Source organism: Meriones unguiculatus, chromosome 10 (assembly GCF_030254825.1).
Source record: "Meriones unguiculatus strain TT.TT164.6M chromosome 10, Bangor_MerUng_6.1, whole genome shotgun sequence".
NCBI lineage: Eukaryota > Metazoa > Chordata > Mammalia > Rodentia > Muridae > Meriones > Meriones unguiculatus.
The window spans coordinates 41,893,029-42,033,882 of record NC_083358.1 but is presented as its reverse complement, the minus strand read 5'-3'; the positions used below and the strand labels follow the sequence as shown (position 1 = coordinate 42,033,882).

The window sequence follows — 140,854 nt, the reverse complement described above, 5'->3', positions numbered from 1 at the left end:
CAGGGAGGCTGGTGACTTTGTTAAGGTCACGCCGCTGGAGGAGGCAGATGGGCTCTGACTGCAGAGCCCAGGAGACCGCTTGTGGGAATACTGAGTGGATCCTCCATCTACCAGGCTGTCTGCACTGACTTGCTGTCTTTTCAGTCCTCATGCTGCAGATCTTTGTGTAGACAGAAGAGCTTGGGTGTGAAAGGGAGTTTCGTATATGTGAAACACAAATTCCACATTCATTTATGTCTCATTTATGTGTAAAAACAACTCTAAGATGACAACTAATTTTCAGTGCAACTCTGAGGGGAACTTCTGATTCAGGATAACATAAAAATCTATAGTCTTTGTCTGAACATCCTTGATATTTGGATTGATACAACCTTGGGATTGTAGTGGAAGCTTTGGTTTCTTTAAAAACTCATGTTATGTAAACAGGTTTTTGTGTTAGTCCCATGTGTGGGATGTGAGACTTCTTAGTCTGTCCAGAGCTGATAATTGCCTCTTGCAGCTTGGAGAGGGGCGTGGTCTTGGCTAGCTGCAGTTAGTCTAATTCTGAGGACTCTGAGAGGGTATAAATACTAGAGCCTGGAGAGAGAGCGGAGACATTCTGAGAGAGTAAAGTTTCTTCGAGAATGGTTCGAGGGACATTCCGAGAAGGAAGAAGGCTGCTGCTCCCCGCTGCTGCTCCTGGTTGCTGTTGATGCAGTTTGAAGTTGGAGATATCCTGAAACAAAGACTGGACTTTCCCAAGGAACCCAACGACCCTGATCAACCAGAGCTAGGTTAAAGAGGTCTATTTCTTAACCTGTCCTAACATTCATTTTCTCCTACCTAGTGTTGGGGGGGGTTGGAAGGTATTAAGAGGGCTAAGGTGTGGTGAAGAAAGGAAGAGATATAAGAAACCAATAAAGTGGAATTTTAAAAGTAGCACCTGCAGTGCACTGTTTATTATAGTGAGGATTATAAGTAACTGATGTCCCTAGCTAGTCCAGAGGTCCTTCTTGGTCCATCTGACCAGGATGCTCTCCCAGCTCAACTTTGGTGGAGGTGTTGAGGGTTCAAGCAAAATCTGAGGTGGGAACTGGTGTAGATGCCGGGCAGAGGGAGGTTGGCCACGGGATATGGCAGGCTTGTCTTGTCTGCTCTGCCCAGTGGGGTCTGGATCTCTGTGGGTGGATGGGAACCTATCTCCTCGTCCAGTTTCTACCTACTCCCTTCTAGAAGGAGCCTGCTCAGGGCTGGAGACAGCACAAGTGCTTCATGCCCAGCTCCCATCCTGAGGACTGGCACAGCTAAGCTTTCTCTTGGTTTTATCCCTACCTAGAACCCCTTGAAGGGAGTGGGCTAGGAAAGAAGACTCAAGTCAGTCCTCTGTCCGGGGTGATGAATGTTCTAGACAGCCTTGATTCTAGCTTCCTTCCTTGCCTGCCAGGGATGGCAGGCAAACTTGGTCTCTCCATAGCTCCCACCCGACCTTTTCTGGTGTCACTAGGACACATGAATGTTGTTTTGGGATCATATTGATGGCAAGTATGTTGACAGATGCAGATATACACAGAGAAAACTTGTGAGGGGTACTTGTCTAAAATGTTCATGGTGGTTATCTCCAAATAAGGAGATGTTGGCTGAGCTTTGACTTTGTATTAAATTTTTTTTTTTTAACAGCTTAGCCAGGTGGTGGTGGCAGCACAAATTTTTAGTCCAACACTCAGGAGGTGGAGGCAGGTAGATCTTTGTGAGTTCAAATGCCAGCCTGGCCTACAGAGCCAGTTCCAAGACAGTCAGGGCAACACAGAGAAACCGTCTCAAACAAAACAAAACAACTTCATACTCTTTAGTTCAGGCTAGCCTCAAACTCAGATCCTCTTGCCTTCACTATCTAAATACCTAAATACAAGGACTACAATTATGTACTGGTATCTTTTGCCTTAATTTGTTTTTTAAAGTTTGTCCATAGTCTCGTAGACAAAACCATTAAAAGAGGAAGAGAAGGGAGGAAAGGAAGGGAGAAGAATGAATAAAGAGAATAAAATAAAATGAGAAAGAAGGAGTGGGGAGGTAGAAAATGGGTGAACAGAGAGCAGGCAGAGATCCCCTCTCTGGTCTGTGAGTCCATCAACAGATCCTGGGGTATCACAAGGTCCCTGCGTTCAGGAGGCAAAGGCAAGCAGATCTCTGTGAGTTTGAGGCCACTCTGATCTATAGAATGAGTTCCAGGGCAGCCAGGGCCACACAGAAAAATCCTGTCTTGAGCCCCCCATCAAAAAAAAAAAAAAAAAAAAAAAAAAAAAAAAGCTGTGCATGGTGGCACATGTTTTTTATCCCAGCACTTGGGAGGCAGAGGCAGGTGGGCCACTGTACATTCAAGACCAGCCTGGTCTACAAAGTGAGTGCAGGATAGCCAAGGCTACACAGAAAAACCCTAAAGGAAAAGCAAGGAAGAAAGAAAGGAAGAAAGAAGAAAAAAGAAAGCGAACAGCAGGGGCTGTGGTGGCAAATACACCCTCACACCTCCACATCTCAGAAGTTCCCCCTCCATGGGAGCTCCCTCCCTTGGCCTGCTGTAGTAGGATATTTGATCACACTGTGGACCTCAAGAATGTGTTCTTTTCTGGAAAAACCTGTTTTTAGTTGCTGTGTGACTCAGCTCTAGCACACACCTTTAATTAACCAAGAGCCTTCTACTTGAATTAAGTAATATCAACCAAAGGTCAAGAGGTAGAGCAAGCAACTAGTTGGCAGGGAGTGGACATAGGCTAAGAGGAAGTAAGGAGGACAGATAGAGAGATGCGCAGGAAGTAAAACACGGACATTCAGTTTAAGTTTTTTTTTTTTTTTTTTTTTTTTTTTTAGATGGCATGAAGAAGGAGCTTTCCATTTTGGGGGGACATAAATTGAGAAGGAAGGTCAACTGGGTGCTTTCTCTGCCTCTCTGAGCTAGCAGGCTTTCACCCCAGCATCTGGCTCCTGAGTCTTTATTGGTAAAATCAAACGATTGGGATTTTGTTTAAAAATAAAACAAAACAAAAAAAAAACAACAGCCTGCTCCCTGGGAATCAGAGCTAGCCTAGCTCAGGCTCACATTGTGGAAACTTCTTTAAGACCTATGAGACCTATAAGAGCCTCCACTTTGCCTCAAAGCCTAAAACTATCCTCAGAGCCCTGACATGCCACTGTCTGATAAACTTACCCCAACGGGTAGTTACCTCAATGTCTCCCTTGAATGCCATGCCTGAGACCTTTTTTCCTTCCTTCCTTCCTTCCTTCCTTCCTTCCTTCCTTCTTTCCTTTCTTTCTTTCCTTCTTTCTTTCTTTCCTTTCTTTCTCTCTCTCTCTTTCTCTCTCTTTCTTTCTTTCTTTCTTTCTTTCTTTCTTTCTTTCTTTCTTTCTTTCTTTCTTTCTTTCTTTCTTTCTCATTATTCTGCCTGCAGAATGTGTATAAAAATCTGTGTGCCTGCATGACAGAAGAGGGCATGAGATCTTATTAGAGATGGTTATGAGCCACCATGCAGCTGCTGGAAATCGAACTCAGGACCTTTGGAAGAACAGCCAGTGTTCTTAATCTCTGAGCGATCTCTCCAGCTGACCTCTCACTTTTTAAAATTCATTTATTTTTATGTGCATTGGTGTTTTGCTTGCATGTGAGGGTGTTGGATCCTCTAGAACTGGAGTTACAGATAGTTATGAGCCACCATGTGGGTGCTGGGAATTGAGCCCAGGTTCTCCAGAAGAGCAGTCAGTACTCTTAACTGCTGAGCCAACTCTCCAGCCCAAGACCTTTCACTTTTGTAAGCGTAAAATGAACAAAACAAACACAGGCACAAAAAAAACCAAAAAAACCCTTTCCCTTTTAGTACACTGCTCAGCCTGGGGAAGTTTTCTTAGCAATACTCAGCGTGAGGGTGTCCAATCTTTTGACATTGCTGCGACACTATCATTTCCTGGGTTACATTCACAGCTATCTTGGGACACAGCCTGTGGGCTGCAGGTTCAACATGCCTGGGCACAATCCCGGCGAGTGTCCGGGATAGCAGGAGGCTCAAGCCCTTTGGAGAGAACACCGCCTGAGGCTGGAGTCATAACTAGGAGGTTCAGTTGAGTATAGGAAGGCACTCATCTAATGAGAAGGCCTCATGGAGGCCAGCACCACATGGGAAGAACTGTTAAAAAAAAACAAACAACAAACAAAAAACCAAAACAACAACGACAACAAAAAACAAAAAACGAGGAGCAGTGTGCAGGAGGCAGAGGCAGGGGGGTCTCTGAATTCCAGGCCAGCCAGGGCTACACAGTGAAACCCTGTCCCCACTCCCCACAAGAAAACCAGGAGAATGGAGAGTCAGCCTATCATTAAGAAGAGCAAAATGGGTGGTAGACAGTGACACTGATGGCCGGAAAGCTAAACCAGGCCAGGGAAGGGATGGAAGTGGCTGAGGTCATGAGGCCTTCCATACGAGCTTTCCACCTTTCTCCTCTTCTTGCCCTTTTCTTTGGACCAGGGCTGTTTGAGGCTCGTACATCTCTTGTTTCTCAGTTAGGAATACATGTGATAGCCCAGCCCTGTGAATAATCACCTGCCTCCTTACGCTCTGCGATGGGCTGGAGCGAGCATTTCTCTGGCAGCTCTAATGTGAAGTGTTGCTTTCTAGGAGTTTCTCTTGGTGAACAGGTGCTCCCCTCACCACCTTGGGACACTCTGGATGGCAAACCCGGTGTGTCTGCGTTGATCACAGTGAGGGTGGGATCTGTTAAGTCTGGGCTGGGGTTCCTGGTACTAGGTTGAGCCCAAGAGCAGAAGCCCATGCAAGCCAAAACCTAGGATAGCTACCTGGGAATGTCTATGCCCTGTGTGCCCCATGCATTCAACTTGGAACCAAATACAAGTCCTTGAAGCTCAAGGAGTTCCCTAGTATGACGGTGAGGGAAGGGTCTGAACACATGCCTCAGAGGTTCCAGCGACAAAACTCGTACTTCAGCAATTGTCATTTTTATGTGCATGATAACGTGAGGGTGCAGGCATGTGTGCTCCTGTGCATATGCAGGTGTCATTGGACAGCTGTGGCGATTTCCACTTGTTGACACTGGTTTCAAGATGACCTGGAACTTTGTCACACAAGTGAGGCTCACTGGCCAACAGACTCTCCTCTCAGGCAGTGCTGCTATAACAGCTATGTGTTTTTTATTGGGTTCTGGGCACCAGAACTCAGGCCCTCCTTGTTGCAAGGCGGGTGCTACACTGACGGAGCCATCTCCAGGTCTAGTCTGTCTTCTCTTCAACCTCCTTATGCAAGATCTAGGTATACAGCCCAGACTGGCCCTGTGACTCCCTTGCTTCCTCCTTCTGGATGTTAAACTGTAAGTGCACACTTATATGGCTTCATATTTATTTTATTACCATCATTTTTAAGACAAGGTCTTACTCTATTGTCCTGGCTAGGCTGGAACTGGCTTTGCAGACTGGAAGGGCCTTGGACTCACAGAAATCTCCTAATTGTTGGAATTAAAGGTGGTGCTACCATGTCTGGCTCTAATTGCTTAATTGCTGTGCGGTGTGCTTTTGGTCCCCTGAAGATTCCTGCTTGGGAGCCTGTTCCTCAGTGTGATGCTTGGAAGCAAGATCTTCACAAGGTAGGGTGCAGCAGGGTTGATTAAGTGGGAACTGGAATTATTGTTGTGAGCTGCCATGTGGGTGCTCAGAATTGAATTCAGCTCCTCTTTATTGCTGAGCCATCTCTCCAGCCCCAGGGAGTAACCTTCTGTTATCGTTGGCTTGTTTTTTGAGACACTGTATCACTATGTCACCTACACTGGCCTGGAACTCACAATGTTGGTGCCACTGCCTTGGAGTAGCTGCGATCACTAGTGTGCCTGCGATTACAAGTGTGTAGTCCCAGCATTCATCCACTCTCCCTGCATTTCATGTCTGGATAGCCCTTTCCCCCTCTGTTCAAGCAGGAGTTGAATGGACCTGGCAGCCATATTATCCAGTTACCTGACTTTGCCTCTCTTAAGCCACAGGGAGGCTCATACAGTATCTGTATCTGTTCAAGGTGAGGGAGAACGATGGTTACAGTAATTCATAGACACACAGATCCCAAATTATGGTTCCTTGAGGAATCCTCCTCTCATGTAATATTGTTTGGGACTCTGCTTACCTTATTGTCAGTCTGTTCTTAGAACATTTCTGGAAATCTTTCTTTCCTTCCTTCCTTCCTTCCTTCCTTCCTTCCTTCCTTCCTTCCCTCCTTCCTTCCCTTCCTCCCTCTGTCCCTCCCTTCTTCCTTCCTTCCTTCCTTCCTTTCTTTCTTTCTTTCTTTCTTTCTTTCTTTCTTTCTTTCTTTCTTTCTTTCTTTCTTTCTTTCCTTCTTTCTTTCTTGTGTCAGTCTCAGCCAGCTCACCATTCATTTCTTCCTTCATTTTTTTAATTTCAGAAGCAAGGTTTCACTTTGTGGCCCAGGCTATCCTAAAATTTCTGGCAATCTTCCTGCGTGGCTTTGTTCCATTTGTTTGTTTTTTAATTTTCAAAAATTTATTTATTTATTCAATTTACATGCCTATCGCACGTCTCCCTCTTCTCCTCCCAGTTTCACTCTCCCACCTTCCCCCTTCCCTCTTACCATTCTCCTCAGAAAAGGGAAGCCCTCTCCCCATCAACCTGCTCCAGCACATCAAGTCCCATCAGGACTAAGAGCATCCTCTCCCCCTGAGGCCGGACAAGGCAGCCCAATTATGGGAAAGTGATCAAAAAGCAGGCAACTGAGTGATGTCAGAGATAGGCCCTGCTCTAATTGCTAGGGGTCTCTCATGAAGGCTGAGCTGTGCATCAACTACATATGTGTAGGGGACCCTAGGTCCAGTCCATGCATGCTCTTTGGTTGGTGGTTCAGTCACTGTGAGCCTCCATGGTCCTCGGTTGGTTGACTCTGTTGGCCTTCTTGTGGAGTTCTCTTCCCCTCCAGGTCCCTCTATCCTTCCCCCAGCTCTTCCACAAGACTTCCCAAGTTCTGCCCAATGCTGTGAGTCTCTGCATCTGTTTCAATCTGCTGCTGGGTGGAGCCTCTCAGAGGACAGTTATGCTAGGCTCCTGTCTACAAGCATGGCAGAGCATCGTGTTAGATCTCTCTCATAGGGTGGAGTTCAAGTTGGGGCAGTCATTGTTAGGCTCTTCCCTCCATCTCTGCTCCATTTTTATCCCTGCACATCTTGTGGGGGAGGTCAAAGGTTTTGTAGGTGGTTTGTGTCTCCCTCCCTCCACTGGAGGCCCCGCCTGGCTGTGGAAGGTGGCTTGGCTATTTCCATCTCCGTGTCCTCTTCTGCTGGAAGTCTCAGCTGGAGACGCCCCATATTCTCGCGTGAGCCTGCCCCATTGTGGGTCTCCAGCTTGACCCAAAGATGCCTCCACTATTGGTTTCCTTTCTCTTCCAGCCTTCTCACCTCCCATCCCCACTCTCCCCCAACCTGATCCCCACCCTCATTCCCCTTCCCACACCATCTCCTACCCAGTTCTCTCTCTCCACCCTCTCCTGATGACTATTTTATTTCCACTTCTAAGTGAGATTCAAGCATCCTCTCTTAGGCCTTCCTTGTTACTTAGGTTTTTTGGGTCTGTGGATTGTAAAATGGTTACTCTGTACTTATAAGTGAGTACATACAATGTGTGTCTGGGTCTGGGTTACCTCACTCAGGATAATATTTTCTAGTTCCATCCATTTGCCTGCAAATTGCATGATTTCCTTGTATTTTATAGCTGAGTAGTATTCCATTGTAAATGTACCACATTTTTCTTTATCCATTCTTCCAGATGAGAGACATCTAGGTTGTTTCCAGTTTCTGGCTATTATGAATAAAGCTGCTATGAACATAGTTGAGCAAGTGTCCTTGTGATAAGGTAGTGTATCTTTTGGGGATATGCCCAGGAGTAGTATAGCTGAGTCTTGAAATAGATATATTCCCAAATTTCTGAGAAAGCTCCAGATTGATTTCCACAGTGGTTGTAGAAGTTTGCACGCCCATGAGCAATGGAGCAGTGTTCCCCTTGCTCCTCATCCTCACCAGCATGTGTTGCCACTTCAGTTTTTGATCTTAGCCATTCTGATGGGTGTAAGATGGAATTTCAGAGTCATGTTGATTTGCATTTTCCTGATGATTAAACACCTTGAACATTTCTTTTTTTTAATTTTTAATTTTTAATTTTTTATTTTTTTTGAACATTTCTTTAAGTGCTTCTCAGCCATTAGTGTTAGTATTTTGGAACACAAGCTGCTTCTGGGTTGCCCAGCAACCTATCATGTGTCCTCAGCCAGTCAGGTGACCACACCTGGAGGGCGTGGTTACCTTCCAACTTAAAGGGCCCACCCCAACACGTGGTCCCTCTCTTGTCCTCTAATAAACCTCCCACGTGGAACCAATCTCTGGTGTGATTTGTGAACCCTCATGTAACCTCCACAGGCGCACTTTTCCCAACATTCCTACATTTCCCAACATTGGTGTGCTGGTCTAACAATTAGAGATTCGTCTGTTGAGAATTCTTGGTTTAGCTTTGTACCCCATTTTTAAATTGGATTGTTTTGTTTGTTGGTATTTAATTTCTTGGATCCTTTATATATTTTGGATATTAGCCTCCTGTTGGATGTAGGGTTGGTGAAGATTTTTTCCTAAGCTGTAGGCTACCATTTTATTCTATTAACAGTGTCTGTTGCCTTACAGAAGCTTTTCAGTTTCATGAAGTCCCATTTATTGATTGTTGATCTTAGAGCCTATGCTGTTGGTGTTCTGTTCAGGAAGTTGTCTCCTGTGCCAATGAGTTCAAGGCTCTTTCCCACTTTTTCTTCCAATAGATTTAGTGTGTCTGGTTTTATGTTGAGGTGTTTGATCCACTTGGACTTTAATTTTGTGTGGGGTGATAAGTATGGATCTATTTGCATTTTTCTACATGTGGACATCCAGTTAGAACAGCACCATTTGTTGAAGATGCTATCTTTTTTCCATTGTGTGGTTTTGGCATCTTTGTCAAAAATTAGGTGTCTGTAGTTGTGTGGGGTCTTTGATTTGATTCCATTGATCCACCAGCCTGTTTCTATGCCAGTACCATGCAGTTTTTATTATTGTTGCTCTGTAGTACAGCTTAAGATCAGGGATAGAGATACCTCCAGAAGATCTTTTATTGTACAGGATCGTTTTAGCTATTCTGGGTTTTTTTGTTTCTCCATATGAAGTTGAGAATTGTTTTTTCAAGGTCTGTAAGAATTGTGTTGGTATTTTGGTGGGAATTGCATTGAATCTGTAGATTTCTTTTGGTAGGATGCCCATTTTTACTTTGTTAATCCTACCGATCCATGAGCATGGGACATCTTTCCACCTTCTGATATCTACTTTGATTTCTTTTTTCAGAGACTTGAAGTCTTTCACTTGTTTGGTTAGAGTTTCACCAAGATATTTTATATTGTTTTTGGCTATTGTGAAGGGTGTTGTTTTCTTACTTTTTTTTTTTTCATTTTTCAGTCAATTTATTGTTTGTATGAAAACGGGCTACTGATATTTTGGAGTTAATTTTGTATCCAGCCACTTTGTAGAAGGTGTTTATCAGCTGTAGGACTTCTCTGGTAGAGTTTTTGGGGTCACTTACATACATTATCATATCATCTGTGAATAGAGATACTTTGACTTCTTCCTTTCCAATTTGTATTTCCTTGATCTCCTTCAGTTGTCTTAATTGCTCTAGCTTGAACTTCAAGTATTATGTTGACTAGATATGGAGAGGGTGGACAGCCTTGTCTTGTCTCAGATTTTAAGTTTATCTTCACTTAATTTGCTATTGGCTCTTGGCTCACTGTATATTGCCTTTATTTTGTTTAGGTATAGGCCTTGTATCCATGATCTCTCCAAGACTTTTACCATGAAAGGGTGTTAGATTTTGTCAAAGGCTTTTTCAGTATCTAATGAAATGATTATGTGTTTTTTTTTCTTTCAGTTTGTTTATATGTTGGATTATATTGATGGATTTACTTATGTTGTACCATCCCTACATCCCAGAAATGAAGCCTATGTGGTCATAATGGATGACAATTTTGATGTGTTCTTGGTTTGCTTTATTGAGTATTTTTACATAAATGTTCATGAGGGATATTGGTCTGAAATTCTCTTTCTGGGTTGAATACTAGTGTTGTTTAGGTATCAGGGTGACTGTAGCTACATAAAATGGGTTTGGCAATGTTCCTTCTGTTTCTATTTTGTGGAATAGCTTCAGGAATATTGATTGGTATTAGCTCTTCTTTGAAAGTCTGGTAGAATTCTGCACTAAAACCATCTAGCCCTGGGCTTTATTTTTTTTGGGGGGTGGTGGAGAATTTTAATGACTTCTTCTATTTCTATAGGGGTTACAAGACTACTTAGATTGTTAACATGATCTTTATTTAACTTTGGTAAGTGGAATCCATGGAGAAAAATCTTCCATTTTGTTTAGATTTTTCCAGTTTTGTGGAATACAGGCTTTTGAAATAAGACCTAATGTTTCTTTGAATTTCCTCAGTGTCTGTTGTTATGTCTCCCTTTTCATTTCTTATTTTGTTAATTTGGATATTATCTTTCTGCCTTTTAGTTAGTTTGGCTAAGGGCTTATCTATCTTGCTGATTTTCTCAAAGAATTAACTTTTAGTTTCTTTGTATTGCTCTCTTTGTTTCTAAGTTTTGATTTCAGCCCCAAGTTTGATTACTTATTGCTTTCTACTCCTTTTAGGTGTGTTTGCTTCTTTTTGTTCTAGAGCTTTCAGATGGGCTGTTAAGTCGCTAGTATTAGACCTCACCAATTTATTGTAAATACAGCATCTTGTTATATAACCATGGCTTGCCTGCACTCACTACCAAAATCAGGCTGGGCCCACTTACAGAGAATTTACTGTCCTGTCTTACTGGAGTGGGGCTTACAGGTATGCACCATGATGTCTAGTTCATTATCCTCACATCATTTTATTTATTTGAACCACCAGGGTACCCTACAGTACAGGACGAGGTAACAGTGTAGCCCTAGGTTTTCTTTTTAAAGATCATAGAAGAAAAGGGGGAAAGAAAACTCAAGATGCTGGGACATGCCATCGAGTGAGGATGGAACTGGGCTTTGTGGTGTACACCTCCAGAGCAGCAAGACTTAGAGATTAGAGCAAGATCCAGATCCAGGCTAGAGAACTATAGAGCTAATTCTAGACCAGCCTTAGCTTCAAAATGAGACCCTTTATCAAACAAAAACAACAATAAAAAACCAAAACGAGCAAATGGAGAAAGAACCCCCCCCAAAAAAAACCCCTCCAAACAAATAAAAATAAAACCTGACAAAAGGAGAGAAGTAGGCAAGTAGATAAGTATAGTTTAAGGAACCAAACAGCTCGTAATACTGATTAAACTACAGTTGAGATCAGACGTGGGCTGAAGAGGTCCATGTGATCTGATGTTCTCATCAGGGTGGATCTTCTTGGCTTCTGTAACTAAAAGCTGAATTTATTAAAATCTTTTAAATTATGTGCATGTGTGAGCACAAGGTTCCCACAGGTCCACAAGGACATCAGATTGTCTGGAGCTGGAGTTTCAGGCAATGGTGAGCCACCTAATGTGGGTGCTGGGAGCCAAACTGGGGTCCTCTCTAATGAACCACTGAACCATCTCTTCAGTCCCTTAAATAGAAGTCCTAAAAATAAGCAATATAATCACTGAAATTACATAGTTGTACAGTTAAACACAAGCTTAGCTGTGGCTAAGAGAATGTGTATTTCAATGAAAATAAGAACATATGGGAATGTCGAAAGACTAAACAACAAAAATATTGGTACTGTATACACAGCCAAATTACTGACTTGCTTCTGGTTGGAATCTCTTGTAAGTTGAAGCCTCATTAAATCAGTGCTTTCAAATTTTAGTTTATGTAGACCTCCAATTAAAATACATGCCTAATTGATAAGTGAAAAGCAGCAAGTTATTTCTTTTCTAAGGATGGAAAGGTGAGGGTGGAGCTCAAAAGAGAAGCATCCTTTGGCACAATCCTTTAAGATATGGCTTCTGGTAAAACTACTTTCTCTATATGGCCTAAGCCTACTGGTGACCAGCCACCTCTCTTCCTTCCTTCTTCTTCACACAACAGTCTGTTTCTTCAGAGAACCTTGCTTGTGTGGTGTCTGAATAATGAGAGAAAAAGAAATCAAATCATATTTTCAATAGAGGAAGCACTAATAGCAGGCGAGGAAGGATTCAACAGTGAGGTATTCTTATTTAAAAGAAGGTTCTGAGTAGAAGGGCATTCTTCCAACTGTATAAAACAAACTGAGGTACATTAGGAATTCAGCCACTGCTGGGAGGCTCAGGTAGTATTGCTGGGAATTTGAAAAAATAACAAAGCCACAACAACAGCCATGGTCTGGTGGCTAGCTTTATGTCAACTTGACACAAGCTAGAGTCATCTGAAAACTTTTTTTTAATTTTTTATTTTTTATTTTTTTTATCAGTTACATTTTATTAACTCTGTATCCCAGCCGTGTCCCGATCCCTCATTCCCTCCCAGTCCCTCCCTCCCTCCCTCATCTCCACCGTGCCCCTTTCCAAGTCCACTGATAGGGGGGACCTCCTCCCCATTCATCTGATCCTGTTTTATCAGGTATCTTCAGGACTGGCTGCAAAGCCCTCCTCTGTGGCCTAACAGGACTGCTCCTCCCTTCTCCCTAATTGAGAAAATACCTCCATAATATCCAGCTGTAGGGCATTTTCTTAGTGATCAGCAGGGAAGGGCCCAGCCCATTGTGGGTGGAGCCATCCCTGGGCTGGTGGTCCTTTGTTCCATAAGAAAGTAGGCTGAGAGCTCCGTGAGGAGTAAGCCAGTAAGTGGCACTTCTCCAGGGCCTCCTGCCTCCAGGTTCCATTTAAACAGCAAACACCTTTGAATCAGCAACCTAAGTAAGGTTTAGTCTCTCACAAATCTGCAAGTAAGGTATTGGCTATAGCCACTCCATGGTTCCAGATTCAATTCAATCTCTCTTTCTTCTCTCTCTCTCTCTCTCTCTCTTTCTTCTTTCCTTCCTCCCTCCTTCCTTCTCTTTTTTTTCTTTTTAAATAAACAGATATATTTATTTAATGTATATGAGTACACCTGCATGCCAGAAGAGGGCACCAGAGCTCATTATAGATGGTTGTGAGCCAACATGAGGTTGCTGGGAATTGAACTCAGGACCTTGGCAAGAGCAGCCAGTTAAATGGAGAGAAACTTAAATCAATCCCACTGAAATCAGGGACAAGGCAAGGCTGCCCACTCTCTCAATATCTCTTCAACATAGTACTTGAAGTCTTAGCTAAGGCAATAAGACAACTAAAGGAGATCAAGGGGATTCAAATTGGAAAGGAAGAGGTCAAAGTATCACTATTCACAGATGGTATGATAGCATACATGAGCGACCCCAAAAACTCAACCAGAGAACTCCTTCAGCTGATAAACACCTTCAGCAAAGTGGCTGGATACAAAATTAACTAAAAAAAAAAAAAAAAAATCAGAAACCCTCCTATATACCAAAGACAAAAAGGCTGAGAAAAAAATCAGGGAAACAACCTTCGCAATAGCCATTAATAACATGAAGTACATTGGGGTGACTCTAACCAAGCAAGTGAAAGACCTGTTTGAAAAAAAACTTTAAGTCTCTGAAGAAAGAAACTGAAGAAGGTATCAGAAGATGGAAAGATCTCCTGTGCTCATGGATTGGTAGGATTAACATAGTGAAAATGGCCATTCTGCCAAAAGCAATCTACAGATTCAATGCAATCCCCACCAAAATACCAACACAATTCTTTACAGACCTCGAAAGAAAGATTTTCAGTTTCATATGGAGAAGCAAAAAACTCAGAATTTCCAAAACGATCCTGTACAACAACAGATCATCTGGAGGTATTTCTATCCCTGACCTCAAGCTGTACTACAGAGCAATTTTAATAAAAATCACATGGTATTGCATAGAAACAGAAAGGAGGATCAATGGAACCGAATAGAGGACCCAGAAATAAACCCACACACCTATGAATATTTGGTTTTTGACAAAGAAGCCAAAACCATTCAATGGAAAAAAGACAGCATCTTCAACAAATGGTGCTGGTCGAACTGGATGTCCACATGCAGAAAAATGAAAATAGATCCATATTTATCACCCTGCACAAAACTAAAGTCCACATGCATCAAAGACCTCAACATAAAACCAGATACTCTAAATCGGTTAGAAGAAAAAGTGCGGAAGAGCCTAGAACTCACTGGCACAGGAGACAACTTCCTGAACAGAACACCAACAGCACAGGCTCTAAGAGCAACAATCAATAAATGGGACCTCATGAAACTGAAAAGCTTCTGTAAAGCAAAAGACACTGTTGTCAGAACAAAACGACAGTCTACAGACTGGGAAAGGATTTTCACCAACCCTATATCTGATAGAGGGCTGATATCCATAATATATAAAGAACTAAAGAAGTTAAAAAAGCAATAAATCAAGCAATCCAATTAAAAAATGGGGTACGGAGCTAAACAGAGAATTCTCTGTAGAGGAATATAGTATGGCAGAGAAACACTTAAAGAGATGCTCAACGTCCTTAGCCATCAGAGAGATACAAATCAAAACACCCTGAGATTTCACCTTACACCCATCAAAATGGCTAAAATAAAAAACTCAAATGATAACACATGCTGGAGAGGTTGTGGAGAAAGAGGAATCCTCCTCCATTGCTGGTGGGAATGTAAACTGGTACAACCACTTTGGAAATCAATCTGGTGCTTTCTCAGACAAATTAGAAATAGTGCTTCCTCAAGGCCCAGCTATACCACTCCTAGGCATATATCTAAAAGTTGGTCAAGTACACAGCAAGGACATTTGCTGAACCATGTTTGTAGCAGCTTTATTTGTAATAGCCAGAACCTGGAAACAACCCAGATGTCCATCAATGGAGGAATGGATACAGAAATTGTGGTATTTTTACACAATGGAATATTACTCAGCAATTAAAAACGAGGAAATCTTGAAATTTGCGGGCAAATGGTGGGATCTAGAAAAAAAAATCATTCTGAGTGAGGTATCCTAGAAGGAGAAAGACACACATGGTATATACTCGCTTATTTAGACCTTTAAGATAGGATAAACATACTGAAATCTATACACCTAAAGAAGATAAACAAGAAAGAGGACCAATGATCTAAATGATCAATCCTCATTTAGAAAGACAAATAGGATGGACATTGGATGTAGGAGAAAATAAGTAACAGGACAGGAGCGTACCACAGAGGGCCTCTGAAAGACTCTACCTAGCAGTGTATCAAAGCAGATACTGAGACTCATAACCAAACCTTCAGCAGAGTGCAGGGAATCATATGAAAGAAGGGGGAGTTAATATGACCTAGAGAGGATAGGAACTCCAGAAGGACCAAATATATCTGGTCATATAAGGGGTCTTATATGAGACTGTTTCTCCAACCAAGGACCATGTATGGATAAACCTCAAACCACTGCTCGGATGTAGCCCATGGTAGCTCAGTATCCAAGTGTGTTACCTAGTAAGGGGAACAGGGACTATTTCTGATATGAACTCAATGGCAGGCTCTTTGACCTCCCCAACCCTCAAGGGAGGAGCAGCCCTGCTAGGCCACAGAGGAGGACTTTGTAGCCAGTCCTGAAGATACCTGATAAAACAGGGTCAGATGAAAGGGGAGGAGGTCCTCCCCTATCAGACTTGGAAAGGGGCAGGGAGGAGATGAGGGAGGGAGGGTGGGATTGGGAGGGTGCCAGGAGCCAAAGCCAATTAGTGGAGCCAAAGCCAATTAGTGGAAAGTTACCAACAGCTGCACTAGGACCCTAAGTCATCATGGGTGATAGACTTATGTGAGAACATCTGCTCGTTAGGCTTGGAGCATCCTTGAGATATCTTAAGGAAGCATTCTTACGGTACCTTGTAGGTGTAGTATTTCAAACCATAAAACACTTTTGCTATCTTCTGCAGCAATGAATTATCCTTCCCCCTTTCCTGCCTTCTCTCTATATAGTTGTGTAAAAGTTTCAAATAAACAAGATCAGATTATAGACTTGCTCTCATTCTTTGCGTCTCTTTCCCACCCTATTCTTTTCGCTCCTCCTTAGGAACCTGTTGAACTCCCACTGGATGGGGCAGGAGGGAATGAGGGAGCCGGATACAGCTGGGATACAAAGTTAATAAACTGTAACTAATAATAAAAATAAATAAATGGAAAAAAGAAGAGCAGCCAGTTCTCTTAAATGCTAAGCCATCTGTACAGCACCCCTCCTTTTTTTAAGATAGAGTCTCAATATACAACCTTGGCTAGCCTGGAACTCAATATACAGACCATACTGGCCTCATAAAACTCTTAGAGATCTGACTGCCTCCTCCTCCCTGAGTGCTAGGATTAAATGGTGTGCACATTACCATACAAGGACACAGTTTCCATTCTTTACAGTACTGCACTTTTGCTACTGGACAGAAATCTCCATTAATCATACAGGCCTCTCTCACAATTGGTTTCCCCAACAGGAAACCCAACAGGAAGACTGCTCAAGGCAGCTAGAGGTTGGTCTGTCACCTTATCTTTGAAAGGACACCTGTGGCCAGGTGATTCTCAAGGCCAGAAGACTACAGAAAAACTGATTACAAGATCATCTCATCTTAGAAGGTTCCAACTGTATGTGCTTTTGTATATTAAATGCCAACAACTAAGGAATTCCTTAACTGATTTTAAAAGGCTTTGGCTTTAGGAGCTGAGCTAGTTGACTATCTTGTGTATACAGCTAAATTATCTCATGAGTTGTGCACATAATAAAGTGACAACTCCAGGGGCCAGGAAGAACTCCCTTCACTTTCCTTTTTTTTTAGACAGGGGAGTATGTGCTTTCAAAATCTGATAATTCTCTGAAACACCACTAAACATAACACCACACACAATGTTTCTGATGAAGAATAAAAGATATGAAAAGCATATTTCAATACCTAACTTTCTGATAAAAATTCCTTCCAGCAGTCAGTATCTAGTCTTAAGACTGGGAAAAAAAATTATTTCAATGATATACTTGCTGGCTGATATAGCATTGAAGACAGAAGACAACAAAGACTGGAAGATGAGAGCACTTACAAATGACAGCTGTTTCTTGATTCCAAATAATGCAAGATGTACAATTGCCCTGTAATTACTAATAAAGAAGAACCAGCTTTAACTCCTATGTTCCTGGTGTGTCTGATGACTGTAACAGTTGGAGAAGGGTGTTGCTCTCCCCTCAGTGTGCATATTCTTCTAGAGATCTGTCCATGCACTCTGCATCTCAAGGACAGCTTGGGCTGGGATGTACCTCAGTGAATAGAGCACAATGCCCTGGATGCAAGACATAAACTGGATTTGGGTTCAAGGTATCCTTAGGAACACAGTGAGTTAGATGGTATCATGGGAAATATTAAACCCTGCTAGCAATTTACAACAGTATATAACTTAAAAAAATCTTGGCATTTAGAAGCACTAGCTACTCCTCCAAAGGACTCAGATTTGATTCTCAGCACCCACATGGAGGCTCATAATTGTCTGACTCTAGTCCTAGGGCAGTAGTTCTCAACCTGAGGGCAACCCACAGGGGTCACATTTTAGATATCCTGCGTATCAGATATTTACACTATAACCCATAACAGTAGCAACAGTACAGTCATTTAGTAGCAACGAAATAATTTTATGGTTGAGGTCTCCACAACATGAGGAACTGAAGCAAAAAGGGTTGCAGCATGAGGAAGGTTGAAAACCACTGCCCTAGGGGGTTCAATGTCCTCTTCTGGCCACCATAGGCACTGCATGCATGTGGTGTACTGACACACATGAAAACAGAACACCAGTACAAATAAATAAAGGTCAATATTTTTAAAAAGATTCATTTTTATTTTTGTGTCTATATGTGAAGTTATAGCACATATATGGGTGCCCTCAGAGGCCAGAAGGGGGCATCAGACCTCCTGGAGCTGGAGTTACAGGCAGCTGGGAACCTACCTTAAGGCCTTTGGAAGAGTAGCAAGAGCTCTTACCTGCACTGCTGAGTCATCTTTCCAGTCTATTAGTTTTCTGTTTAAAGATTCTCTGAATCTTTTCAATTTTTACTTTCTGTGATTTTAATTATATCATTCCTCCTTTCCTTTCCTTCCTCCAACCCCTCCCATGTACCCCATCTTGCTCTCACTCAAATTCATGGTCCCCTTTTCCTTGTGTCTGTGTGAGTGTATATTTTCTATCCATCTCCCAGAATTATTCTACCTATTGATCAACTGACCTACCTCCTTAAATATATAAATACAATCTGTTCAATCTGGATAATGTTACTTGTAGGTTTGCTTTCAGAACTGACCATGTAGTACTGGATAATCAACCAATTGCTGTGCTCTTCCCTGAAGACTACTGTAGCATTCCTTAATTGTATGTAGTTCTTTGTCTAGGGTTGAGGTCTCTTGAGTCTCCCCTTCCATGCTGGTATGTCTATTGATCTCATCCTTGTTAGGTCATGCTTGGGCAGGCATGTTAGTGAGACTTCATGGATATAACTTTTCTGGCAGTCTCACAGCAAACTCCCTGTTCAAGTTGCTCTTATAATCTTCCACACAGATCCTTAAGTGCAGGAGTTGTGTTGTAGATGAGCTGGGACTGGCCTCCACAACTCTGAAATGTTCTAAAATAATTTAATTTTATGATCATTAGTGTTAAGGTGTCAGGTCCCTTGGAGTTGGAGTAACAGACAGTTATGAGCTGTCATGTGGGTGCTGGGAATTGAACCCAGGTCCTTTAGAACAGTGATCTTAACCACTGAGCCATCTTGCCAGCCCCACAACTCTGTAATTTGAACACTTGTGGTTTTCTGTAATGGTCTTCTTCCACTACAAAGAGAAGTTTCCTTGGTGAGGGGTGAGGACTATGCTATGTGTGGGTATAAGGAAAAATGTTTAGAATGTAGTTAGGAGTTGTGCTGGTTTAATAAAGTGGCAGTTGTATAGTCTCCAAGGTCCACGACTTTACCAATTGGCTGTTTCCAGAACCAGGCATGGTCCCCTCTTGATGAGCGGGCCTTAAATCCAATTAAAGAGCTATGAGTTAGAAATTTTATTTTATGTGTGTTTTGTCTGCATGTCTGTCTGTGTATCACATGTATGCCTGGAATCTGCAAAGACCAGAAGAGGCAACTAGATCTCCTACAACTGGAGTTATAGATGGTTGTGAGCTACCATGTGGGTGCTGAGAACTGAACCCTGGTCTTCTGGATGAGCAGAAGTGCTCTTTACTCCTGAGCCATCTACTCAGCTTTTTAAAAAGCTCATCTTCTCTTAATTTGAAAGTAAAAAGGGGTTCTTAAATACAACAATCATCAAAAGTTGCATTATTTATTAACAAATAAATCTCAACTGTGACTATTTTATCTGGGAAGTAGCAAATAGGAAATACCTACTCTGTCCTAGAAAGGGTATGTAAATGGTGATGCCCAAAGTAGCCTGAATGTTCTTTTATATACTTCAGAAATTGAGGCAAGGAAAAAAATCAAAACAGGAGCTTTTATTTGCATTTCAAGGGTTAAATACTTTAAAGTGCCAAATATGGATTAAGCACATGAGAATTCTTACATGATCTGGAAATTCATCTCTAATAAAAATCTACTTCTTAAAAAAAAAACAAATTTAGGTAGTACTCACTATACGTGCACCCTCATCATTATCTTGGTGGCTTTATGAGCCAGTAAACCAATCACAGAAATATTATCAAAAGTATATTAAAAAGCTTACTAAAGAAGAGAATATTACTAAGGAGAGGTATATAACAGGTAACTGATGGTGCAGGAAGCTAAAATGATATCCCAGGTCAGCTTGTTTTCTTACAGTGGCTTAGACCCAAACCATTCTCAAAACTCAACATATAGTACCCAAATATTTAATTTCTATAATGTACATTGTTTCTTTTAACGTAAACAATATTCAAAAAAATGCAAGCACCCATACTTTCTTTCTGCCACCACTCCATGTGCTGCTAGCCCGCACTGTGTACTAAGAATTCATAATTACATATTTTGCAGGTGCCAAGGAAACCTGGTTACAAAAGGGTTAAGAGAGCAATGCTATATAAATTAAAAAGGGAGGCGTGAAACCCAAATGCACACAGAATTACAGTGTTATATTTTGGATGAGAATAACAAGCTGCGTGTGGAACATCGAGGCTGAGTGTGGAACTGCGTGACTTTTAAAGCTAAGCAGGGCGAGAACAAGAAGTCAAGGAAGAACGCTGGGCTAGAGTTTGGAGACGGGGGAACCACTTCACCTTCAGGGTTTAGTCTTCTCATTAACAAAACTAGACTCCATCATCTCTTTGTGTCTTTAAAAAGAGCAAAAACTAAAGTTCCCCTGTCTACAATCAATGTGATTCAGGCATACTTCTTTTATTATTTGCAATAAAAATACCGTGGACATACAGCAGGCTGGGAACATACACTGCGCAAGAAAGTGTAATCTCTGACTGCTAATTATTCCTGGAACCACAAGCAGGCTTTTCTTTCGTCCGCTCTCAGCAGCTGACATGCTCCTGAAACAGGCAGGTACCCTCATTAGGTAGTGTCAGAGCTCCAGAAACGATCAGCCCAGACTGAGGTTCCTAAATGTTTAGCAATTATACAAAGCACAACTAGGATAGTGACAAAGGCTCTCCAAAATCAAAGCTGAAGGGGCCTTTTAGATCTGTGATATGAAATGTGAATCTCCTTTTTTTTTGTTGAATATTTATGTTGAATATCCCTCTTCTGCAAAAGGAATTCCATAGTTTATTTCTATGTCTTTGAGACAGTGGGATGTGTAGGTTGTAGTCTGTGCAGTTACTAAGCTGTTGGAACACTGGGTGGCCCAAGTCCAATAAAATGCTTATTTAATGGTTTCTGAGAGAATCGTTCTCTAATATTTCTTGGATGGTTCAGGGACTACTATGTTTTGAAATTCTATTGGGAACTGACAGTTTGTATTAACCTTGGGAAAGAAGATAGAAGTGTTTGATATCATATAACTGGTACTTTCTTACACTGGAGATTTTTACCATTCTCCTGCTTTACATTTTTCTTCAGAAGGCATGTTTAACACTGAGGTACTCTGTGGGTTGTAATAACTCAACTAAGATGGCTACATTTCATGCCTGTCATTATTGAATTTATGGCTTTCATTTTAGCCTCCAAATGTAAGTGTTTTCAACTGTGAAAAGGAACAACTTTCCGATTTACTATTAGTGAATTTAGAACCAATTTAGAACCAAATGATCATCCAAGCTTCTCTTGCAGTCGCATGAAATCATGCAAATCTACACTTTCGTAATGTCCAGTGTCAAACACCTGTTTTGTAAGACTCTTCAAATCCCTAAAAATAGAGTATAGGGTTAAAAAGAAAAATACAGCCACAAGTGACAATGATGTAGGAAAGCATACTATAAGCTCTATAATCTAAAGATTAAGGCTGAGCACAACAGCTATTTTATAATAGATACAATTTATACAGGAAGTATGTTAATTTTTCTTTCACTATTATATCACAGCTATCAGTTTAAGTATTTACTATGCTGTTGGAATATTGCCTTGCCTAAGTCACCTAATAAAATGTTTACTTAATAGTTACTGAAAGAACATAGCTATCTAATCATTCTCTGAATAGTTCAGTAATTACTATGTTTTGGAATGCCTTTTACTTTTCCAATTTCTGTTTTATAAAGCAGGAATGTCTACTGACTTAAAAAAATTAAATAATGCTTGTACCAAGTACAGGCTTTCCCATATTCTGGATATAATTTCATTTTTAAAAATAAAAATGTTATACAAAGAACACACACTGGGGAGAAAGTACATTACACTAAAGATCAAAGTTTTAGCAATCTGAGATCAGATTTATGTAGTACTTAAAAGGAGTTAATGAAATCTATTGAAACCTGAACTTTTCATTTAATTGAAAATTTAGTTCAATATAGAAAATGTATTATCTATATTGGTTATCATTAAATACATGGATTCTTCCCCATCCACATCTTATTCAAAGCATTCCTGCTATAAATAATTAAAGGATCATGTAATAATGTATACTTTAATGTAAAATTTCTCTTGTGATTTAAAACAATAAATACCACACAGTGAAAAACTTACCACCAAACTAAACACAGCAGCAAAAGAAAGAAAAACTTATGTATACATCACGATGGCCAAGGTCTTTGTAATAAATTATAGTACAGTCCCATCACAGTATACTTCTACACAAAGTCACTACTGTGAACACTAAAAGAAATCTATCCTGTATGTCTTAAATCTTGATCTAATAGTTTATACAGTATCAAATAATATCAAAAGTCTAAAAAACCAATGAGTTTTGATATTGTGTTTATAAACTATTGTTTTATATAATTTATAAAACATAAGATCAAAAGTGCAGTTTAAAAAAAAACTTGAAGTTGCTATTCTAGATGATAGTGGCTAGAAAAATGCAATGTTCCAAGCAGAAGCTATGTAAAGGCTCACACAGTTCCTCAGAGTCTCTTTTCACTTCCACCAGCCATGGCTACCATGTGCCAAAGACAAACCAATAACAAGAGAACAAAGAATTTTTTTTAAAGATGATAAAGAACAAGATCTGATGAGAAGCTCTGCATGGAGCCATAATTAAAGGCTTGCTCTCAAGTGAGTTTGAGGACCCTGATTACTGGGGTGAATGTCTGTCACTGAGTAAGATCCAACCAGGAAAACTTCAGAGGTTGCTACAAGTTTTTAATCTCCCTCAAATTTCCACTCATATGTAACTGGTAATAATATACCCCAGGATTATTACTTTTCTAGTATAACTAAGATGAAACATGATTTAAAGGCGATAAATCATGTCATCTACCAATTCCCACAGAAAAACAGGACTAAGATGCAGTTATTAAAGACAACAGTACAGAAGCGAGTCAAGAAGGAATGAAATATGACTGTGTCTTAAACTGTTACTCATTACAGTACAGCCATATTTTACACATTTAAAAGCAAATACATGCTCATGCGGAATTAATGACACATTATCTCTGTATGCAGGAAACTGAAATGAACAAACTACAGACAAATAAAACATATCCGAAAAAGACAAAGGAATATAAAGAAAAATCTTGCTTTAAAATTTACTGATGGGGCTGTGTGAACAAAACAGTATCCTGATGTTATTACTACCAGGCTGCTGAGCCTGGCTCAACATGACCACTCACTCTTCAACTGCCATTGAATAGGTGGTGTTTAGTGGTAAGATACCAAGCAACAGATGATGACTTTTCCCCACTGATTACATTAAGTTCCTTGGTCGGTTTCACATATAAAGATTGCCTGAGATAATAAAATTGTCAGCATTATGATAAACTATGAAGAGCTTTCTAATTCTGAGAGAACAAGCGTGGTTGCTGAGACAGAATGAGTACTGATGTAGGCTGCTTGCACACTTAGTAATTAATATTTTTAGTTGACAATTAAAAGTCAATGGATATGGAAGCTTGTGCAGAATCATCTCGCCCTCTGACATAAATTTCACAGGGAATCTCCTCCATCACTCTGTCCTCTAGAGCCTGTTCAGGGCATTCATGCGCTTGTTTGAAAGTGTAGCTGCTTTTTTGGAAGGTGCTATTAAATGTTTTCATTGGCTGTGGTTGTGCAAAATCATTTCGGAAGGGAAGTTCCATGGAACTGAGGTTGGTCCTGCTTTGTTTGACACTGGAAGCTTGAGACCCACAGTGGTGGTCATGGATGCACCGGGAGGCTGTGGAGGAGCGCCGCATCTTCTGGTAGTTGTCAAGTTCTTCTGATAGATCTGCCAGGTCTGCAGAAATCTCTTTCTCTCTTAGTGAAAATAGTTCATAATGAGGAGGATCAAAGACTTCCTGGAACCCAGTTTTATTAAATGCAGTTTTGCAAGCCATAACCTTTTTCCGGGGCTGTTTCACTTGTACTAAAATAGAAATAATGAGAAGAACCAAGACAATTCCTGATGTAATGCCAATAATTGTTCCATGAGTTTTAGTGATTTGTTCAAATAGTCCAGCCTTTTTCTTTTCTGTAAGAAAGAAATGTTGAGGTTTTCACAATTCATTAATAGGAATTCCAGCACAGATTAACTAGGCACTTTTAGGTAAAACAGGAAATTTGTGTCAAATACATGAGACAATGCAACTGAAAAACTGTTCTTTAAACAAATAAAAAATACCTTCCCATGGTTTTCCAGTCAAGTAACAAATCACAAAGCTAGCTAGGGCACAGAAAAACTAAGGTCCTTGGTTCTTATTCAAAAGTTTCCCAAGTGCTTACAACTTGCAAAGTACATTAATATAGAAAATGTCAAAACCAAATACTTTTGCTCTATCAAATTTAGTTTTCTGCTACAGGGAAGACTCAACAAACTGCTGTGTTGTTTCATATCTGTGGGATCAGACTTATCAATCCAGGTATACCACTATGGTCTACTGTTTTGGAATAATAAATACTTGTATGTCAACTAGTTAATGTGGCCCTCAGATTATATCAGCTTCCCACAGTAAGGCATTTATTTATTCAACTCTTAGAAAGATGAAACACAGATAAATTTTATTTTTTCAAGTTATGTGACAAGTTATAGGTATCTAATGCCTAACATCATATACCTTTCAATGTATATGCTTGAAATAGAAGTAACTTGATGTATAGAGAAAGAAAAAGCATTTTTTTTTTTACATCATTGCAATAACCTATTTGCTGGTGTTATTAGATAGTGCTTCCATAATCACTGCAATAACCTATTAGCTGATCTTTGTTGGGGGTTGGTCTGGTACGGGTGTGTATTCAAATGCTAAATACTGATCCCCAACATCTGGTTGCAGCCCAGAGTACATCTCACATACTCCAAGCAATGCTGTGTAAACTTTGCTCCTCAATATTCTGATTGATTAAATAAAGTTGCTGACAGCCAATTAACTTGGCAGAATAGTAACAGATGGAGTTTCCTTGCTGCACTTGGGGTCTGAGGCAGGAACTACAAGGCAGAGAGGAGGAAGCAGGAGAAAAGAGAGAAAGGAGAAAAAGATGGAGAAAGAGAATGTGGCCTGATGGAACAGATTCAGCCAGGCAGGATGCCTTATTGGCAAGTAACTTGGGGAATGTAAGCTTGGAGACTAGCTTAGAAAATTAGTTTAAATTATCCTTGTCCAGTTATTATGCTTAAGGCTTGTTTAAATAAACCAGTAGGTTTATTTATTGGGGGTCTAGCCAGGTCATAGAATAGCCCTTTCAATTATTGGGGTTTAGCCAGGTCATAGAATAGCCCCTAGAGTATAAGAAATATTTTACAACAGGTCCTATTAGTCCTTCCATTCTCAAGGCTATCCTCTAAACTATTTGGTAACTACATAAAGTATATTTACAATACAAAGTTCAACAATAATGTAAAACAGGGCATAAAATAAAAAGACACATTTCTGAATAACTTGAAAATATACTCTACAAACAAATGCTTTTGTTGAATTTTTTTTTATAACATCCCAGAAGTCAATTATCCTTTAAGAATGTTATTATGTATCTAACTCTGCTAAAGCAACTATGCTAAGCGCACCTGTGCTTAGGGCATTTCTTATGAAAGTACCCCCTACTCCTCACAGAAAGGCTGGCTTTGCATTAGACTTACCTTTACAGTGATTCTCATCCCAAGGGTATGCACAGTTTTGAACACCATTACAGACTAAAGAATTGTTGATGCACATGTTGCTATGGCAAAAGAAAGTGCTGCTTGTACAGGGAGCTGTAGGAAAAAAGAAATCTAGTGTTGCTAAGAACAGTGTCATACAGACTACAAACCCTTCTTCATTTATTTCGTACTTAAGAATTTTATTTTAGGTGGGTATGGTGGTGCATGTCTTTAATCCTACTACTCAGGAGGCAGAAGCAGGCAGATCTCTGTGAATTTGAGGTCAGCTTGGTCTATAAAGTAAGTTCCAGAACCACCAGTGATATGCAGAGAAACCTTGTCTTGAGATGAACAATCTGACTTTGTAAGAGTAATTTCTTACTTTAGAAACCTTTCCGTGAATACACTGTCATAAATACCCAGTAAGACAAAGGTCAATATTCTATAATGCTGGATCTAAAAGTTTTGGATGCTAGGCACCAAAAAGTGATTTTCAAAGTAATGAAAACATGAGTACAGTATATGTTCCATATTCTTATGGAATGTCTACACAGGTGAGCCAAATTTTAAAACTTTAACAGACCATGTTAACATGGTTAATTACGAGTTGATGAGACTTAGCACTGCCTACCTCTGGGCAATAGGCAGAAGCAACCCGACATCCAAAAATGGCTGAAAGAAAATACTCCAGTGAAATATCAAGACAAGAAAAGAAGATGAGGCACACATGGCTGGGAACTGATGATACAAGCAAAACAAGGCGGTTATTTCAGTTCCTATAATTAGATAGTAATTACTGTATTACAGGTACATGTGATTTTATTTATATGAGGTACCTGAGCAAACATAGAACTGCACTTATCAGGTACTAGGGGAAGATAACAGGTATTTAATGGGAAGTTTCAGTTTGGGATGATAAAAATGCTTATGGAGGGGTGGGAGAGACGGGTTGGTAAGTAAAGGTGCTTGGCGCAAGCTTGAAGACTTGAAACTCACATAAGGAATGAAAGAAGACAATCAGTTACACAAAGGTATCCTCTACCCTTCAAACACATGGTGTGGTACACACGCTCATTCCCCTCACACACATTAATATATTAAAAGTTTCTTTTCAGCCACACTTTTATAGTGTATGTCTTTAATCCCAGTACTCAGGAGGAAGAGCAGATCTCTTGAGTTTGAGGCCAGTGTGATCTACAGAGGAAGTTCCAGGACAGCCAGGGTCACACAGAGACATTCTGTCTTAAAAAACCAAAACCAAACCAAAACCCAAAAAATTTCTTTCCAAGGTGAAAGATCTAAAAATGAATTGGAGGAAGTGGTCCCCCCCAACCAAGCTGAGGACTGAGCCCAGGGCCTTACCACTGAGCTAAATCCCCAACCCCTAAAACATTTTTTTTTAACTTGTTTAGTTTTATTTCATATGCAGCGGTGTTTTGTCTGCATATATGTCTGTGAGAGGTGTCAGAGCCCTAAAACTAGAGTTACCACAGCTGCACTTTGAGTGCTGGGAATTGAATATGGGTCCTCTGCAAGAGCAGCCAGTGCTAATCACCGAGCTATCATCAGAACAAAACGACAATCTACAGACTGGGAAAGGATCTTCACCAACCCTATATCTGACAGAGGGCTAATATCCAGAATATATAAAGAACTCAAAAAGTTAAAAAGCAACAAATCAAGTAATCCAATTAAAAAATGGGGTACAAAACTAAACAGAAAATTCTCAGTAGAGGAATATCGAATGGCAGAGAAACACTTAAAAGAAATGCTCTACGTCCTTAGCTATCAGGGAAATGCAAATCAAAATGACCCTGAGATTTCACCTTACACCCATCAGAATGGCTAAGATCAAAAACTCAAGTGACAATACATGCTGGAAAGGATGTGGAGAAAGAGGAACCCTCCTCATTGCTGGAAGGAATTGTAACCTTGTAGAACCACTTTGGAAATCAATCTGGCACTTTCTCAGACAATTAGAAATAGTGTTTCCTCAAGATCCAGTTATATTACTCCTAGGCATATATCCAAAATATGCTCTACTATACAAGGACATTTGCTCAAACATGTTCATGGCAGCTTTATTGGTAATAGCCAGAATCTGAAACAACCCAGATGTCCCTCAAATGAGGAATGGATACAGAAATTGTGGTACATTTACACAATGGAATACTACTCAGCAATTAAAAACAAGGAAATCATGAAATTTGCAGGCAAATGGTGGAAACTAGAGAAGATCATCCTGAGTGAGGTATCCCAGAAGGAGAAAGACACACAAGGCGTATACTCATTAGTGGATATTAGACATATAATATAGGATAAACATACTCAAATTTATACATGTAAAGAAGCTAAGCAAGAAGGAGGATTCTGGGTAAGAAGATCAATCCTCACTCAGAAAGGCAAACTGGATGGAATTGGAAGAGGGAGAAAACAGGGAACAGGACAGGAGCCAACCACAGAGGGACTGTGAAAGACTCTACCTAGCAGGATATCAAAGCACATGCTGAACTTTGGGCAGAGTGCAGGGAATCTTATGAAAGAAAGGGGAGATAGAAAGATCTGGAGGTGACAGGAGTGCCACAATGAGAGCAACAGAACCAAAATAACTAGGCCCAGGGGTCTTTTCTGAGACTGATACTCCAACTCAGGACCATGCATGGAGATAACCTAGAACCTCTACACAGAAGTAGCCCATGGCAGCTCAGTGTCCAAGTGGGTTCCCTAGTAATGGGAACAGGGACTGTCTCTGACATGAACTCAGTAGCTGGCTCTTTGATCACCTCCCCCTGAGTGGGCAGCAGCCTTACCAGGCCACAGAGGAAGACAATGCAGCCAGTCCTGATGAGACCTGATAGGTGAGGGTCAGATGGAAGGGGAGGAGGACCTCTCTTATCAGTGGACTTGGAGAGGGGCATGGGAGGAGATGAGAAAGGGAGGGTAGGATTGGGAGGGAATGAGGGACAGAACTATGGCTGGGATACAAAGTGAATAAACTAAAATTAATACAAAAAAATTAAATTGAAAAAAAATGCTTGATGGCTTTAAAGCCCATCACGAGACGAGAATCATTAGTTATATAATTAAGCCACTGGACTGAGGGCTTTTCAATGAGGAGGCACAATTCATTTCATTTACTTTCTAAAATTTTCTAAAGTATGTGTATGTATGTACACATACTTTCATTGTGTCATGGATATTATAAAACTATCAATGCAGATGAATACACTCTAAGTACAAAGAAATCCCTAAGGAAACAGTAATTTTCACAAACTGTATACACAATATAAATTATATTCTAATTCTACAGCCTATTTTATACAGTTTACAACTAGAGATCCAGAGGAGATATGTCACTTGTAAAAGACAAGTTGAATGAGGCTATAAACATCATTATGGCTCCTGGGTATTCTGATTTACTTCAGAATATCATGTGACCATGTTTGATGGCTCTCTCTAACATCAAAGGTATTGTAAAAGATAGGTTCTGCTCTATGTACCACATCTATTGAACAATTTTAGGGAAATGATTTTAGTTTTTATTGTATATTCTTTAGTTTTTAAATTACATTTTAATTTTCGTATGTAGGTGTTCATGTCATAGCACAGGATGACATCAGAGAGCAGCTTGCAGGAGGATCTGGTCCTCTACTTCTACTGTGTGGATCCTGGGGATCAGAGCAGGTCATCAGACTCAATAGCAGGCGCCTGATGAGCCATCTCGCCAGCCCATTACTACAGATGTTTTTTTTTTTTTGTTACAACTGTTCTCTATATTATTTAAAGTAACCAGACTGCTTTGTATAAAAATGTGGATTGCATGTTTTTAAATTAGAGTACATTAATTATATGAAACAATTTGTTTCATTGTGATACTTTCACATGTACATATACTTTGATCATATATATAACATACACACACATACATAATTTGTTTTAGAGAAACTGGCATCCTGGAACTTATTTTACAGACCAGGCTGGCTTTGAATTAGAGATAAGGAAATGATACCAAATATATATAATTCCTATAAGTTAGTAACAACCCAATTTAAAAATGAGTGAGAGGCCTGAGGAGACATCTCTTCTGAGAAAGCCTATAATAGTCCATGAAAAGATGTTCACCAATCAAACCTTCAATGAGATTTCATTTTAGAAGGGGAGGAGGACCTCCCCTATTAGTGGACTTAGGGGCAGGAAGGAGATGAGGGAGGGGGCTACAGCTGGGATACAAAGTACATAAAGTATAATTAATATAAAAATAAAAATTTAATTAAAAAAGAGATTCCATTTTATATATAGCGATGGGTTATTACATATATATCTGTCTATCTATCTATCTATCTATCTGGATGAACTACTCAAGTGTTGCAAGGCTGTGGAGACTGGAACTCACTGTTAGTGATGCAGAATGGTATAGCCACTGTGGAAAAGTGTGCTGGTAATGCAGAAATTTAAACACGTATTTACCATGTAAGCCAGCAAAAATTAAAAGCAGGAACTGTGGTTCTGGTATCTGCCACATATTAGTCATAAAATTTAATGACTATAAATAACAAAAGTCTCTGTCAATGAGTTTTAAGAACAACATGATGAATAGATACTGCTATGGTTTGAATATGAAATATGTTCCATGAGCTTATGTTTTAAACACTTTGTTCCCTGACAGTGATGCTATTTTGGGAGCTTGTGGATTAGGCAGGATACAGGACCTAGCTAAAAACATAAACAAACAAATAAAAAATACCAAGTCATGGGTGGTGGGTGGATATGTTATTCCTAGCTCTTTCCTGTAAAACTGCTGCTTCCTGGTTGTCTATGAAATGAATGGTTCTCCACTGCCAAATGCTGCCACCACCATGATGCTCTGTCTAAGTGAATGGAGAAAATGACCATAGATTGAATTCTCTCAAACCATGAGCCGATACAAATTGTTCTTTCTTAGGTTGTTTCTGGCTGGTACTGGTCATAGGGGTGCAACAAGGAACTAATACATATTATCATGGACTATTATTAACCTTTAAAAAGAGTAAAATTCTGATATATGGTAAAGCTTTAAAGTAGTAAACTAAGTGAAGTAAAGAAGTGTAAGACAAACATTGCACGATTACACGTATGTGAGTTATGACTATGATTAACAGAGCTTACCAGGATTAGGGAGAGCAAAAAAGGTATTTAATAGATGGAATTTCAGTTGGGGAGGACAAAAATGTCTCTAAAGATCAATAATGATATGGTAGTTTGAGTTAGAACAACCGCAGTAGGCTCATTTATTTCAGTGTTTAGTTATCAGGGAGTGGCACTATTTGAGAAGGATTAGGAGGTGTGTCCATGTTGGAGGAGGTGTGGCCTTGTTGAAGGATGTGTGTCTCTGGATTGGGCTTTGAGGTTTCCAAAGTCCATGCCAGGTCCAGGCTCTCTCTCTCTGCCTCTGGATCAGTGGGCAGCTCCCTCTCAGTTACTGCTCCAGCACCATGTGTGTAGTCATGTTCCCCATCATGATTATAGTGAACTAACCCTCTCAAACTGTAAGCAAGCCCTCTGCTAAATGCTTTCTTTTATAAGAGTTGCCTTGGTCATGTCTCTTTACAGGAATAAAACTGTGACTAAGACAATGGTAATAACTGTATAAGATGAATATACTTGAATGTTAAGCACCACTAATTTATACAACAATATAAAAATGGTTGATGATAAATTTGATGTATATTTTACTGAAATATATGAAAAAAGAACTATAGAACAAATGAAATACTCTGTTAGGACAAAAGAAATACTGTTAGGACATTGCTCCCACAGGTAATGGCTAGCAGTTTTGAAATTATATGTAGATTGGGGTTTAAGAAATCAATATATTTTGGAAAACTAGACAGGTTTCTCATAGTAAGGAAAAAAAAAACTGTATCCCTAGAAATACGTTAGTTCTAGGGCTGGGAAAATACAGTGGGCCTGATTCTCCAAGTAATGTCATCACATACAGTATTAACACTAATGACTGCACACTGAATGAGACAGGCAAACTCACTCAAGGTGTTAAACCTGAGACTTTATACAACAAAATTTTTAGGATTTTAGAATAATAACAGTAATATGTCACTATATAATAATAGAATAAACACTTATAAACTCACGGATACACATACAATTGCTGTATAACAATTTCTTTCTGGGATAAAAGCTCCATCCTGTAGGGAAGCTTAAAGCTCAGAGAGTAAAGAATGCAAAGACTTGAGGAAGTCCTTGAAACTGAACAGGAGCTCCAGGTCCTCCCTCCCCACAAGGTTACATAGCAGTAAGGACTCCTAAGAGACTCCCAGACCAGATGAGCTGCTTGAACTGTTTGCAGGTTGTGCAGTGCGCTCCACATTTCCAGCTTTGGTGAGCTGTCTCCCATGGGGTAGTGGGATTCGGAAATTTACTTCTGTTCTTGTAAGTAACCACAGTAAGACTCATCTGTTCACAAAGCTGGGCTTTGGCAGCATCTTGATTTTGGTCTATCATTGATTTTTCTATTTGGAGTGAATAGATATTTGTTCATATCTTCCTAGGAATAGTGTACACAATAACTGAATATGTGATTAAAGGAAAGACTAGACTAGTTTCTCCTCACAGCAAAATTCTAATTAGAATATGCAGAAGAAATGATAGAAATTAAAGTTATCATTAGGTAAACACTGAACAAATAACTACTGCAAGTTACAGACAGAAAGTTTCAATGGATGCTAAAATTAGTTGTGAAAACATATTTTTACAGTTTCTATAAGATCAGTAAAGAAAAAAAAGAGTAATTCTGTAATTGGGGAAAGCTGGGCTAACGGTCAGAAGATGGTGGGGTTAATATAGTAGCCAATCAGCATTAATAAGACAACCGGTATTCCATAGCCACACTTCACCGACACTGAGAAGGCACATTAGTATTGCACATGCAATGAATGCTCTCAGTGAATCATTTGGAAAACATCACATACATTCAAATTGATGGGCAGTTTACTAAAACACTAACAGTATGCTTCACGTGTCCAGATCATGATGTAAAAACTGAGTAGATGTCAGATGAAGAAGAGCAAGGCTATTTGGTAACTAAAGGCAATGTGGGAAACTAGATCATAAAAAAGACATTAAAGAAAAGGGAAAAAGCCATTAAGGGCAAAATTAGTGATATGTGAAGGTCTATAGACTAGCTAATAGTAGTATATCAATGTTAATTATCATCTTATTTTTTAAAGATGCTAACAATTAGAAAGTCTGAATAAAAAGTATACAATCTTGGTAAATCTCTGCAAAATTCAAAACTATTTAAGAATAAAAGTTAACAAAACCAAAATCTTCAACATGGTATGTAAACTTCTGGTGTCTATGGTTTGCTGGAGTCAATATTACCAACCTGAATTACTAATAATGATAACCACCCTCCTTCCTTCCTCTTTTCTTTCCCTCCATCTCTTTCTTTCTGGTCTTTTTGAGACAGCATCTCTCTATTATGCAGCTTGGGTTATCCTGAAACTCACTCTGTAGACCAGTCTAGCCTTGAACTCATAAGGCTCTGTCTCTGCCTCCCAAGTGTACCACCATTTCCTCCTGATAACAATTTTTTAAGCTAGAAAATCCCTAGAGAAGGCTTCTACTTCTGCAATCTCTTTACTGACTCAGTGCTGCTATTTACATGCCAATGCTTTTTTCGAGAGAGGGTTTCTTTATGTAGCCCTGACTGTCCTGGAACTCATTCTGTAAACCAGTCTGACCTCAAACTCACAGGGGCCTGTCTGCCTCTGCCTCCTAAGTGTTAGGATTAAAGGCCGCCATCACCCAGCTGTCAATGCTTTTTTTTTCTTGCCATAACAGTCAAATTCTAAGAATAGGAATCATAACTCACTCATTTCAACATGCTTTTGGACACATGGTTTTTGTTGAAATACATATTCATGCTGACAAATATTATTTTGGGGCTGGAGAGATGGCTCAGTGATTCAAATTCAATTCTCAGCATCTATGTGGCACCTTACAACTATCCATAACTCCAGTTTCAACACCCTCTTCTGACTTCTGCAGGCACCAGATGTACAGACACGTGCACACAAAATAAAAATATCTAAAAAAAATTAAAAACAATCTTCTGGATAATTTACTGGTTTGTAATAAAATGCTTATGCTTTTTATTTTTTTCACTTTTTTTCTCTAAATATGGTGTTTTTCTGTATAGTCTTGGCTGTCCTAGACTCATTTTGTAGACCAGGCTGCCCTTGAACTCCCAGAGATCTGCCTGCCTCTGCCTCCCCAAGTGCTGGGAGTACAGGTATGTGGCACTGTGCCTGGCTTGTCTATGATTTTTAAATAAACATGCTTCACTACATATTTAAAAGCATAAATTATTGTTTTATGGGAAGTAAATCTCTGTTACAGATCATTATTTGTCTTTGTATTAAGCACTATGATATGACTTCCAGATTCTGCCCTCATGATCTTCACTCTTGTATTAACTCACTGACTTGGCATAGGATTTGCTGTAAGTCAGTGGGAAAAAAATGTTCCTGTTAAATTAAAAAGTGCAGAATGACAGTTTACAAAAGGATGTTATAAAATAAAATTATTTTTTTGTCAAAAAGTAGGTATTCAGTAAGCATATTGTGAATGAATGAAAATTATATAATAGATTTGAATTATTTACTTACGTTCTACAAAGGAAGTGAAGAGCATCCTAAACCTGCTAAGCCGACTACCTTCATCTGCCCACATCCGTATCACTCCCACTCCTGTTTTCAGCATTACATCATTAGCCACAGTACTGCAAAACTTGGCCTTCAGATTTTCGATAGCACTGCTTCCATCATAGACAGCCACAAAATTTCTCTTGCATTCATTTGAGTGTTCCATTTGGTAATCTAAGAACCTCAAATAAATCTGTAATATCAAAATGTAAGATTTTAAAAAATGATACTTAAATTTTTTCTGTTTTAAGACTGCATTGTAACAGCTGACTGAAAAGCAGAATGATAGAAGAATGATGGTTCTGTAGTTAAAGATATAAGAATAACAGTCTCATTTTTGGTTGTCTTAATCGTGGAACCAAACATTAAAAAATTTAAAGTTTATATTTTATTTACAAAAAGGTGTTTATATTCTTATAGAATATAATCTCATTATAATAAGTCCATGATATTAACAGATGAAGGAAATAGAAAAACTGCTCACAATTTTATTATTCTAACAGTCAATGTTATTAACAGTCAATATTGGTGCTTTCAGTTTTCTGTATATTCTAAACTTATCTATTTTCCAGGCAGCATTTCATGTAGCCTAAGCTGACTCTTAAGTCACTATGTAGTCAAGCTGACCTTGGACTTTGGATCCTTTTCCTTTCATCACTCAGCTGCATGCATAAAAGTATCTTTATAGTTAAGCTGTATCCCATCTTTTTTGTTTTGTTTTGAACTCATCATAGACACATTTATTATAATTAAAGTACTGAAATATTAGGAAAATATAATAACTGGCAGAAGTGGAGGGAAAATAGATAATTCTATAGATAACTGTTAAATCTGGCTGGTTTGTCTTCTCTTTCTTTTTTCTTAATAATCTGGCTAGTTGCTCAATCCCTAGTTGCATTATAAAGTATGTAAGGCCCCAATTATTATTGTTAAAAATTGCCCAAAACATAAAAAATAGGCAAAGGATCTATATAGAAGATATAAACATGACTAAATCCATAACCCATTTATGTGCCTTTACTTTTCCAAAGTTTTAATTGCCTCAAATTCCTATAATCTTAAAATAATGAGTGAAAAAGAAATAAACAAATCATCAATTTTGAACTATACGCAATTCTGAGTAGTGTATGACTCTTCACAGTGGCCCACTATGTCAAACCCAGGAATGACCATCCCTCTCTCAAGTATGTATGTCAGCACTTTCTATATCAATCACTTGTTATTCACGGAGTTGTCTTCTCAGTTACCGACTGTCATTGTATCACAGCACTTGCTCAAGTTCTTTAGTATACAGAATAGTGCTTGCAAACTACGGGAGTAATGGTGCTGAACTTCAGATATGCAAGGGACAGCCACATGGTACTTCCTTCAAGCAAAAAGTAAAAGTACAATAAGAGCTTTTTAAAAATTCATACTCACTTCTCAGTCCTCCTAGGTACACCTCCCAACCCTTGTGACCTCCCTCCCCCCAAAGAAGGAGGAGAAGGAAAAAGGAGGGAAGGAAAGGAGGAGGAGGAGGAACAACTATAAGTATCTATTTGAACACTGATTATCTTCCTTTTGGCTGTGTCTGTGAACAGAGAAGTTAAATTAAATGGCAGTGCTTTTTCTAGTGTTTTGAGGAGGGTCTACACTGTTTACTATAGTGACTACAACTAACATCCATTTCCATAAACAAGGTATAGGAGTTCACCTTTCTTCAGCCTCCTCAGTATTTGCTACTGAATTTTAGGGAACAGCCATTCTTTTTTTTTTTCAGATGAGAAAAAAGTGGAATTATTTTAATTGTTCAGTTTTTAATATCAACTATAGCACAATGAATCATTGTTCATCTAATACTTCTTTGGAATGGTTATCACAACATGAATTTGACATGGTCCTAAGTGAAGAAGGTTACAATTTATACAATGCTGTGTATGTTGTGGCTCATACCTACCATAAAATTATTCTTCAACATAGAGAGTCTGAGCAGCTAGAGGATGAAATATTATTTGGCCATCAGGAGGTAAATGTTATTGCTTTACACAATGCTTAAGTTATGGTATTTTAAAATGGTACCACAAATGCTCATATAAATTTTTCAGACACTATTTCCTCAATACAGGAATTCTATAGCAAATATCTACTTAATACAAGAATTTTTTTTGTGGATAAATAGACTGCACAACAGTAAAATTTTAATGACTGATAATATTTTTGTATGAGTATCTGTTATTTTTATGAGACTGTGACTTTACATTTTACCAAATGAGTTCAATATTGGAAAGAATAACTAAAGATTTTATTATAAAATACTCATGTGACAACTAGAAGCAAATTTGTTTTTCAAGAAACAAATCATGTGTTGGTGAATGTAATGGATAATTATTTATAGGAAGTGTTAATTCATTATGTAGACAAATACTGAGGACTAAATAATCCTTTCATTAAATTCATTTTTATTTTTATATGTATTACGCATTTCTTGGTTTACCAGTCCCTCTCTTCTTTTCAACAACATGAAAAAAACCTTACTCAACGTCAATTTTATGACTTATCTTTTAAAAAATTATTTTTGGCACACATACACACTTCTGTAAAAATATCTAGCAGTTTTTATACAAGTAATGAGTATCCAGCTCTGCTGCACTGGGTTATTCAATATTTGGTAAATGTTCATTCAGACAATTTCCACTATAAAACACAGATGAAGTATAATTAAGTTTAATTAGCCACGAGATACCTTGTTTTTCACTAGATAGAATACCTTCAATGTAGTTTCCTTTTCTAGAAAATATTGAAAAATATAGAATATTCACAATGTCTGTTGACCTTATTGGTGGGCATGTGTAATTATCTAATGATGTATCTCACTTAGGTGGCTTCTTTGCTGAAGAATGTTGTATTTACTAACCCTGTTGGAGAAGTGGTGACCATGGATCTGAGAAAAAAAGCAGTGTGCAGAGTATGACATTTTCAACATTTGGAATTTTCCACAAGGCTTTGGATTAAAGGTGAAAATAGGAGGCTATTCCCCTTATTTGTCACAGAGCCAACAACTACACATACCTGAAGACTTAGATTTGGCTATGGGATCAACACCGGTGTGTACACATAACTTTCATATTTCAGTATGTTTATATTATTAAAAATTGTGATATTAGAGCTTTGGCTTCTTGGGAAAGAAAAATTGCTGCTCTTACAAAGGATCCAGGATCAGTTCAGGCATCCATGTTTGATGGCTCACAGTTTTCTTTAATGTAGGTCATGAGAATATTTGCCGCTGGCTTTCATGGACACCTAAAATCACATTACAATTCACCCCACACCAGAGAAACATATATACAGAATTAAAAATATCAAAAGCATTAAAAAATTGTAACTAGGTATAAAACATGAAATGTTGTGATTCTGTGTGTACATCTTCACAGCATAATAAAGATTATGGTGCAACTGTGTTCACAAACATTTCTCTGTATACTAAACTTTGTAAGTTTAAATTATTTTTAAGTTTGAGAGTTTCACACATAATTTGTTCATTTTTATCTGCTAACCCTTCATGGGAACAGCCATTCTAATTGGTAAAGTTTTGATTTGTGTGTGTGTGTGCTTTTTAAAAATTAATAGTGATGCTTAGCTGTTTTTCAAATCTATTGGTCATTTGCATACTTCCTTTTTATTAAAAGCCTCAATGTATGTTATTCATCAATAGTGACACATTTAAAATTAAAACATAGTGAAAACAAAAAATACCTGGCATGTTACTCTGTGAGAGTTAGAAACAACACATTAGTATTCCCAGGTATTTTCAGTGCTTTCAAAATTATTATTAAACAAATGCCTAACAACTTTTGTACTTTAATTTGAATAGCTAAAATTATTGTTTAAAGAATAAAGCACACAACTAAACAAAGTGCTTACAAAGAATTACATTTTACAGGAATATTCAAAGAAACATAATTTAAATTTTAGGTCTCTGAGTAATAATAGCCCCTTATGTACTCACACATAGGCACTGCCTATTTAAGGACTTATTTTGCACTGTAATTGTGTTATACCTTGGGATAGTGTTAAAGGGACTTATACAAAGTATACTATATAAACACATCAGTAAGTATTTTCTTTTTTATAACAAGTAATTTGTTTACTTATATAAATGTGTACATTATAGGCTAGGATCTGCAAATGAGAGAGGTCATGAGATTAGGTGATAATGATTAAGACTATGTTCTAAGTCTATCCATTTTTCCTTCAAATCTTGTGATTTTATTTTTTTAGGCTAAATACTCTATTTTATATATGTACTATATTTTCATTATATCCTTAATTTGTTTCTGGGCAATTAGGTTAGTTCTATTCCTTGCTATAGTGAAGAGAGCAGCAGTTAACAAGGGGATGCAAATATCTCTACAGTAGGTATGGAGTTATTTGGGTATAAGTCCAGGAGTAAAACAGCTGGTAGTCCTATTTTTAGTCCCCCCCCACCCTCGCTGGAATCTCCAAATTGGCTTTCATAACGGTGGTATTAATTTGCACTCTTATGAGCCATGTAGGGTTCCTCTTCCTCCACATCCTCCCCAACAATTGTCAAATTTATTGATGGTAACTATTCTAGCTGGGGAGAAGTGGCATGTTAAAAGCAGTTTTAAATTGCATTTACCTGATGACTAGGGAAGCTGAACATTTAAAAAAATAGTTATCAGCCATTTGTATTTCTTTGAAAACTATTCTGTTCATTAGTCTATTTGCTCACTGAGTTTTATTTAGTTTGTATTTAATTTCAGCAATTCTTTTTTCATATTAGCTATCTGAGGTAAAAATTCTCTCCCATTCTGTAGGTCATCTGCTCTACTAATAGTTTCTTTTGCTGTGCAGAAACCTTTTTCATGTAGACCCACCTGTTGACAATGGGGGCTACTTCCTGTACTCTTGAAGTTCTTTTTGTGAGGTTCCTGCATCTAATGAAGGGTCTTAAAGATTCCCTATGGTTTCTTCTAAAAATTTCAGTGTTTCAGATTTTAAATTAATGTTTTTGATCCATTTAAATTTTTTTTACATGGGTAATATATATTTAATTTCATTCTTCAGCAGGTAGAAGTCTAGTTTTGCCAGAAGAGTTTCTTAAATAGACTATTTTTTAAGTGTATGTTTCTGCTTTCTTTGTCAAGAATTAGGTGGGCATAGCTTTGTTAGTTTAGTCCCTGGTCCTCTATTCTGCTCCACTGACTGATCTGTACTAGTACAAGGCTGTCTTTATCATTATAGCTCTACAGTATAATTTGAGGCTGGGTATTGTAATACCTCCAGCTGTATTTACTTGAGGACTTCTGTGGTCCCATATGGATTACTGGATTATTTTTTCTAGATCTGTGGAATATGACATTGGAATTATGGTAGGTATTGCACTAACTCTGTCAACTTAATGACTACTTTTGCTAGTGTAGCCATTTTACAATATTAATTCTGCCAACTCAGGAGCATAGAAAGGCTTTCCATTGTCTCATCTTTTTTAAAATATCCTTTTTCAATATCTTAGAAGTTTTCATTGTAGAGGTTTTGCTCTTCTTTAGTCAGTTGTATTCCTGAGTACTAATTTTTTTTAAACTATTTTGAATTGTATATTTTCCTAAGTTCTCTGCTGGTATATATGAAAGCTATTGTATAAAAATACTTATTTTGTATGTTCCACCTTTACTTATTAAATCTAGTTTTTTTTTTAGTAGATTCTGTAAGATATTTTAAGCATTGAATCATTTTATCTACAAATGGGGATCATTTGGCTTTATTTCCTATTTTCATCCCCCTTATACCTTTCTCTTGGTATAGCACTATTATCAAATAAGAGAGAGTAAATTAGGCATTGTCTCATTCTTGACTTTAGAGGAAATGCTCCTAGTCTGTTTCTATTTAATATAAGATTGACTACATGTTTATTGTATATAGCCTTTATTATTTTGAGGTATATTCAACCTATTCTAATATCTCCATGATTTTTATCATAAAGGTATGTTGAACTTTGTTGAACACTTCTATGGGATCAATCAAGATAATTATTTAGTTTTTGCCCTTAAGTCTGTTTATATGGCACATTACATTTATTGATTTCCATATACTGAACAAATTTTGCCTTTTAAGGATGAAACTCACTTACTTGGTCAAAATATCATGTTCCTGAATTCGGTTTCCAAGTATTTTGTTGAGAAGCTCTGAATCTATATTTATCAAAGAAATTTATTTATAGTTTTGTCTTTACCTGATTTTTGTATCAAAATAATACTGGCTTCATAGAATGAATATGGTAGTGTTCCTTCACTTTGTATTCTGTGGAACAAGTTAAGAAGAACTGGTATGAGATTTTTCTTTGAAAGTTTGATAGAATTCAGTGGTGAATCTGTCTAGTCCTGGGCTCTTGAGGGGAAGTTTTGATTATAGCTTCCAATTTCACTGCTTATAATGAGTCTGTATCTTCTGGCTGTTTTTTGGTTGATATGCATTTATATGCTTTCTTTTTGGAAATCTCCATTAAGGCCAGTAGCCTATAATATATACATGTATATAAGTAAACAAATATGTGTTTGTGTATAGTGTGACATTTAGAAAGCACAATAAGAGAAGGTAATTAAAAAAAAAAAAGAGGAACATATGCATGTCCTTGCCAGAAGTCAGCAAAGGATGTCTTCCTAATCACTCTCCACATTGTTTTTGAGACAGTGTTAGCCATCGAATCTTGCCAATTTAGTTAGGTCAGCAAGCTCCAGAAATCTTCCTGTCTCTGCCTCTTCAGTGCTGGGACCACTGGAGTGTACTGCTGCACTTAGCTTCTGTGGGTGGCAATTACACCCAGGTTCTCATCCTTGGATAGCAAGCACTTCAGTGACTGAACCATCTCCCCAGACACGCCCTCCATGGTGGAGCAGTCAGCATGGATACACAGGGCAACCTGCCTTGGTTTTTGAGATGGTATTTTTCAGTGGGATCTGAGTAGGTTAGGCCGGCGGCCTGGCAAGCCCCAAGGATATGTTTTTGTTTCCCCAGTTTTGAGATTCCAAGTTTACAATACGATGTAATCTTTTCATGAGGGTTCTAGGGCATTGCACCTAGGTCTTACAACCTTGTGGGAATGTACTTTACAAGACTGAACTATCTCCCCACATCTCTGCCCACCTTTTAACAGATAATTGTGTTTACTTTTATTAGTTTAGTTCTTTCTTTGTTTCAAAATTTTTCCGTTCTTGACTTACAACATTTTCTATGTCTGATTTCCCCCATGTCAATCTAGGTAGAGCTTTTTCTATTAACAAGTCAGTTTGGGGTGTTTTGTTTGTTTGTTTTTTCTTTCGAGACATCCGAAGCCGGCCTTAAACTCAAGCTTACCCGGCTTCAGGTTCTTGAGTAGGCTGGGATTACAGGGCTTGCCACCCATGGCTGTCCCTAGGCTGTCCTTTTAGTCTGTTGTTCTAATACAATACTGACCAAAATCAACTTGGGAAGCAAATGGCTTACATATCTTTTTACGTTACAGTTCAAATCCATTGTTGAGAGAAATCAAGGCAGGAACTTAAGCAGGAACTGAAAATAGAACCCATGGAGAAACACTGCTTATAGGCTCATTCTCTGGCTAGCTTGCATTGCTCATGCTGAGCTACTTTATTATTTTTAAATAATTTAATAAAATAAAAACAAAGGTTTATTAGCTTTTACTTTCTGTATATGAGCATTGCTGGTATAATATTCTTGTGGAATGTAGCCTTGTTCATTCAAATGCTGATTTCTCTACCCCACTATTTGGTTTCAATCCAGACATTGTGTAAACATGCCACCATTTATTCTCTGTATTGTCAATAAAACCACTAGCCAGTGCAATGGGGAGAATAGGGTGGGACATCCTGGTCTGGAGCACAGGAGAAGGAAGTGAGGAGAGGGGAGACAGTTCGGCAGGAAAGGACTTGGAACCATGAGGAGAGATGAACTAGACCTAAGATATGACTAAAATCAAGTATGAAGTGGGAAATCTGAATGGTAGGAAACCATGTGGTCTTGGAGTTTATGATGGAGTAATGATTGCCCAGCATTGTGCTCCAGGTTAACTAAATAAATCCTAGTTTCTATGTGGTGATTTGGGTATACAGGTGGTTTAGGAATAACTGCTGCTTAACTAAAAGGTAAATCTATAATAAATATTAATATTCAACAACAAAGCATTCTACCTGAATATATATGTATGCACCACATGTGTGCCTGGTGCTCAGGAAGGCCAGAGGCCCTGGAATTGAAGTAACAGATGCTGTTGAGCCCCAAGCAAGTGCTAGGAATTGGAGTTGGTTCTATGAAAGAGCAGTAAGTAGTGTTAACCTGTGAGCCATCTCTCTTGGCTATCTTTTTATTTTTTTCCTTTTTAAAATATAGTCCAGTATCACCTCCCTAGGGAATACTGTCATACACAGTGAGCTCGGCCCCCTACATCAATTAAAACCCAAGACATTCCTTTACACACATGCCAATAGACCAGCCTGATGCAGACAATTTCTAGAAGCTTCTCCTCTCAGATCACTCTAGGCTGTGTCAAGTTGACAATTATGGCTAACCAGGATGTAAGATTTTAATTTATTTCTTCTTTTAAAATAATCCTTAACTTTATTTAAATTTGTCATTTTTCTTGTCAAGATGAATATTAGCTCATTAAATTCAAATATTTTTTAAAGGAAATATGTATGTAATAAATACTCTCAAGTTATTGTTTTAAATATATCAGTTTTTTGATATGAGTATTTTACTTATTGAGGTTTATATGTATTCAGACTTTCATCCTGATTTCTTATATGCTATATGAATTACTAACTAGCATAGTGTTCCATTTCTAAACATCTGACCTTGTATGTCTGTTAGTCTAATACAGTGGTTGTCAACCTTCCTAAAGATGAGACTCTTTAATACAGTTCATGTTGTGGTGACTCCCAACCACAAAATTATTTTTGTTGATACTTCATTACTGTAACTTTAGTACTGTTATGAATTGTAATCTGTGTTTTCTGATGGTCTTATGTGACTCCTGTGAAAGGGTCATTCAACCTCCAAAGGGGTCATGACCCACAGGTTGAGAAATACTGGTCTAATACATGCATCAATTTTGATAAGTCTACCTAATGAAAAATAGTTACTCTCTAGATGTTGTGATCAAGATACCACATGTTTAAATCTTAACAGCCTTAATAATTTTTTAGACCTTTGGTCTCTTAATTATTGAGGTAAAAATTATTATAAATGGAATTTTTGATTTTTTGGTTAAGCTTTGTGTACTTCAAGGCCATAATCTGTAAGATTTTAAATTATGTTTCTCTTGTGAATTAGTGATTGTGGATTCCTATTTTAATAAATAATATCTATTTTCTTTCGGTATTTGCTGGCATTTCTTTATTTTTATTTATCTCTGTGTGTGTGTGATGCATACATTCATATGTGTATAGGTAAGCTTGCCTGTGTGTTGATATTTAGAGGCCAGAAGTTGATGCTGGGTGTCTTTCTCTCACGCTCTTGTTTTTTGATATAGAGTCTCTCATTAAATCTGGGGCTCACCATTTCAGCTAGAGTGACTGGCTACTTGGATCTGCCTGTTGCTACCTTCACCCTTTCCCGCTTTCCCAGTGCTTGTGTTATAGAAATGCCTAGTCCTGACCAGCTGCCCAATATGGGTGCAGGGAATCCAAACTCAGGTTCTTACTGCTTATACAGAAAACACTTTACCCTGAGCCAACCCCCTAGCCACCTTTCTTCCCTTCCTCCTTCCTCCCTTCCTTGCTTCCCTCCCTCTGTCCCCCCCTTTTCCCCAAGACAGGGTTTCTCTGTGTAGCCTTGCCTATCCTAGTCTCACTTTGTAGACCAGGCTGGCCTTGAACTCAGAGATCCACTTGCCTCTGCCACCCTGAGTACTGGAATTACAGGTGTGTACCACTGTGCCTGGCACCAGCCACATTTCTTACTTTCCTTTCTTCAAATATTTATATATAGTTATCCTATAAACAGGACTTATTTGGAATTTTAAATGTAGCACATAGTTCATTTATATTTTTAGGCAGAAATCCCTTAGCTTTGCTTTCATTCTTAAATCAGTTCAGATATAGAAATATAGGTTAGCAGCTATTATTTTTCTTACTTTCAAGACACTTATGTCTTTGAGCTTCTATTTTACTGTGGAAGGTCTCCAGGGTCAATCTAAATAGAATCAGGCTAGCAAGATGGTTCAGTGGGTAATGGCACCTACTGTGAAGTCTGTTAACCTGAGTTTGATTTCTGAGTCCTAAGAGAAAAAATGAGAGAGCTGACAATAGAATATTGTCTTCTGACCTCCACATGTAGGCCAAGGCATACATATATAAAATATATTATGTATGCACCCTCACACACATAATAATATATGTAATCAATAAATGAATAAATATCCCTTTGAAGGCAATCTTCCTATTCACAGGTTGTTGAAAATTTTTTTTCCCTATCTGTGGGCTCAAGCTACACATCATTTAAACAGTTTTTTTTTTTTGGTAGGGCACTGTGTTATATATTCTATTTTTTTTTGACAAATTTCTTAAAATACTGCTCCACACACCTATTAACAAATTTCCTCAGCTCTTTCATTACTGATGTTCTATACGTATAGTCCTGGACATTTTTTCTCTCTCATCTTTTTGTTCTTTCTTGAAGTATATGTTTCTTGGAAATCTAAAATCTAAGAGATTAAACTTCTTCCTTTTTGTTTTATGTGTTCTTAGCTCAAGATGGACTGTGAGCAGAGGGTTACTTAATGTAGGGTTGGGAGGTGACCTTCAGTGGGGCTTTCTGGATGCAAGTTCTGTAGTATGCTCAACTATTTTGGATTAATGTTTGACAAATGCCTTCAAGTTGTGTGAATTTAGGACTAGATTCTTGTTAATTTTTGGGATTGTTGCTTTTTGGATTGACCAGGGAATAAACACAAAGGTAATTTTCTAGACATAAAACCGCAGGAGAGATCCTCACCTCATCCCACCAGAGAACAAGCCCTTATAGCATATTTCTTTGTTTACCTTTCATGTCAGTTATCCCCCTCTAAAGGCTCTGTCTGTGTCAGGGGCCTCGTAATAGTCAAACATGTCCTAGGCTTTTTTATTTTATTTTTCAGAGTTGGTGTTAAAATAGACTCCTGGTATGTCCACCCCTGAGTAGTAATAAGTAACTGAAATCTCCAGAGGCTTTTATAAAATCAATTTCATTTTACTGTACTATAGTTTGTCTGTCTTCATAAGAATTTCTGGATTTGGCCCAGAGGAGTTTCCTGAGATTGAAACATCAACCAAGGACCATGAATAAACTGGACCTGGGCCCCCTACAAAGATGTAGCTGATGGACAGCTTAGGTTTCAAGTAGGTACTCTAGTAAGGGATGTGGGGACTGCATCCAACACAGACTCACTCACTAGCTCTTTGATTACTTCCCCTGGTGGGTCTGCCTTGACAAGCCACAGGGAAAGAGGGCAGTTTGGTCCTGATGCAACTTGATGAGCTCACCTTTTTTGAGGAAAAGGGGAGGAAGCAGGGGTAAGAGAGGGTGGGTCTTGGAGGGAGGAGAGAAGGAGCTAAGGGTTGTTAAGTGAATAAAATAAATGAAAAAAGAAGAATTATTTGATTTATTTTGAACTTATATGTTTTTTTTGATGAATACCTGATAAGTTTTGTCCAACATTTACAAATGTTTTTGACCTGTATGAAAGTGTTTTTGGGTTATCTACCATCTTACACAAATACAAATCTCATGTTCATCTTTTTTTTTTTTTTTTTTTTTTGTGGAAAGGTCTGTTATATAGCTCAAGTTTTCCCTCAAATCACAATATATTCTTCCAGCTCCTCTTTCATTCTTTCCCTTTTTCTACATACACATTAACTAAGTCTGATTTTTCATTTGCCAATAATCCTAGGATTACAAATTAAAAATAAAAATAAAAAGCAAAAGTAGTCTACAATCAACCTCAGAATTATTTAAAAGCATCCTTTTTAGCAGCACTGTCTGTAACAGTGTCACATGATCAGCAGAGGGCAGCACAGTGAGGACATAGACCTGAGATTCAATGTTTATATTTCACACTGATATGACTGACTCTTTAAGACATATTAACTTCTTGCAGTTTAATGTTCCTCATGAAGGGGGGGGTGTCTTCTAAAGACATTTGTATGTGTGTGTGATGTGTGTCAATGTGGGGGCTAGAGTATCTTCCTATCTTGTTATCTACTAAATTAGTTTTGGCAACAGGGTTTCCCAGGGAACCTTGAACTTGCCATGTCGGCTGGACTGGCTGAACAGCAAGCCTCTGGGACTCGCCTGCTCTCCTTCCTCCTTGTGTTGGTGTTACAGAGTGCTCCACCACAAAGGTGTGCTGAGAATCTGGACTCAGATCCTCATGCTTGCACAGCAAGCGCTTTACTCACCAAGCCATCTTCCCAGGCTCCTAAAGCACTTAAACAAACAAAAAAGCAAGCAAAAAAACAACAAAACAAAACAACAGAAAAAGACCAAAAAACAAACCCAACAAGTGTTTGATCAATACTTGTACTTACCACTTAGGACTCCACAGATTTTTAAAAACCATAGTCTTTCAATGTTAATAATCTTAATATGGGGTTGATGAGATGGCTCAGCAAGTAAACCTGCTGTGCAATCCCAATGATCTGCATTTAACCTCCAGGACCCATATAAGGGTAAATGGAGAAAACCAACTCCATCAAGTTGTCCTCTGACTTACACACGTGTGCAATGTGCCTTTGTGTGTGCACCCATTTAAAAATTAAAAAAGAGAACTTTAATGTATGTATAATATATTAAATTATTTATATCTTAATTTATTTAGCTACAAAAACATTATGGTCTAATGGACCTAATAGAGTAAATGAAAGAAAAACGTAAAGTTACAAATATTTACATGAATCAAAGAATACATTATAGAAATCATGTCTTCTTATGTCCTTCTCTGAACTAAGTCAATATATAATAAACAATACCTTAGCTTTTGGGGTAGCTTTAATTGTCCATATGCAATCAACTGCTTGGCCAGGCTTTGTTTTTTCTTCTTGTTCTACCTGGCTAGAACGTATTATTCCATCAGCTCCTGAGAGCTCAAACTGGCAATCTAGGGGGGAAAAAAAGATATTCAAAGAAAAATAAAACTAATAAAAAATGTCACAGGAAGAAAAAGGTAATATACTAAACCTGGAATGGGATTTAAAATACCTCCAAGATAAGTAAAGTCTGGATCTGTAACAGAAAAGAGAAGAACGTCATTGATACCGAGCTTTTCAGACCTAACAAGGTTATGTTTAAAGCCTCATTACATAGCAGCATAAGAGACATTTTCTTGATAGATATTGCATATCAGTAGTCATTTAAGAGAATGCTTATAAGATTAACATTTAAATGAAAATCTGTGTTTTTTTTATTTCAACATGAATGCTTTATGCAATTGAAAACATTATCTGTCAAATGTAGTGGATAGATAAATGGTATATTTAATACACTGGAATACTACTCAGCCTTAAAAGGAATATATTTCCTTTGTGCTGAGCTGTATTAAATGTTTTCTAAAATAACTGCTTCAAGCTGAGTGTGGTTGCACACGCCTGCAATCTCCACACTTGGGGAGTTAGAAGCAGGCAGATCTCTGTGAGTTTGAGGTTGGCCTGGTCTACAAAGTGAGTTCAAGACAGCCAAGGGTACACTGAGAAACCCTGTCTTGAAAAAAACCACAAATAGATAGATAGATAGATAATAGATAGATAGACAGATAGGTAGATAGACAGATAGATGAATAAAATGCTTCAATGGTGGAATGGTGATATTTACAAAATAATATAAACATATCCAATGCTACTGACTTAAAAATAGTTCAAATTTAATCATAGTCAAATGTTTTTTAAAAAGTATTACACAAATACTTCAACAATTATTTCTCAGTTAAAATAGGAACCACAAATATCAGACTGTATATGTACTCTGGCACACCAATTTTACATACATGGTTAATTCCAAGTAAGAGGACACTCAGTTCTTATTAATACTGTCTCTAATTGACGATACTTTAGAACATTATCAAATTATAGATTGGAAAGTAGAAAAGTAAACCATTAGTTTAATTTCAAATACACTTCAGTGATTGTTCTTTTTATACTAAAACTAAGCTCATCTTTGTTTAAAGAGTCAACTAGAGGACACCAGCTCTTACACACACACACACACACACACACACACACACTCAGAATCAAAGTAGAATTAAAATATTAAACTGTACTGGGGAAAAGCTATAGGAGCTTTTTGGAGTATTAATCAAATTTAATTTTTTCTTTCTTTAAAAAAATTTCTTCTTCTTCTTTTAGATAGAGTCTTTATTCATAGCTGTCTGTCCTCGAACTCACTATGTAGACCAGATTGGCCTTGAACTTACAAGAGATCCACTTTGCTATTTCAGTGCATATATGCTGGCCTTAAACTCATTATGTAGTGTGGAGCTGGAAAACTGCTTTTAAATAGAGAAACTTGTCTTTTAGCTCATTATGTATCACATATTTATTGACATGAGTTGGTTTTCTTAGTTTAGAGATAAAACTGAGGAATTTCTGTCTGACTGTAAAAAAGAAGTATGACACCACAGAAAAGTAACCTAGGAAACTCATTAACATCCTGAATTTCCTATCACCTCCTCTTGGCAAGCTGGCCTTAGTAGGCCACAGAGAAAGATGATCCAGACAGTCCTGATGAGACCTGATAGGCTTGGGCCATAGAGTGGGGGTCGGAGGGAGGACCTCCCCTTATCAGTGGACTAGGGGAGGGACATGGGGAAAGTGGGGGAGAGGGTAGGACCAGGAGGAAATGAGGGAGGGCGCTACAGCTGGGATACAAAGTGAATACATTGTAATTAATAATAATAATGAAAAGTACTTAATTACTAAGCTTCCTCATCTATAAAAAATACAAAACTACTTACACATAAAGCTGACTGATTTTAAATTAGCTAATTAATTGTGTGTGTGGAGGTCAGAGGACAACTTGCACAAGTCAGTTCTCTCCTGCCACCTTGTGGGAATTTTGAGATTAAATTTGGGTTGCCTGGATTATATGCAATGTTTTTTTTTACCTGCTGTGCCAACTTTCCGGTCCTAAATTTGGTTGGTTATTTAAAAGATATTTTAAAAATATTTAAAAATGGGTATATGTATGTAGAGCTCAGAGATCTACTTGGGTATCTCCCTCTCCCATGATATTTTTTTTTTTAAATAAAAAAAAAAACAGGATCTCTCATTGTACTTAAAGAGTTTTTCACTGAACCTTGGGTCTATAAAATTTTTGGCTAGACCAGTGGGTCAGAGCCTTTAGGATGGACTTGGTCTCTGCCTTCCACAGCTGCGGGTGACAGGTGTGTGCCACTATAGACAGTTTTTCCATTTTACATGGTTTCTTCTGCATGGGGGTGTAGGCCTTCATGTGTACAGCAAGCAGTTCAACCACTAGACCATTTCCCAGACCCCGAAAAACATGTTCTTATTGTCTATTTTTTTTTTTTGTTTCAAGAACTCTAAATTTGTAAAGATGTGACTCAGATATAAAAATTTTGTAATAGCATTTTATGACACTAATCAATTACCTCAGTTAATACAGGCAGTAAACATTAAATACCTGACCAATTAAACAGATCACTTATTTTGTTACAAATGACTGGTTCTTAAACTGTGAACTGGTTCAGAGAGCAGGATATCTTGTGTTATCACCCAATCGAGGCCAACTTTCTTACCTTCACCATTTTGAGAAAAACAAGTTCCTACATTTTACTTGTAATAAATTCCAATAAAACATAGCATATTAACTGTTTTCTGAGACAAAGTCTTGCATATAGGCCAGGCTGTCCTCAAATGAGCTTTCTTTGTATCTCAACCTCCTGAGTATCTGGTCTCATAAGCAGGTAGCACCATTCCTAGATAGGCTAATCAATTTTTTTTTTTTTTTTTTGGTGTACAGGTGAGTGGTTTTAGTACATTGACACAGTTTTCATCATTAAAAAGGAAAGTCTGTACACATTAAAGTACTAACTTTCTACTTTCTTGTTTTTCAAGATTTTTCTGTGTAGTTCTGGCTGCCCTGGAACTTGCTCTGCAGACCAGGCTGGCCTTGAACTCATAGAGATCTACCCACCTCTGCCTTCCAAGTGCTGGCAATACATGTGTGTCCACCACTGCCTGACAACTTTCTACTTCCATAAATTTCCTTATCTTAATGTTGGAACACAGTCCTAGAATAGAGTCCTGTGAGAATTCTGAGCGCTTGTAAGGAAACTCAAAAAAAAAACAAGACTGAATCTTATGACCTCAGTTTCTTCAAAACACAAAATTGTTCTTGGAATGTGTTTTTGTGCTCCTCCCAGATATAAGTAATAGGAGTGAGTTTACTCCAGCTGTTGTTATTCATATGCCTCTATGAAAAAACATGTTTTTGCCATGTGTGGCTTGTCCTTGTAACTGAACACCTTGCTTATGTGATTTTTCTTAGCACTCAGTATAAACTGCCTGATGCTTTGAATAAAGTTGGCTATTGCATGAGACTTTAATTCACCTCACTTTTAGGGTCTGCTCTCCCAGGTTCCTGCTGCCAAGCAGAGCGGTAAACAATTTTAGTTAACTTATATATTGGATGGACACAGCATTTGCCTTTTGTTTCTAAGTAATTTTCTTTAGTACATAACTCAATTCATCTTGGAGCACACAAAATAGAATTGATTGCTACAAGTTGTCAATCAACCTCTACACACACACCCTCTATCACCTATCAAATCATGGAAAACCATATTTTCATATAATTAAGAGAAAGAAGAAACCTGAAGAGTCAACATACTGCATGATCACAACTGTAAATGACACATATATGGGAAAATGATAAAGAACCTGGTGGTTGCCAGCAGTTTGCAGGGAGGATGGGATGTACAGTGGAACATAGGAAATTTTTAGGCAGTGAAACGGCTCTGTATAAGAACAGTGGATACATGCTACTTATCAAACTCATCAGACATGTAGTACCAAGAGTGAACTACGTAAGCTAAAGACTTTGGGTAATTATGATGTGCTTGTGTTGGTGTACTGACAGCAATATACCACTCTTGGCAAGATGTGGGCATGGGGGTAGAGGGAAGTGTCTGCTAACTACTTCCTGTTCAGTTTTGCTGCTAACTACTTCCTGTTCAGTTTTGCTGTGATCCTAAGTTGTTATTAAAGTCCTTTAGGCATGTTTTGCTATTTGAAAAATATTGGCTTTTCAGTATTAGATATATGATGGTAATGCAAATAACTTCCATAATGCTTACTGATTCAGATACAAAGCAGTTTTAGTTTTAAGGAAAAAAAGCTGGTAATAGAGCATAACCAGTTTTGTAAAATCAAATTGAAGAAATTCATCTTAAGAGGTAACTACCAAATTGTTAGCAATGATTTTAAGCATGAAGTGACAAGATTATAATTAGTTTCATTTGTGTATTTTTCAATTAGCAAATCTCTTCCCAGAAAAAACAAAAACAAAAACAAAAACAAAAAACCAAAAAAGATACATTGGCTGCACTAGGTTGTTCTTTCATTCTGTTAAGTTTCTAAGCTCCAGGGACACAATAGCATACTGATTTCTCAGTTTCCACATCAAAGTAAGTGTAAGTGTACTTTTTACTGGACGCGGCTTTAGAATTCTCATAGCATTTGGTCAGCGTGCTTAGCTACCAGGTGTAGGTAAGATCTGCATGCATGGGTAGCAGTGCCCAAATATATCCACATCCAAATCCCTGTGAATAAGTATACTTATATGGTTACAAAAAAAAAAGTGAATATTTTATTACAACACAAATTACATCAATAAGAATTTTAATAAGATTGGGTCTGAAGAGATAAACCAGCAATTAAGAGCACCTGCTACTCTTTGCAGGGAGAATTGGAGTTCTGTTCCCTGCACCCATAGGACAGCTAACAACCACATATAACTAGCTTCAGGGATATGATGCCCTCTTCTGGCTTCTGTGAGCACCCTGTGCATACGTACAAGCAGACGCAGACACATACACAGGCGCGCACGCGCGCACAGACACACACACACAATAAATAAATAAATAGAAAAGAACTTTAAGAAAAGATTTGAAGTCAGAAGTTAGAACAACATAGTCACAAACACAGAAATGCTGGGCTAGTCTTCAGACAATGGAAGAGATGAAAGAACAGATTTCAGCTGGGCATGAAAGCAAATGCCTTGAATTCAGTAGAGGCAGGCAGTGTTCATGGTTAGCACATCCTATATAGAGTGTTCCTGGAGAGCTTAGGGCCACAGAGAGAGGTTCTGTCTCAACCCTGCTCCCTCCCAACAAAATAAAACAGATTTAATTCCTATAGGGAGTGAGTATTTATTGGATTTTGGAATTTTGTTCTCCAGAACTACAACAAATTGTATTTCTCTTTCCTTAAGTGACCATATTTGTATTAATTAGTTATGTCAGCCCCAGGAAATGAACACAGAAGGTATTACTACTTACTACTGACAAGTTTCAAGCACAACTTTGTGCTTAAATGTTTCGCTATTGGGTGTGAGAGAAAAGACTCAAACCCAGATCTAGCCCTCTAACTGCAGGTGCAGTAGTAATCCTACGGTTAAATAGTTTCTAGAGTATTTATGAGTGGTATTTACTACAACTAAAAGAGTTTGCAAAATAAGCTGTAGAAATTGTGAAAAGACAATGGATTTCAAAAATTTTATTTATTTTGACGTGTTGGCCTTAAGTGTGTGCCCAAAAGGATATTTAAGAAGAAAATGCAACTTTATCTGATAAACCACAAAATGAGAATGGCATGTGGTCTATTGTTCCCTATTTTGAAGAAGTTTTTATTTGTTCCTTGACTGATTTTTTTTTAGTATGACAATTTCTTTATTCTTATTCTAATTACCTTGATCAAATTATCCTTTTTTTTAATATTTAGTACCTATTTGTTTTTACTATATGATGAAATTTATATCTTTTTAAAAAAAATCTTTATTAACTACACTTTATTCACTTTGTATCCCCTGTGTGGTTCCCTTCCTCCTCCCATCCCAATTCCTCCCTTCCTCCCCCCTCTGCACGCATGCCCCTCCCCAAGTCCACTGATGGGGAGGTCTTCTTTTCCTTCCTTCTGATCCTAGTCTATTAGGTCTCATCAGGAGTGGCTGCATTGTCTTCTTCTGTGGCCTGGTAAGGCTGTTCCCCTCTCAGGGGGAGGTGATTAAAGAGCAGGCCAATCAGTCCATGTCAGAGACAGTCCCTGTTCCTCTTACTATGGAACCGACTTGGACACTGAACTGCCATGGGCTACGGTCCTAGGTTATCTCCATGCATGATCCTTGGTTGGAGTGTGAGTCTCAGTAAAGACCCCTTTGCTCAGATTTGCAGGTAAATGGTGGGATCTAGAAAAGATCATCCTGAGTGAGCTATCCCAGAAGCAGAAAGACACACACGGTATACACTCACTCATATAGACATATAAAATAGGATAAACCTACTAAAATCTGTACACCTAAAGAAACTAATCAAGAGGGAGGACTCTTGCTAAAATTCTCAATCCCTATCCAGAAAGGCAAAGAGGATGGACATCAGAAGAAGGAGAAAAGAGGGAATAAGTCAGGAGCCTGCCACAGAGGACCTCTGAAAGGCTTTGCCCTGTAGACTGTCAAAGCAGATCCTGAAACTTATGGCCAACTTTTGGGCAGAGTGCAGGGAATCTTTTGAAAGAAGTGAGAAACAGTAAGATCTGGAGGACAGGAGCTCCACAAGGAGAGCAACAGAACCAAATTATCCTTTTTGAAAGATTTATTTACTTATGTATGTGAGTGCTCTGTTTGCATTATAGATGGGTGTGAGCCACGATGTGGTTGTTGGGAATTGAACCTGGGGTCCTCTGGAAGAGCACCCAGTGCTTTTAATTGCTGAGCCATCTCTCCAGTCCAAATCATCCTTTTCTAACCTTAAGATTCTAAAATCAATGATATACTCAAGTACTGAAAGGTAACTTATTTTTTAAGGTTGCTTAATTTGTTACCTGGGATGAATGAGTATTTTGCTCGAAATCCTAGTCCTTCAAGTTCTTCATCAGAACTAAATTTAATCCACATGAATCTTCCTGTTGACCTAATTAATGCAGGGCTTTTCATGCCACAGTAACGATCTATAAGAGGAGAGAAACCAAATGGCCCATCTCGAACTTCCAAGTGATCAAACCGACATTCAAATGATGGCTCTATATAATAGCGTTCATCAAAGGTCAGTTCTATTCGTTGACGCGGAGCAGCTATAAAGAGTAAACAAATAGGGAAGCATGAATAAGACATACATGCATGAATACAAATAAGCAAATCAATCACTTTAGTGTTTCACATCTGAGAATTATGATGGGAACTATGCATGTAAAAGACATAATAAAAATTCTCTTTCATAGGAATAATCATGCTGTGTTGTAGAATTACAGTAACATTTCCCTGTGGTATATATAATTTATTAAATAGTTACATATACTTGGTTGACTAAAATTAGAAGTGGTGAAAAGCAAATGCTTGCTTACATCTTAAAAAACAATGAGAAAACAAGAATTTATAACATGAAGAAAAGGCCCAGGAAAGTACACAAATGAATTTATACGAGAAGTTTCTCATATACAGTGACACACTTAGTTGAACTATATTTTAAACAATTACAAATTCCCATTAAAATTTAGCTATCATTTTGTTAATGCAGTCAATATTTACAAATATTTCTCTTTAATTTAATTCAAACACAACCAAATTTTGTTTCAATTGGTTTAAACAGGACATTTAGCAAATGCCCTCAATTTTATAGAGAGCTAAAAGTTCATTCAACAATAGACAAAGATTTGTGAAATACCTTCCAAAATATAGATACACTCCTTGTTTGGTGGATACAAATCAGGATAATTTGGTGAAGCAAAATGACCTCCATTGCTGGTTCGAACCCAAATGCCACACTGGGTTGCAGGAATGTGCTTGATTCCAATGTTTTGTCCATCTTGAACAGAATTTTAAATATCATTACAGCAAAACATAGTAAGCAGCATGCTTTTCTTCCACCCCAACACTTTAAACAATTGCCTACTCTGTTGGATATATAACTTCCTATGAACCACTGCCAAATTTAGTATAACCAGCTGAGTACAGCAGAGGTGAGTCCAGGACAGCCAAGTCTGCACAGAAACCCTGACTTGAAAAACAAAAACAAACAAAAAAGAAAATAGGTTGGAATACATGGAATAAAGCAACATTAAGTAAAAAAGAAATCTAAGTTCTCAACCAACCAGCCAACCAACCAACCAACCAACCAACCAACCAACCAACCAACCAACCAGTAACAAGTTTCATGAAATTTCCCCAGACACAGAAGAGCAAATATAGTCATAAAAAAAAAAGCACATTCTTTTGTTTGTTTTTTGAGACAAGGTTTCTTTGTATAGCTTTGACGGTCCTGGAACTCCTTCTGTAGACCAGGCTAACCTCCAACTCACAGAGTTCTGCCTGCCTTTACCTCCTGAGTGCTGGGATTAAAGGCGTGCACCACCACTGCCTGGCTAAGAAGTACATTTTTTTTTTTTTCTCTCTGAGACAGTGTTTCTCCGTGTAACACAGTCCTGGCTGTCTTAGACTCACTTTGTAGACCAGGTTGGCCTTGAACTCACAGAGATCTACTTGCCTTTGCCTCCCAGGTCCTGGGATTAAAGGCATGCACTTCCATGCCGGCTAAGAGGCACATTCTTAAAAAAAAAGAAGAGGAAGAAGAAGAAGGAGGAGAAGGAAGAGTAGGAGGAGGAGGAGGAGAGGGAAGAGAAGGAGAAGGAAGAGTAGGAGGAGGAGGAGGAGAGGGAAGAGAAGGAGAAGGAAGAGGAGGAGGAGGAGGAGGAAGAGAAGGACAAGGAAGAGGAGGAGGAGGAGGAGGAGGAAGAGAAGGAGGAGGAGGAGGAGGAAGAGAAGGAGAAGGAAGAGGAGGAGGAGGAGGAGGAGAAGGAAGAGGAAGAAGAGGAAGAAGAAGAAGAAGAAGAAGAAGAAGAAGAAGAAGAAGAAGAAGAAGAAGAAGAAGAAAGCTTCACCAAACAGAGAAAATGGAAAAAAAATTAGAAAGTTTAGGGCAGAGATTGGATGCCTTTAGGTGTGTTAAAATTTACAGCAATGTATTAGTGTTCTTCAATGCTCTTTGGTCATTTTCACACAACAAAAAAGCTGGGTTAGAGCTTCAGAGACAAGCTCATAGAGACTTAAATATTTACTGGCTCTTTTCATAAAAAGTTTTTCAATTCTTATTTTATGGATAAAAACTGAGGTGGTCTCTCCAGATTGGAACAAAAATGTTTGAAAATATATAGAAATTATACTTATATTTAATTCATTAGATTAAATTTCATAATAAGCCCACCATTTTGTTAACTTAAAAACAACAACAATAATGAAAACTCAAGAAGGTTGTAAGTAAATAATAGAGATTCCTGAAAATATAAAACAGAAAAAATGAAAAAGAAAATTTAAAAAATTGAGCCAAACCAAAATATTCCTAGACCCAAAGCCAAAATTTATATTGAAAAACTTTGATGAGCAGCTTAAATCCCGAGTATTGATTTTTACATATATACATTCCATTCCATTTATTTGGTGAGATAGGTCTTGAAAAGTTGCCCAGGCCAGATCAGACCAGCTTTGAATTTGTGATCCTCTTGCCTCAATCTCACAAGTGGCATGCTCCGCAAGGTCTGGTTCTGAATGCTGGTTTAACCACTCAAAATAAAAACAAAGTTTAAAATTAGTTATTTTCATAAAGTGGAAAATAGGAATATAATGAAAAATTGATTTTTTTCTAATTGTTTGGTATAGTTTGATGAAAATAAAGTTGTATAGAAAATGCACTAAACTCTAACATGAAAATTAGCTTAAAAAATTACACTAGTGCAGGGAATCTTATGAAAGAAGTGGGAAACAGTAAGATCTGGAGAGGACAGGAACTCCACAAGGAGAGCAACAGAACCAAAAAATCAGCACAGGGGTCTTTCCTGAGATTGATACTCCAACCAAGGACCATGCATGGAGATAACCTAAGACCCCTCCACAGATGTAGCCCATGGCAGTGCAGTATCCAAGTGGGTTCCATTGTAATAGGAACAGAGACTGTCTCTGACATGGACTGATTGGCCTGCTCTTTAATTACCTCCCCCTGAGGGGGAAGCAGCCTTACCAGGCCACAGAAGAAGACAATGCAGCCACTCCTTATGAGATCTAATTGACTAGGATCAGAAGGAAGGAAAAGAAGTTCTCCCCTATCAGTGGACTTGGGGAGGGGCATGCATGCAGAGGGTGGAGGATTGGGATGGGAGGAGGGAGGGAACCACAGGGGGGATACGAAGTGAATAAAATGTAATTAATAAAGAATTAAAAAAAGAAAATAAATAAAATAAAAAAATAAAAAAAATTACACTAACTAATCTTCTTTGAAGTTGGACAATTACAATAGGACCAAAAGGGCTTTGAAGACTGTACTGAAAGACTGTACTTGTTCACACTAAAAAAGACACCTTTTATTTTTCTTAGTGGTAAAACTGAATTTCATTTAATTTTTGGATATAAGCAGCTAGTGATGGTGGTTTTAAAAAAGTTTACAGGGCAAGCTTTGTGTAGGCAATTAAGTTAGCTGTAGCTGATTGTGGTTAAACTGAGGTCCATAGGTTGCAAGAAAGCTTTAGGTCATTGCAATACTCAAGAGCAATGTGTTGGTTAATTTTTTTTTGTCAATTAAGCTAGGGTCATCTAAGAGGGCATATCAATTGAAAATAATGCCTCTAGAAGATTAGCCTGTAGGTTAAGTCTGTGGGGGCATTTTCTTGACTCATGATTGATGTGGGATGGCCCAGCCTATTCTGGATAGGGCCACCCTGGGCATTTGGTCCTGGTTGCTGTAAGAGATAGACTGAGCAAGCCAAAGGGGCCAAGCCAGGAAACAGCATTCCTCAACAGCCTCTGTTTCAGTTCTTGCCTCCAGATTCCTATCTGGGTTCCTGCTCTGACTTCCCTTGATTATGCACTGTGATGTGGGACTATAGGCCAAATAAATCCTTTCCTCTCCTAAGCTGCTTTTGGTCATGGTATTTTATGACAGTAATAGAGAGCAAACTAAGACAAAGGATTACGAAATAGCAGTCAAAAGTTGTAATTCTTTCAAACTGCCCTGAACATGCCATGTCCATACTTTACCTTGGGTCTTTTGGGCCACAGCAATCCCTTCCACTACAAGTACTGTTATTAGCAACACTAGAGAAAGAAAAGAATAGTTAAAAAGTTGAATTTATATTACATTTTACTAAGTCTACAAGAAAATTCTGATGACAATAAAATTAATTAAAAATAATTAAATTATTTTTTTATTAATTAAAAATAATTAAGATAAATTTTTAGAAGAAAATTCTGATGACAATAAAATTAATTAAAAATTAAATTATTTTTTTATTAATTAAAAATAATTAAGATAAATTTTTAGACTGGTAGTATTATAGAGGCCAAGCTGGCTTTGAACTCAAATCTACTTTCCTTTATCTCCCAATTGCCCAATTATAAACACGTGTCACCACACTGGGCTTAAAGTCACCACTTCTTTCCAACATTCACTACTGAGTCTTTAAAATATTAAATGTTATGTCCTTGGGCTGGTGAGATAGTTCATGGGGTAAAGGTACTTGCCACGGAGCCTGACAACCAGAGTTTGATCTCTGCAATCCATATGGTGGAGGGACTCCTGAAAGCTGTCCTCCTACCATGGTGGGAGTGAGTAAAAGCTTGAACATGTAAACACATGTGCCCACATACATATTCACAATGTAAATAAATAAATGCTATATTCCAGTTTGACCCTTGATTCTGTACTTGTTTATATAAGCACTAATAACTACTATGTGGCATTTAAAACATTTTTCAATATGAAAGCAAGTTCACATACGTTACACAGAATTTTGCTGAGCCTAACTACTCCATTTACTCTATCTGAAAAGTATGATGCATTTGGCTAGTTGAACAATGTGTTACACCAAAGCTCAACTGGATCACCTGACTTCTAAAAGTCAACTGAAGCTGCTATTGTGTATGACTGTGCTGTGGTTTGTGTTGTTATCAAGAAGTTAGACACTAAAGCTATTTCACTCCCCATTCCCAAATATATGACTAACTAACAATAGATTTGTTTTGGTTCGTGTTTTAGAGATTTTAAAAACATTTTTTATGAATGGTACCTTCTTCCATTGAGTGGAAAACATATTACCAGCCTGTCCCAAACTACTGTGCAACCTGAAGTAGCTATTCATTTAGTCAATAACACTTATCTCCCGAAGGGCAAGTTCTGTGAAGGCAAAGATATGGCTAGAGAAATCAGCAAAATATCTAACAGCATATGCTTCAGGAAACAGGTGAATAAAGGAGTTTAAGCTTTGTTTATCTACTGTACTAGCTGTGAAGCCTTTTTAGCTTATTTTACTTATTTGCAAAATTAGAAAGATGTACTAACATATGGGACAGTCTCACTGGTGTGCTTATCGTTTCCTAAATAACAAGCTCTGAGAAGACCATTAATTTAGCGAAATGCTTGTTATATAGGATATGATAAGCACACCAGTGAGACTATCCCGTATGTTAGTACATCTTTCTACCTGTATAATGGAAACACAGAGAGGGGAGCTGATATTCATTTAAAAGAACAAAGTGAGGAAAACATTTGCCAGACCTTATGGACTTGAACTTATGAGAAAAGAAACACCGTGGTATAGTGGGTTAGAAAAAGAAAGAGTAAGACTGGAGAGTTAGAAAACAAAAACAAAAAAACCAATACCATGTTGATGGATTTGGACTTTCAATTACAATGACAAAAACAACAAAACCACTGTAGGTTTTGTTTATTTATTTATTGTGGTGCTAGGGAATGAACCCATAGCCTTGCACATGCTAGCCAAGTGCAGTACCATTTAGCTGAATTTCTAGCTCTTCACTATAGTTTTTAGTTTTTTATTTACTTTTTTCCTGTTTGTTTTGTAGACAGGATTTTATTTTATGTAGCCTTGGTTGTCTCGGAGCTGCTAGGTAGACCAGGCTGGCCTAGAATTCAGAGATCTGCTGGGATTAAAAGGATGCACCACCACACCCAGTCACTCACTATTATTTTTTAAACCAAGAGAATGTATAACTGCATCTAAATTTCAGGCCAATACTCCTAATAGTTGTGTGGAGGCTAAACTTGATTTACTGAAGCAGAGAAGTGATTGTAGAATTGGAAAGGAGAGAGACTAATGACATAATTAAAACACAGGGTGAACTGCAATTTATAACTTACACAATGTTAAGGGAGAGGGAAATAGAGTGGTTGAAGACTTTGTCAAACGACTGAGTTAGCAGAACACAGGTTTATTTAATAGTATGCCTTCAATATCTATTAACAAGTCCCTCAGTGTATACTTGTCACTTAGTTTACATCTTAAATAGAAATAGTTGACCTCAATCTGTAGGCAGTCGTTTTGTTTTGATGACGGTATCCTTTCCTTTACAGAAACTTTTCTAACCCTTTATCTGACAGAGGACTAATATCCAGTATATACAAAGAACTAAAGAAGCTGAAAAGCAGCAATCCAAGTAATCCAATTAAAAAATGGGGAACAGAGCTAAACAGAGAATTCTCGACAGAGGAATATCAAATGGCAGAAAAACACTTAAAGAAATGCTCATCCTCATTAGCCATCAGGGAAATGCAAATCAAAACGACCCTGAGATATCACCTTACACCCATCAGAATGGCCAAGATGAAAAACTCAAGCGATAACACATGCTGGAGAGGTTGTGGAGAAAGGGGAACCCTCCTCCACTGCTGGTGGGAATGTAAACTGGTACAACCACTCTGGAAAGCTATCTGGCGCTTTCTAAGACAAATAGGAATAGTGCTTCCTCCAGACCCAGCTATACCACTGCTAGGTATATACCCAAAGTTTGTTCAAGTACACAAAAAGGACACTTGCTCAACCATGTTTATAGCAGCTCTATTTGTAATAGCCAGAACCTGGAAACAACCTAGATGTCCATCAACGGTGGAATGGGTACAGAAATTGTGGTATTTTTATACAATGGAATACTACTCAGCAATCAAAAAGGAGGAAATCATGAAATTTGCAGGCAAATGGTGGGATCTAGAAAAGATCATTCTGAGTGAAATATCCCAGAAGGAGAAAGACAAACATGGGATATACTCACTTATATAGACCTATAAGATATGATAAACATAATGAAATCTATACACCTAAAAAAGATAATCAATTGAGCGGACATGGGGTAAGATGATCAATCCTCATTTAGAAAGACAGATGGGATGTGCATTGAACGTATGACAGGAGTCTACTGAGCGCATCTGAAAGACTCTAACTAGCAGTGTTTTCAAAGCAAAGACTCATGACCAAACCTTTGGCAGAGTACAGGGAATCATAAGAAAGAAGGGGAGTTAGTCTGATGGGGAAAGGATAGGAGCTCCACAAGGACCAAATATATCTGGGCACAGGGTCTTTTCTGAGACTGACATTCAACCAAGGACCATGTATGGATATAACCTAGAACCTCCACTCAGATGTAGCCTGTGGTAGCTCAGTAACCAATTGGTTTCCCAAAGTGAGGGGAACAGGGACTATTTCTAACAGGAACTCAATGACTGGCTCTTTGGTCTCCCCACCCCCGAAGGGAGGAGCAGTCCTGTTAGGCCACAGAGGAGGGCTTTGCAGCCAGTCCTGAAGATACCTGATAAAACAGGATCAGATGAATGGGGAGGAGGTCCCCCCATCAGTGGACTTGGAAAGGGGCACGGTGGAGATGAGGGAGGGAGGGAGGGACTGGGAGGGAATGAGGGATCGGGACACGGCTGGGATACAGAGTTAATAAAATGTAACTGATAAAAAAAATAAAAATAAAAAAAGAAAAAAAAAAGAAAAAAAAAAGAAATAGTGACCTCTTCATCTTTGGTTTTTTGAATCCTTAGTAACCTTTGTCTTCTCTCAACTATATCAGTTGCCTTTTCCTTTTGTTGCTTACAGACAGTATTAAAGATCTTATGTAGGAATAAACAATCCTTTTTTTCCTTTTCTTTCTCTCTTTCTTTTAAATTCCCATTTTAGGTGTGATGGTGCATGTCTTTAATCCCAGAATTCAAGAGGCAGAGGCAGAGGCAGAGGCAGAGGCAGAGGCAGAGGCAGAGGCAGAGGCAGAGGCAGAGGGTCTCAGTGAGTTCTAGGACAGCCAGAGTTACATGATGATATCCTTTCTCAAAACAAAACAAAACAAAGCAAAGCAAAGCAAAAAACAAAACAAAACAAAACAAAACATGTCCCATCTTTATATTGGAACTAAATTAGAGGGACAGAGCCTGGAACTTAAAAACAACTACTACAACAAAATAAGATTTATGATTATAAAACAAAACAAACTCCAAACCTAAGACATCAGGAAGTTGAAATTCAACAAATACAACACCTATTTATGTTAATTATCCTGTCATAGGAAGCTATGTCCTATGGTTTATCATTCAGATGACACACAACTGGTCAAAAAAAATTTGTTCGTATTCTTTCCTTCCAGAATCACAGATGTAACTGTTTATCAATTGTCAAATTTATAATTGATAGCTTTAAAGCTAGTGCCACAACGCCAGTAGACATAGTAAGAAATCAACAAACGGGCTGACAGTGGCTTAGGGGCTAACAGCACGCAATGCTCTTGTAAAGGACTTGGTTTTAGTTCCTAGCATCCGCATGGTGGCTCAAAACCATCTGGAGCCCCAGTTCCAGGGGATCCAGTGCCCTCTTCTGGCCTCCAAGGAGAACAGGCACACATGTGGTGCATATACATACATGAAGGTAAAACATTCATATACATGAAACAAAAGTAAATAATCTTTAGTAACAGAATCCAGAAAACCAACAGGACAATTTATGGTAAAAAAGTATCAGAAAACAAAAAAACATAATAAGCAAGAAACACTTATATACATAAAATACATTTAAAAACAAATGGTTCTGGAATAGTATATCAATCATGGAAATAAGTCCCAGATTTGTTTATGTGTATAAATTATTTCAAGAGAGACAAAAACAAATGCTTTTATTTTACACATTTTATTAAAATCTATAATATACATATTTACTTTATATACAAATGGGAAAAGTGATTATATTATTATCAATATGTAGCAAAAAGAATTCAGCTTAGTAATATTAAAATGATGTAGATTTGGGGCTACAGTGAATGCCAAAAGCAGTTGCTGTTCTGAGGATCAGAGTTTGCAGTACTCAAAGTTAGTGACTCAAAACTGCCTGTAACTACAGGAGATCTCATACCTTCTTATTGCTTCCTAGGACATTCTCTCTCTTGCACACACACATACTAATAAATATTTAAATAAAATACAGATTTTAATGAAAATAAAAAATATCATTAGGAAAAAATTTTTTTAATGGTTCATTTATTTCTTCCTTTTCTTTCTTTTTTCTTTTTCTTTTTTTTTCATTATTAATTACACTTTATTCACTTTGTATCCCCCCTGTGGTTCCCTCCCTCCTCCCATCCCAATCCCTCCCTTCCTCCACCCTCTGCATGCATGCCCCTCCCCAAGTCCACTGATGGGGAGGTCTTCTTTTCCTTCCTTCTGATCCTAGTCAATTAGGTCTCATCAGGAGTGGCTGCATTGTCTTCTTCTGTGGCCTGGTAATGCTGCTTCCCCCTCATGGGGAGGTAATTAAAGAGCAGGCCAATCAGTCCATGTCAGAGACAGTCTCTGTTCCTATTACAATGGAACCTACTTGGACACTGCACTGCCATGGGCTACATCTGTGCAGGGGTCTTAGGTTATCTCCATGCACAGTCCTTGGTTGGAATATCTCATTAGGAAAAATTTTAAGGCAAAAAGAAAGACTTCAGGGGATGGAGAGATGGGCTCAGAGGTTAAAAACACTGGCTCCTCTTTCAAAGGTCCTGAGTTCAATTCCCAACAACCACACAGTGGCTCACAACCATGTCCTCTTCTTGTGTGCAGGCGTACATGCAAGCAGAATACTGTATAAATAATAAATAAATACATCTTAAAAAAAAAAAGAAAGACTTCTGTCAAGTAGTATGCAAACTGGGGAGACAGAGCCATTGGAATAAATTGTTAATATGATCCAAAGGAATGAAGACGTCTTGCCTTATAGAAAGTTCCTGCTCAGGTACTTAAGCTGGCTCAAGTGTTCAGTACTGACTGGTTGATATGTACAGTTTAAGGCTGGGCATGGTAGAGACAGGTTGGTCTCTGTGAGTTCCACGCCAGCCTGTCTACACAGTGAATTCCAGGCCATCTGTGACTATATAGTGAGACCCTGTCTCAAAAATCAAACCAAACCACCAAACGAACAAAACAAAACATAGTTTACTGTAGGTCAAATAGGTCATTGGTTAATTTCATCTTGGTAGCTGAAATAGGAATATGAATAGTAGAGGACCGCAAATGATCACCTTGCAGTTTCTCCATGAAAAAAGTACATATGTGATACCAATTCACCCTTCTGTCAGGAAATTGTTACCAGAATTCATTAAAAAAATTACATATGTAACATATATACAAGAGCTCTATCTACACGTACACCTGCACACCAGAAGAGGGCATCATATCCCAGGATAGATGGTTAGGAGCCACCAAGTGGTTGTTGGGAATAGAACTCAGGACCTCTGGAAGAGCAGACAGTATTCTTTACCATTGAGCCATCTCTCCTGCCCCCAGACTTCATTTTTAATGTAGCCAGTCACCTGGTAGTGTTCTTGGAGCCAGCTGCTAGTTAGAGCATCTAGATATCTATTAGACCTCTAAAATCTCTTGTGTTAAGTGGGTTCTGGTTTCTTGTTGGAATGAATAGAGTCTTAAAGATTTTAACACTACCCTGAGTCCAGTGAAATAGTCTCTTTTATGTAATATCTGTTAAAACAGGTTATGGTGCTCTTAAAGAGAAGTGAAATGTTATCCCTAGTACAAAGAGAATCACTGAAAGTGGTAAGGCAAAAGGCAAGAGGGAACTGGTGGCAGATAAGGCACTTGTAGAGATTTAGTCAACTTTTAAGAGTCTGAAAGTTTCCAATTCAGTCTGGCTCAAAGTCTCCAGGTACAATTTAAGGAACTTACAACAGCACAAACACCACGCTCTGCAACAAGGACTATTATTTAGGAGTATATAGGTGGAGCTTAATGGTCTTGAACTGGTGACTGTGTTAACAGCACAGGAAGGGCCAGTGTGGTAGCTTTGGGTAAAAGCACTTTCTGAATAAGGCAAAGTCCAACCCCAGAACAGATTCATTAGAGTTGTTCTCTCGTCTTCATGCCCTCACCCACACAACAATAAGAAGAAAAATTAAACCCAGGAAAGGTTCAGGTTTTAATTATGTATTCATTCTAGGTGGCACCAATTCCTAGCAATCCTAGTATTTTTCCATTATCTAACTCAATCACCAGGATAGTTCCTCTTGGTAAATCATACCCTTTGGAGTGCCCACAGGTATATAAGAATATTATTCTTACAATGAGGGATTGGCATCAGGGTATGTACTCTAAAATAATTTTAAAAAGCCTCTCTCTCTCCACTGTGTTATCTGGGCTGGGAATAGTAGTCTATTTGCAAGATGGACTTACATGGCTAGATACCCAAGAGGTAGGTGCCTCCAATCTCTAACTGCCAACCCATATTCTAGCACAAATGAAAATAATCCCAAGAGGGCACAAACGAGCCCTGACATGTTTTTTTTTTTTTTTGGTTAAGATGACTTCCAGTAGAGAGGGAGGTGAGAAGAAAAGAACACCAAGTCAGCAAGGAAGAAACCCAGACAGGAATTCATTTGGCTGTGATGGGTAGGTGTAGACTGGTAGAAGTAAGAAGGTTCATGTTGGTAACAACGCAGTTCAGCTTTGTAAGTAGGTTTATTTATTTATTTTTAAATCTGCTCAAGATACAAAGTTAAATCTAGAAGCAGGAAAAATAGCACAGAAATCCTACTAAGCGGATTTTTTACTGAAAGGCTTCAGGACAGGACACTGTAGAACAGGCCTTGGTAAAGTTGTAGACATCAGAGAATTATTAGGCTACTCATACCAAAAACTTCAGTAGGAGTGTGATGGCATATCCAATATTCCATTAAGTTTCTGTTCATGGCCAAGAGCTGAGAGTCAGATGACAGTGATCTGTTCAGGACAGTAGAAATGGCTAGCATAGGCAAAATAATAATGAAACTCACTATTAGATTTCAATGGCAGAGAAGCTGTGTGGGGAAGACAAAAGGATCAAGTGATGCTGGCTACAGGTTGTTTATAATTTCCTCTCATGATAGGTCATAGTAGTCCAGGTAGTGAAGACCTTTAGAGAAATGTGTTAGCAAGAGGATTAAAGAACTGGTATGCATGTCAGTCAGTGTGATATACAAAGAGACACTGGTGTTACAGGACTATGAAGAAAGAAAATAATTTATCATGGGGAAGTAGCATAAAGAAAATTCAAGTTTCCAACTAGAGTACTACTCTTGTTCTGGTTCTTGGAAGAAGCTGTTTTCTCAGATGTCATCTTATTTCTTGTGGAATGTAGGCTTTCTTTTCTTTTCTTTTTTAAATTTAATTTAATTTTTTGTTTATTGTAGATTTTTTATTTTAATTTTTATTAATTACCTTTTATTCACTTTGTATTTTTATTTTATTTTTATTAATTACACTTTATTCACTTTGTTTCCCAGCTGTAGCCCCTTCCCCTTCCCCTCCCCATCCCACCCTTCCTCCCTCTTTTCCTATGCCCCTCCCCCAGTCCAATGAAAGGGGAGGTCCTCCTCCCCTTCCATCTCACCCTAGTCTATCAGGTCTCATCAGGACTGGCTTCACTGTCTTCCTCTATGGACTGATAAGGCGGGTTCCCCCTCAGGTGGAGGTGAGCAGGCCACTGAGTTCATGTCAGAGACAGTCCCTGTTCCTATTATTGGGGAACCCTACTGGACACTGAGCTGCCATGAGCTACTTCTGTGCAGGGGTTCTAGGTTCTAGGTTATCTCCATGCATGGTCCTTGTTTGGAGTATCAGTCTTTGAAAAGACCCCTGTGCCCAGATTTTTTGGTTCTGTTGCTCTCCTTGTGGAGCTCCTGTTCAAGGAAATCATGAAATTTGCAGGCAAATGGTGGGATCCAGAAAAGATCATCCTGAGTGAAGTATCCCAGAAGCAGAAAGACACACATGGTATACACTCACTTATAAGTAGATATTAGACATATAATAAAGGATAATCATACTAAAATCTTATACCTAAGGAAGCTAATCAAGGAGGATCCTGGGTAAGAGACTCAATCTTCATTCACAAAGGCAAACTAGACGTAGGCTTTCTTTTTAACTTGATTTTTGTACTAGTGTTTTGTACTAGAGTTGAGGTCTGTTAGCAGAGAATGAGAGCGTCAGGCGACTGTTATAAATGGTACAGCCTAAATAATGAGCCCCTGTGCCTATACTCTTTAGATTAGCTGTCCACAGGTTAAAAAAAGCTTCCATAGAAGGAAAGACATAAGTTAGTTAACAGCACTTGCTGGAGTCCTTTCATTTGGGACTAGAGGAAACTTAAGCTAATAATATCTTTTCTAATATACTCTCTAAGCTTCAGGATGCAAGAGTGAGCTTGGTATCCCAGGTGCATGCAGTTGAAGTAATATTTAACAAAGGTTGCAGTACACTGTAGGATGTTAAGTGACCCTCTGCAGTAATGCACATATCCTTTAATGAGCACAGGCTGCTGAAATACTTTGCCTAACACATGCACATTGAACAGCCAGTAACGATCTCAAAAGGAGATAAAAATGTTTCCCTGTAAGTGTGAAGGGTTGAGGGGAACTAAGGGAAGGATCTTGGGCAATGGCAGACCAAATATCTCACCAATTCTTACCAAGTGTGTCCTTATACTGTCTTGTGCAACTTACCTACTGGGGATGTTAAGAAATACTGATAGGCTGATATTTTTTACAGTTTGAATAATTTGTCTAGTATAATAAATTCTTTCATTACTACAAAGTTCCTAAGGTATCTTTCTGTTGAATAATGTTTTTCCATGGCTCTAGACTAGTGCTAAGGGGCAGCTTCAACTCAATCTGAAAACATGCCAGCTATAACCAACACATATTAGCACCCTGTGAGGTATTAAGGTGAATAAACTTTGTCAGGCTTCAAATGGACCATTAGACAGTAGGAGATTACTCTAGAAGCATGATTTGGCTTTCTAGGATTGTACACAGAGATACACTTACAAAGTCGATATATCCCATGAGCAGAGTGAGGGCTTTTTGACCACTTTGTCAATATTCTAGGAAGACACAAAGGATAATTGTTCAGGGTGGGATGTCAATTTAGATCCACCCAAAGATGTCTCATTTAAATAAAATGATGCTCCTGTCCGTCCTCTCACAACCCACATTTCCCACTCCTGGTCATGTATGCAAAGAATACAAAGCTTGATCTTTTATTAATTGGTGGCACAAACCTAAAGTTGAGGACACAAGGTACCTTTCAGCATGACACTGATATACTTGCTTCTTGAAAGACTGCCATCTAAAGTTCATACACTTTTGTTTGAACTCTTGGAGCATTAATGACATCTGATGGGGCAAGGATACTGTCATTGGTTGTCCTAAGGAAGTGAAAACCCTCTGTGCTTACAAAGCACACCCAGGTTACATGTGACCCTTAAAATATAGCTATTATCTGTATAACCTTTCTAAAGTCAGTGACTGGAGCTCTAGCCTTAGAAAAGGGGTTGGATTCTATAATCTTGTCAAGGGAAACTATAGCAAATTTGATTTGAAAGTGACTAGCAGATCATTTGAGATAAAATCTTTTGCAAACTAAGTGTTGTAATATGTATTCCACAGAGGAGTTTCTTGTGCATCTAGTAGGGAGAAGCAGGTCAGTTAAGGGAAAAAAGTTAGGAGGGATACCACAACCTGGGAAAGAAAGCAGAACAGCAGAACACACTGTAACAAGTGATAGTGAGGTAAGGAGGAAGAGACTTTGATAGGTGTACTGTTAGCAGAGGTATTGGGTATAGTGACAACTGAAAGTAGCTTCAAAGCCGAGATGTGGTGCAGGCCTGTAATCCCAGCACTCACGGAGGCAGAGGCAGTTGGATCTCTGTGAGTTGCAGGCCAACCTGGTCTATAAAGTGAGTCCAGGCCAGCGAAGTCTACACAGAGAAAACCTATCTTGAAACATATACACACGAAAGAAAGAAAGGAAGAAAGAAAGAAGGAAGGAAGGAAGGAAGGAAGGAAGGAAGGAAGGAAAGAAAGAAAGAAAGAAAGAAAGAAAAAAGAAAATACCTTCAATAGATGACACAGATGAAAGAGGATCCCAGGATAACTGTTCAGTGAGGCAGTAACCTCATATACAGACAGAACAGTCTTTGGGCAGTAAGTCTACCTGCTGTCTGTACTGTTTTACCTTCTTAGAACTGAGGCAGGATTCTTTTGCTGTTTGTTTCTTTTGTTTTTTAAAAAACCAACAACACTGTATCTTTTTAAAGATAAGATCTTATTTATTTATTTTAGGTATATGGGTGCTCTACCTGCATGTGCTCCTGCATGCCAGAAGGGGGAAGTAGAGGGCAAAGATGTTTAGATTTGGAAGAATCTCATCTGAAGAAGCTTGGAACTGTAGGGAAGAGACATGAAATTGTCAAGGTTAATAAGGAGAATATCCCATGTGTTGTGGTTTGAATAAGAATGGATCCCATAGGCTCATATACTTGAATGTTTGTTTTCCAGTCAGTGGTCTTTTTAGGAAGGATTAGGATGTGTGACCTTGTTGGAAGAGTTATGTCACAAGAGGTGGGCTGTGAGGTTTCAAAACCCACACCCAGGCTCAGTCTTGCTCTCTCTCTTGCCTGGAGTTTTTGGGTCAGAATTAAGGCCTTAACTACCACTCTACCATCATGCATTGCTGTGTGGACACCACAATGATCACAGGCGAACCTTCTGACACTGTTAAGGAGGTCCCCAATTAAATGCTTCCTTTTATAAGTTGTCTTGGTCATGCTGTCTCTTCAAAGAAATAGAACAGTAATTAAGACACTATGTCAAACAACAATCTCATTAGCTTCACTAATCAGTTTTTTGTTACCATAACAAATCTCTGAGAAAAGAGAAAGATTTATTCTGGCTCATGGTTTCAATGATTTTAGTACATGGGTAGATTGCTCCATTGCTTTTGGACTGAGGGTAGAGAGGGTGTGGTAGTAGCCTCTCATAGCAGCCAGAGAGCAGACAACAAACAAACAAACAAACGAACAAATAAACAGAGGTAGGGGCTAAGACAAGATAAATTCCTCAAAGGCAAACCTCAGTGGCCTCTTTCCTCCACCAGGCACTATTGAGGCACTCTTTTCTCAATAGCTTGTTCAGAATAAGCCTAGTAAACAATTCATTGGTAAAGTAGTGCCTTTATGTGGTGGTTTGAATAGGAATGGGCCCCACAGATTCATCTGTTTGAAAGCTTGGCCATATGGAGTGGCACTATTAATAAGTGTGGTCTTGTTGGATGAAGTGTGTCACCGTGGGCTTTGAGGTCTTCTATGCTCAAGATATACCCATTGTAGTATACAGTCTCTCAAGATGTAGAGCTCTCAGCTTCTTCTCCAGCACCTTGTCTGCTTGCATGCCACCATGTTTCCCACCATAGTGATAATAAAATAAACTAAACCTCTTAACTGTAAGCCAGCCTCAGTTAAATATTAGGATCCTTATAAAGGAAAACATTTCCTTGTTGTGGTCATGGTGTACTTTTACAGCAGTAAAACCCTAGCTAAGATACTTTATTATTCAATTACCTCCCAGGAGTGCCATAATATAATTTTTTTTTTGTGTAGTACAGTTTAATTTCATGAAAATGTATGTGTAAGATAGAGGTTGATATCAGGTATCTTCCTCAATGTATATATGTATGTATAATTCTTTGACAACTTCAAATACATATAAACTGAGTTTTGGGTCAAATTTTCATACCCCAATTACTCTCACACACTTATACATCCCACCTTGCTGAAACCCTGGCTCTCCTAATAAGCCTCCTCCTACTTTGATGTCTTCTATTTTTTTTTTTTTTTTACCCAATGAGGTTAATTATCTTTGTAAAAGCATGAGTAGGGGGTTATTGTGTTAAACGTTCTAACTAGTTACATTTACAACCATAGCTTAGTACTGCTCTCAGCCTTTACTAGAGAAGCTTCATTTTGAAGTGGGTGGTCATGAATGCAGCAACTCATTAATGCAGTGACTCACAACTGGTTAAACTGTGGAAACTAAGCAACCATGAAATGTTTGTGTCTAAACAGGACATCTATATCAACCCCTCTAAGGCTTAGAGAACATCATGGAAAAGAAGGTACAAGGGATAGAAGTCCAGTGTGCCTGGTCCAGCCAAGGAGACAACTGAACTTATGGGCCTTTTGTTGATGTGTATGTGTTTGTCCAGAATACGGTATAAAAACAAGACCCCTTTGGACCTCAATTTGGATACCATTGAATGTCAATATAAATTTGCTAAGAAAGATTTTAAACGTATATATGGGGGGGTTGTATTTCAATATTTTGCAAACTGAGGAAATAATAGCTTTTGGTACAAAATCCAAATATGATTTAAAATCACAAAAAGAGAGCTGGCTGTTAGATAAACAGCTTTGGCTCCAGTCCTATATAGGTGATGAATAGCAGCTTGAAGAAAGTGCTGGGCTTACTGGCTGATATTTAAAGTTATTTTCAGTCACAGTTAATTGGTTACTCTTGGTAAGCAAAAACAAGACTTCTTTTAAGGGTTATTTATCTTTTTTAAAAAGTTATTTTACATGTGTTTTGCCTTCATGCACATATGTGCACCATGTGCATGCTTGGTGTCCTCATCAGATCCCCTGGATATGCAGACGTTTGTGAGCCACCATATGGGTGGTAGAAACTGAACCCAAGTCTCTGAAAGAACAAGTGCTCTTGACAGTTGAAATAGGAACGAACATACTCAGGCAAGGACCAAAACATTCAGTTCTTCTTCTTTATTAGAAGATGAATAAAGATGAGCACCCTATACTTGCAAGCAAATGGTCGCCAGATCCACTTTGAATCTAAGTTCAGTTAGCCTACTGGGATCCTTCTATAATAATTAACTTTTTAGTAAGTTCACCCAAGTGTTGCTATGGCTATTAAAAAGGATATATTATATCCTGCCATTGGATTGTAGAGTGGCACAACTTTTTGGATGTTACAGCTCGTAATAGGTTATGGTTTTAAAAACATACAGGCCCCACCTTGCCATTTTATTTCAAGTTTGAGAAAGGAATTAGAGAGATAGTGTTTCTCAAAGTTTAATGTGCACCAGTCACCTCCAAGGTTATCAGATCAGATAGTGGTGGGTGAATGGGCTTTACTTTTAGCTATCTCGATGCCTAAAGCAGCACTCAGGAATCTGTATCTGAAGGAACTACTGATGCTGGACCTGGGGCCATACTGCGAGGGCCACTGCAATAGGATGATTACAGTTTCCTGAAAGAAACAGATAGGCCACTTTTTTTCTTCTTTGATACTAACAGACAAGTCGGGACCAATAACAGATGAGGCAGCAGATGGGCTGAACTATTTCTTGTAATGTTGATCAGGTGAATTGCTTTACTGTTTTCTTAAGCCCCTACAAATATTTATTTTTTTCTGATTATCTACACTTGCTATGAATCTTTCTGCATCAAGAAAAATCACATCTACAATTTCCAAAACCTCCTTCTTTTAAGAACCTCTTTCAAATTAAGGTTATTTGACAGAACCCTCATTTTAACTGCTGTGACTATTTACTAGCTCTCTAGCAATCGGAGTTTCTTACTTTCACTGATTTTGTACATTCCTATATTAGCATTAAGACTGGAATATGTAGCAGGAATACCAAAATGAACAGTTTAAACAAACTACTATCATATTTCTGACATGTAAACAAATAAACTAGAGATAAAAAAAGCAAAGTGAAGGCTATTATCAGAGACCCAAGACCATGCTATCTTACTTAGTTATGCTTTTTATTTCCAAGGCCATTCATGACTCAATGTAAATATTAGGTTGCCAGCCATTACAACTTCCATATTTACCATGCCTGTATCATACTCAGCATGGAGGAAAACACGGTATAGAACATCTTTTTTTCTTAAAAACAAAACAAAACAAAAAAAACAAACAAAAAAACTTGCCCAGAATCTAAATTATCTTAAAACAAAAAGTTTATTATAAACAAAAAGTAGCAGTTTCCTTAAGATGTACACATCATTCTATATTTATATCTCCCAGCTAGACAGAATCACATGACCATACCTAACTCTAAGAGAGTCTGAGAACAATTTTTACTGTAACTGTGTTTTTAACTAAAACTCAGTGAATTACTGAAGAAGAGTAAAATGGCTATTTGGTGACACTCTAAAGTTTATGCTATAGTCTTCTGTGGACTACTGTGCATAAAGTAGCCAGTTATCTTTTCAAAGTGTAATTCAGATCACACTATAGCTTTTCATAGAATCTTCCAAAAGACTTCCATTTTATGTAAATTAAATCTGCCAGCCACACTCTTTTGTGGTCCAGTGCAATCTGGCACCTGATTACTTCTCTCATCTTCTGATTGCCACAGGTCTTCAGTTCCAAGTAATTCTGGTCTTAGGTACTAGCTGACGTTATATATCTAGAATTAGTCTCTGCATGGCTGGTTCCGTCATGTTTTCTGAGGCTTCTCCAATTTCTAAATAAGCTCTCTGTTTTATCATCTTACTCAGTTGTTACTATTTATTTATAGTATCTGATTTTTTTTTCATGTGTGTACGTGTGCTTATTTAGTTTCTTCTTATTGAAGAGAGAGACCATGTTTGTCTGGTTCACTGACATCTCTTCACTGCCTAGAAGATTGGACTGGCCCATAATAGCACTCCATACAAATTAGATGAATACACGAAGTGACTAAGCAGGAATCTGATTGCCCACAGCACTGAAAGAGCTGTACTCATCGACAAATTCACACTTCACTTAAAAAGTAGCATGTGCACAGCTCAGCTTTTTATTTGAGCATAAATCTGGGGATACAAAATGAACAGTTTTTTTTTCCCCTTCATTTTATTCAGATACCAGATACTACTCTTGGTTTATCAACCTGATTCAACTTATCTTTGCTAGCAATTAAACATGCCTCTTTTTAGGTATTCCTGTTCTAAGCATCGAGGCAGTAAATGTTAGGTGTTAAATTTAACACAACATGACAGAATGATGGCTTTTTTTTTAAACCAACTATATTCCAAAGTACACACACACACACACACACACACACTCCAAACCTAAATCTCATATATTCTTAGTGGAGAATTAAGATGGTTGGTAGCCATTAGATCACTGCAGCCTACAGATGTTGATCATCCTGCCAGACACATTGGTAATAAAGTGACTGCAGCAGAAGTGCTTTCTCCTTCATGAACAACGGACACAGTGTGTTAGTGAGCGCTCTGAGGGCAGTTTTGTATGTATCTTGATTAAAGGAGTCAACTTTCCACATCTATAGAAACAGTCTTCAAATTTTCATGTGATCAAGCCACATCTGAAAAAATAACTACTATCATCTAGGTAATTTCTAATATATTACTCAGTGCATAGCTGATCTAACCTATTTTAACCAGAACAAAATTAAACTTCAGATAAGTATATGGTACTCTTGTCATTTTGTAAGAAATAGGCTGAAAAAAAAAAAAAAAAGAAATAGGCTGAACATGCTGAAAAGTGGGTGGCCTCCTACCACAATTGCAGCAACCCTCCTCATTAATTGTTCTGGATTTTGTTGTTACTTCAGAAGCGCTTCTGCTATTAAGGAAACTTTAGGATTCCCTGGTTAAATAACCCCTTAAGAGCCTCCTTTCTAACTCAACCTTCAGTATTCCAGAAACACATTTAAAACATCAATAATTATTTTGAAGGAGAATAAATAGAAAGGTGATAGATTATGCTGAACAGGTGATGCCTCTAAAATTTGAAATACTGTTTGAAAAACAGGTATGAAATTTACAGCCTATTATTTTCCTATCTTATTCCCAAAGGTCTGGAAATGATTTTGATTTAAACTGGTTTTGTTATGCACACATACTTCCCCCTTAAGGAACACTGTGGTTTGAAATGTAAATTGGTTTTTAGTTCAAGATTTATTATAATAAAACCATTGTTTGATATACAATTTCAATTGATAATTAAACATTTTTTTCTAAACTAACCCTCCCTCTTGGTCAAGTTTTCAGAAAGCTGTATTACAAAGAAGCTTTACTGTTAAAGGGCTAGTTACCACCGTCCGTATCTTTACTGGATGAAGTTTAAGACTAGAGAACAGTTCAGATAAGACTTTTAAATATATAAAGCATAGTTGAGCTCCATATGTCATAAGCTTAACATCAGATTACATAGCTTTGTATATAAATGGGTCTAACAGGATTTTACCGATGCAAACGTGCAGTATTTGAGAAGAAACAATTGCTTCACAGTTTCAGCATCCGATTCTCACAGGATCGTAATGCCTAGCTGCCACAGACAGAAGGCTGGCTCAGATTCTACCTAGAGTGGTAATGACAGGGTGAAGCATTCACTTTCACTAATATTAGAAAGGCTTAAATCACCTAACAGAACTACTCTTTTGTCCTAACTGTTTCAAAATAGAAAAAGAATAGTGGCATCTTTAAAAATTACATTTGGGGCTGTCAAGATATCTTAGTTGGTAAAAGCACTTGCTGCCAAACCTGACAACCTGAGTTCAATCCCCAAGACCAACTTCCCACAGGTTCTGACCTCCGTATGCATGCTGCTGCATGAGCACTCCCCACATGATTTAAAAAAATATTTTCCACTCAACACCTCACAGTCATTTCTGGTATTTAACTGGAAAATGACCACTGTATTCCAAAAAAAGGATTTGAGTAAGTAGCGGCTATAATTATACAAGTGTTAAATGGACATTTAAGAGAAGAACCTCTTGCTGTGGAAAATTTCACTTATCAGACACTTACAGGATACTTTTTCATTCCTTGGAATACAGACGAATAGTAGCACTGGAAAACAGTAGTTGTCTTAAAGTACATTTTAAATAACATTACTTTAGATAGGAAATATATGCATTTGATTTAAAAAGCAAATGATTTAATATGTGCAGTAAAACCCAAGCCCTCTCTTTTTCTTTCAGCCTCCAGATTGCCTTCTCAGGTTCAAATTCTGTTAATATTTTAAAAAATTCTTTCTAAACCAAATTCTAATGCTTACAAAGCATAGTATAGATGAATTAAAAATAGACTGTTCTTTTCCTAGTAAGCCCACAACAGCACAATTTACCTCGAGCTGTAAAAATGCTTCAGCATTTAAAAATAGTTCAGGTTGAATAATACTTGAAAAATGTAATAAAAGCCAGATACTACTGTTTTTACTGGAGCTCAGCCATCAACACAGAATTTTTTCCGGATAGGTGCAATCATTCGCGTTGGCCAGAGGGGGCAGTGTGTACCCATTGAAAAGGCACAGGCAGCAGCGCTGCAATTCCTTGAGTACCTAGGGAGCTTGCCCTGTCCTATCCGGTTCAGTTTCGTCCAGTTCTGCAGGTAAACCTAAAGCTGTGTAACAGATCCAAGCGGTTTCTTGCCGGGGGCTACTCTCAGATGGATTTGTCATTATGAATCTGGTGGGTTCACAAGCAGAATGAAGAAAATTCCCCTAAACAGCAGAAATCCAGTTGTGCATGTGGTTCATTTATTATGAAAGAATGAAACGAAATGTTAATTTCCAAGGAAATAGCTACATAAATCAGGAATTATAAGTAGCTACAGAATTAAAAAATTTTATAATAAAGGAATTACTAAGCATTTATGGATTAACTGAAATATTCACTGGCCAGAAGTTATTGGTTATTTTGGCACAATCTGCACATACAAGTATTAATACATTCAGTTGGGTAGGTAAATGTTTAAATTAAGTGACTGTAACGTCAATTAAGAATTTATGAACAGTTGTCCAATTATGAAGTTTGTCTAAAACGTCATTAGTTCAAGAACAATTAAAAGTAAAGTTGTATCTTAACTTTCTAATAAAACAAAATTTGAAAATAAGGTGTTAACACGGAACAGGAAAACACCAAAATCTGCAACGGTGCAAATATTAAGATTCAGTGCTAAAACTATACGTGCCAGTATTAACGCCGTCTTAACGACTTTTTGAATCTAAGAGGGTTTTTTTTAAAAAGGCATTAGGATATTCCATTTGCAATTAAATCACTAGGTGAAAAGGAAGTCGTCTACTGAATGGCGGTGCCTTTTCCTTGAGATTCAGAAAAGGATCCAGGACGAGTTCTGGAATAAACTTTGCCTCTCAGTGGAAATCTTCAGGGAACATTCATCTGAAATAACGTCTCCGCCGAGAGGCTCTGCGAGCCCCGCGCTGTCGGCCCGCCGGCCGCAGAAGAGCGGTGTCGTCCTCCGCCCGGGACTCGGAGGCGGCAGGACTCCGCGATCCGGGGGAGGCGGCGCGGGGCCGCGGGCGGCCCGGGGGCCGCAGTGGTGCCGCAGCCTCGCGGCCGCAGCAGGTGGGACGGCCGGGGGCGCGGGCGGCGCGGGCTCCTCGGCAGTCGCGGCCCCGCGCGGAGTTGGTGCTTGGGCGTGGTGTGTGGCATCACTTTCCGCGGCGGCCGCCGGGGCCACCGTGCTTCGCGCCGCGCTCCGCCAGGTGCTCGGCGCGAGCGCACGGCCGCAGCGCCCGGCCCGGGCGCCCCTTAGAGTAAGCCGGCGGCGGCGGGCGGCCTGGGCCAGACAAAGGGCGCGAAGGCGGCGGCGCGGAGCGCGGCCGGGCCCGCCAGGGGGCGCCGTCCGCGCCGGCTCCCGCGCTTACCTTTGAGGACCGCGCAGAGCTGCTCCAGGGCCATGTTCCTCAGCGTCGGCGCTCCGAGAGCGCCCGGGGCGGCGGCGCGGCGGTCACGGCCCGGCGCGGTGGCTCCGCTCGGTGCCCATCGCCGGACGCCGCCGCCTCCGTGCAGCGGGCGCAGCGCCCCGGGCCGCCGTGCCGGGCCCCCGACGGCCGCCGCCTCCCGGCGCGCAGAGGGAAGCCGGCGCTGGCCGCTCCCGTGGCGGGCTCCCTTGAAGTGGCGCGCGCCGGCAGCCCCGGCTCATTTAAGCAGGGAGCGCAGCCCCGCGTGCCGGCCGCGCGGCCACTGCGCACGCGCGGCCCCGCCCGCCCGCGTGCCCCGCCCGCCATTCGCCTCCGGGGCCTCGCGCGCGGCCCACCCCGCCCTGCCGGTGGCTCCTCGAGGCCTCCGGCCCTCGTCCCTAGGACCTCAAGCCCCGGTGCTTGAAAACGGTCTGCCCAGCCTCGCCGATCTCGGTGGAGGGCACACCCCCTCGGGGACCCCCGGACGTGCCCGGGTGAGTTCGCTGGACCCGCGGTAACGGTGGTTGCACTTAGGGCCCCTTCCTCAACAGTTGCCAGGCACAGCGCCGCTGGAGGAAGCTTCACTTCCAGTCCTCCCCACACTGGGCTGGAAGCCAGTCAGAGAAGCGAAACTTTCTGTGGTAGCTGCAGTGAGGACGGGAGACTGAGACTGAGTCCACAGGGTGGGTCTCCCCAACGCCGCCCCTTCCCAACGCCGTACAGATGGACTTGTGAGCACCACTGGAAAAGAAAAAGAATTCTACTCTCCTAACAACTGTGTAGCTCGTGCTTTATCCCGTTTCCCTCCCGGCACTTGTGCTTTGAAATTGCCTTGCTGGCAGAGCTCCCTAAGCTCCAGCCTATTGAAATAGAAACTATCTGAATGCAGGCGGACTACAGTCAGTATTTCACCCTTCGCATCGGTGTGAGATATGTGTGTATAACAAGCCTGGTGTTGGGGAAGCAACCAGTACTAAGACCCTGCTGTAAGCGACCTGATACATAAATGTTTATCTAGCAAATTATAGCTAAGTTAGAATGTCCAGCAACTGAACAAAATATTCCAAGGATGTCAAGTTCGTTCTTTTCTTGGATCTCCTCAAGAGAAGCACAAAAGTATCAGTATTTCACAAGTTTATAAATAAAGAGAATTAGCACTAATTAGCATAAAGTTGTTTAGGCCTTTGCTGTGTGCCTCAGTAGTTATGAGAGATGTGTGATTTGGGGTTTCTAAGGTGATCACCTGCAGTTAAATAAAAATTGCACCCAAGAACCAACGACTAAGGCATTTCGGAACCTTTTCCACAAATAGAATAACAGTAAATGGAGACAGTAAGTAATAATTCAGTCTAAGTTCTGGGCAACAGTGGGCAAAGAAATTGGGAAGTCCTTTGAGTTTCAGGGTCCTTTGGGTAGTTGACTGAAGAAAAGATATCAGCCTGTGTGATGTCATCAGAGAATCCTCCATGAAAGAGGGAAAAAAAAAAGAATGGAAAGCTTTGGATGGCAAGTGAACAGGAGAGATTGTCAAGTGCCAGGTAAGGAGCAGTGTGAGCATTGAATTTGGGACAAGTGTTACTTTCTGGAACTAAAGATGAATGTGGAATTTGAAATGGAGTCATAACTCCATTGGTTTTAGGACACCTGTCTCTTATCCCCCACCAGCACATGTCAAGTCCTTCATAGGATGTTATGAGCATGTAAACTACACATATCCTCCTGTAGGCTTTCGGTTGTCTCTAGATTAATTATAATACCTAGCACAATGTAAATGATATGTAAATAGTAATTACTGTATTGGCTAGGGAATAATGATAGGGAGGAAATCTGCACATATTCAACATAGACACAGAAGGCTGTTCTATTGGTTGAACCCTGAATCCTCAGGATTGGAAGGGTTGGTAGGAGTTGCTTGAATGTTTTTTAAAAACTTACTTTATGTATACGAGTTCTCTGTTTTCATGCACACCAGAAGAGGAAGTCAGATTCCATTACAGATAGTTGTGAGCCACCATGTGGTTGCTGGGAATTGAACTCAGGACTAGTGGAAGAGTAGCAAGTGCTCTTAAACACTGAGCCATCTCTCCAGCCTCCAACTTGCTTGAATGCTAAGTGTTAGGAGTTTGTACTTGGATTCCTAGGCCAGGGGAATCATTTTTATTAGTGGAGTCATGGAGTTCTGTGAAGATTAATCTGGTGGCCGAGTTGAGGGGGTGAAAAGGGATAGAGAACTCATAGCACTTCAAAAAGTAGATGCCTAGTACTTACTTAGCTTTGTAGGTTTTACTGATAGTAACATGTTGATAGACTCCCGTGCGATGGCTTGGGAGTAGACTTCCATTGAGAATGTTAATTTGATGTGTGTTCCCCTCCCTTAAGACACTTGTATGTAGTAAGGCATAGATCATAGTTGAGACTACCTTACAGCCATACATAAGCTAAATCCACAGGAAAGCAGTTTGTCTTCTCTGTACCTGAATTATTATTTTCTGGGAATGCCACCTATTAGCACCCATTCTGTTTCCACATTCCCTGCCAGTTTTGGTGGGGTGTGTGTGTGGCTGAGAACTCTGTTTTTGTAGTTTCATGGCCAGTCATTAAGGAATAAACACACTCTTTGCAGATTTTCACAGGATCATTCCTCTAGCTCAGATTTGGTTTTTTCTCACTTAGTCAGATATAACATTTTAATAGTGCTGTCTGTACTGGGCTTGGTGGCACACACCTTTAATTCCAGCTGAAACAGGTTGATTTCTGTGAGTTCAAGTCAGCCTGGTCTGCTTAGTGAGCTTCAGGCGAGCCCTGTTTGGGGGGGGGGGGGAAGCCATATGTCATTGACTTATTAATGAAATTAATCATTTAAAAATTAATAGGCATGATGGAACATGCCTGTAATACCTGCACTTGGGAGGCTGAGGCAGGAGGATTGAGATGGAAGCAGCAGTATTATATCTGAATGTTTGTATACTTAATGGATTTTGTTGTTTCTTTGTGTGCAATTTGGGAGGTCTAACAGTTTATTAAAGGATAGTCTATAAAGGCAGGTTTGCTACGGTTAGACACTGTTAGCGAACAAATGCTTTGTTCCCTAAAGCCTGTGAGTGAAAACCCTAGTTTGAAGTGTGGATGCATCTTGATGGGGGCCGGATAAACACTGGTTGATTGAGGTTGTAAAGGCGAGACTCTGAAGCCATGAAACTAGTGTTCCCATAGGAGCAAAGAAAGGTTGTTCTCATCACACTGTCACCAAGGAAAGGCCATGTGAGGACAAGATAGTCATTTGCAAGCCAGAAAGAGAATCCTCCTAAGAAGCTGAATTGGCCGGTGCCTTGATCTGGGACTCCTGCCTCCAGCTCTGTTGGAAAATACAGGCCACTATTTAAGCCACTTATTCTACAATATTTTGTGGCAGTCCAAGCTGACTAATACAGAAACACAACTAAGGAAGACAACGGGATTTGTAACTTACCAAACTCTGATATTTAGAAAATTTATTTGTATTAATAATATGCGTATCTCAAGCTGCCCCGCAGTAGAGTGCAAGTATGGCTATGGTAATGATGAAATTTAGAGAAAAACCAAAATTACATAGGATCTCAGTGAGAGAAGATTTAACTGTTTTACAGCTGTGATAGGAACAGGTTTGGGGAAGAAAAGGGGAAATTACAAATGCTTTAAAATGTTTTGAGTATGTTAGGATCCCATGCTGTGGGTGTCCGGGAGGCTGGAAGACTGAGAGAAAGGTGCTAACAGCCTTGACTTTTGTTGTGGGCTCTTTCCTGCCTCAGAGACTCTGCAAGTGATTTTATTCCATGCTCCTCCCGTCGCTTCTGCTTGTTATAAAGACACTAATCAATTAGCTAAGGGACCAACCGTATGACCTTATTTAATAATAATTATCTCTTTAGAGACCCTGTCTTCAAATACAGCCACACCTGATGTTAGGGCTTCAGCATACTAATTTGCAGGTTGGTGGCATACAATCCATAAGAAACAGGATTCCAAACTGGTCTTCTATTAATGACACCAAAGAACAGCTAGGGAATCAAAAGTAGCTCTGATAAAACTGTCAGTGAAACTTGTTTTAAACTTTTTCTTCACAAATTAAGAAAGCTTTTAAGAAATATTTTCTCCTGTGATAGTAATTTATTTTTTTATCAGGAAAAATTTAAATTATCAGGAAGATTTCTGGTCATCAGTTACTTTCACTTCAGACTCAAGTTATATTCATTAGAATAAAATTGCTAACATAAATGGTATTTTTCTCTTCAAAGCTAAAAGTCTCATTTTTAAATGTCTGTTTACTTCCTATTTAAATCGGTTGTTAGCTGACATAAATGCTCATTATATGCTCATACATATTCATATAATTTGAAACTATGTTCTTTTTTCGTGCCCTTCCTTTTCTTCCCCACTTTCTTCTGTGGTTCTGGGAATTGAATCCAGGGCCCTGAGCATGCCAGGCAAGAGTTCTATCTACCAGTGAGCCATGCTCTGTTTTATAACTGTAAGATTAAAATAAGAAAAAAAAATTTTGAGACTTAGTCTTATGTTGCCTTGGATGGTAGCTGGAACTTAATGTGTAGCCCAGGCTACCTTAAACTTGGAGCATTCCTTCTGGCTCATCTTCCTACCTGAGTGCTGGGTTTGTGGGCATACACCACTATATCTGAATTTAAGCATTTTTTTTTCTCTCTTCTCTCTTCTTCTTTGGCTCTGCCAATGTTTGTTGTGAGGATCTAACCCAGGGGCACATGCATGACAGGGAAGCACTGTATCACGGCATTATATGCTAGCCTTAAAGCATAACTTAAAAAGAAGACACATTTATTTTCATGGATAATAGTGTTTTGTGTGCATGTAAGTTCATGTGCTGCATGTGTGCCTGGTAGCCTTGGGCACCAGAAAAGGGCACTGGATCCTCTGGAATTGGAGTAATGGACAGTTGTGAGCCACCATGAAGGTGTTTGGAAACAAACCTGGGCACTTTGAGAGAACAGGAAGTACTCTTCACTGCTGAGCTGTCTCTCCAGCCATTTATTTGTTAGGCAACAGTCATTTGTTGGAAATTCACTTTAAGGACTTGATGAACTGTGAATAAATATCTGTACTAGTGGAAATTTATATTTTATTTAATAATAATATGACTATGTACTAGGATTTCCACAACTCATAAGTATATGGAAGGTATATAAAGTTATTAACCCAAATTTCTGAAATTACTTTGTGATGTACAATATCACAACGTAACTTAGGATTTGTAATGAATCACTTTAGATATATTTATCTAAAGAGAGAAAATTTTATGATATATTTAGGGATGCGACTGCAGCTCAGTTGGTAGAGAAGTATTTGCCTGGAATAACTGGGTTCAACAACCCAAAGTGCAGGGGTCAAGGGAATGAAGCATGTGGTGTGTGCCCTAGAGTTCATCTCTGTAGTGGAGGATAGAGATGTGAATTTACAGAAAACATTTAACAAAGGTAAAAGCAGCCATTGTTGACAAAGTGGTTATCTGACTGGCAAAGCCCTCATAGAGTTTAAGACTCCTTGCTCCATATCCACATCAGCATTTGCCTGTTGTCAACCCTGAGACTGTCAGTCATTTTGCTCATTTTTTTTTTTATTGTTATATACTTTTCTTTAAAAACCATTCTAGTTTAATATCTATATTTTGGGTCCTAGCCAGTTGTATGTATTGAAAATATTTTTCTTCATTTTGTGTCTTGATCCTTTTCATAAAGTGCTGGTGATGAACAGAGGTTATTAACATTAGTGCATCCATTAAACATGCTTTACTCATCAGTCCTCTTCTTGTTTTGGTTGCTGCTGATTTGAGACATCGGCTTTACTGTATAGCTCAGACAGGCCTTGAGCTTTGGCTCCTCCTGCCACAGCCTCCCACTGTACCTGGCTAATTATTGCCTGTTTTTGACTTGGAACTCAGATTCTCCAGGATCATTAAGTTACTTATATTAAGCAGTAAATGCTTAGCTGAGTATGGTATTACTAACAAGAAGATCAAGAGTTCAAAGCCAGCCAGGCCACTGTTTAAAAAAAAGTAAGCCATGGGCTAAAGGGATGCTCAGTGGCTCTGGTTGCTCTTCCTAAGGACCTAGGTTTAATTCTCAGCACCCACATGGCAGCTCACAACAGCCCATAATGCCAGTTCCAGGGGATCTGATTCCTTCCTCTGGCCTCTGCAGGCACTACATGCATATAGTGTACAGACTTTTGTACAAGCAAAAATCCATACACATAAAATAAAAATAATAAAAAAACAACTGAGCCAATTCAAAACAAACATAAAACACAACTCGAGCCACCCAAAATCTAAAAGCCTATACATTTACACATCATACTTTTAGTATTCTTGATATTTCTGAGAGTTAGGGGTACTTTTATTATTATTTTTAATTCTTATTAACAGCAACCTTTATTTATTTTTATAATTTTAATTTTTTATAATTTATTCATTTTATATCCAGATTGTAGCCCCCTCCATCATCTCCTTCCAGTTCCAGCCTCCTTCCTTCCCCCAATCCCTTCCTTTAGTCCACTGAAAGGGGGAGTCCCTCCCCCCCCACCATCTGATCCTAGCTTATCAAGTCTTATCAGGACTGCCTGAATCCTCTTCCTCTGTGGCCTGGGAAGGCCGAATCGCCAGGGGCAAGTGATCAAAGAGAAGGCAACCAAGTTCCTGTCAGAGACAGCTCCTGCTTCACTTCCTTGGGAACCAACATGGAGACTGAACTGCCTATGGCTACATCTGAACAGGGGGTCTAGGTTCTCTCCATGTATGGTCCTTGGTTGGTGCATCAGTCTCTGCAGGACCCCCTAGGCCCAGATTTTTTAGCTTTCCTTGTGGAGCTTCTGTCCCCTCCGGGTTCTTCTATCCATAAGACTCCCTGTACTCTGCCCAAAGTTTGGCTGTGAGTTTCAGCATCTACTTTGATCCTCTGTTGGGTGGAGCCTTTCAGAGGACCCTCTATAGTAGACTCCCATCCTGTTTACTCTCTTCTACTGCTTCTGGGGTTTATCCTGTTTGCCATTCTGAATGAGATTTAAGCACCCTCCCTAGGGTCCTCCTTGTTGTTTAGCTTTTATAGGTCTGTATATTTTAGTATGGTTATACTATATTATATGGCTAATATATGCTTATAAGTGAGTATATACCATATGGGTCTTTCTGCTTCTGGGTTACCTCACTCAGGATGATCTTTTTTAGTTCCTACCATCTGCCTGCAAATTTAATGATTTCCTTGTTTTTTTTTTATTTTTTTTAATTACAGTTTATTCACTTTGTATCCCCCCTGTAGCTCCCTCCCACCTCCCCTTCCAATCCTTCCCTTCCTCCTCCTCCTTCACCCATATTCCTTCCAAAGTCCATTGATGTGGAAGGTTCTCCTCCCCTTCCTTCTGATCCTAGTCTGTCAGGTCTCATCAGGAGTGGCTGCATTGTCTTCCTCTGTGGCCTGGTAAGGCTGTTCCCCCCTCAGGGGGAGGTGATCAAAGAGCAGATAATCCTGAGTGAGATACCCCAGAATCAGAAAGACACACAGGTTATATACTCACTCATAAGTGGATATTAGATATATAATATAGGATAAACACACTAAAATCTGTGCACCTAAAGAAACTAATCAAGAAAGAGGACTCTGGCTAAGATGCTCAATCCTCACTCAGAAAGGCAAAGAGATGGACATCAGAAAAGGGAGAAAACAGGGAACAAGACAGGAGCCTACCACAAAGGGCCCCTGAAAGGCTCTACCCTGCAGGGTATCAGAACAGATGCTGAGACTTATAGCCAAACTTTGGGCAGAGTTCAGGGAATCTTATTAAAGAAGGGGGAGATAGTAAGGGAGAGGACAGGAGCTCCACAAGGAAAGCAACAGAACCAAAAAATATGGGCACAGGAGTCTTTTTCTGAGACTGATACTCCAACCAAGGACCATTCATGGAGATAACCTTAAGACCCCTGCACAGATGTAGCCATGGCAGCTCAGTGTCCAAGTGGGTTTCCTAGTAATGGGAGGGACTGTCTCTGACATGATTTCCTTGTTTTTAATTGTTGAGTAGTATTCCATTGTGTAAATATGCCACACTTTCTGTATCCATTCCTCTGTTGAGGGACATCTAGGTTGTTTTCTGATTCTGGCTGTCGTTTTGTTCTGTTGACAGTATCCTTTACAGAAGCTTTCCAGTTTCATGGAGTCCTATTAATATATTAATTGTTGATCTTAAGAGTTTGAACTGTTGGTGTTGTGTTCAGGAAGTTGTTTCCTGTGCCAATGAGTTCAAGGTTTTTTCCCAATTTTCTTCCAATGGATTTAGTGTGTCTGGTTTAATGTTGAGGTCTTTGATCAGCTAGGACTTCAATTTTGTGCAGGGATGTAGACATGGGTCTACATATCTACATCCCTGCACAAATAAATATAAATAATAAAATAATATAAATAAATAAATAAATCAAAATAATAAAAAACAACTGAGCCAATTCAAAACAAACATAAAACACAACTCGAGCCACCCAAAATCTAAAAGCCTATACATTTACACATCATACTTTTAGTATTCTTGATATTTCTGAGAGTTATGTTTATTATTCTACGTGTGGACATCCAGTTAGACCAGCACCATTTGTTGAAGATGTTGTCTTTTTTCCATTGTATAGTTTTGGCATCTTTACCAAAACTTAGGTGTCCATAGGTGTATGGGGTCTTCGATTCTATTCTATTGATCCACCAGTCTGTTTCTATGCCAGGACCATGCAGTTTTTATTGCTGTTGCTTTATAATATAGCTTGAGATCAAGGATGGAGATACTTCCAGAAGATCTTTTATTGTACAGGATTGTTTTAGTTATCCCGGGTGTTTCTTTTTCCATATGAAGTTGAGAATTTTTCTTTCAAGGTCTGTAAAGAATTGCGTTGGAGAGTCAAAAAATCTGAGCCCAGGGGTCCTTGCAGAGACTAATACCAACCAAGGACCATGGATAGAGAAGACCTAAAACCCCTGCTCAGAAGTAACCCATAGACTCAGTCTCCAAGTGGGTTTCCTAGTAAGGGGAGCAGGGGCTGTCTCTGGCATGAACTCAGTGTCAGGCTCTTTGATCACCTCCCCCATGGAGGGTGCAGCCTTGCCAGGCCACAGAGGAAGACAATACAGTCAGTCCTGATGAGCCTGGTAAGCTAGGGTCAGATGGAAGGGAAGGAGGACCTCTCCTATCAGAGGACTTGGAGGGGGGGCATAGTGAAGAAGAGGGAGGGAGGATGGGACTGGGAGGAGATGAGGAAGGGGCTACAGCTGGGGTACAAAGTGGATAAATTGTAATAATAAGTAAGTAAGTAAATAAATAATGAATGAATGAATAAAAAAAAAGAATTGTTTTGATATTTTGATGGGAATTGGATTGAATCTGTAGCTTGCTTTTGGCAGGATGGCCATTTTCACCATGTTAATCCTATCAATCCATGAGCATGGGACATCTTTCTATCTTCTGATATTTTCTTCAGTTTCTTTCTTCAGAGACTTGAGTTTTTTTTTTTTTTTTCCCATACAAGTCTTTCACTTGCTTGGTTAGAGTTACACCAAGATACTTTAGTTTTTTTTTTGATGGGAGACTTTTGATGACAGCCTCTATTTCCTTAGGGGATATAGGACTATTTATTTCCCTTATCTTGATTCAGCTTTGGTAAGTGGAATCTATCAAGAAATTGTCCATTTTATTTAGACTTTCAGATTTTGTGGTGTATAGGCTTTTGAAGCAACACCTAATGATTGTTTGGATTTTCTCAGTGTCTGCTGTTATGTACCCCTTTTCGTTTCTGATTTTGTTGATTTGGATAGTGTTGCTCTGCCTTTTTGTTAGTTTGGCTAAGGGTTTGTTTATCTTGTTGATTTTCTCAAAGAACCAACTCTTGGTTTCATTGATTCTAGAATTGTTTTCTTTTGTTTCTTATTTATTGACTTCAGCCAGGAGTTTGATTATTTCCAGTTGTCTACTTCTCTTGGGTGTGCCTGCTTTTTTTTTTTTCCTAAGGCTTTCAGGTGAGCCATTAAGTTGCTTGTATGAGATGTTTCAAATTTCTTTATATGAAGGCACTGAGTTCTATGAACTTTCCTTTTAGCACTTTTTTAATTGTGTCCCATAAGTTTGGGTAAGTTGTGCCTTCATTTTCATTGAATTCTAGGAAGTCTTTTATTTATTTCTTTCCTGACCCAGCTGTTGTTGAGTAGAGAGTTGTTCCATTTCCATGTATGTGTAGGCTTTTTGCTATTTCAGTTGTTATTGAGGTCAGCTTTAGTACACGGTGGTCTGATAGGATACAATTACTTCAATCTTCTTGTATCTGTTGAGGCTTTCTTTGTGACCGACTATATGGTCACTATTGGAGAAGGTTTCATGAGGTGCTAGAAGAAGGTAAATTCTTTTGTGTTTGGGTGAAAACTTCTGTAGATGTCTGCTAGGTCCATTTCTTTATGACATCTGTTAGTGTCATTGTTTTTTCCATTTAGTTTCGGTTTTCTTGACCTGTCCTTTAGTGAGAGTGGGGTGTTGAAGTCTCCCACTATTAATGTGTGGGGATCTAAGTGTGGTTTAAGTTTTATTAACGTTTCCCTTACAAATGTGGGTGTCTTTGTATTTGGGGCATAGATGTTCAGAACTGAAATGTCTTGATGGAATTTAATGACTATGAAGTGACCTTCCTCATCTCTTTTGATTAATTTTGGTGGAAAGTCTATTTTATTAGATATTAGAATGGCTACTCCTGCTTGTTTCTTGGGTCCGTTTGCTTGGAAAATCATCTTCCAACCCTTTAATCTCGGTAATATCTATCTTTGTGACTGAGGTGTTTTTCTTGTATGCAGCACAATGTTGGGTCCTTTGTATGCATCCATGCTATTAGTCTGTGTCTTTTTATTGGAGAGTTGAGTCTATTGATGTTAAGGGAGATTAATGACCAGTGACTATTAGTTCCTTTTATTATGATGTTGGTTGAGGTAGTGTGTTTGTGTGCTTGTCTACTTTTAGTTTTGTTGTCGTGACATTATTTATTTCCTGTGTTTTCCTAGGTGTAGTTAGCCTTCTTTAGTTATATTTTTCCTTCTAGTATCTTCTATAGGGCTGGGTTTTTGGGTAGGTAATGTTTAAATTTATTTTTGTTGTAGAATATCTTGTTTTCTCCATTTGTGATGATTGAGAGTCTTGCTGGGTATAGTAGTCTAGGCTGACGTCTGTGTTCTCTTAGGGTCTGCACGATATCCATCCAGACCCTTCTGGCTTTCATTGTCTCTGTTGAGAAGTCAGGTGTGATTCAGATAGGTTTGCCATTATTTTTTACTTGACTTTTCTCTCTTGCAGCTTTTAGTATTTTTTTCTTTGTTGTGTATATTTAGTGTTTTGATTATTTTGTGGTGGGAGGAGTTTCTTTTCTGATCTAAGGTGTTCTGTAGGCCTTTTGTATGCTTATAGGCATCTCTTTCTTTAAAGTGGGAAATTTTTCTTCTATGATTTTGTTGAAAATATTTTCTGGGCCTTGGAGATGGGAATCTTCTTTTTCCTTTATTCCTATTACTCTTAGGTTTCATCTTTTCATGTTGTCCTTGATTTCTTGGATGGTTTGTGTCAGGAATTTTTTGATTTAACATTTCGACAGATGCAGTGATTTCTTCTACTGAATCTTCTACACCTGAGATTCTTTGTTCCATCTCTTGTATTCTGTTGGAGATGACTACCTCTGTAGTTCCTGTTTTCTTCCCTAAGTTCTCCCTCTCCAGGATTTCTTCAGTTTGTCTTTTCAAGATCCATCTTCAGATCTTGAACTGTTGGGTTGATTTCCTTCACCTGTTTATATTTTCCTGCCTTTCATTTAATTCCTTCACCTGTTTGTTTGAATTTTCCTCTAGTTCTTTCATTTCTTTCAGTGATTTATTTCCCCTCTAAAGGCCACAATCTGTTTGCCTGTATTTTCCTGTAATTGTTTACTGATATTATTCATTTCTTTTGTTACCGTCTTCATGAGCATAGATTTAAGGTCATGTTTTTTGAGTTTTATCTGTGTTAGGTTATTCAGGGCTGCTTGCCCTTGTATACCTGGGTTCTGGAGATGCCATATTGCTTTGGCTTTTGTTGATTGTGTTTTTACATTGGCCTTTACTCATCTGGCTGTCTCAGGCATTGGCTGGTTGTTTCTGGTGCCTGCTGGAGTCCTGGGAGGCAGGGGTGTTTCAGGAAATCCCCTGTGCAGGAAGCTGGTTGTTTCTGTAGGAGCCCTCCCCACATTGTTGGGTATGGTCTCCGAATGGCCGGTGGTTCTCAGGGAATTACTGCACCTCTCCTCAGTTAAATGATCCTGTGGGCTAACTTGGGAGCCCAGGGCCTCTCCTCTCACCAGAAGTCCTGGAGACAGCTGCCCTGCCACTAGCTTTCTTGCTTTGAAATTAATGAGCTGCAGCTGCTCAGACACTGTGTGTGCTGGGTGAAGCCCTCTTGAAGAATCAGGGAGCCCAGAGGTTTGATTGGTCTTCCTAGGGAGACAGGTTGATCTTTGGAGCATGTCCTGAGGGTGATCCTGTGGCTCCCAGGCATCCGTAGGTCTGAGGTTGGAGTTCTGTGCCCCAGTACTCAGGAGGTAATCAGTGACTGGTGAACATAGCTCACAGGCATGAGGCTAGAGACCCTGAGACTGTGAGAACCTAGAAACTTTTCTGGGGATTAGCTGGGTGCTCTGAGGTTGGACCTGATTGAGCACAGTGTGCAGGCATGTGGCTGTGTGCTGGGGACCCAGCACCTGCAGGAACCTGGGAATTTTTCTGGGGGTTAGCTGGGTGAACTGAGGTCGAACCTGATTGTTTTCCTCACTGTGGTGTTTCCTCTTGACTGAGAGACCCAGTCTGTAGTGTTTTGGGGCCCAAAGTTCAGTCTGTTGTTTGCTGTGCAGGCATTGATGCCTGCTGACCAGACAAAGTGTGGCATTGGCCCCACCATCTTGGATCTCAGTATTATTAATTTTTAGTCTTCATGTAACTTAACATCATTTACTGTTAAGACTTTCTCCTTATCCTGTTTATCAGAGTGATGGTTAACATTACATTTGAAGTTTAGACTTACTATTCATGAGGGATGAAAATGCAAAAAAAAAAAATCTCTAATGTGCATACCTCTAACTTACCTGTTATAGGCTATGCCTTAGCAGCCTACATTTTTTTTTATATATTGAAGACTATTCTTAAATTGATTAATCTTGTAAAATTTGTTTTTTAGCAAAATAGTAGATATTAAGACTGTTATTTTGCTTTTGCAATAATACTTTTTTGCTCTGTTTAAAAGCTGACTAGAACGACTATAAAACATATCTGTTAAAATTAGACCGTCTACACATAGACAACATGTATGTAATACTGTGGGTTTTGCTTTTATAAGTCTTGGGATGACGCGGCTAGGACTGCATCTTGGAGTGCTCTTAGGTATAGTTCTGGCCCCACCAACACCTAAATAAAAACTTTTTTTTTTTTTAATAAAAATTTGTGGGCATGGTGACCTATAACACCAGATTCCCACTTTATCACTATAATTTGATATATGGTAGGACAAGTTTTTGCTCTTTTTCAGACTTATCTTGGTTATATTTTGCCCCTTTGTATTTCCGAATACATTTTAGAAATAGCAGGTCCCGCATGATGGCACACACCCTCAATCCTAGCACTTGGAAGGCAGAGTTAGGTGGTGAATCTTGGGGTTCGGGGCGAGCCTGGTCGACATAGAGAGTCCCTGTCTCAAAAACAAAACAAAACAAAACAAAAAACAGTTTCAGGAGTTACAACAATGGCAGTGGATACAATTCCCACTTGGCGTTCCGAGATAGTTGGGAAGGATTTGGTAACTGTAATTTTGATTCTTATAACTAGGATGTGTATTTGTTTAAGATTTTATTAGTATCTATCCATTGTTTTAGAAATTATTCCTCAGAGATACGGTGCATATTGTGTTATATTTATTCATAGATCCTTTATTGTTATTTTTGTGTGTGCCTGATTTTTTTCTTCTTTTTTTTTACATGCCTATAGTCTTAGCATTTGGGAGCCCTAGGTAATAGGACTGAAAAGGTAAAGGCTGGGGCTGGTGGGCTACTCTCTTAGGATTTCTATTGCTGTGATAAACACCAATGACCAAAAGCAAAAAAGGGGCAGGACTGACACAGGGGCCTTGCAGGGGTGCTGCTTACTGGATTGCTCAGCCTGCTTTCTCACAGAACCCAGGACTACTACCCAGGGATGGCACCACCCATCATGGGTTATCTTACAGCTGAATGTCATGAAGGCATTTCCTTGAGTGAGGCTCTTTTCCCTTTGATGGCTCTAGCTTGTGTCAAGCTAACACACAAAACCAGCCAGTATAATTTCTAAGAATGCTTCCTCCCTCCCTCCTTTCATGTATATATGATATGTGTATGTGTATGTATCTGAGATTAAACTGAAGACCTCACACATGCTAGGCAAATACCCTAGCACTGCACTGCATATCAAACAAGACATTTTTACTTCTTCCATTACAATGGAATGTAATTACATCACAATTTGTGTGGGTTTTCCCCCCCTTTTAGCTTATTAACACTGCTCAAGACTTGCAGTGTTATTTTGAAGACAACCTTACTTTGTTCCTAATTTTAGTGGGAGACCATCATTTTTTTACATTGTTTTAGCTGGAGATTTTTAAATGCAGGGCTTTATTAAAAGGAAGTTCTTTAGATATTATAAAAATTAGGAATGACTTTATTCATTGAAAGATTTTAAAAACATTTTGTTAATGTGATGAATCGACTGCTTTTGTTTTCCAAATAGTGAATCAGTCTTTCATTTCTAGGATGAGAACCTGGCTATGCCCTATCGATCTATTTCTGGATACTGTTTTCTATTGTTTATTGAAGTGTGTGTGTGTGTGATGAGGGATAACAACCTGAAGTTTTATTTTCTCATAATACCTGTATTAGTTTCCATATTGAGAATTATGACCTATTAAGAAGTTTTCAAGTTCCTTTCTTTCCTATTTCTCCCAAAGGAATGTCTAAATCCTACTTTCTTCTTAAATGTTTACCAGAAAGATAATTTTCCCCTTAGTTTCTTTTGTAAAGTTTTCTTTGTTTTAAACCTAAAACCACAATTAGAAAGCATTGATTTCTTTTTTTTCCTTTTTTAAAAAATTATTTATTTTTTATATGAATCACAGGTTATTTACTTTGTATCCCAGCCGTAGCCCCCTCCCAAGCATTTTTCTTTTGGACAACTTAGTAACTTGTTATCTTTCAAAACCAAATCAGCTAAATTAAGTTACTGATGGATGGGCATACAGTTGTTCCTAGGGCTCCCTTGTTTCTCCTTTACAGTCAGCAGGACTAGCAGTGTTTTCTTTTTCTTTTCTTTTTTTTTTTTTAATGGTAACTCACCTCCATTGTCTCTTTTTCCTGCCAGCCTGACCCAAATATTTTCAGTTTATTGACTTTTAAAGAATGATTCACCTATGTATTTCATTGATTTATGCTCCAATCACATTTTCTATTTTTGCATAGAATATTATGTTAATATCTATTAGTTTAGATTGATTTTTAAAGTCAGCTATTATTGTGTGCATGTGCCATGGTACGCATGTGGAGACAGAGGATAGCTGTGTGGAGCTAGTTCTCTCCATCCACCTTTATGTGGGCTCCTGGGTTGAACTATAGTTTCCAGGATTGTGTGGGAAGCACCTTTGCAGCCGTGCCTACACCCAGCTTTCACATTTTTTAAATTCTGTTGTTTATCAGTAACTACAGACAAATGTTGATGCCGTGGATTTAAAATGGTACATTCATCTGTGTTTTCCCTTCTCGGTCTGTCAGTTTTTACTTTATATGCTTAGTTTATGCACATTTAGGATGTTGACAGTTCCATATATGAACATAATGTATCTGATCATATTCACCCCTATAACTCTCATGCCCCTCCCATTTCCACTGATCTCTCTCCTCTTCACATTAGTGCCCCTTCCATTTCATGTCTTTTCCTTTCTCAGTAACACATGTTTGGTTATAGGGTTGTGTATTTCAGCATGATGAAGATTTTTTATTTATTTTTTTTATTTTTTACAGCATGTGAGTAGTGGCTAAACTCTGAGGAAAATGTCATCCTTCAACAAGCAACCATCTACTGCCAAAAACCCTTTAGGGAGGGACTGAGCCTCCTGAGCTCTACCCCCCACTCACCCCCCGCCCCCCCCCCCCCCGTAAACAACCAGGAAGTGACCAGTAATCTGGGATGAGTGTGAGCTCTTTAGATGAGGCCAAGAGCAGAATGCTGTTGTCACTTTCAGACATCAAAATAGTAAGTCCCCTGTTTTTAAAATTTTATTTTGAAGGAAACAAGTATGAGTTTCATTATGGCATCTTCATGTACGTATGCATCTTCATGTATGTATGTTCTTATTCAGTACCGCCCCATCCCAGCTGGCCCCTCCCTCAATCCACTTGCCCGTTTTTTAAAAATTTAATTGATATATTTATTACTATTTATTCACTTCGTATCCCCACTACAGCCCTCTCCCTCGTCTCCTCCCAGTCCCACACACCCTCCCTCTTCTCTTATTCCCTTTCCCTAGTCCCCTGATAGGGGAGGACCTCCTCCCCTTCTATCTGACACTAGCTTATCAGGTCTCATCAAGGCTGGCTGCATCATCTTCCTCTGTAGCCTGGCAAGGCTGCACCCCCCAGGGGGAGTTGATCAAAGAGCCAGCCACTGAATTCATGTCAGAGATAGCCCCTGTACCCCGTACTAGGGCACCCACTTGGAAACTGAGCAGCCAATGGGCTTCATTTGAACAGGGGGTTTAGGTTCTCTCCACGCAGAGTCCTTAGTTGGAGTATCAGTCTTTGCAGGGCCCCTGGGCCCAGGTACTTTGGCTCTGTTGTTCTCCTTGTGGAGTTCCTGTCCCCTCCAGGTCTTTCTATTTCCCTCTTCTTCCATAAGGATTCCAGCACTCTGCCCAAAGTTTGGCTCTGAGTCTCATTATCTGCTTCAATACCCTAGTGGGTAGAGTCTTTCAGAGGTCCTCTGTGGAAGGCTCTTGTCCTGTTCCTTGTTTTCTCCTACTTACTATGTCTATCCTGTTTGCCCTTCTGAATGAGGATTAAGCGCCTTCCCTAGGGTCCTCCTTATTGTTTAGCTTCTTTAGGGCTATAGATTTTATCCTATATTAAATGGCTAATATCCACTTATAAGTGAGTATATATCATATATGTCTGCTTCTGAGTTACCTCACTCAGGATGATCTTTTTTAGTTCCTACCATTTGCCTGCAAATTTTATGATTTCCTTGTTTTTAATTGCCGAGTAGTATTCCATTGTGTAAATGTACCACACTTTCTGTATCCATTCTTCCATTGATGGACATCTAGGTTGTTGTTTCCAGATTCTTGTCATTATCAATCTAGCTGCTACAAACATGGTTGAACAAATGTCCTTATTGAATGGTGGGGCACTTTTTGGGTATATGCCTAGGAGTGTTATAGCTAGGTCTTGAGGTAGCACTCTTCCTAATTTTCTGAGGAAGCACCAGGTTGATTTCTAAAGTGGTTGTACAAGGTTACATTCCCACCATCAATGGAGGAGGGTTCCCCTTTCTCCACATCCTCTCCAGCATGCATCATCCCTTGAGTTTTTTTATCTTAACCATTTTGATGGGTGTGAGGTGAAATTTCAGGGTTGTTTTGATTTGCCCCGTTCTTGCGGATCTTCCTCTTCTAATCTCATGTCACATACATTTCATTATTTTTAAATTTTTATTATTAGTTACATTTTATTAACTCTGTATCCCAGCTATATCCCGCTCCCTCATTCCCTCTCAATCCTACCCTCCCTCCCTGCCCCTTTCCAAGTCCACTGCTTTGGGAGGACTTCCTCCCCTTTCATCTGACCCTGTTTTATCAGGTATCTTCAGGATTGGCTGCAAAGTCCTTGTCTGTGGCCTAGCAGGACTGCTCCTCCTTTGTGGGGTAGGGAGGTCAAAGAGCCTGCCATTGAGTTCCAGTCAGAAATTGTCCCTGTTCCCCTTACTATGGGAAACCAATTGGTTACTGAGCTACCACGGGCTACATCTGAGCAGAGGTTCTAGGTTATATCCCTACATGGTCCTTGGTGGATTGTTAGTCTCAGAAAAGACCCCTGTGCCCACATGTATTTGGTTCTTGTGGAGCTCCTATCATTTCCACGTCATACTAACTCCCTGTTCTTTCTTATGATTTCCTGCACTCTGCTGAAGGTTTGGTTATGAATCTCAGTATCTGCTTTGATACACTGCTAGGTAGAGTCTTTCAGAGGCCCTTTGTGGTAGGCTCCTATCCTGTTACTAATATGTTTTCTCCTACATCCAATGTCCATCCTATTTGTCTTTCTAAATGAGGATTGATCATCTTACCCTGGGTCCTCTTTCTTGTTTATCTTCTTTAATTATGTTTATCATATCTTATAGGCCTATATGAGTGAGTATATACCATTGTGTGTCTTTCTCCTTCTGGGATACTTCACTCAGAGTGGTCTTTTCTAGATCCCACCATTTGCCTGCAAATTTCATGATTTCCTCGTTTTTGATTGCTGAGAAGTACTCCATTGTGTAAAAATACCACAATTTCTGTATCCATTCCTCCGTTGATGGACATCTGGGCATTATTCTTTTTAATTCTTCTCATTTCCCTGCTAGAGGGCTTCAATATGACACCACAGAATCAACTAGAAGTAGTATTCCATATATTTCTTTTGCAGTCCATTTTGGTAATAGTTCCTAAGAATCAATCAATTTTGTATAAAGAATCATTCAACAAATGAATTGTAAACATGTTGCCAAAGTGTGTTCTTAATTTAATGGTATAAAATTATTCTTTTAAAAACATTTAAAAATATATAGTTTCTATTGTGTTATCTTTTTCAGTTCACAATGTTTCATATTGTTTCTTTGCTCCTCTTTTTCTTGATTGAAGCTTTTGATCTAACTGATGATGTGGACAGGGCAGGAGAGGAGGAACACTCCAATCTCATATTGGAGTGCTTGTTCAGAGCACATCATATTTCCATTTCTAGTCTGTCTCAGCTTCATTCCTTCCCCTTTTGAGCAGTCATTGATAAAGAAAATCTCCTTGCCTGTTATCTATTTCACTAGCTTAAAAAGTAACCAGATAGTGGGCAGTCAGGCTGCAAGTCACTTACAAGGATTGTTTTACCACCGAGGTCTCTGGGACATGATTTAACTGTTGAATTTCCATTAATAACCTTAGAACTGGAGGAAATCTGAGGGGCTAATCAAAATCAATGTGCTTTGGCAACATGTTTACAAGATTTTGAAAACGACTGTTAAGCCTTTTGTAATTTATTTCATGTGAGTAAGTGTTTTGCTCCACATGTGTACCTGGTGCCTGTGGAGGTCACAACAGGGTGTAGGGTCCCTGGAAGTGGAGCTATAGATGGTTGTGAGCCACCATGTGGGTGTCGAGAATTGAACCTGGGTTTCTGGAAGAGGAGTCAGTGTTCTTAACCTCTGAGTCATCTCTCCAGCCTGACTATAAATCTTAATCACTTGTCATTCCTCAAAGGTGGAGGCCCACTGAAACAGAATCAGTGCAGAGAACACCAGGAAGTGATGGTTGGTTACTGTATTGGAAGCCAGAAAGGAAGAAAGGAAGCTGCATGTTTCCAGCACCTTCTACATACTCACTGCTGTTCTTGGGCTCTAGAAAATGTTTTTCATGGCAGATGTTTCTCATTATCCTTGTGTGACTGATGAAAAGACACCAAAGCTTGGCATGAAGTGACTAATTAAAAGTCACAAGTTGGAGTGGGCTCTGAAGCCAGTTGTGTCTGTTCCCTCCAACACAATATGTAAAATTAACACAAAGATCTCTGTTTAATCTCAGTGTAGGGACACTTTTTTTTTCAAACTACTAAACATACCCAATAAATGATACCAAAATTGAGTTTGGTAATACAGAAATATTATTGTCACTGAATTTATTTTAATTGTTACAAACATTTTATCTGTGACACATTCCTTATATACTCTAACTCCAAGTGAGTTTTAGAATTCATGTTTTACCAACTGCCAGGTACTAAGCTTAATTATCTTTGTAAAAGTGTGGGTTGATCCATTCAGTGAACTTGAGTCCTATCTGTGACTCATAGAGGTAGCAGACAGGTCACTACATCTCAGTCCTCATCCATAGAGATACTCACTAACCTCTAAAGCTCCAAAACAGTTATTCAAATGCTCGCCACAGTGCTTTCATTCAGTAAGGAATATTTATTAAGAAGGTATATTAACATGCTTGATAGAAAGAAAAATGAACACATGCCCTTCAGTAAACTGCAATGAAGAAAACAACATGAACAGAACTGCTTTTTTAAAAATAGTTTACAGACACAGCATAGCTCAATAATCAGAATATTGTTAGCTTTGCTAATAATTTTATAACCTCTCTCCTGAACTCTAGATTTAAATAATTTTAAAGTAAATTTTGGCAATGTAAAGTTCACAGTATAAAATCTGAGGTCTAACTAGAAATGAGATAGACTTTTCCAGGCCTTTGAGAGTAGAAATGTGATGGCACATTTGCACCTCCAGATTATGCCTATATCACCTTTTTTCAAGAGATCAAATGCTTTCCATTATTACACAAGGATTAGTATTCAAATACCAATTTTTAGGACACAGTTACTCTTGGATAGTTATTATAAGGTATGTACCACCAATAATTTAAGTCTTCCATAGTCCTTATGTCTGATAACTATTCTATATATTTTGATATTATCTGTGGTGAAATAAAATCACCTAAAATAGCAATAATGACAACTGCTGCCTGATGAACACTTAGTATATGCTTAGGCACTGAGCTAAGCACATCACATATAACTTAATGTTCATGATAACTCAAGAGGCAAGTTAGCTTCATATAAACAAAACAGACTTACAGAAAGGCTATGAAGCAATAGCCAGTTTCAAATAACCGTTAGGCTGAAGGGCCAGAAATCTAAGGCAATCTGTCCTACTGTGATCCCAAAGTCACACTAATTAGTCTCATTCTGTGCCCATTCTTGAGAGCTCTGATCTACTGTGATAAATGCTAGTTTAATAACTATATCTCCTATACATTTATGAAAGTATGCATTTTAAGATAAAAAGCAAGATCAATTCAGGTAAAACAATGCTCCTGTCCCAGCTTATTTAAATACTTTTTATTTACATGTCTTTCTACCATTGTTATTCTAATAAAATTGTAAATGCAAATATACCAGAATACATGCAACACATTCCACAAAGGAACAAAAATGTTCAGTACTACTGAATAAAGAACCTAAGTTATTACATACAAAGTGCTTAAAAAAAAAGATCTTATGAGATATTCAGGCCATATTTATTTTAGTATTTTCCAATAATTGACAAGGAAAGCATAATTTATAAATATCTTAAATCCATTATTTTTTTTTTACTAGGAGTCAAAATTTAGTATTTCACTAATCAAGTGCGATCCAGTGTGTTCTACTTAAAGCAAAGTCACATAGCATCAAAATGAAACCGATGTGCTTCTTGTCGTTTTTCTCTATCGTCTGCTTTCTGAAAGAGAATTTTAGAATAGTTGAAGTGCAAGAAATTACTAAGATTAATTTCTGAAACAAATTTAGTATATAACAGGTATGATTTTATAATGTAATAATATAAAATGTTTTCATAGATTGTCACTATTTTATAATTAAAGATACATTAATTGAATTTAAAAATAAAAAAATGTTCCATACACACTTACATTCTTATCATTTATAATCTACTTGAAAGTGAGAGTGAACATCAGGTGCTAGAAGAACAGAATCACTGTTAACACTGATGTTAGCAAACCAACCTAAACTAATTAATATGATTTTTTTAGTTAACCCATTGATTTAGCAGAAGTTTATTGGCTGTCTTCTCCTAGTAAGAAAGTTAGATTTAAAGAAAAAGTTTTCTATTTTGTTTAAGAATCTAAAGCCTAGAAAGCATAAAAAAGCAAACTATATTAGGATTGACCCTAATTATGTTACTTTTCAGAGACTGTTTTTCACTTGAAATGAGCAACAGTGACACAATTAAGGCTACATTATAGAGAGTAATGGGTCTAGAGCAGTAGGAAGGGAGAAGCTGAAGTCAGAGAGTCCAGCTAGGACCTTTTAAAGAAGGACTGAGTACAGAAGTGACAGGAGGAAGGCAGATGGGTCAGCTACAACGATTCTCAGGAAGGTGAGAATAAGGTGGCTGATTAATACTGAAGATGAGTAAGAAAGGGGAGAGAGAGAGGAAGCTTTAGAATATTGGGTTTTAAAGTAATCTTGGTAGAGATAACTGTAGCAACTGGAAATGGAGAAAGAAACTGAGATAGGTGAAGAAAAAAACATTTTGAGATATATTAGTTGATTTTAGATGAAAAGTTCAAGAAAGTATAGATGGTAGTTGATGTAGAGAAGAAAATAGCAGTTGCCAGCAGAGGTGAAAATCTGGCTAAAAAACTAGAGGAACCAGAGTGGCAGGTGATAGTGTGTACAAGGATAAGCAGTCAGTTTTTAGCCACTGCACCTTAGCTGTTGTAATTCCATGTTTGTATTGTAGTCACATCTCCTGATAAAATGAGGAACTTAATTTCCTTTCACAGGTCAAGAGATACAAAGTATTCTGAAATATGTTACTTTTAGACAAAGTGTGGAGCCATTCTAGAATCTTGAAATTAGTTCAATATATAAGTTTGGTTATTATTACATGAGTGATCTTTCTTCTGAGTGACAAATTAATGAATATTTATTAGAATAATCAAAATGTTTTTCTTTTCATTAAGTTAATAGGACAGCTGAGATAAAATAGTAATTTTAGTTAGAAAACCATGATTTTGGTAGGCATGATAGTCGAAAGAAAAAAGAAAAAAGAAAAAAAACCAAAAAACAAACAAACAAACAAAAAAACCAAACCAAAAACCTACTCCTTTGTGCCAGAGAACCTTTTTTAGGAGCCTACTCGCTATGTGTTTGATAGTACTTTCTTTTCTCTGTGTGGTGCCAGGGATTGAATCTATGACCTCAACCACTGAGTCATATCCCAGCTTTCCAGTTTTGAAGAGCAAAACACTACAATAACAAAGTTTACATTGAAAACAAACCTTTTCCTGCCAATGTAAAATAGCAATTATTGCCAAGATGAAAATGCAGACACCAATGAGGGCTACTGCAGTCAGTAGGACAATGTTACTTGGTGTAAGATACAATTTGGCACTCCAGCTGTAGATAAAAACAGAACAATTAAAATTAAAATTTTAACATAACAACAAGATTAAATTGAGATGAGAAAGCAATGCAGCTTATGAAAGTTCATTTGTTAAACCATATTCACTCATCTAAGAAAAGCAATTAAATTTAGATAATTTAGTTTTCTTAAAACTGAACTAGAATTTTTTTCATGTATGTTTTTGGTGACTAAACCCAAGGCCTCATGTGTGCAGGACCAACATTTTTTTTTTAATTATTTTTTTTTATTATTATTTTTTATCAGTTACATTTTATTAACTCTGTATCCCAGCCGTGTCCCGATCCCTCATTCCCTCCCAGTCCCTCCCTCCCTCCCTCCCTCCCTCATCTCCACCGTGCCCCTTTCCAAGTCCACTGATGGGGGGACCTCCTCCCCATTCATCTGATCCTGTTTTATCAGGTATCTTCAGGACTGGCTGCAAAGCCCTCCTCTGTGGCCTAACAGGACTGCTCCTCCCTTCGGGGGTGGGGAGACCAAAGAGCCAGTCATTGAGTTCCTGTTAGAAATAGTCCTTGTTCCCCTCACTTTGGGAAACCAATTGGTTACTGAGCTACCACAGGCTACATCTGAGCGGAGGTTCTAGGTTATATCCATACATGGTCCTTGGTTGAATGTCAGTCTCAGAAAAGACCCTGTGCCCAGATCAGGACCAACATTTTACACCTTAAGTACATCCACATCTTCCTGAAGTAGAATTGCTGACGAGTTATTTAATATGCATTTATTTTTGAGTTTGATCTTCAGAACTAGTTTATCAATAGTAGTTTAGACAGTCGAAGAAAATTTTGATCTGTTGAATTTGAAACTTTCAACTCTAAAGGGTCACATGTCTGCACATGTACTACAAGAAAAACAATCATATGCCATAGTTTTCTGTGTAAAACCTGTACCATTTCTGTGTTATGTTGGACATTTTAAATGACTACAATAACTTTTATGTTGAGACTTATAAAAGTCACTTTGCCTCGGTTAATGTCACTATATAATGTCATCAGCATAATTAGGTCTTCTCTCTTAAAACACTACACATAACGCAGCACCTATGAACACTGCGAAGCCTAAATTTGGGTATTTTTACTAACTCTGTGGGCAATTATGCACAGGGCTTCTCGTTCTCCCTGGATACAGGAAATGACTGTGTTCTCATTTTAAAAGATTAATAAGGGCAAGATAATTCTAATGAACAGCAAGTAGGTATTGATTTATTTTGACATAATTAAAGTTTATCGATCCATAAGTTAGTCTTTAGACAGTAAATTTCAGAATACACCTCAAACAAAAATCAATTAGGGTTTATATAAATTTGAAAAGGACATTTCTTTGGAAAGAGCAAAAGAAACAAAAAAATGCTCTGATTATGGAAGAAAGCTATGGTAGAACTTTTCAGAAAATCAGAAGAATAAACCTTAAGAAAATGAGTATTTTTAAGTACGTTACAATAGAAAACAGAACTACTGTGTTGTTTTTGAGATAGGGTCTTGCTGTACAGCCCGATGTATCCTTGAGCTTGCTATCATTTTGCCTCAGCCTGCTGGGTACTGAGGTTATAGGTGTGAGCCACTATGTTCAGAATAAAACCAGTTTTTAATAAACCATAAAATTTTTATTCGTCTATTCTGTTTGTGTGTGTGTGCTCATGCTTCCCACACATAGTTGTGCATATGGTGCCTATGGAGGCCAGAAGAGGGAATTCAGATCCCCTGGTTATAAGCCACTGATGTAGGTTCTGGGAACTGAACTTAGGTCCCTGCAAGAGCAGCAATTGCTGTTTATCATGGATCTGTCTCTTCAGCCCCTAAAACTTTCTAGTTTTTTTCCTCTTGAGTTTTTTTAGTTCTATTTTTTAAATTGTTTTAATTTTATTTTATGTACATTAGTGTGAAGGTATCAGATTCCTTGGAGTTGACAGTTTTGGGCTGCCATGTGTGTGCTGGGAATTGAACCTGGGTCCTTTGGAAGAGCAGTCAGTGCTCTTAACCACTGAGCCATCGTCTCCTGCTCTATTTTTTTTAATTGATTTTTTTTTCAAAGATCAAGATATTTGTCATTCAGTGCTTATTGGTGAGTTTTTTTAATACTCTGTCAGAGATATAAATATATGAACATATACACAGAGATATCTTCTTTTAAATAAATCATAATATATATTTATCCATTCTTATTCTCCTTCCCTATCATATACTGTTCTGTGTCCATGGCAGTAAACAAAAATGAGTCATTACAGTACACCTTATTCAGTCCAACATTTTCTATAGTTTTCTGCTCCTCATTCAGATTTGAGTTTGTTCTCAACTTAATGTTTAGAAAGCTACCATATATATATGCAATATTGGATCATAAAAAAATTAAAACAAAACAAAAGGACCAGGTATGATAGTTCCAGGCACTCAGGAGGCTGAAGTGGGAGGATGGCTGGAGCTCTGGAGTTTCAGATCAGCCTAGGCAACATAGTGAGACTCCATTACAGAAAACCTCAATCTAATTCAACTCATGAAATAAATGTTTTTATTAATATTATCTTATACATGCAGTAATGTGTTGGCCAGTTATATAGCAGGGTAAGTAAATCTAGTTTATGACATTTACTAGTTTTGATGGGATAAGTTCTCTTACAGTAACAGACTTTAATGAATAAAGATAGAAAAACGTGGACACAGTGAACTCATGAGATGGCATGCACTGGTCCCAGTGTCCCACTGACTGCAGGCCACGTAAATTTTTAATTAAAAAAAATGAGCTAAGAGAGTAGCTCACGGCTAGAATGCTTGCTTGGCATGCACATCAATTACCTGTACTGGAAAAACAAAACAAAACAACAACAACAACAAAACAACCTAGTATTTACAACTAGTGAAAATTAAACATATACAACGTCTATAAATTACTAATTAAGCTGCCTTTTGCCCTAATAGGAATTAATTTATTCCTTTTGAAACATCAGGGCAAATGTGCTTAATACTTTGAAATTGACTAGGCAAATTAAGTGGGCATTCAGGTGAACAGGGTAGGCAATAAATATGACAGTTTATCAAAATATGCCACCAGATATCTACCAAACAGGGAAGGATTTTACCTTCGAGGGACATTGTGAGGATATGGAATGACAATCAGCTGGGAATTTGGAATGATTGCTGTCCACTCTTGTTTTCTTATAGACTGAAAAGAGAATTTACGAACACATAAAAATCAATATGTATAAAAAACAATTATTAGTTTAAATACGGAAAAAAGGAAAAGCAAACCAAAATCCTCAAGTATTTTGAGAATTTGGAATCCTAGGTAAGGATTATATTCGTGTGTTAAGAATTCATTCACTCAACAAATACTTATTAGACAGTTTTAGCAGGCATTATTCAAAGTGCGACATGTAAATGCTGAGTGGGGCTAAAATTCAAGTCAGGAAATGGACAAACAAATGACACTATTTAAAAGGTATCTCATGTATGTATGTATAAATACAATAATCTTACTTTCATGTAACAGATATTATGCTGTAGTGGTAAAAAATATTAAATATTAACACATACAAGGATAAGAAGCCATGAAGTTTAATGGGAAAGAAGTAGAAAAAATATGTAATATCAAATCATGGTACACTCTAAGATAAGCTTAGATATGTCACGATGAATCAGTTTTTTAAAATTATTTAGATTATTTAAAGGCTATTTTATTACATATCTGAATTCAAATTCAATTGTATTCGAGCTATTGGATTTAAGTGGTTAAGTGGTATTAAAATAGATTGTCGTTTACTTGCCTTCTCTCCAGACGGACGGGGAATACCAACAAAAAGATGGTCCAGGAAATTGGCACTTCGGCCTAAACCGAGTACATTGTAAGGTAGTTGAAGAGCTAAGTGTGCTGACTGGCTGAGCTGTCCAGCTAGATTTATGAAGACAAACAATCCATCAAACACACAAACTAACACCTTTGGAAACACTGCACTCATTAAGTCTTAAAGTCCTAAAATGTTAATTTCAGGTATAAAATGTGAGACAAACATTTAGTTAAATAATATTAATGATTAATGGTTTAAAAAAACTGCTTTGAGATACAATTCCTATACTATAAATAATATACACTTAAAATGTTTAGTGAAATGGTTTCCACAGTCAGGGTGGGTTTTCCTTTGCCACCCAATCTCTCTGGAAATGCCCTCAAAGATAAATCCAGAGTCATCTTCTCCACGTCTCTGGATGTGTCTGGGAGGGTGTTTCTGGAGTGGTTTAAATGAGGAAGACCCCTTAGAATGTGAGCAGCAGTATGGCTGGAGTCCAAGACTGAATAAAAGAAAAAAGGAAAAATGCAAGCAGAGCACCAGCGTTCACTTCTCTCTGCTTCCTAACTGTGGGCACAATGTGTTAGCTGCCTCATGCTCTCCCACCACAGCTGAGAGATGCATTTCTTACCATGAAGTACTGTCTCCTCAGACATCAGCCAAAATAACCCTCAAGTTGCTTCTTTTTTTTGTGATTCTTTTTTTTAATTTATTTATTTTTTATATTAATCACAGGTTATTAACTTTGTATCCCAGCCGCAGCTCCCTCCCTCAATCCCTTCCAATCCCACCCTCCCTCCCTTATCTTCTCCCTGCCCCTTTCCAAGTCCACTAACAGGGGAGGACTTCCTCCCCTTCCATCTGACCCTAGCTTATCAGGTCTCTTCAGGACTGGCTGCAATGTCTTCTTCTGTGGCCTAGCAAGGCTGCACCTCCCTCGTGAGGGTGGTGGTGGTGGAAGAGCTCGCCATTGAGTTCATGTCAGAAATAGTCCCTTTTCCCCTTATTAGAGAACCCATTTGGACACTGAGCTACAATGGGCTATATCCAAGCAGGGGTTCTAGATTATAACCATACATGGTCCTTGGTTGGAGAAACAGTCTCATGAAAGACCCCTGTGCCCTGATATATTTGGTCCTTGTGGAGCTCCTGTCCTCTCCAGGTCTTACTAATTCCCCCTTCTTTCATATGGTTCTCTGCACTCTGCTGAAGGTTTGGTTATGAGTCTTAATATCTGCTTTGATACACTGCTAGATAGAGTCTTTCAGAGGCCGTCTGTGGTAGGCTCCTGTCCTGTTACTTGTTTTCTCCTACATACAATGTCCATCCCATTTGTCTTTCTAAGTGAGGATTGGTCATCTTACCCCGAGTCCTCTTTCTTCTTTAGGTGTATAGATTTCAGTATATTTATCCTATCTTATAGGTGAGTATATACCATGTGTGTCTTTCAGCATGTGACAACACATGCTGGAGAGGTTGTGGAGAAAGGGGAACTCTCCTCCATTGCTGGTGGGAATGCAAACTTGTACAACCACTTTGAAATCAATCTGGCCCTTTCTCAGACAAATAGGAATAGTGATTCCTCAAGATCCAGCTATACCACTCCTAGGCATATATCCAAAAGATGCTCAAGTATACAACAATGACATTTGCTCAACCATGTTTATAGCAGCTTTATTTGTAATAGCCAGAACCTGGAAACAACCCAGATGTCCCTCAGTTGAGGAATGGATACAGAAATTGTGGTATTTTTACACAATGGAATACTACTCATCAATTAAAAACGAGGAAATCATGAAATTTGAAGGCAAATGGTGGGGCCTAGAAATGGTCACCCTGAAGTGAGGTATCTCAAGTTGCTTCTTGTCTGGCATTTTGTCACATCAATGACTAACGCACGCTTTTCCATTCATAGGCTGGGACTAACGTGACGGTGAAATGCTTTCTCTACCTGAAATGTTTTATTATTGATGCTGTTTACTACATTGATACATTTTCTTATATTGACCAGTGCTTGCACTCTTGACATAGCCTACGCAGTCATTCTGTAAAACCTATTATGCTGTTAAATTTGACTTGCTAGTACTTTGTTGAAGATTCAACAGAACCTGGTCTCTAATATTTTTCTTGTGGTATCTTGTGCTGGGCATGACAGTAATGTTGGCTTTATGGAAAATGTTAAGATACTTGAGTAGAAGTGGCACAAATTTTTATTTCAATAGTTGAATTCACGAGTGAAATAATTTGGTACTTGCTTATATCTTTATTGTAAATGTGTCTACTGGGAGGGTGACAGGCAATTTTTTATTACTCATTCAATCTCTTTTTAATTTAATTTTATTAATTACACTTTATTCACTTTGTATCCCCTCATAATCCTCTCCCTCCTCCCCTCCAGATCCCACCCTCCCCTCCCTCTTCTTCACGAATGCCCCTTCCCAAGTCCACTGATAGGGGAGGTTCTCCTCTCTTTCCTTCTGATCTTACTCTATCAGATCTCATCCGAAGTGGCTGCATAGTCATCTTCTGTGGCCTGGTAAGGCTGCTCCCCCTTCAGGGGGAGGTGATCAAAGAGCAGGCCAATCACATTATGTCAGATGCAGTCCCTCTTCCCATTACTATGTAACCCACTTGGACACTAACCTGCCATGGGTTACATCTGTGCATGGGTTCTAGGTTATCTCCATGCCTGGTAGTTGGTTGGAGTATGAGTCTCTGGGAAGACCCCTGTGTTCAAATTTTCTGGTTCTGTTGTTCTCCTTGTGGAATTCCTGTCCTCTCCATATCTTAATATTTCCCACTTCTTACATAAGATTCCATGCACTCTGCCCAACAGTTGGCCATAAGTCTCAGCATCTGCTTTGATAGTCTGCAAGGCAGAGCCTTTCAGAGGCCCTCTGTGGCTGATTCCTAGGTTGTTTCCTGTTTTTCTTCTTCTGATGTCCATCCTCTTTGCCTTTTGCAATGGGGGTTGAGCATTTTAGTCAGGGTCCTCTCTCTTGATTAGTTTCTTTAGATATACAGATTTTAGGGAGGTTTATCCTATGTTATATGTCTATATGAGTGAGTATATACCATGTGTGTCTTTCTGCTTCTGGGACAGCTCACTCAGACTGATCCTTTCCAGGTCCCACCATTTACCTACAAATTTCATGATATCCTTATTTTTCATTGCAGAGTAATACTCCATTGTGTAGATGTACCACAATTTCTGCATCCATTCTTCAGTTGTGGGGCATCTGGGCTGTTTCCAGCTTCTGGCTATTACAAATAAAGCTGCTACAAACATGGTTGAGCAAATGTCCTTATTGTGAACTTGAGCCACTTTTGGGTATATGCCTAGGAGAGGTATGGCTGGATCTTGAGGAAGCGCTATTCCTAGTTGTCTGAGAAAGCGCCAGATTGCTTTCTAGAGTGGTTGTACAAGTTTACATCCCCACCAGCAGTGGAGGAGGGTTCCCCTTTCTCCACAACCTCTCCAGCATGTGTTGTCTTGGCCATTCTAATGGGGGTAAGGTGAAATCTCAGGGTTGTTTTGATTTGCATTTCCCTAATGGCTAGTGATGTTGAGCATTTCTTTAAGTGTTTATCTGCCATTCAATATTCCTCTACAGAGAGTTCTCTGTTTAGCTCTGTTCCCCATTTTTTAATTGGATTACTTGGTTTGCTGCTTTTCAGCTTCTTTAGTTCTTTATATATACTGAATATTAGCCCTCTGTCAGATAAAGGGTTGGTGAAGATTCTTTCCCAATCTGTAGGCAGATTCGAGACAGCTCATTCAAGCAACTTAATGACTCACTTAAAAACCCTAGAAAAAGAAGCAGACACACCAAAATGGAGTAGACGGCTGGAAATAATCAAACTCAGGGCTGAAATCAATTAGAAACAAATAAAACAATTCAAAGAATCAATGAAACCAAGAGCTGGTTCTTTGAGAAAATCAACAAGATAGACAAACCCTTAGCCAAGCTAACTAAAAGGCAGAGAGACACCATCCAAATCAACAAAATCAGAAATGAAAAGGGGGACATAATTACAGACACTGAGGAAATCCAAACAATCATTAGGACTTACTTCAAAAGTGTATATGCCACAAAATTTGAAAACCTAAATGAAATGGACAATTTTCTTGATCCACTTGACTTACCAAAGTTGAATCAGGACCAGGTAGATCAATTAAATAGTCCTATATCCCCCAAGGAAATAGAAGCGGTCATTGAAAGTCTCCCATCCAAAAAAAAAAAAAAAAAAAAGCCCAGGATCAGATGGTTTCAGTGCAGAATTCTACCAGACCTTCAAAGAAGAGCTAACTCTAGTTCTCTTCAAACTATTCCACAAAATAGAAACAGAAGGAACATTACCAAACTCATTCTATGAAACCACAGTCACCTTGGTACCTAAACCTCACAAAGACCCAACAAAGAAAGAGAATTTCAGGCCAATCTCCCTTATGAACATTGATGCAAAAATACTCAACAAAATACTTGCAAACCAAATACAAGAACACATCAAAGATATCATCCACTATGACCAAGTAGACTTCATCCCAGGCATACAGGGGTGGTTCAATATATAGAAATCCATCAATGTGATCCAACATATTAACAAACTGAAAGAAAAAAAACCCCACATGATAATCTCCCTAGATGCTGAAAAAGTATTTGACAAAATCCAACATCCATTCATGTTTAAAGTATTGGAGAGATCAGGGATACAAGGCACATATCTAAACATAGTAAAGGCGATATACAGCAAACCTATAGCCAACATCAAACTGAACGGAGAGAAACTTAAAGCAATCCCATTGAAATCAGGGACAAGACAAGGCGGCCGACTCTCTCCATATCTCTTCAACATAGTTCCTGTGCTAGAGCAATAAGACAGTTGAAGGAGATCAAGGGGATACAAATTGGAAAGGAAGAAGTTAAATTATCACTATTTGCAGATGATATGATAGAATATGTGAGTGACCCCAAAAACTCTACCAGGGAACTCCTATAGCTGATAAACACCTTCAACAAAGTGGCCAGATACAAAATTAACTCAAAAAAATCAGTAGCCCTCCTGTATACAAAAGACAAAAGGGCTGAGAAAGAAATTAGGGAACCAACAACCTTCACAATAGCCACAAATGACATAAAGTACCTTGGTGTAACCCTAACCAAGCAAGTCAAAGACTTTTATGAAAAAAATTTCAAGTCTCTGAAGAAAGAATTAGAAGAAGATATCAGAAGATGGAAAGAGCTCCCATGCTCATGGCTTGGCAGGATTTACATAGTAAAAATGGCCATCTTACCAAAAGCAATCTACAGATTCAATGCAATGCCCATCAAATTACCAACACAATTCTTCACAGACCTTGAAAGAATAATTCTCAACTTCATATAGAATAACAAGAAACCCAGAATTGCTAAAACAATCCTCTACAATAAAAGATCTTCTGGAGGTATCTCCATCCCTGATCTTAAGTTGTACTATAGAGCAACAGTTATAAAAACTGCATGGTACTGGCATAGAAACAGAATGGTGGATCAATGGAACCGAACAGAGGACCCAGAAATAAACCCACACACTTATGGACACCTGATCTTTGACAAAGACGCCAAAACCATACAATGGAAAAAAGATAGCACCTTCAACAAACGGTGCTGGTCTAACTGGATGTCTACAAGTAGAAAAATGCAAATAGATCCATATTTATCACCCTGCACAAAACTAAAGTCTAAGCACAGGCTCTAAGAGCAACAATTAATAAATGGGACCTCATGAAACTGAAAAGCTTCTGTAAAGCAAAGGACACCGTCATCAAATCAATCTCTTAAATTTTTGTATTGTTGAGAATTATCTATTTTTTCTCTTCTTCCTTTTCCTTCTTTTTAAAGAAAAGGTTTTACTATGTAGATCTGGCTGTCCTAGAACTCTCTGTGTTGACCAGTCTGGCCTCAGACTCAGATATCCATCTCCTCAGTTCCTAAATGCTGGGATTAAAGGCAAGTTGTTTGGGACAATGGTCTCACTATGTAGCCCAGGCTGGCCTTTAATTAGCCCAGCTTCCCAAGTATTGGAATTACAGATGTACCTTACCATATCTGATGCTCCTGTTTCTTTCCTTTTCTTCAGTGCATTATCTTCCCATTACCACAATAAACATATTAGATAATCAACTTGAATGACAAAAGTTCACAGTTTTAGAGACCCCAGTTCCAACAGTTGTCTAGCATAACTGCCTTTGGACCTATGCAGAGTCAGTGTATCATACCGGGGTGTGGGGAGCAAAACTATTCACTTTATGCTAGGGAATGGAATGAACTCGAGCAAGAGACCTGGGCACACATTTGGTCCTCTTTGAGGATGTATGTGCCCCACAGTGTCCTCGCACTTCCTGAGCCCACTTCTGAAAAACTCTTAACAGTTCCAAATAGCCTCATTGGGTGGGGATCAAGTCTAACACATGAGCTCCAGAAGACATTCCAGATCTGAACACTGTGGGCATCGTGTATCTCCAGGAATTGTCTAATCTAGCCTGCTGCAGTTTTTAGTAGTACTCCCTAACTGTAATTCTGTAAACTAGGTGGGAAAGTCCATGTTCATTCTGATCTTAGTTCTTTGCTTCTTCCCCTGCTGTTCTTCTGAGACAAGGTCTCACTGATTTGTCCAGGCTGACCTCAAATTCTTGGACTTTATCTGTTTTCTTGAGTAGCAGGGGCTACAGTTGATGGCCCTGGGCCTGTCTGTCTTCTCTGATTTTGCTTGTCCTGTCTAGTTTAATAATGGTCAGCTTTATTGAACTTTTCAAATAGCCAATTTTTAATTCTTGTGATTCCTTTATTTTTTCCTGTGAACCACTCATGCAAAGCAGTGGTTAGAGTTGCTAAATTCTCAGAAAGAACAAATAAAACGTATTATATGAAAAATTTTGTATGGATTTAAAAAATGAGTTTATTTCCACAAAATTTAGTTCAAGATTTCTTTCCCCCATTTTCATTGGTATTAAGAACATCTGGTAATCTTTGCTGAGTGAAGTGACCAAAGGAACCTATGAGCTATGTGTAGCCCCCAAACATAGGCCACCCTTTAATACCTCAGATTGTAACTTGTCATCGATGTTGACACTGTCATCATCATTACCAGTATTCTAAGAGACATTAGAATACAGACTACATGCAAACCAGAGTCACTGAGTTTACTACATACTTGTTCCATTTCAATTACTTAACTTTTCTCTTAGCTTTTGGTCAGGCCAGTAACCATAAAGTTACAGCGCTCTCTACCTCATAGTCTATATTCAGTTGACTAAGGTACAAAATAGGAATCCTTAATTTACCCTATACGTCAATCCAAGAGCTTATTTCTGCTTCCACTGCCTGCATTGTTCAAGTCACCACTCTTGCTGAAATGTTATATCCACTTCTTGCTTTAAGTATTCTTTGCCTTGGAGTGTACTAGTTTGCATTATTTTACACAGAGCATAAGCTATTTCATCTAGTTTACACTCACCACCCACATTTGCCTTTGACTTCAGTTTCATACCTGCCCCCATTAATTGTGCTCCAACACAGAAGTCCCTGTACTGTTTCTTGGAAATTCAAGGAATGCTCATACCTAAGAGGCTTTTTTCTTTGCCTGGAATATTCTTCTGAATATAATTATGTGTCAAATCCCTTTACTTTCTTCAAGTGTTTGTTTAAATGATACTGTCTCAGCACAGTCCAATGTAATTATCCCACATAAAGTGACTCATATCTGCCTTCGTTTGGCAGTCTCCATTCCTCATTTTTTGTTCACTTCTCCTAACACCTGCACACTATTAAGACAACTGCTTCTTAGGCTTATTGCTTACATTCCATTATCAGAATTTCCACAAGAGCATTTTTAGCTTTGATTTCTATATTCTATTGATTTCTATATTCTAATAGTTTAGAGTAGCCGTGGCTTTGTCATTTATGAACATGTAGCTGTTAAGTAAATAAATAAATGTATCGGGACCGAGACTTGTAATATCTTTCAAATAAAAAATATGTAAGTAGAAACAGCATAAAAATAATATTTATGTATATCACATAAATAGAAGTATGTATACTCTACCTAAAGGTAAAGTATTTATGAAAAAATAAGGAGGGAACTAGAAAAATGGATGGATGAGGGTTAAATACATTATGTTTAAAATAGCCACAGGGAATCATATTATTTTTTATTTACCTAAAATTATATGTAATTTCATATATAATTATATGTAATTTTAGGTAAATATAAATGTACATAAATGAAAAGGTGGGGGCCAGAGTGAGTGTAATGAAGATGTGCTGTTTGGGGGCAATAATGCTCCCCACAAGAGCCATAGAGCAAAAGAAACCTTTTGAATTATTGGTCAAGGGAGTCCAATAGATTAAAAAGCAATATAGGTTATCACTGTGCCCTTGGTTGTTTCTCAGATTTTGAAGGTAAGACTGTATTTCTGAAGACACTATGCACTTTGGACAAGGTTTTAGAGGAACTGAGTTGTATTTGAACCCAAAGCCGCCTCTCTGTACATCCTAGTACTGGAAGGTGCTATGCAAACTGCCATGGGTGGAAAGAAATCCATAGTCTGCTCAGCTGTGACACCAATGAACCACAATAATGACCAGCATGGGAAGATATCCCTAAAGAAGTAATAGTGGCACTTGTATTGTCACAGTAACCAATAACTCTCTAATTGGACTTAACGCCCACTCAACAAGAAGGAAATCATGTCTGTAATGTAGATCTGGTCAACTACCCATGGGTAGTAAGGTCATAGTTTTCTTAGAGGAAAACTCACTACTGCCACTTTCTTAAACCAGTGAACACTAACTGACAGACCAACGTAGATGGGGGATATCTCAGGAGGCCATTTTCAGATGAAGAATTACAGGCAATTAATGACTACTGAGAGAAGGAGAATTGGTCTTCCCCAGGGATGAGCCCCCTAACTGGTTATCCAACATCAAGTGTGTAGCCCTAAAAAAACAAACAACAACAACAACAACAACAACAACAAACATATAAATGACATTAAATGGACTTAGAGGTTGCATTTATGTGTTTGTTTCTATTTCTCTACATAGGTAACAATATGTTTTAGTTACTTTTCTATCGTGATAAAACATCATGCCCAAGGAAACTTAGAAAATGTTTCATTGGGCTTATAGTTTCAGAGAGGTAGAGTCCATAATGGCAGAAAAAAGGCATGGTGTTAAGAATAGTTGAAAGCTCACACCTGATCCACAAGCAGAAAATGAGTCTTTTGGAACCCTAAAGCTCACCCCTAGTGACAGAGCTTTTTAAACAAGGCCATACTTCCTAATCCTTCTCAAACAGTTCCACCAACTGCCATGACATGGCTGTTCCACACATCAACCCTCAGCAGCTGTGGTTACCTACACAAGATCAAGTCAGCCAAAATTCTTCATGGGTGAGAGAAGGGCCTCCATGGTCCCACTCCTAATGGAGGAACTATTATTGTCAGCTGGCAGGCCCTGAGGAAGGAAGGATCACTCCTTGAGGAGGACTTGGCCACATGTAGGTTGCCCATGCCTTAGTGGATGACCCAAACCCATGTGCATATGAGCAGCTATAAGTGAACTCAGGAATTCTTTAGTAACAGCAACAACAACAGCAAAAAAAAAAAAAAAAAAAAAAAAAAACAAAAACGGGATAGAAGTTGGGAGGGAAAGTCACTATGGTGAGTTAGGAGTTAGATATCAAAATATATTGTATAACTGTATGAAACAAAATATATTATCTTTAAAAAGCAGGACTCTACCCACAAATAGAAATCAATCATTGAAATAAATTTATCAAGTATATGTATTTGTTTCTAATTTATATAAATCACCTCTAAAATGAAAAATAAGACTTTTGTATATATCATTGTGGACAAGAATGTGCCTCCTCATGGTGAAGGAGACAGCCAGAATAAGAAAGAAAAAATAAGACTTGATTTTAAAACAGAGAACCTTAGGAAGAACTCTGGAAATACACAAAGAGAAATGATACCTCAAAAGAGGAAAGATGAAGTTGGGTAATACAGAGAGGCAGAGAAGCAATCCATACACAGCTTCATGCTGTAGCTCTCTGATAGCACGAGGGGAAGAGAAGCTGTTTCCAAAGGCAGTTTGTTTTCTTCTTGTCTGGTGATACCAGGGACTTAAGTCTTCATGAGTAGGCTGCTCAAGAAGGATTCTCCAGCCAGGCAGTGGTAGCTTTAATCCCAGCACTTGAGAGGCAGAGGCAGGAAGAGCTTTTGTGGGTTTGAGGCCAGTCTGGTCTATAGAGGGAATCCAGGCCAGCCAAGGCTACACAGAGAACCCTTGTTTCAAAAAAACCAAAATCTAAACAAAACAACAAACTCCACACCAAACAAAACAAAAAACTCACAAAACCAAAACAAAACACTCCAATAAAAATCCCTCCTGATAGAGATGTCCAAACCAACATCTGCAGAGGCTGGAAGTGCCAGAAAGAAGCAAGGCAAACAAGACTCCTCTAATTACCAAACTCAGGATACTGATATAGGAAAAAGGCCAGGGGAAGAGTGTAAAAGTTTTCCAGTAAAAATGATCCATGACCTGAAAGAGGAGACAGACAATCATAGTGAACTCATCTTAGCACCAGAAGAGGGAATCGATCAACACGTGACACAATCAGCAAAACATATAGGAGTTAACAATATGGAATAAAAGTTCAGCAAGAAAAATGAGATTTTGGAGAAAACCAAAAACAAATCAAAAGGAAAAAAAATGACATATTAGAAATGAAAATGTCAATGAAGTAAAAAAAGCATAACCAATAGGTATGTCCACAACAAAACCAAAAAAAAAAAAAACAACAACAAAAAAAAGCTCATCAAGCATGGATGACACAGTTGACAAAATACTACATTCAAATACAACATAAACAAACACAAAAGTATTGGGAGTTGTGGATATAGTTCAATGGCAGAGTGCTTTCCCAGCATGCAGAAAGCACTAAATTCAATCTGCGAGCACTATAATAAACTCACGTCAGCAACTCCAGCACTTAGGAAGTGGAGGCAGAAGGATCAGGAGTTCAGGCCACCTCCCTTTGCTGAGTGTGAAGTCAGCACTCAAATAGCAGCAGCAGCAACAACAAAGAAACAAAACAAAACAATGAAAACAAGCATGGCCACAATGTCCAAGGACTCTTGGATCAAGAGTAAGAATATGAGAGGCAGAGCTGAGTACTGACAACACAGAGTATGTATTCAGTGAAATGACAGAAGAAAATTCACTAAATCTAGACAAAGAAATAAATGTTTAGACAGAGGTAAGATCCCAAATATAAATGACCAGAAGAGAATCTGACACTAATAGGAAAAAGTTACAGAAGAAACAATCTAATCAGAGAGACAGCCAACCAAACTAGGAATTAGTAACTATCAATAACTTTAAATTAGATGTTCTCAGTTCACCAATAAAAACACAGTAACTGACAGACTGGATTAAAGAACCAACACAATGCCTTACTGATAAAAATGTCAAAGGACAAGAATCAAAGGAAGGGAATAAATATGTTAAAGGAAGGGAGGCCAGAAACAAGCTGTCCCAATCAAAGCAAAATTAGAAAAATATAAAGACAACCAGTATAAATTATAAAGGAAAGAACAATTCATTACAAAGACATAATTATAGCTATATATGCTCTAAACCAGGGGCCTCTCAGTTTGACAAAATAAACACTAATGGACAGAAAGTGTCAGATACAATTAGAGTGGGTGACTAATTTCTTTCTTATCTGATTTACGTTTGTCACCCACATCCAAAGTAAAATCAGCCAAGAGACCCAGAATTAAGCTACATTATAGCACACACACACACACACACACACACACACACACACACACAAACACACACATTATATGAGACATAGGATACACATTCTCAGCATCCCATCCAACTATCTTTAAAATAAATCATATTGTAGACTATAAACCAAATCTTACCAAAAATGAAAGGCTCAAAATACTCTCATATCTTATCAGTAAATAATGCAAGAAAATCAGAAATCAGTATCCAGAAAAATGACAAAACCCACACTTCTGAATGACCAGTGGGGTTATTGAAGAAATTAGGGAAGAAATAACAAACAAATTCACAAAATCAAATAATCTCTTGAGAGAGTGCTAAGATAGTTCAAAGGAGAAAGTTTATAGTTATGAGTTTACATAAAAAAATTAGATCTCCACCTAAAGATGCACATTCAGGATTTAGAAAATCAAGAACAATCTAAAAAGCATCACACAGCACAAAATTATAAAAGTTAGAGCAGAAATTAATGAAATGGGGACATAAAGAATAATACATAGAGCTGATGTGAATCAATTCTTATAAAGGTGATGATTTCGAAACCGTTGGGTAAACTTATCAAATGTCCAAATTAAAATTAAGGATAAAACAGATCCAGGTGACTATAGATTCTAATGAACCCCAGAGAATCTTTAGGGAATACACTGAAAATTTATACTTAAAAAAGAAAAAAAGAAAAGTTTAGAAGAAATAGATAAGTTTTTAGACACTGTGATGGTTATTTTTGGTTGTCAACTTTACCACATCTATAATTAACTAAAACCCAAACAGCTGGGCACACTTGTGAAGGACTTTTTTAAAATTAAATTACTTGAAGTGGGAATATACACTTTTAATCTGGATCATTTGGGTGGGAAGATACACCTTTAATCTGGGACATACCTTCTGCTGGCAGCCTTTATAAAGGACAGACAAGAAGGAAGCTTTTGTTCTTTGCCTGCTTGCTCTTGCTGTCAAGTCACCAATATTAGAGCCTACTTCTTTGGAATTTTGATGTATACTGAAGACCACGGGAGGCACCCAGCCTCATGCTTGGATTTATCAACTACTGGATTATTGGACTTTCTATGGTAGACAGCTGTTTTGGACCAACTAGACCACAGCCTGTAAGCCATTCTAATAAATCCCATATATATATATATATATATATATATATACACATACATACACACACACACACACACACACACACACACACATATATATATAACAGAGCTGATAGAATAAATATATATATTCATTCTGGAAAACTCTGACTAACAAATATATATATATATAACTTAAACAATTAAATCACAAGCATATAAACAACTGAAATAGATCCATAACAATGTGATTGAAGTAGCAATAAAAGTTTCTCAACAAACAAAAGCCCAGGCCAGATAGAGTTACCATCAAATTCTACCAAATCTTCTAGAATAGCTAAGACCAATGTTTCTCAAACTGTTCCATAAAGACGGGTCCACATGTGGTGGCCCTCACCCTTAATCCCATCAGAATTTAAGGCCAGCCTGAATTCCAGGGAAGCCAGGGCTGTGTGTAAAGACCCTGAATTTATATCTATCTATCTATCTATCTATCTATCTATCTATCTATCTATCTATCTATCTATCTAACTATCTAACTATGGAGGAGAGAGTAAAGCTCAGTATTATCAGCACAGTCGCAGGATACAAATGCAACATACATTAGAAGGTCTCAAATAAGTGATGAATTTGCTGAGGAAGAAATTATGGTTCATAACAGCTTTAGAAAAATAGAATAATCCTAAGACTGTAAAAGACTTCTACAGTGGAAACATTAAAGCCACTGAAAAAGAAATTAAAGACATAGGAAGATGAAAATGCCTCTAAGACTCATGGATTGTCAAAATGATCAGTGTGACAATGGCTTTATTATCAAAAGCAATACAGTTTCAATGCAGTACCTATCAAAATCCCCATTGTATTCTTTACAGTACTAGTAATTGTAAAATTCACAGAGAAGCCAAAAAAATAAAAATAAAAATAAAAAAATCCAAACAGCCAAGGCCATCCTTAGCTGGAAGAATAATCAATGCTAGAGGTAGCTCAGATTACCTGATCTCAAATTAGAGAGCCACAGTAGTAGAGTCAGCATAGAGCTAGCACAAAAACAGACATGTTGACTAGTAGACTAGAAATAAACCCATACAGCTATGGTCACACAGGTGTCAAAATATACATGGAGCTGGGTCTATATGTAAGCTCATGCGGTAACCACAGCACTGCTGAGGCTGAGGTGGGGAAACTGACATGAATTTCAGGTCAGCTCAGTATACAGATTAAAGACCTTAATGTAACACCCTAAGACCTTAATAAAGGTAACACCTTCATAAAGACCTTAATGAAATTGAAAGGAGAAAACCTTTCAAGATTAATGGGCATAGGCCAGGATTTTCTGGAAAGAATTTCCAGAGCATTGGGACAATACAAAGAATTGCAAAATGGCATTACATGAAATTAAAAAGCCTTTGGTCAGCCAAGGAGACAACTACAGAATTGAGGAAAAGAGAAAAGGTTTTCTAATTTCATGTCAAGCATTGAAATAAAGAACTATAAAGAACTGCAAAAATTAAACACTAAAAATCCCAAATCATCTAATCAATAAAGGGGCTAATGAACTGAATAAGTTTCTCATAGAATTACAATAGCCAATAAAACTCAAAGAACAACATTGTCAGCCATTAGAGATGCAAATTAAAATCACTTTGATCTTAACTCTGTTCAAAATGTCTATTATCAAGAATAGGATATCTGCTCTGAGATTATGTCTCTATATAGGTCAGATATCAAGATGGACATATGTAACATGCATAAAGGGAACAGAAATGAATACGGAGAGTAAGGAATTCAGGGTTCAATTCTCAATGAAGAGGAAGGCACTGGGATATGAAGTGAGATTTGCATTAGAAAGATCAATTTCTACAACTAAGTTTCTAGGGTATTTCAATATCCTAAAGTGTTAATCTCTCACATTGGAGATTAAATGGGAACTTTTATAGTGAACTAGGCCAGAAGTTGGGAGAAAATGAGAAAATACAGATCCATGGTTTGCTCAGTATATGCACTAGGGTGGGAGCTATGGGCAGCGTGTTATATAGGCACAGTGGATAAGTCTGTACTATGTTGTTTTGTTTTGCCTCTGCTTCTGTTGTTTGCATTGATCTGTATGTTTACTGTGAAGTCTAATGCACAATGAGTAAAGGAGTAAAATACAGAATCTGCTTCAGGTAGGCCAGATTGAAAACTCAGATGCCCATGAGTGAGACAGTGAGCAATACAATTCAATTAGGAACTTCCCTTATTTCGTGTTTTTAAATTTATTTGATTACTTCATGTAACTGTAACACTGTTTCTAATAAACTTAAGATAAAGGTTAAAAGCTAATAAAGTTGATGGAGGACTGTTTTTTTTTTGTAGCTATATTACCCTATTGTACTTAATTTTAAGTTCAGTTTATAGGAAATGAGTCTTTATATTATATTACTTATATTAACCACAGTAATGAATAACCTCATGCCTACTTGTGCTGAGTACTTGCTGTTTTTCAGGCAGTTCTATACATCATTATTCTGTCAGTTTCAACCTTTACTGTAGCACATAGTTGCTCTGCATGGTATATTGACAATAGCCAAATCCTGAACTACTACAACAAAAAGGAATATACCAGCAGTGTTACTGAGCAGTGTGAGATGTAATCAGATTTTTTAGCACTATACATATTTATATAATAGAGGAATTATTATGACAGAATGTAGATAATAATGTATTGCTAGCAAAGACTCCTGAATAGACGAGTAATATTCCTTTTCTCACAGCCCAGTCCCACAGCTTTCATGTAACAGTTGTTCTTTCAGCACTAGACTCTATATTGATGTAAATATTTTACTAGAAATTAGTCTGCAGGGTTGTTTTGGAAAATAGCAGATGACAAGAAGGCATGGGAATTCATTGGGGAAAGTTGGACAACAGCCGTAGAAAAGTGAGTAATATCCCGAAATCTCTTTTTTTAATAGAAAAGTAAAATAGGAAGCTTTACAAAGCAGAGTAAGGAAAAAAAAAAATCTAGTGTCCATCCCAGAGGGCCTGATATGCCTGGGAGCCACTCCTGCCTCTAGAGTATGCAGGAGAAACTCTGAATTAGCACTGTATACAGTATTCAGCAAGGTGGGAACCTGATTGAAGCTAGAGTCTGTATGGCAAGTGCCAGGTTTCAAGTGGCACCCCTGACATCTTGAAGGACTTCCCAAGAGTGGGACAGTACTTATAGCCAGAGCAGTGGTATGACTGGCCTTTATGTGGGTCTGTGAAAAACTGCTCATTATTACAAAAGGACTGCTCAGGGGTATGACAGGCATTATGGAGACAGAAAAGGAATGCTCAGAGCCACGACTTAAGCCATAAGGCAGAAGGAATGAACATTTAAACAATAGCCAAGATAAAAAAACTATGAATAGAACATTCAAGATCTATGGGAAACTGTAAAAGACCAAATCCATGACTCAGGCATAGAAGGAGAATTACATGCTAATCACATGGAAGCATCTTCAGGTTATGGCACCCTACCCTCTAAGCCTTGTTATACTGTAATGGAAGAAACCATTTTTCAATAAAACAATAGCAGATTTCCCAAATCTAGGGAAAGAGGAGTCCATTCATGTACAGGAAGAATTTAGAACACTAAACAAACAACACCAGAAAAAAAAACAACAAAAAACAAAAGCCTCCCCACACCACTGCTAAAATACTAAATAGGCAAAACAAAGGGCATGTGCTGAAAGCTGCAAGAAACAACTAACATGTAAAGACAACTTCACTGAAGTAACAGCACATTTCATAAAAGAGCTTTAAAAGTCAGGGGGGCTTGGAATTCTGTATTCCAAGCTCTAAAAGACAACAACTGCAAACTCAGGCTACTGCAGCCAGCAAATCATCTGTCATAACTGAACAAGAAACAACAGATGCTTTGGTGAGTATGCGGACAAAAGAAAACAGTATGCAGACACTATGAAAATCAGTACGGAGGTTCCTCCAAAAACTACAATTGGAACTACCATATGGCCCAGGGCTAGCACTCCCGTGCATTTACTAATCCAAAGCACTCCAAGTTAACACCTCACAGAGATGCTTTACTGCACATGAATGTTTACTACGGATCTATTCACAAGAGCTAAGCTATAACCAAAATGTCCAACAACAGAGGGAATGGTAAGAAAAATATGATATTTATACAATGGAATTTCTCCCAGCCATGGAGTGAAGCTATCTGAAGTCAAGTGGAAACAATTGGAGATAATCATATTACATGAATTAAGCCTGTCTGAGAAAGACAAATATCCCACATTTTCCCTCATTTTGTGCTAATTAGATTTTATACAATGCTGTATGAATATAGGTCATGAAAAGTCTCAACAATCCTGTCTGGGGCACTCATCTAAGGAGAGGGTGGTGGGGAGTACAGGAGGAATATGTTCAGGGTAGATTTGTATTGGTCTGAGAATATCCTTAATGTGACACAGTGTGTGTACAATGATCTGTGCATCTTGATTTGCGCTATACATGACAACTTCTGGGCAGCACACCAAGCACTTTCTCATTATGGCAGTGCTTCTGCTGTGAGTATTAAAGTATTTCATTTTGATAGCTGGCTACTCATGCATCTTATTTTAAGAGTGCCAGCTTGTTAGTGCAGTTCTCCAGACTGGACACTACGTTCAAATGTCCTTAGTTTTTCTTCTACGTCTAGTCCATTGTTACAAGTGCTTCTCCCTGCTCCCAATAGATGTTGCATTGTTTTTATGTATTAAACGAACGCAGCAGAGGGCCAGCCAGGATAGCTACTATAGCTCATAATGAAAGGCCAGAAGAAATGAGGACCTCTCTATGAGTAGTTATATAAAAATATATAGAGCATATGAATTTTAAGAAAAATGTGGGATGATACAGGACTTTAAGATACCAGTGTACATCTGTGATAAGTAAGAGATTTCTCATTTTAAAATTATTAACACAGGTCTGAGACAATCACCTTTTTGATGGTATGAAATAAGTAGTTTTTCAGTTGTAAGTGGATTTAAATTGCTAAAGTGTGGATCTGAGTTTCATTGCTAAATCACCAGTGAAGATAAGTTTTGGGTTTGGAGTATATTAGTATGCCTGAGTTTACCAGCACTGTGAAATAAATGAGTCCCACTTTTCACTAAGCAGTGAAATTATTTGCATCTTATGAAAGAATTAACAGATAATAAAAACATAATACGTACAGGAATTAAAAATTTAATGATTCTTTTGTATTTCTTTCTTATAGAGATATATCAAAATATTTGACTATAATATCAGATTTTTCTTAAAAGTTTTAGAATATTTTTGTTTACAGAATGTTTATATGTTGAAGCAGCAATATGATGAATTCTTTCTCTCTTTTTTTTCCCCCCTTTTTTTGGAGACACGGTTTCTCTATATGGCCCTAGGTGTCTTATAACTCACTATGTAGATGGAGTTGGCTGGAAATCACAGAGATCCCTCTGTCTGAATACTGAGAAAAGGAATGTGCTACCACACCCTTAAGATGAATTCTTAAATGTTTGCAGTTAGCTACAAAATAAACTCATTGTGGTGCACTTAATTTATATAAGGCCATTATACAATAAAAAATTGGGGGGGGTCTGGAGAGTTGGCTGAGTGGTTAAGAACACATGCTTCTCTTCCCGAGGACCTGAGTTCAATTCTCAGCACCCATGTCAGGCGGCTCACAACTGCCTGGAACCCTGCTCCAGGGAGATCAGACACATTCATGTGCACATACTCCCTGACTCCCACATACACATAATTAAGATAACTAAAGACAAAGACTTGGCCACTAACACATTCTTTATGGTTATTACAGTAAGCATGCTTATACTTTTGCACGGACATGGGTCTAAGGTTCTGAGGAAAGCATATTAGGAGTATTCTTTTGTGAGTGTGTGTGTGTGCGTGTTTCATGTCTGAAGGAATTTATTCAATGAATTCTAGAAGATATCTTCATCTTCTTTCTCCTAGAATATACTTTTTTTCCATTTAAATTTTTTTTTAAAATATTAGTTACATTTTGTTAACTCTGTATCCCAGCTGTATCCCGCTCCCTCTTTCCCTCCCAATATCACCCTCCCTCCCTCATCTCCTTCCTGCCCCTTTCCGAGTCCACTGATAGGGGAGGTCCTCCTCCTCTTTCATCTGACCTGGTTTATCAGGTCTCTTCAGGACTGGCTGCACAGTCTTCCTCTGTGGGGAGGGGGAGGTCAGAGCCAGCCACTGAGGTCATGTCAGAAACAGAGGGAGTGGTCTTCGAGCAGGCAGTTGGAAGGCATCGCAGACCTCAGTTACATCAAGACGTTCTTTAGTTTGTTTCCTTTGTCTTAACTGAATTTCTCCATGTTTGTTGCAATGTACAAGTAAATTATACTTTTATAAAAATATATCAAAAACCTCTCTATATCTTAGACCTCTTATTCCACATTTGAAAATATAGGATTAGTTTAGATTGTACCATTAATTGGATTTTTAGCTTTTACTTCTTCTAAAATGAGCTTATTTTACATAACTTACCATTTCAATCTTTAAGATAATTCAGGTTATCTCTTAATTTCTGCTAGTTCAGCAGAAAAATAAGGATACGAGGTTTGGTTCATCACAATCGTAATAAATGAAAAAAGAATGTTAATATTTTCGTCCTGATAGCTCTTGATATTTATTTATGTATGTCTACAGAAACAGTGCAACAAAAGCAATTTTATTCAGAGCTGTGACACATGATGATTTTGACAGCAGCCTGCATCTCAATATATTGAAAGAAGACTTACAGGCTCTGGACATCCCAGAAGACTTACATGCTATGGACATCCCACCTGGCCTCACCTGAGCCATTTTTCAGATATCCATTTGCATCTACTGTTGTGTACATGATATAAGGTCCAGGCTGATTTACTCCAAAGGGCTGCAATAAGAAAGGAAAGAGTTGATCTTGGGAAGCAAGCAACTTAATTAAATTTCAGGAAGATTTATTATATATATATAAAAAAAGCCCAAAGATTATTTACTTATTCTTTGAAAAGTACATACACCTATACACTGTATTTTGATTATACCCAACCTGGCTCTCCTCTCCTAGCTCCAAAGCCACACACCACTTCCATGTCTTAAAGGGTCTAACTCTAATGCTGCTTACTTATGCATTTGTGTGTGAGTGTGCGTGTGTGTGTGTGTCTGTATGTGTGTGTTGGGGCACTGGGCATTTAAGAGAACACAGAAAGTCTACCAGCAGCCACAAACCAATTCTTATGTACATCTCTTAAGTAATCATTACTACTTATGAGAATACTTCCACAAATATATAGTTCAAATTAAACCTGATTTAGAAAATTATTAAAATTACAGTTATTTAATTATGTGTGTGTGTTTGGGTGCAATAGTGCATGTGTGGAGATTAGAAGACAGCCTGAAAGGGTTGTTTCTCCTTTCTACCGTATATAGATATTGGAGATCAACTTCATGTCGCCAGGCTTGGATTTTACATGCTAAGCCATCCTGCTGACCCCAGTGGAAAACTCCTAATACCTTGTATTACTTGACAGTTGCATTTATATAATTCAGAATTTTAAATGAACATTTTAAAGGTCTAATGTCTTTTTTTTGTATTTTTGTATTTTTACATTTTTTTCTTTATTAATTACACTTTATTCCCTTTGTATCCCCCCTGTGGTTCCCTCCCTCCTCCGTCCCAATCCCTCCCTTCCTCCACCCTCTGCATGCATGCCCCTCTCCAAGTCCACTGATAGGGGAGGACTTCTTTTCCTTCCTTCTGATCCTAGTCAATTAGGTCTCATCAGGAGTGGCTGCATTGTCTTCTTCTGTGGCCTGGTAATGCTGCTTCCCCCTCAGGGGGAGGTAATTAAAGAGCAGGCCAATCAGTTTATGTCAGAGACAGTCCCTCTTCCCATCACTATGTAACCCACTTGGACACTAAACTGCCATGGGCTACATCTGTGCAGGGGTTCTAGGTTATCTCCATGAATAGTCCTTGGTTGGAGTATCAGTCTCAGGAAAGATCCCTGTGCTCAGATTTTTTCGGTTCTGTTGCTCTCCTTGTGGAGTTCTTGTCCTCTCCAGATCTGTTTCCCACTTCTTTCCTAAGATTCCCTGTACTCTGCCCAAAGGTTGCCCATAAGTCTCAGCATCTGCTTTGATAGTCTTCAGGGCAGAGCTTTTCAGAGGCCCTCTGTGTCTTTATAAGGGTAAATATTCTAAACAAAATTTTCTTTACTGGATTCACCTAGAACAAAATTATAGGAGTTATGCAGAGATGGAGGTTGTGATAGAGAGTTATGGAACTACTGTGAGTTTGCCTACTAGTATTGAGAAAATCTCAAACCCCAAACCTGAGAACAGTTTTATCTTCCTTCTTCTTTCTCCTCTTCTTTTTGGATCTTTAAGACAGGGTCTCTCTACATAGCCCTGGCTGTCCTGGAACTCACTATGTAGACCAGACTTGCCTTGCACTCAGATCTGCCTGACTTTCACTTCCAAGTGCTGGAATAAAAGGCGTGTGCCATTTCACCTATCATGTTATATTTATACTGAATTGGACATATGTTACAATTTCTTACTAGCATACAAAACTGACAAAATATGTTTATAAAAGTTATAATCAAGTGAAAATATTGACTTTTAGTTTCATCACATGTAATCATTTAAGACTTATAGTTTATCTCAACTTGTATACCATTTCCTATTTATAGAATTATCTTTAAGCTTTAAACGATACATACATTTTCTCTCTTTGAAATCAAGTCTAATTAAAAAGGGGATAAAGTGTAGATTATAATAAATATCCTATTAAAAACTACAAATGCTTAAGAATGTTTGAATACTTATCTCAAAAATAAAATTTTAATGATCTTCTTAGAAAAACTGCAATAACCACATCGAGCCACCAACCTGTCACTCAACAGTCAGGATGGTAGCATTTATATATCCTCAGAAAAGTTCTCAGAATTTCAAAGATCACTCCCCTGCTAGAGCAGGAGGCAAATCATAGTCATCTGCTGTTAAGCAGCCTCATATCCCACACCTGGGATTAAAATGAAAACATATTTTTATAATATTTCTGTGTTTTAAAAATTAACCACAATTCCAAAATTCTCACTACACCTGGCACAACACAAGCATCAGAGTGGTGCATATCTCTAAACCTAGCACACAGACAGTGGAGACAGGAATCTCAGAGGTTCAAGGCCAGCTTAAGCACACACGACCCTATTGAGAGGGAAAGAGGGGGAGAGAGAGAGAGAGAAAGAAGAAAATGAGGAAGAAGAAGATAAGAAAGGGGAGGAGGAAGAGAAAATGAGTGAGTGCAGAGAGAGAAAGGGGAGAGAATGATGAAGGAAGAGAAAGGGGGAAGGAAGAGGGAGGGAGACAGGGAGAGAGGGAGAAAGAGACAGACAGAGGTACACAGAGAGACAGAGAAATAAAGAGGATGGATCCTTTGAGTTTTTATGAATGTAGGTTCTACTGACGAAAAATCAGGACTTTCTCAAGCACTTGTCATCTCATTTTATCACAATTACAGACTTGCTGTAGAAATGCCTTGGTGTTGGCAGAGGATGTGGTGATGCTTCATTTAGGCCTGTGTTTCAGGGTAAATGCTTACTTCCTGAACTGTCCAAGTGTTGGCTACTGCTAGCTTGCAGCTGGACCCTACTTGGCAGCTCTTCTCAGCTAAAGGGAGTTGTGTCCCATATCCGAGAAGCAATGTGGAAGTAGAGAGGCCCTGGCCCCCTGCCTCAGTTAAGGCTACCTGAAAAAAAAAACCACCTCAGCTTTAGGGCTCTCTATGCACTGTAGACCAACCTTTCTCTCCCTGCCAGCCCTGCTTTCCTCACTACTTCAGAGTCATTGTTTCTAAGTACAGTCAGGATATCATAACTGTAGGAAGTTTCTCAACTGCACATGGATTGAAAAAAATTGAGACTATAGTTAAAACATCTGGGTTCACACTGAAATTTCTCACTTCACCCCAAGACTTGGGAAAATTTAACTTGTCTGAGGCTTATTTACTCATTTAATAGTAAAATGGTGGCTAATATCTTTTAAGGCTGGGAGACTGCAAAGTAGATGAAGGTCTTGCAAGTCTTAAGACTTGAGTTCAGACTCCTGTAATGGCCGGATGCAGTGATTAGTGTCTCTAATCCCAGCACTCCTTTGGCAAGATGGACGGCAGGGCCAGGAGAATCCCTAGAAACATGTGTGACAGGGGACCTGGAGTATGTGGCAAAAATGAGAGAGACCAGCTCTCAAGTAAGATGGACAGGTGAGGACAAACTCTAGAGGTTGTCCTCAGACCACCACAGGTATCTTCCATGTCTACACACACACACACACACACACACACACACACACACACACACACACGAGAATGTGGTTGATTCTGGGCTCCCTATCAGTTACACAAAGATGGGTAACAGGGTGCTTTAGGGCTGTGCTCTACTGTGGTCAGTTGTTTAATCTAGAACACAGAGTGTGCAGCAATGGAGGGTGTTATGAAGTACTCGGTAAAGGCAGTGACCCCCATAGAGAAGTTTGGTTTTTGTTTTGTCTTGTTTTGAGATACAGTCTCTTATATCACAGGCTGGCCTCAAATTTGCAATGCAGTTGAAGATGATTTTGAACTTTTGATCCCCACGGCTTTACCTCCTGTATACTGGGATTATAGACATATACTAAGCATGCCTGGCTTTATACAATGTTGAAGATCAAACTCAAGGCTTTCTAAAGCCTTCTACTAATTGAGCTATATCCACAGTTCTATAGTGATAATGTTTTACGGAAAGGTACCAAATTCTAGCAACTTCCTTGAGTAATTATGGCTATTTTAATAACTATTAAACACTAATAGTTTTTATTGTAACCTAAAATGACTTTTTGTTTATTTAACCAACTTTTAAATTTATCCTGAAGAGAATTTTTAAGATTATTTATTAATTTCATGTGCATGAGTGTTTGCCTGAAGGTATGTATATGCACCATGTGTATACAGTACCCAAGTAGGCCACAAGAGGGTCTGTCAGATCCCTAGAAGTGAAGTCCTGACTGCTGTTAGCTTCTGTGTGGGTGCTGAGAAATGAACCTGAGTCCTCTGCAAGAAGAGCAAATGCTCTTAGCCACTGAGGCACCTGAAGAAATTTTCACAGAAATATTTGTGATGAAGAATTAAATTTACTTACTGTTATCTTACGAGGACAGTCATTAGAACATAGACCACTAAGAACTGTGGAAAGATAAAGAACAGCCTGTTATTACTGTTATAAGCTTACATTAAAAATAAGATCTAATGTCTCCCAAGTCTATTAATACATCTCCTGACTCATGATTTCAAATAGGAACCAATTCAATTTCTGAGAAAAGTAAATTTCTGTTCACTTTATACTTATGTCTTTAACAATTTAAAGATTTAAATCTTGGGTATGTTCATGTGGTGGTTGTGGATGCATATGTAGCATGGTATATGTGTGGAGGTCAGAGGTCGACTATAGTAAAAAAAAAAAGCTCTCAGGACAAAACTCTTGAGTAAATGAGGAAGAGAGTGAACCTTTTAAACATGATGCAAGGAAAAGCCCCTGTACAGCAAATATAACTAATGTTGAAAACATGATGCTTGTGATGGGAAAGAAGACAAAGATATCCACTCCTATTCTTTTTAGTTAACACAATAAAGACATAAGAGACATGGATGTAAGAGAGAGAAAAAAAAAAAAAAAGAAAATTGTTCCTCTTGGCAAATGGTTGTTGTAAAGAAAACTTCCCCCAAAAACCATTTTAATAAGTACCTTCCTAGAATCATTAAGTGAGTCCATTGAGGCTGCAATGAAACATTTGTTTCCACATACTGAAAACAAGCATGTAGAAACCAAATTAAAAACACAGCAGAGTTTAAAGCCGCTCCAGAAAATGAGGGCATACATGTATTAACACACACAGGTCTTTATGAGCACAGATGACGGCGGGACACGTGGAAATGAGAGGTCAAATTCTCACCGTTAAAGATATGCATATTGAAAAAATGAAAAGGACTTGGAAGGACTGTGTTGGATTAGAAATTAAAGTACTGGCAAGAATCCATAGCTTCATCACACATGAGTAGATGTGTATGTACATGAACCCTGACTTCTATTTTCCTGCTTTTGATCATAAGGAACCTCGAAGAAATGACAAACCATTACTAACATGTATACCAAACATCCAGAGCTGGGCACATGGAGAAATATGTAGGAGTCAAGGCACAGGACAAGGATATTTGAGTGCCAGCCTATGAATCCAGAAGGAGGGGACTGCAGAGACATTTCAGCAGTTAAGAGCACTGGCTGCTTTTGCAGAGGACCTGGGTTTTTGGCTGACTATTGTCTGTAACTCTAGTTCCAGGGGATCTGACAGCTCTTCTGACCTCTGAGGGTTCCTGCATACATGTGGTACACATACATACAGAAGGCACACACACACACAATATAATAAGTACATGTAAAAAATAATGTGGAAGGAATGACGGCATAGCAAAATCATTTAATGAAAGTTGAGGTAGGAGTTATCAATGGACTCCAATGGTAGGAGGAAAAAAATGGATGCAAAAAGGATACAAGTAATATAAGAATATATATCTAGAGAAATAGGGAAGCGGAAACCAGTGAATTTAGGAGAGATAACACGGGTCATCTCAGGACTGGAGAAAGAGCTTTGCGGTCTAAGAGCGCTGACTGCTTTTTCAGAGGATGCTCTTCCAAATGCCTCAGGTTCAGTTCCCAGCCCTACATGGTAGCTCACAGTCCACATATGTGGGAATTGACATCCTCACACAGACATACATGTAAGAAAAACACCAATACACACAAAGAAAAGAAAACAAAAGACCAACAGCAAGAAACTGCTTCTCTCAGGCCTGGAAACACAGCTCAGTGGTTACAAGCACTTGTTCTTTTACAGAGGCCCAGGGTTCTGGCCACAACACCAACATGGTGGCCACAACACCAACATGGTGGCCACAACAGTCTCTAACTAGAGTTCAAGAAGATCCAATTGTCTCTTCTGAACTTTGAGGGTACCAGGCATGCATGTTGTACACATAGCTAACATGCAGGCAAAGTACTTTTACATATACAATAAAATAAAACAAAATAAAACAAAACGCACAGTGTGTGTGTCTGTGAGCAGGTGAACAGTGTGTGCCATGGCCTCCTGGGCAAATGGCCTGAAAGTGCAGAGCCTCTGCTCTGTAATTCCTTGCTGTAGAGGTTTGCCAAAAATGGGTGACCTAAGTTAAATAGTGGGGAAGTAGGATTATCTAACAATATAAAATCTGAAATCTTTAAAACAACGAAGATTAAAAATAGAAATGACTGAAAAAGTGTTCTAGATTGAGGAAGTCTGGAAAAATGTGAAAAATTAAGCATATATCCTGTGCAGAATACTAAACCAGATAGAAATGGAATCATTGTTGGGACAGCTGGTGTGTCTGAATGGGGCTTAGAACAGTTAGCACAATGTGCTGCTCAAGTTTATTTCCTGATCTGGAGGGCTGTGTGTGCATTAAACAGGAGTGAGAGCTTAGACCATGAAATGAGTAGAATGGAAGAGAAGGGAAGGGATGCGGGAGTGGGTAAAATGACAGCAAGATGACTGCTGACATCTAAAATACTCACCAATGACTTTAACAAAATAAGCATCTGCTTCAAAGTTATTTTTGAGTGTATGGATGGCAACATCATTCTTAGTGTATCCTTTACTGAGCACTATAATGTCCAAGATTCCCTGAAAAACAAACATTGTAAGAGAAAACTTCTAGGTGAAGGAAAAGACCATTATGTAACTTGTGCTATAGTTTGAATACTTGTAATCTAAAGGTTCCCATGTTGAAGACTTGGCTGGCAGCTGTGAGAGTTTAAGACTTCTGGAGGTAGGGCTAGCATTGGTATGCTCCTGATGTCCCTGAAGGGGTAGTAGGACTTAAGCTTCTTTCCATCTCTCTAATTCTAGACTACCAGGTTAGCTGGCCTCCTCCACCATATGCTCCTGCCACGATATACTGTGCTACACAGGCCAAAAGAGACAGATCTAGTGACTGTGAACTGAAACCCTTTGTCCTTTTAAGTTAATTTGCTCAGCTAGCTTGTCACTCATAGAAAGCTGACTAACACATTTACCATTTAATTACAACAAGCCCTAGTAAGTTGTTGTTTGAAATCAGCTTACTGAAAATGTGTGCATACAAGCTAAACAGTAACCAAAAAGAAAATAGTCCTGGGAAATAATTGTTAGAATTTTGGTATATTTCCTTCTGGTCACATGTACATACATTGTGTTTTTTTTTTTTTTTTTGAGATAGGGTCTCACTATGAGGCCTTGGCTGGCCTGAAACTGGCTAGTCAAGTTTGCAGGCCAGGTTGGCCTCAAACTCACAAAGATCTACCTCCCTCTGCTTCAAGAGTACTGGGTTAAAGACATGTGTCACCACAATTTCATTTTTAGATTAATTATAGTGTGTGTGGGAATTGTGGTGGTGTGGGGGCTGGGGGTGTAATGTGGAGGTCAAGGACAACTTTCAGGAATTAATTCTTTCAGATGTCCAGGCGTTTGTAGCACATACTTTTTAAAGGCTGAGGCAGCCTACTGCTCTGTGCTGGAATTTTCAGACCCTTTGCAAATGTGGTCACGTTACCTATTGGAGGCCGTTGAGGCAACGGCTCCACATTTTCTCTCCCTTTTTATAAGGCAGAAATTTAGTTCATTTTATTGAAAAAAACATCATAGGTTCATTTAAAGCTGACACTCTTCTGTTTCTCATGGCACTACTCATTTTTCATTTTATAAATGTTCACAACTTTTTTCTATAAATTGACTATAAATTATATTTTTTGTTTTTATTAATTTATTTTTAAAATTAATTACAATTTATTCATTTTGTATCCCAGCTGTAGTCCCCTCTCTCATTCCCTCCCAATCCTGCCCTTCCTCCCTCTTCTCCCATGACAATCCCCCAGTCCACTGATAGGGGAGGTCCTCCTCCCCTCCATCTGACCTTCCATCTGGTCTCATCAGGACTGGCTGCACTGTCTTCCTCTGTGGCCTGGTAAGGCTGCTTCCCGCTCAGGGGGAGGTGATCAAAGAGCCAGTTACTGAGTTCATGTCAGAGACAGACCCTGTCCCCCTTACTAGGGAACCCACTTAGATACTGTAGCTGTATTTTCTATTATTCATAGAAACTGGTGCAACAGTTTTTGTGAATACTTTTATATTAAGGAGACAAATTATTTCACTTATTTGTAGCATTTCTATTTCCCATATTTAAAAATAATTTAAAATTTCATGTATTTTTTGATATATAGAAATTAAAAATTGATTTGTAGGCAATTTTGTTGATTTTTCCACTTGTAATATTTCTACCAATTATATTTATGCTTGAAAACTGCTAATGAAAAATGAAATGAGATTTGGCAGCAAGAAAAGCAGAAGGAAATGCAGATATCAATAATTCATCACTGAGTTTTAAGTCTTTTATACACAAAGTGAAATATAACATCAAAATGAAAAGGCAATGAAGACATAAATACCCTGGCATGAGTTTACTTTTTACAGTAAAGCATTTTGCAAGGATACATGTAGATAAATTAGCTTTATATTTTCCAGAAGTTCTTCTTTCTTTTAACTAGTAAACTAGTTTTCTCTTCAGAAAGGTGGACACCAGGCACCTACAGAGCCTCCCACCAGGTCACCTCACAGCGAGGGATGGAGCTGGGAAAACCGTGGCTGAGATGCCTTGTCCCAGTTCACAAGTGACTGCGTTCTGCTGCTGCTCTGTGTAGGCACCTGTTGGCTCTGCTTTTGGTCAGGTGCTGAACATGTACTTCTGCTGGCCTTAAAGCACAATTCTATAGCAGTTTATTCCAAATAAGCACACAAAGAAAGAGATAGCACTTTCACATTCAACTATAAAGATAACTAGCATTATCATCAGTCAGCCCCTGTTGATTCATTAAAGAGGTTTTCAGGTTTTCTTTAATGAATTCATCTACTTTCATTCTTATTCCCCTTTCTGGTTAGAAAAATATATGAAGCTACAATGAGATAACAAACAGAAATTAAATTCCATAGGACAGTTCTGAACTCACATCTTCATAAATATCAAAAAAGGTGGCTACGATGGCATCTTTGATTAGATTTAGGCCTGCTAGGTCCCAGTAGACTTTGAACATCCGATGCACTTCCTCACAGCTCGCATTATTGCACGGGACATTCTCCAGCAAAAAGGCTTGCTGATTGCTGTGTGACAGACAAGAGGGATTCAGTTAAAATCAGTGCTATGAAACAGCAGCTGTGCTGTATCTTCCAGATCCTATATGTAAAATTCTGGAATTACTGAGTTGAGATTTGAAATGTTCTGTTCTCTAGTGTGGAATTTCCTCACCATCCCTCCTTCCCTGTTTCCACTATTATCAACTCTGCCCGGCATTTTAAGTTACTGGAGTAACAGTTTAGATTATGTAGCTATCCTCACTGAATTGAAGCATTTTTTCCCCCTTGGAGGAGGATCATAAGACTCACTAAAGTAAATACAAAGCTCAGGAAGATACTAAAGGTCATAAAAGGGGAAAATTTGTAGGGAGAGGAGACAGCAGAGCTATCTGCAGGGTCTCCAGCGAGGTAGCCTATGTGAGTCATGAGCCATGGTGGGCTAGCTGTGCTGGAGCTGCATTTGAGTCACCCGTGCTTCTGCCAGTCACCCCAACTTACCTATGGGCCTCGAAGTAATGCAATAAACTCACATTTCTGGCCTGATAAAGTGCTCTTTCTAGAACGAACAGATCTTGCTCTTATCTCTTTAACTCCCACAAAGGTTTGTAGGAATGATAAATGAATTTGAATTTGAGACTCTTGATTTTCCAAAGTCTTATAAATCACATTGGTCACAATTTCCAATGTAAACTAACAGTTTACAACAAAAACCTTTAATGAAGTCATACAATTACCTTTAATATATGTTTTGTATAGGCAGAGGCTAGCATCTTACTTTTAATTTAAACCTCACAGAGAAAAACTACGAACATTGCATCAAAAACTGTAGGGAAAATGGTCTTGATTTGGTTTCTCTGTATTTTTTTTGACAATTGTATATCATGTATCATTTAAAATATTGTTTTATTTCTAAATGATTATAGGAATTATTCTAAAATTCAGACAACAAAACATTTAAAAAGTAAAAAATATTTTTCCACAGATAATTACTGTAAATGTATTGATGGGCATCTTTTTAAGAGTTCTAGGCACATGCAAGTATGAAAATATATTGAGAACAATAGAGCAATAACATGGATTTGCAAGTATCTGTATCTTCCACAATACAGAACCTACTTGGGTTCTGTTACACATATTCAAAAACTGTTTCCTCCTTTACATAATATAGCATACTCACAGAGAAAATATATGTAATTTGAAGAAAGAGTTTTGACACTCACTGAAAACTCCTTCTATAGATATTGCATCGTGTTTATCTTTCCTTTCCTTGCTGGCCACTTTCAATAGCATCTCCATTATACCAGTAATCTGTCATTCATCTTCACTTCTAACTACCCAGAGCTAGTGAGGTCATAGATCTTAGAGGAGAACCTACTGCCCTGACTTTACTAGAACAGTATAATTTGCAATGACTTCTAAAACTTATCCTTGTACTCACATGTAAGTATAGCTGTCACAGAACCCACTACAGAAAACCACAACAGGTCATAACTTTTGGGGTAGCCCAACTCCAGCTGATACACCTACAACAAAACCTGTATTCCTAAGGCTTAGAAACACCAATGATTCTTCCTCAATGAAAAGACTGAAAAAGTCAGAAGTCTGCTGTGAGATTGTATCTCTTAGAAGTGATGAGGAGCTACACCCACCATATTTCAACAAAATGGCTGCAAAAAGGAAACCTGAACAATGACAACATCAACAGACAGACGTAATGGGGGAGTCTCCGAGGGGACCCCGCTCACAGACCAAGACTTACAGGTAATTAATGTATGAATGAGAAATAACAAATATACTTAGCACGTTGTATTTATATACTGATTGCATGTCATCATCTCCTCCCCCACTCCGTGTGTGTGTGTGTGTGTGTGTGTGTGTGAAACTATAATGATTAGACCAAAAAAAAAATACCATCAATTTGATTGGGGTCATGGAACAGATTGGAGGGAGGAAAGGGAAAGGGAGAAGTGATATAATTATTTTATTTATTTGAGACAGGGTTTCTCTGTGTAGCCCTGGCTGTCCTGGAACTTGCTATGTAAACCAGGCTGGCCTCGAAGTCACAGAGATCCACCTGCCTCTGCCTCCTGAGTGCTGGGATTAAAGGTGTGCACCACCAACACCTGGCTATGTAATTAGATTTTAATTCAAGTGTAAAAATGAAAACACTGATTGTGTGTTTGTGTGTGTGTGAAGCTAAAGGTGGGTATCAGATCTGCTGGAACTGGGGTTAGAGGCAGTATGAGCCACCAGAGGTGAGTGTTGATAACTGGACTGGTCCTGTGGAAGAGTAGTTAGCATTTCTAACTACCGAACAATCTCTCCAGGCCCTGCATTTTGTCTTTTGACAACTGTCTATTCAGTTCATCAGCCTATTTACTGACTGGATTATGAATTTGGAGGTTTAGGTTTTGCTGGTTTTTATATATTCTAAATATTAATCCCTTATCTAATGTGTAGTTGGCAAAGATTTATTTCCATTCTATAGGCTGTCTTTTCACTCTGGTGGTTATTTTCTTTGCTGCAAAGCAGCTTTATAATTTCATATAATTCAACTTCTCAGTTCTTTTCAGAATATTTATTGTTGTGAGTTGGCTATTTTGTTAACACTTCTTCCTGTCTTAAAAATATTTGTGTCCAGTGTCCTTTACCAAGAGTTTTATACATATTGAGATAGTCATTTGTCAATATTTTTATGGCATCTTAATTAATATTAAAGAATGTACAAGAACTATTAAAGGGAGTCTATCAGGCAGACTAAAGACAATACCAGGTAACAATCTAGATCTATACAAGGCAATGAAAAGCAACGAGTTCACACAAAGTCAGACATGCAGGCAAATATGAACTACATAAGCAAATTAAATCTCTTCAAAGAGGATTAATTAAAAAAAAACAACCCAAGTATAGTATCAATAATGGCAGCAGATAAAAATGCTTGATGAAATAGTACAAAGATGGTTCTGGGACAACTCACTCAGGATGATCCTTTCCAGGTCCCACCATTTACCTGCAAATTTCATGATTTCCTTATTTTTCATTGCTGAGTAATACTCCATTGTATAGATGTACCACAATTTCTGCATCCATTCTTCAGTTGAGGGGCATCTGGGCTGTTTCCAGCTTCTGGCTATTACAAATAAAGCTGCTACAAACATGGTTGAGCAAATGTCCTTTTTGTGTACTTACACATGGTATATACTCACTCATATAAACATACAACATAGGATAAACCCATTAAAATCGGTACATCTAAACAAACTAAGCAAAAGAGAGGACCCTAACTAAAACGCTCAATCCCCATCCTGAAAGGCAAAGAGGATGGACATCAGAAGAAGAAGAAAACAGGAAACAGCCTAGGAACCTGCTACAGAGGGCCTCTGAAAGCCAGAAGAAGAAAACAGGAAACAACCTAGGAACCTACCACAGAGGGCCTCTGAAAGCCTCTGCCCTGCAGACTATCAAAGCAGATGCTGAGCCTGATGGCCAACTGTCAGGTAGAGTGAATGGAATTTTATGTAAGAAGTGGGAAATAGCAAGAGCTGGAGAGGACAGGAACTCCACAAGGAGAGCAACAGAACAAGAAAATTTGAATACAGGGAACTTCCCAGAGACTCATACTCCAACCAAGGACTATTCATGGAGATAACCTAGAACCCCTGCACAGATGTAGCCCATGGCAGTTTAGTGTCCAAGTGGGTTACATAGTGATGGGAAGAGGGACTGCCTCTGACATAAACCGATTGGTCTGCTCTTTGATCACCTCCCCCTGAGGGGGTAGCAGCCTTACCAGGCCACAGAAGATGACAAGGCAGCCACTCCTGATGCGATCTGATAGACTAAGATCAGAAGGAAGGAGAATAGGACCTCCCCTATCAGTGGACTTGGGGAGGAGCATGCATGCAGAAAGGGGAGGAAAGGTGGGATCGGGAGGGGAGGAGGAGGGGCTTATGGGGGGATACAAAATGAATAAAGTGTAATTAATAATAAAAAAAAACAAGAACAAAAAGAAATAGTACAAATATGGAAGAAGCTAGAATACAGTTCTAGAACTGGGCTGCAGCGGTAGCTCAGAGGTTAAGAGCACTGTCTGCGGGGCTGGAGAGATGGCTCAGCAGTTAAAGAGCACAGTCTGCTCTTCCAGAAGTCCTGAGTTCAATTCCCAGCAACCACAAGGTGACTTACAACCATTGATAATGAGATCTGATGCTCTTTACTGTCATGCAAGCATACACTCAAACTGAGTGCTCATATGTATAAATAAATAAATCTTAAAAAAAAAAAAAGAGAACTGGCTGAGTTTAATTCCTAGCAACCACATGGTTGCTCACCACCATCTATAACAAGGCCTAGTTCCCTCTTCTGGAGTGTAGGCATACATGCAGGCACAACATTGTATACATAATAAATAATCCTAAAGTTTTACAACTATCAGTGAAATGTAGTACCAAAGACCAAATTTAAAGGTGTTCTAAAAATATCTAAGACCATGTACTAAAGTAATACTTATATTAGGTAAACAAAAAGTATAAAATTAAATTATGAAAACATTATTTACATTATAATCACAGTAGGAAAAAAAAAGATGGCAGACTTTAACCAACTCAACACTGGCGTGGATTTGAAGTGCTTAGGCCCAAAGAATTAGATGGGCTAAAGAAACTAAGACTTGTTTATATAGAATCTGAACTACAAAATGAAAAACAGGTTAAAAATTAACTCAGGACAAAATGTCCATGAACAAAACAAAACAAAAAACAAACCAACCCAGAAACCACTGATATGAAAGAATGTATTGATAAATTATCACTCATTAGAGATTTGAATTGATAACACCATACTTCCTCAGTCTGTGGGCTGACCAGATCCTCCCACCTACCCCGTACTCTCCACTGTGTCCACTGGGGTGGCCACTGCTCTAGCTGGGAAGTGTCTCTCAAATGGTTTTGGACAGAGGAAGGAAGCAGAACTCTTAGATCTTCACAGGTATATGTCTGCCCTTCTGCTTTGAACATTCACTATTAGCTACCCAGCTGAAGAAATGCTGTGTCAAATGACGCATACTGGATAAGTGGTTACAAAGGCTGATCCAACCAATGACCCAAGGCTTGGGTGTATCAAATTCCAGGTTACCTTTCATATACACTATACTGACTGCCTGGGCCAAGTCTCCTGCTGCCATCCCTATAAGGGGTTATTAGGGAGAGGAAGTAGACCATTAATGAAGAGGGGGACACATGAGGTTGGGAAGGGTGAGTTAAGAAAACACTAAGAATAAGATTTGTACAAAAATGCCACAAGGAATCTCATTACTTAATACAGTATCTTTAAAAATTAATAAAAGAATATAAAGACTTAACCAAATTTGAGATTCAATATTATGTCCTGGGGAAAAGCCTTAAAACATACTGAGTTAATTATGTATCCCTTAAGAGGTTAGCGTACCAACAAAAATGCATTAAAATAAGATCAAAACAGGAATGTGTAGAATGGCTTATTAAACCTCTTATTAAGCAGCAACCCCCCCCCCAAAACAACAAACAAACAAACAAACAAAAACATTTAGATGTCTGACTTGGTCACTCAGGTGACCTACAGCAAAGTTACATTTCAGCATCACTCAGAAACGAATTGAAGAAAACTGTCGGGTAATAACATACAACAGCCATATGTGACCTCTATATTAGTAAGTCCATGCCAACAAGTAAGTTGTTGAAATGCAGAGATATACAAATATTGTGTGAAAAAGGCTGTACACTGAATTTATAGTCTATGGAAAAGCAAGACTTTTCAATGCTGTGGCTCTCCAGGCAGCATTATGATTCCTCCTTCAGTCTTTTTTCTTTTTTTAAACTTTAAATTAGCATACAGAGCAGTAGTCGTTGTTATGACATTTTCAAACAAGGTTCATTTTCCTTCCTCCTCTTCTTCCCTGTCTCCTGCCCAGAGCTGCCTTTCCAGTTTTATATCACGTATGTTCTTTTGCCCTCAGCACTCTCTTCTTTGTGGGCACCTTGCTAGTTTCATTGCCTAGACTCATTTACATAAAAGCACTTCTACACAAACTAGACAGAACACACACACAGAC

General features: G+C 38.6%; 2 protein-coding genes across 4 annotated transcripts in view; both read right to left on the bottom strand.

Annotated features, from left to right (window-relative positions):
- Positions 1-19,550: 19,550 nt before the first annotated feature.
- Positions 19,551-78,674, bottom strand: Neto2 (neuropilin and tolloid like 2). Of its 2 annotated transcripts, none has more exons than XM_060392299.1 (9): positions 78,432-78,674; positions 58,677-58,733; positions 55,318-55,458; positions 54,479-54,727; positions 47,607-47,651; positions 47,399-47,526; positions 34,362-34,590; positions 25,696-25,809; positions 19,551-24,096 (listed from the first exon to the last, which is right to left on the bottom strand). In XM_060392299.1, the coding sequence occupies exons 1-9, from the start codon at positions 78,463-78,465 to the stop codon at positions 23,516-23,518; spliced, it is 1,578 nt and encodes a 525-aa protein (XP_060248282.1). In that variant the 5' UTR covers positions 78,466-78,674; the 3' UTR covers positions 19,551-23,515. The 2 variants fall into 2 exon arrangements, with proteins under 2 accessions (XP_060248282.1, XP_060248283.1); XM_060392300.1 differs by having other exon boundaries at positions 47,628-47,651.
- Positions 78,675-98,765: 20,091 nt separating this feature from the next.
- Positions 98,766-140,854, bottom strand: part of Itfg1 (integrin alpha FG-GAP repeat containing 1) — a 148,614-nt gene continuing 106,525 nt past the window's right edge. Inside the window, exons 11-18 of one of the 2 annotated variants that reach the window (XM_021644692.2) lie at positions 134,643-134,793; positions 132,177-132,285; positions 129,711-129,754; positions 125,347-125,425; positions 105,564-105,688; positions 104,880-104,962; positions 101,661-101,778; positions 98,766-100,096 (exon numbers count right to left, since the gene is read on the bottom strand). In XM_021644692.2, coding sequence (XP_021500367.1) covers positions 100,037-100,096; positions 101,661-101,778; positions 104,880-104,962; positions 105,564-105,688; positions 125,347-125,425; positions 129,711-129,754; positions 132,177-132,285; positions 134,643-134,793 — 769 coding nt within the window. In that variant the 3' untranslated portion in view covers positions 98,766-100,036. The remainder of the gene's footprint in view (positions 100,097-101,660; positions 101,779-104,879; positions 104,963-105,563; positions 105,689-125,346; positions 125,426-129,710; positions 129,755-132,176; positions 132,286-134,642; positions 134,794-140,854) is intronic. The other variant, XR_009594618.1, reaches the window with a different exon arrangement.

Excerpts from the sequence above, each read along its gene's own strand:
- Neto2 (XM_060392299.1), bottom strand. The coding sequence starts at position 78,465 with ATGGCCCTGGAGCAGCTCTGCGCGGTCCTCAAAG. Across the intron at positions 47,527-47,606 it reads TATTTTAAATCCCATTCCAG|ATTGCCAGTTTGAGCTCTCA; the intron begins GTTTAGTATATT and ends TTTCCCCCCTAG. Across the intron at positions 34,591-47,398 it reads AAGCTACCCCAAAAGCTAAG|ATTTATTTGAGGTTCTTAGA; the intron begins GTATTGTTTATT and ends TTGATATTACAG.